This window comes from Lemur catta, chromosome 7 (assembly GCF_020740605.2).
Source record: "Lemur catta isolate mLemCat1 chromosome 7, mLemCat1.pri, whole genome shotgun sequence".
Taxonomy (NCBI): domain Eukaryota; kingdom Metazoa; phylum Chordata; class Mammalia; order Primates; family Lemuridae; genus Lemur; species Lemur catta.
In genome coordinates, this window is record NC_059134.1 from 15172369 (window position 1) to 15283119 (window position 110751).

Sequence of the window (110751 nt, forward strand, 5' to 3'; positions counted from 1 at the left end):
TGTCCCCTCCCCCACTCTTCCGCTCCCGCGAGGGGCCCTTTCCCCGGGAGGGGGACCTTCCGTCGGCTCCTTGATGCCAGCCACCTTTTCTGTCTCTTCCTCATGCATCTTCTCTCTCTCCCCGCTGGATCTTTCACCTCGGTCACTTTGCTGCACGACTTCTCTCAATTCTGACCCCTCCAGGACCAGCCCGACCCCGAACGGCCCCCGACCAGCCTCGACGTCAGGCCACAGCGCCCCTTTCCTCCCCACCCCCACCCCCGTTTTCCCGTGGCGGTAGCTGCCGCTCCTTCTCGTTGGGACGCGCTTGCCGTGGCCTGCGACCTGCGCTCCCTGGGCAGGTCCCCGAGGTCTGCGTGGCGCGACGGAATGCCCCCTTAGCCGTTCTCAACGTCCTGCAGCCATTGCCACATCTGATACTGACTGATCCTTTCTTCAAATCCCCGCCTTCCCTGGACTCTGGTCCTAGTTTCTGGCCCCTAATGTCGTGGTTCCTAAAGTTTTCTCTTCAGTTTTCTCCTTTTTTTCCACTATACTTCCTCTCTTGGCAACATATATTATGGCTTCAGATAGGTAAACCTGCCTTCCTGGCATAGACATCACCAAGGAGTGCCAATTCTGCATTAGTAAATGCCTGGGAACTTCTCCATTTAGGTTCTTCCGGTATTCCATAGTCAACAAATATTATTGAGCACATATTATGTGCTCAGCGCTGTTCTAGGTACTGGGAAACAAGAGTGAACAAAATAAAAATCCCTGCTTTGAAATCCACAAGCTCCAAACTTCCTTCTTGGACTTGCCCGTCTACTGCTGTTTTCTGTAATTATAATAGTATCGTGCTCCTAGGCTAAAATTCTAGAATCATCTATGACTCTCCACCTTCCTTACATCTCATATCCAGTTAGTCAAGGCTTTCTCTCAATCAGCCAGTGGTATCGCCCTTTCTTTCCTGCCCGTTTAGAAGACCCCTATTCAAGCCCATTGCCTGGTGTGTAGGAAGCAAAGGGACCTCCTGCCTCCAGCTGGCCACCCCCTGATCTCTCCCGCGCACAATAATCAGGTCCATCTTCTGAAACCACAGCTCCTTTAAAAACTTCAGTGTCTCCTGAACCAAATCTAACCTCCGTTAGCCTGGTTTCCATGCTCTGGGCCATGCTCCCTTGCAGCCACACCTCCCAGCATTTCGATTTGGACCCCCCTCTCTGCAGCCCTTTGCACCTTTGCACCTTTCCTAAAGTTGCCCATCCACTGGGAAGCCCTCCTCCTTCACACTTACCTCTGCATATTGGGTCAAAGCCGCCGCTGGGAGTTATTAGTGTTGTTCACTGAGTGAGTGTTTCTAGCTCTTTGTCTTCTGAGTACAGACTGGACTTGCACTGCCTCCCTTTTGGAGTTAGGTTTGGCCAGCTGTAGCCAGAAACTGTCAAATGAGGGGATATACGGGACTTCCACGTAGGTAGAAACGGAGGCAATGCACAATTCCCACACTCTCTTTTGAGATTAAACCTCTGTCACCTGTGACCCTAAGTGGCCACAATGAGCAGAAACCCCTGCTGATGGGCACTGGATGTGAAGCATGAATGGGGAATCAGCTTTTGGATGTTAAGCCACTGAGAGTTAAGGACTGCTCATTATTGCAGTAAAACTAGCTGCAATGGTATACCACCTCCTCCCTGAGGTACTCATTCCTTCCAAACCAGAACTAGGTCTGTTTATACCTCTTTCATGAAACTTATCACTTTTTCATTGAATTTTTTTTTTGAGACAGTCTTACTCTGTGGCCCAGGCTGGGGTGCAGTGGCATGATCATAGCTCACTGCAGCCTCAAACTCCTAGGCTCAAGCAATCCTCCTCTCTCAGCCTCCTGAGTAGCTGGGACTACAGGCATGCCCCAGCTTACTTTTCTATTTTTAGTAGAGATGGGGTCTCGCTCTTGCTCAGGCTGATCTCAAACTCCTGTGCTCAAGCGATCCTCCTTCCTGAGCCTCCAAGAGTGCTAGGATTACAGGTGTGAGCCACTGCGCCCAGCCCCACCTTTTCATTGCATTTCTGCCTGTGTCTTACCTGCCTTTGAGTCCTTAGGACCTAGCATGATAAATGGTGCCAATTTAATAAAAAGGGAAATGAATCTGTCACCTTCCATCATATAAAGCATTCCAAAGCTGAATAGAATATATATAAAAAAATTTTTTTTTGCTTTGGATTACCAATGGCACAATGCCCTTCATTGACTGTGAATGATTGAAAGTAAGCTGGATCCAATGTGACATAAATGAGATGGCACTCCTGGCACACAAACCTGCTATGCTGCTGTCAAAGGAGTGACTCACATTCGTCTCCCAGGTTCGTAGAGCATCATCTTTTATCTCACAGAGCTCAGCACTCAGTGCTATCATTTGAATTCAATACACATGCAAGGCATTGACTGCAAATCCAGATGAAGAGGAAGCTATGTGGGTCAAGATCCTTCCCCTAGGACCACTGTATCAAGCCAACTTGTTGAATGCAGCCTACGTGCACTCCTGTGTGCATTCCTATGATGGAGAAGTGTAACTTCTATTAAACCCATTTAGTTTCATCCTCATAAAATTATGATATGTGAGGTAAGTGCTTTTGGTCCTAAATTGTAGGGGAAGAAACCCAAGAACCTAAAGGATATGATCACATTCCCACACTCACAGGGAGTAAATCCAACTCAAACCCACGTTTCCACCTGAGGCCTGTGTCATTTCCCTGCCATAGAAGGAGTGACTCATGACCAAATTGCCCAACCTTCACTACCCTCACCAGGCCCCCCTCTCTGTCCCCAGTACTCCAAAGCCACCGTCTCTCCTCTGTCCAGGAGGTCATCCTCTTCCTGACCCCAGGACTGCCTGCTGGGAAGATCAGGTCTGTGCCCCTGGGACCCCCTCAAGGGCCTCTTCAATGAGCTCCAGTGTCCTTGGGTGTGCAAAAATGGACCTGCCCACAGGCTGAAAGACACTGGCTGAAGCTGGTGGTCATGTGGGAGCCAGAGGGGCCATGTCAGGTGGACCTAGCCCAAGTTTAAAATCACCAGTGCTCAGGCTGGGCCCAGTGGCTCATGCCTGTAATCCTAGCACTCTGGGAGGCCGAGACGGGAAGATCACTCAAGGTCAGGAGTTTGAGACCAGCCTGAGCAAGAGCGAGACCCCGTCTCTACTAAAAACAGAAAGAAATTAGCTGGACAACTAAAAATATATGGAAAAAAAAAATCAGCCAGGCGTGGTGGTGCATGCCTGTAGTCCCAGCTACTCGGGAGGCTGAGGCAGGAGGATTGCTTGAGCCCAGGAGTTTGAGGTTGCTGTGAGCTAGGCTGACGCCACAGCACTCTACCCCAGGCAACAGAGTGAGACTCTGTCTCTAAAAAAAAAAAAAAATCACCAGCGCTCTATTACCGTCCAAGATGGTGAGACTGGGGCAAACTCAGCTGGAGCAGATTGTGGCAGGACTGCAGGCAACTCACACTCCTTCAAGGAGGAGATGTCTGCAAACAGCAAGGGGTGTGGGAGAGGCTGAGCATGAACAGAATGAAGCAAAATGAGCCAGTTGTGGAGCCATCATTCATGAAGGTACTTGAACTTTCAGGAACTACCAGGTTCATATATTTGAACCTATTAATAGCACCACTTCTGTCTTTGTGCTGGTACAACCCCACCCCGTAGCACTTCCCTGTGGAAGGTGCTTTGTGGGAAAAGCGCACTTTCTAAATACCAGTTGTTCAGCATCATCCACACCCCTGGCCCCAGGAGCTGCCCATGTGCCTGCAGCCCTTCCTGGTCTCACCTCAATCTCCCTGCCTCCTTCGCCCAGTGAGATCCAAATCCAGCTAAAATACCACTTCTGGGAAACTTTCCCCAGGCATAATCAATCTGTTCTTCCTCAATTCTCCCAGAAATCGCTGCACACCTCAATTAGGGCTTACATTATAGTGTATTTAGATTTTCTTGCTACACATAAGAGCTCTTGAAATGCTGTTGCAAGAAAGAGTGAACGAAGACAGTCCCTGAAGTGGATTAATGTCCGTATAGTGAGCCCTTGTTCATCTGTCTGCTGTTGTCTTCCTCCACTTACAATTCAGGAACAAAAGCATATTGTAATTTTATGAAGATTTTACCAAAAGTGTTTATCCTAATAACAGATGGCTACACTTCCTCCTCACTTGTGCACAGAGGGTGCATTCAATGAACTGGCATGACACAGTGGTCCTAGGGGAAGTGTCTTGGTCTCCACAACTTTCTCTTCATCTGCATTTGCAGCCAATGCCTTGCATATGTATTATATTCAAATGATAGCACTGAGCACCTCTGTGGGCAAGATACTTACTTAGCTCTATGAGATAAAAGATGGTGCCCTAGGGAGCTGGGTGTGGTGGCACACCTGTAGTCCCAGCTACTAGGGAGGCTGAGGATCGCTTGAGCCCAGGAGTTCGAGGCTGCAGTGTGCTATCTATGATCACACCTGTGAATGGCACGTTAGCCTGGGCACAATAGTGAGACTCAATCTCTATAAGAAAAGATGGTGCTCTAGGAACCTGGAAGACGATATGAGTCCCCCTTTTGACGGCAGCAGAGCAGGCGTGCGTTCCAGGAGTGCCAGCTCATTTATGTTCAGATCTGGCATCTTAGCACATGGCTTCATCATCCATTCAGTCAGTGTTCTAGCTGACATCAAACGAATCACCAATCTGTCAGTTCTACCTCCAAAATATGTTTAAAATCTATCTCCTTCTCTCTCTCTCTACTGCTTTCCCCCTATTCCATGCCACCATTGTCTCTTCCCTGGACTTCACACAGTCCCCCAAAAGCTCTGATCTCCCTCAGCCCCAGACCCTGTGATTACAGAGAAAGGTCACAAGCTTCCTGACACTCTCCTCTCAAGACGCAAAGCTCCTGAAAGATCAGCGTCTGTTTTTTCCCAACACACATTCAAAAGTCTGTTAAATTACTAAAATACTAAATGAATAAGTGAAAATATCAGTAAATGTTTTCCGGGTTTCTGTTATCACTTAATTTTTTTTTAAGAGATGGGGTCTCACTCTGTTGCCCAGGCTGGTGTGCAATGGTGCGATCATAGCTCACTGCAGCCTCAAACTCCTGGGTTCAAGTGATCCTCCTGCCTCTGCCTCCCGAGTAGCTGGGACTACAGGCATGTGCCACCACACTTAGCTAATTTTTTTCTATATATATAATTTTAGCTGTCCAGATCATTTCTTTCTATTTTTAGTAGAGACGGGGTCTTGCTCTTGCTCAGGCTGGTCTCGAACTCCTGACCTCGAGCGATCCACCTGCCTCAGCCTCCCAGAGTGCTAGGATTACAGCCGTGAGCCACCGCGCCCGCCCTTGTTTGTCTGCTTTGTCTTCAATGTCTTTCAGGTCACTTTTAATCTACAGGTTCCCGCTTCCTCTCTTTTTGCCCCCCTTTACAATCTGTTTACTGAAGAAATTATTTGTTCCACAGACTTTGCCACAGTCAGGACCCTGCTGGCTGTATTCTCATAGTCTAGTCTACTGTGCGGGCTCCCTCGCCCTTTGCATTCCCTGAAAACGTGTATCTAGAGGCTCAAGGGGTAAAGGTTTGCTTTTCTGTGGCAAGAAGATGCCTTCACAGGGGATGGTATGTTCTTTAATATGTGACACTTGTCACATGCTTGAATTCTAAATGCACTAGGAAATGGGAGCAGTAATATTTCATTTTATCATTCCTTATTTATGTACTTGTTGGAAAACTGCTATAAAGTGAAATTTCTCATCATCTATTTTGTTACTCAGTGCTAAGGTTTGCGTAGGAAAAGAATAAACGCCTAAGTCTTTCCCTTCATTTAGCCGGTGCAAAATAGGTAATTCCATAGCATCTTCCAAGGGACTGGTTTTTGTTTGCTTGCTTTTGTATTATTATGAACTCTTGGATTTAAACATATTGGTATGTTTGGGTTCACTGCTGTTCTTATCCTTATTGATGTTCAAAGTGTCCCTTTTCGGCCTGTGGAGCCTCCTTAAATCAGCTCTGAGTCCTTTTGACCCAATCCTAGTCATTTTTGATCATCTTTTTTGCTTCCTCGTATGGTTCCAGATTTTCTTGTACATTTCCTGCTTACACATGCAATGAGTCATTTCTTTAAGACATCATAGTGTCTTTTAGTGAAAAATTATATTCCTAGGCCATAATCTGGATACAAGGGGTGTTCATTACTATTTGCTCATTGTTTCTGGGGCTTTTGGAAGACAAAGCTAGGAATTTTTGAAAGAGATAAAATACCTATCATGTTCACATTGATACTTCCAATTCAAATTTAGTACCAGAGTATTGTCTTAACTTATTCTATCTGGTATCTGTATTTTCTTTTTCACACTGAGGATCCTTGTTCTCAATCACTCTTTGTTTTTAACCCCATCTCCTTTATCAAATGAAAGCAGCAGGAACCATTTTCCCATTGGAGTTCAGTGAATTTGCCTTACTGGGATTTTTGTCAACTTGCCAGCTCACGAATGACAGAATACTCTAATTTGAGCAAAAAAAAAAAGAAAAGAAAAGAAAGAAAAAGAAATTATTTAAAAATGTTAGGAGGCTCACGGAATGTCTGAGAAAGCCAGAGAGGCAGGAGGGGAGGAGCAGAGCTGCACCCCACACTGCACAGGGAGCCTCGACGGCTCCTGCCCACGGAGGTGCCACCGTGGCTCATCCCACTGAGACCAGACCCCTCGCCCGTCCCAGTCCAGTCCCGGTCCCGCTGCACGGCTGCCCTGGGAGCTGCTGCCTCTGCCTTCACCCTGCCAGCAGGTGGGCTCACTGCACTGCCTGTGTCCTTTCTCAGTTCCCTCTTGAGCAAGTCTCTTGCGAGTGCATCTCATTAGATCCTAAGGGAGCTCAGAAGTCGAGTTCTGGTTTCTGCCTTAGGTAGGTAGGACTGATAAGACAAATTTTAGGACACTCCAAAGATACTGGGGTGTCCACAAACTGGGTAAATGCAGACGCATTGACATGTGGGCCTGAGAGTGTGTGCTCAGAACCTTTCTGGAAATGGGCTGCTGATTTGATGCTCTTTCTGTGACTTCTCCTGCCCTGTCCACATCATCAGCACATCCAGGTTCATTCCTCCTTCCTTCTGATACGTGCAGTTACGGCCCAGCCTACTCCCTGGCCCATGGAGCTGCATGGGGTGTACGCAGGTTTTATTGAAATCAAAGTCCACTGACTCATTTGTTTACATGCTGAGCTCAGTGCTCAGGTGAAGACAATGATCCTCTAAGAAGTTGGGGGAACAAAAGTTTAAATTCAAGTTTAAATTAAATGTCAAGACCATAAATTTACATTTACTGTTAATAATGATGTTCTTTAAGTATATGTTGGGTCTTGAGGTATTAACTAATATTATGAGGCCAACGTGATCAATGAGACTTAAAAATTAAATGTCCAGTACATGAAGACAGGCCACTAAAATCTTTTCAGTGCTTGAAGTCATGCAATACTCATGTTAGTAATTTACAAAATTTCATTAAGAAATGATAAACGTACAGCTTGAAGTTTCTTAATTAAATGCCAAAGACAAAAGGCCATCAACACTGTGGAAGCACTTTTTCCTGCCACAGTAAGACTGACTTAGTACACAGAAAACAATGTGGCAACACTGCAATCCACTTTTCTGTCTGTAAATACTGTTGCAAGATGCCCAGACTTGAAGTAACAGGTAAAAAACAAATGTTAGAATATGGGAGGTTTGGAAGAATGTACAGATGGTGCTATTATAACTCAGCTCATTGCGTAATATTTGCTAATTTTCCTGATCATGAAATACAATTTTTTTTAGTGGGCTCCTCTGTACTGGAGAAGATATGCTTTCAACAGTTAAAAATAATATTAATAATACCTAACATTCACTGAGCACTTAGTCTGTGCTGGGTTCCAGGTGAGGTTTAGGAGCTTTGCCTGTGGTAACTTACTCCTAACCCAGTGAGGGATGTCAGTCTCCCCATTTTTCAGATGGAGAAACTAAGGCACAGAGCAATTAGGTAACTTCCTCAAGGTCACCCAGCTAGTAAGGGGCCAAATTAGGAGAACAGGCAGTTTGGCCTCATTTCCAGCTTTTCATATTATCACTGACTCATTTTATTTGCACTTTATAGAAAAGAAAGTTATTATTCAAAATCTAGTAAATGTGATGCTGATGGATTGGCTACTTGAGTGAAGTACTTCCAGGTAAGGTCCTACTGCTAGCCCACATGGGAACCATAAGTGCACAGTGAGCTACAAAATGTGATAAGAAATCAAGAATTTAAAAACTAAGGGAGACAGGGCACAGTGGCTCACGCCTGTAATCCCAGCATCTTGGGAGGCCAAGGTGGGAGGATCATTGGAGCCCTGGAGTTTGAGACCAGCTTGAGCAACATACTGAGATTCCATCTCTATGAAAAATAGAAAACTTAGCTGGGCATGGTGGCACTCACCTGTAGTTCCAGCTACTCAGGAGGCTGAGGAGGGAGGATAACTTGAGCCCAGGAATTCGAGGTTGCAGTGACCTATGATCTGGGCCACTGCACTTGAGCCTGGGCAGCGAGTGAGACCCCCATCTCTAAAAAAATATATGGTAGAAACTCTGCTATATTTTTTAATAAGTTTGGAAATGACTAAGAAAACACTTCATGCTACACAACGAGATTCATCTTGTGACAAAGTATTTGAAGAGTTGTTGAACTTAAAGTTGTTACATGGTTTTTGTTTGCTTTTTAAACTAAAAGACACCTATTCCAATTTGTTGACTTTTTCTAAAGAAACAGGTGTCTGGAAAGGTTCCATTACTGGGTAGTTATGCTGTCAAAAGTGACGTCTCACCTAAAAGACCTATTTGTACACCGGGAAATGGAGTTGGGAGACAGGACTGAAAATTCAGTATTGTGCTGTAATAGGCACAGCCAATGAGTGATGCACTTCTCTCCTTCCAGCCTGTTTTTGTGAGGTGTCCCTTCCAGATTTTTTTTAAAACAACTTTATTGAGGTATAGCTGACTGCACATATTAAACGTCTTCAATCTGATAAGTTCTGATATTCATACACACCTATGAAACCATCACCACAATCAAGAACTCAGTTTTCATAGCCACTAAATATAGTATTGCAACAAAGTGACCTTTGAACCAGACTTTCTAATTGCTCTGTTTCAAAGTGTTAAAACAGAATTTAAAAAAATAATAAGATATGAGACCAGCACAGTGGTGCGTGCCTGTAGTTCTAGCTCCTTGGGAGGCTAAGGCGGGAGGATGGTTTAGGCCAGGAGTTCAAGGCTGCAGTGCGCTCTGATCATGCCTGTGAATAGCCACTGCACTCCAGCCTGGGCAACACGGCGGAACCCCGTCTCTGATAAAAAAAAAAAAGTTCAACAAAAATAGTAAGTAAAAAAAATAAGGTATGGGAATCATAACTCTCCAGTCCTTAAGTGTGGGCTGCACATAGTGACATCCTTCCAAAGAGGCCAATGTGGAGGAGGGGAAAAGATTAACTTTGGAATAGAAACACCTGACAAACACCACCTCAGCCAGGTGATCAAGGTCAACATCAATAAGTCACGTTGACAGTATGTACCTTCGATATGATAAGAAGGCCACATCGTCTTTTCCTCTCAGTAACACACAACTCCATGTGTTATCATGAGAAGAACATTGGACAAATCCCAGTAGTGGAACATCCTACAAAATACCTGACTACGGCCGGGCGTGGTGGCTCACGCCCGTAATCCTAGCACTCTGGGAAGCTGAGGCAGGAGGATCGCTTGAGGTCAGGAGTTTGAGACCAGCCTGACCAAGAGTGAGACCCTGTTTCTACTAAAAATAGAAAGTATTAGCCAGACATGCTGTAGTCCCAGCTACTCAGGAGGCTGAGACAGGAGGATCGCTTGAGCCCAGGAGTTTGAGGTTGCTGTGAGCGAGGCTGATGCCATGGCACTCTAGCCCAGGCAACAGTGAGACTCTGTCTCAAAAAAACAAAAAACAAAAAAAACAACCTGACTAGTACTCCTCAAAGCTGTCAAGTTCATTAAAACAAAAAAAGTCTGAGAAATTGTCACTGTCCAGAGGAGCCTAGGGAGACACAACAACTAAACATAATGTCATATCTATCCTGGGATAGAAAAAGGATGCCAGCCAGGCACAGTGGCTCACGCTGTAGTCTCAGCCACTCAAGAGGCTGAGGTAGAAAGATTAAGCAACACCCGTCTCGAAAAAAAAAAAAAAGGACATTAGGTAAAAAACAAAAAACAAAAGAAAACTAAGAAAAAGTGAATCAACTATGGACTTGAGAGAGAGTGAAAGCAATCACTGCACTGAAACTAGCAATATTTTACTGGACCCAAAATGCTTCATACCCTTATTAAATAAAATTTGGGCAAATTATTTCATTGTTTTTGGGCTTTCCAAGTTTCTACATATGATAGTACATGTATATAATTTTAAAATAACTACATATGTAGTTTAAAATAACCATATATGGCACATACTAAAAATGTTCTACTGATGGAGGCCGCTGCTCTCATCAGAGACATCAACTTCAGTATCTTTTTTTTTTTTTGAGACAGAGTCTTGCTCTGTTGCCCGGGCTAGAGTGAGTGCCGTGGCGTCAGCCTAGTTCACAGCAACCTCAAACTCCTGGGCTTAAGCGACCCTACTGCCTTAGCCTCCCGAGTAGCTGGGACTACAGGCATGCGCCACCATGCCTAGCTAATTTTTTCTGTATATATTTTTAGTTGTCCATATAATTTTTAGTAGAGATGGGGTCTCGCTCTTGCTCAGGTTGGTCTCGAACTCCTGACCTCGAGCGATCCACCTGCCTCAGCCTCCCAGAGTGCTAGGATTACAGGCGTGAGCCACCGCGCCCGGCCTAACTTCAGTATCTTAAGTTCAACCAGATCTGGGTTATCTTGGCCATAGAACTCCAGCAGATTCCTCAAGATGCCATGCCCCATCCATTTCAAGGATTCTAGGGGGGGGAAAGAAAATCAACTATGTCTCCCGTCCCTTTCTCTGGCTATCTGGGCTGCTCCACAGTGGGAATGCAAGTCTGTGATCGTGACAGCCTGCCAAAAGTAAGTGCCTGCAGAGGACAGAACAGGCAGACTCCCCCCCTTATTCCATAGTAGGAAACATGGCAAGACACTGGTTGATACAGGTCTCCTCGTTTAATAAGGACCACATTACCCTTCCTTTGTCTCAAAAAAAAAAAAAAAGCCCATTGTACATAACCACAGACACAGACTTGGGCTCTGCCACTGACAGTGGGCGACCCCGTGGCCATGTTTCTGCAAAATGAGCGAGGGAGCCCTAAGGTCCCTTCTAGTTCCTTCTACCCATTTTGTCTGTGTCCATGACTTCCCGAGTAACTGAGACAGTATGTTCCTATGAGTGGACCTCTGGGCCTGTCCAAATCTTAGGGATGCATTACATCCTAACCTGCGTCTCCTAAAATAAGAGAATCCGTGGTCACAGCAACTGAAACCAGGACACATCAGGACACCTGGGCCTGGTTCCCTCCGACCTCAGCCGCTGGGCTCTGATCTGCAACTCGGAGCAGACAGGCAGGACCTTCGCACCTGAGGCTGGCGGCAAGATGGGCAGGGCCACATTCCCCAGAGGTCAGAGCTGAGTCACCGAGGCAGAAACCAGATGAGTTTCTCTCCTACCTGATGAGGGGGCTGTGGCACCAGGGAGCAGAGAGGAGCTGCCTAGGGTGGGGCCCATGGGCAGTCCTGCCCTGTGCATTTCCTTGTGTAATTCCCCAGGCAGCTGTCTCTACAACGACCCTATTTGGGTAATGAATATGTAAACAGAATCACTGCAGCCACAAACGTCTCCTAGGCCCATCATCAACAGAAGTGTTGGTAATGGGTAAGTCCTGAGAGTCGACCAGTTGGACGGGTATTGGTTGCCATGCACCAGCTCTGTGGCAACCCCCAGAGGCCACTGTCTTCTAGAACTGACAGAATGGCAGGACTCCCACAGAGCTGGGTCTGCACGTCTGCTCCATCCCTTAACCTCAGCTTTCTGCAGAATATTCACACTCTACCTCAAAAGGCTAAGACAACTCAGACCCCGTGTGAGAGCAGCTAGCAGCTAAGCAGGCACTAAAATAAAGGAAGCTGGTCTGTTAGCTTTCCAACCATAATGAGCGTGAGATCCACACTTCCCAGTTGATATTGCAGTCTGGTGATGAGGCTCTTCAGAGCACTCTGGCAGAAACTGATTTCAAAAAATTTACAAAGTTCCCTCTTCTTTTTTTTTTTTTTTTTTTTTGAGACAGAGTCTCACTTTGTTGCCCGGGCTAGAGTGAGTGCCGTGGCATCAGCCTAGCTCACAGCAACCTCAGACTCCTGAGCTTAAGCGATCCTACTGCCTCAGCCTCCCCAGTAGCTGGGACTACAGGCATGAGCCACCATGCCCGGCTAATTTTTTTTTTTTTTTTTGTATATATATTTTTAGTTGGCCAGATAATTTCTTTCTATTTTTAGTAGAGACGGGGTCTCACTCTTGCTCAGGCTGGTCTCGAACTCCTGACCTCGAGCGATCCACCCGCCTCGGCCTCCCAGAGCTAGGATTACAGGCGTGAGCCACCGCGCCCGGCCGAAAGTTCCCTCTTCTTCAAGACTTCTCCTGGCAGCAACTTGAGTGGCCAGTGCAGGAGGCAGAGGCTGGAGTGGGATTGCTGTGAAAAGCCAGCCGGTTCACCTGGCTCGCCCCAACACGCTTCCTGGCTGGAGGCTCATAAAATGCTCTCCCGAGGCCAGCATCCTTGGGAAGATGTACACAAGCGTGTACATCTATGCACAGGTATATGTGATATTACCCCGGCAACCATGCCACAGTGTATTGCCATGTACTTAAGCTGGCAATACACTAAGCCAGGGCGGGGACTCTGAGGGCAGCCCCTGAACTTACCCTCAATCCTGTAGCTGCACATTAAAAAGACTTAATCAGTAGTGAAAACTACCCCCCAAGGCACAAAGCCCTCTAAGTAGTTGTCAGGTCAACAAACCAAACCCCCTTCAGTGAGAAGATGTGGTCTCCTGGTAGCAAGCTATTAAGAAAGAAATGGAGCCTGCAAACATTTCTCTGAAAATCCAACCATAACCTCTACTCATTGTCTTCAGTATCATTAAGGAAAGTCTCATATTAATAAATATCAGTAGCCTAAATTAAATTTTGCCAAATGCTCCAGAGACAGACTTTCCCTCTTATTTTTTCAGTGAAAAATGGAATTCAAGCCCAAGTGTCAGGACTTGCTCGAGTGGACTTACTGCAGCCTCTGCTGTGCATGGGAGATCCCCATCGTCCCAAAGGCAGGAGGGGCAGGACATCCTCACAGATCAATGCCAGGGTCAATAAAGCCAGGAGTCTCAGTGGAAGTTAAAGTATTTATTGATGTGTTTAAACTCTGTACATTCTCCACAGATCACAGTAAGGAGTTTGTAGGTGAAGTTTAATCTGTGCATAGTGGGAAGAGACATGAATAGGGTCAAAGGGAAGGAAAAAAAACCACGGTTACTGGAAAATAGAAAAAAAACACACCACAGGTTACCAGAACCTTCGGATTAAACAAGAAAAGGAATAAAAAAGCTGTGAGCATCAATACCGACTGTACAAGCATTACAAAGACTCATGTGAAAGAAACAAAGATCTTCAAAGCTTTCCACAGTGTCTACAGATCAATTTCATGTACAACCTGGAACATTCTCCTTTCACATAAAAACAAACCTCTGTTCCCTCCTGGGCCATCGGCTGCCTCCGTACTGTGGTCTTCTACGCGTGGACGCCGAAGAGGCTGGTGGCAGGAGGAGGCAGGAGTGAGGGAACAAGGGGAGGCCGAGGGTCAGTGCCTGTGGAGGACGAGACCACACATCTGGACACGCTTGGAAGGGGAAGTGAACAGTAAAGAGCTACAGTGAGTAGACGACGGAAAGTGGAAGAACGTCATATACAAACTACAGGCTAATTTCTGTGGAAGAACTGGATTCAGAAGCAAAGCAGCAGCGGACACCCTCACCTGCGTACATCAGGCTCGCTAAAGACGCTGGAATGAAAATGCCTTTAACCTCCTTGGTGACAGCAATTGTATGGGGACACCAAGATACCCAGCAGTGGAAACTGGACTTCCAAGGAACTGGTCCTTTCAAATCATTTTGAGGGCTTGCTAGCATGTGCTTCAGTGGTTGGCTACAGTTCCCTCGTCCACCTAGCTGCTCAGCAACTTCCTGAAAGCTCATTTAAAAAGGGGATACTGCCTTCTTGTTTTCAATAAAAGCCAGGGCAGTGAATGAGCCTAAAGAGCTGACTTATACAATGTAACTGGAACACACAGCCTGCATATACAGCCTATCACTGAAAATCAATATTTTCCATTTATACAGAGAGCATGTGTGAGACAATACAATAGAAGTGGGATTTCTGATTAATTTAAAAAAGAAAACTACATCAGTCAAATATCTGCAATAGATCATTTTTCTCATTTAAGGTTTATATTTCATATATCGTTATATTAACATTTTTCACCCATTTAAAAGAATGGAAATTGCAATTCTACAGTAGTACTTTATAGTCTTAATGATCCAGGCGGTCAGGGTGCTGGATGAAGCCCTCTGGCGGCAACTGCTGGTCAATAGTCAATCCAAATCGCCGGACCTCTTCTGGCCGACCTGCACCACCCCACTCCAAGCAGGAGTGCCACACACTTCCCGTCACTTATATCTGCATCTGCTCCAGGTACTTGTAGGTCGGGTTTTCATAACCGTGGTTCTGCATCTTATTCAGGTGACGCTCTTCTGGAGTGAGCATGGGGTCAACCTGGAAAAAAAAAGATCAAAGGTCACTGCAGTGCCTGGGAAGAGACCTGCACAGGGTGCCGGGAGACTGAAGTTGTTTGCTGCACAATCCCCTGGGGACCAGAAGCAGCCAGCACGCTGCTGCCACTGGATAGACCCAATAAGAGCTGGTGGTGAGGACCCACAGGAGAAAGAAAAGGGGGTCAAAGAAGTGGTGCCTCTGAACCCAGAGCCCCGAAAGCTTAGTCCGCGTGGAAGACAGTCAACTGGCTTTCTTGGCACCACAGTGACAAGTCAGTCTCACTCCTGCTACTTACTTTCTGGGACGACCGAGGCAAGCCATTTAACACTCAGCTATGAAATAAGGAGTGGGACATGACCTCTGGTCTTTTCCAGCTCTGAAATTCTACAGCTCGGCTGGTTTCCAGTGGGAGATAAAACCAAATAACCAAGACCTGCATTTGAACTAATTTTCTAGAGCACATTATATTCCTTATTGCATTTACATTCGGTAATCAAGAGACTCTGGACATTCCCACCACAGTGGCAAGAAGTTCAATTACAAATTAGCAGAAGACAGAACAGAAACAGGTTGCTTTGGCTCTTTCTAAATTTCCTGTTGATTTTTTGGTTTTTTTTTTTTCCCCATTAAAAGAGAGGACTAGGAGCAGTCCTTCATTCTTAAATATCTGAAAAGGAAACATGAAGGAAACAATCTGAGCAAATAGTTTTCACCCTCTACAGCATAAGATGCTCTCACGACTTTCTGACATTCATAGTCTAGGTCCACATTAATGTTGAAAGTTAGCGATAGCCCTTGTAACAAGACCAGCACAATTTACTTGGTGCGGAGCGGACCCCCAGCCAGCCACTCACCTCCACGATCCCGTGGCTGATGGTGCCATACTGCCTCTTCCTCAGTAGCACCAGGCTGATGACTATGACCGTAGCGATGGCCACTGCAATGACCAGCAGGCCGATGAGGGCACTGCTGCTCAGACTGAAGTCCTCCCGCAGAGGTCCCACGGATTCCTGAGTGACAAAGCAGATGTGGAACAAAGGCCAGTGAGCATCTGGCAGCTGTGAGGCCAGTAACTCACCAAGGGCCAAGCTCCTTTAAAGTCCAAGGTGGCACCAAGCTCCGGCTGTGCAGGTAACCATCCCTATGGGGAGAACGCCCACTTTTCCCAACCTCCATGGAGATTTTAATTTTAGCTCTCTTATCCAAGCGTATGGGAAAATGCAGACGAGGGACCCTCGTGCACTTAACACACCAGGCATCTCTCCCACTTGCTACTTGAATTGAGAGGGTCCAAAGGAGAAATAGCTAAGATTGACAGGAAACTTGGCATTAGGTTCTGCAGCCAAACACATACCGGCTCTTCCTCAAGGCCTCCGACTCTCTCGGCATTGAAAATCATTTCCTTAACGTCCAGAGTCTCGTCGATGACCTGAAACAGCCATAGGAGTGTCGGCAACTAGCAACTGAGTGAAGCGGAAATTTAGTATCAACATCACTGCTGCTTTTCTCCTGCATTTACTATTTGGTGGGGGGAAGCACACACCCGTGGGACCCCCACTAACCAGTCAGTTGTGTCACAGATAACCAAATCCACTCACCAAACCCCTAACAAAGGGGCAAGTGTGGATGGAAAATACCTTATAGCAGTTGGTCCTATAAGGGTTTTCACCTGCATTTTCCTTTAAGTAACTGTTGCAGACAAGTGTCTCAGGACAGATTACCAGGAAGCTATATTTAAATATCAAACTCAGGTGAGAATAATCCAGAAACAGAAATAATAGAAAATGGTAGAATAATAAAAGGGAGTATAAACCTAAAACAGTATAAGAACCAAACCCAACTCTTCAAGCCATTAAAACTCTACTCACTTGAAAATGGTCTCTAAAATGTAAACATAAAATATATTTTCCTCCTGTACAGCAAAAGATGAGCTACTGCTGAAGCCGAGTCCTTTACTCCTTCTCCTACCCACATGCTAAACAAGCCAGCCAGTCTGTGGGAGCAGTTGGGACCCCAACCTTCTACCACGTGGAAAACGAACGTGTGGACATGCATCTGACACTGTGCCACGTGCGCTAATGAGTCTCAAAAGTAAAACATGCTGGGAAGGAGAAAGAATGGGCTCACCATGTTTTCATCCACTTTATTCTTACTGTTAATCACTTTCTCTTCAGCACCAATCAGTGCCCCGTCCGGCTCTCCCACTCCAGATCCTGCATGGAGAGAGATCACAGCAGAGTTTCCAAGGGCGGTGGACCTCATGCCGCTCTCACGGCAGAGCAAACTCCCTGAGGGCCAGGGAGCCCCTCACCAAACGCCCCTCCCCTCCTGGATCTGCGACTGCATACACATGTGTGAGGATGCACAGTGCTCTCTACGGATGAATGATACAGGCGTTTTCAGAGGACCGATGGGTATAATGGAGGAGGGAGTGCTTACTTGTCTCCAACTCAGAAAAATGGAATGCAAGCCTTCAGAGAGAATGCTCACCGTGAGATATACAGACACGGAGTCCAAGGGCATTCTGGCATGGACAACACGCAGCAGCCTTACATGTGATATTCTTGCGCCCTCTCCTTCAGCACCTGGGTCCTCACACAGCAATTTGCATGTTTGTCTCGAGCATGATAGTTTAGCCCACAGGCAATTCTTTCTGCCTCCCCAACTCAAACCCCTGATATTTGTCCTTCAAGTTTCAGCTCCTCTTGGGAGATGTTTATAGATTACGACACTTAAAATCAGAGTTTGTAATTATCAATTTCCCTCCATGTCTCTCACCAGGCTGCATCCCTCTCTGTGCCTCGGTCACAGTCAGTCACATTCTAATGGTTATTACAGAACAAACAGGAAGGAAGCGTCTGTCAACAGGGAGAAATCTGACACGGGGTGGAAGGCACCTCTCTCTAAACGGAGCAAGAATAGCAACTCTCCTCTTGCCAAGGTCAGACACTGCCCAAGACAGCATCGCTCGTATGTGGCGCTCCAAATGACAGTATCCAAATATGCAGTGTGACTGGACCCAGTACAGACCAGGGAGGGGAGAAGTGAGAAGCAGTCCTCTATTTTTAGCTCCAAAGCATGTGATTTCTGGCTATAAGAGTTTATTAATAATAACAGATAAAGTTCTGTATAAATGTCTAGATTTCAACCTTTATAAATATAAATGGACCGACCTGACAGCACATTCGGCATACTAAGGTAACTACCTGCAAGCAAGATTCCAACATGAAGACACACACAGCCCTGCTGTCTCTGGGCTTGTCAAAGGCAGACAGTGACAAGGCCCAGTTACAGCAAAGCTTCCAGCTCACAACCAGACTTGTTCTTAACACAGAGCAATTGGTAACAGCTACGGTAGCCGCTAAACTTGCAGACTAGCTAATGCATTAACTCACTATAATGCAATAAAAATGACATATTGTTTTCTAAAGTTTCCACTTTAAAGAAGAACTGTACAACTTGATTCTAGTTAAATCAGAGCTGGCTTTTGTAGTCTCAAAATGCCAATGAAACAGCAATATTGCACTCCAACTATTTGAGAAAGAGGAATCTGAGAGGGTGTTGCCTTAGCAAGGATGCTCACAATCAAGTCCAATATATCCTAATTCTGAGTTCCTTCCATCTCTTTCTCTCTCTTCAGAATTTTAAAGGTTATATGGGTAAGATCCTATTTGAAATATAGTGTGGCACTGAGCCAATTAATCTAAAGTCCTATTGCCAGTCTAGAGTGTTCAAATACTTTTTTGGTGGTAAAATGCATGTGTTAAACACTGACCATAACCCACTTTGGTTTTATAAAATATATAAATAAGTGACTTCAAGAGACCAAAAGTTAATGGTTAAATTGTCCCAACTCATAACAGCTTAAATACAAAGGTAAAAGCCAGTTAAACTTCTAGAAAATTCATCTCTATAGACGTATAAGTTGTGATGTTGCAAAAAATGTTGGCACAGTAACCTCCAAGAAGAGACACATCTAAATAAAACAAAATAAAGCATTTACACATAAGTGATTTTCAGAAAATTCAAATCATGCTATTATGTTCTGAGAACAACCTGTGACATAAACCAGAATACCAAATTCTTAGCCAGGAAACACTGCTTTGCTCCATGCATAAAAGTCTGCCAAAGCCAAAAGAGTGGGCTCATGTAATATGTTAAGAACATGGAGTGTTTGAACTATTTGTTCACAACGACAACTGAGATCGGACTGTGCAATCACCTGAGGGACTCAGCAGCTGACACTGGCCATTTAGGTAATAGAAATCACATGGGCTTTGAGGACAGCAAACTGGGTTCAAATCCTGGTTCCTCCACTGCTTAAAGTCATGACTTAGAGTGAACCATGTAATCTCAGAGACTTCTTCAATTGCCTCATCTATAAAATAGAGCTAAAACTCCTACCCTACAGGGATGGTCAGTGGGTTAAAAGAGATCAAGTATACAAAGCATTCCATGCAGTGCTGTATGTAATGTTAACTGTTTTGAAAACTGGACATTCAGTACAGCAAGAGTTCACTCGTCTCCACCTGCTTCATCCACCAGTTTCTAACGTTCTGAGGAATGCTACAACTCAGGGCGCATGAGACAACTGGCACAGACAAAGAGCAAGGATAGCTAAAAAGAAAAGATGGAAGTGGGAACAGTAGACAAAGAAGAGATAAAAGGACAAGACTCTCCACCTAAATTAAGCATATTTTTTTATATACTAGCAATTCACAACCAACCTGTGTAAACTGGGTGTACTTTAAAAAGATCTATCCAGATTAGGCTGGGTGAGGTGGCTCATGCCTGTAATCCCAGCACTTTGGGAGGCCGAGGCAGGAGGATCCCTTGAGGCCCGGAGTTTAAGACCTCATCTCTACAAAAAATAAAAAAATTAGCCAGACGTGAAGGCACACGCCTGTAGTCCCAGTAGGAAGCTGAGGCAGGAGGATCGCTTGAGCCCAGGAGTTCAAGACTGCAGTGAACTCCAGCCTCAGTGGCAGAGCAAGATCCTATATCAAAAAAAAAAACAACAACAACAAAAAAAAAACCAAAAACTATCCAGATGAAAAGGATTTACGAAAGCATCTATTTTGGTTACTGTACATTTTCTGGACATCCCAGAAGGAGAGCTGAGGAAGGCCACACAGTGACCAACACCACTGACGCTCAGTGCTGGGAAGTAAGGCCAGCTTGTTAGTGACACAGAGGCTCCTCTGGCTCCACTCACAGCCATGTCGGAAGCAATGAGGTGGGAAAAAATCAGGTGATGGTATGAAACAGAAAATGAAACTTCTGACACACTGGGGAGTGAAAAGGAATGAAGGTCTTAAAGGGAACATCTTTGACAAACTAACCTTTTTTCATTGGGTGGTACAACTCCGGCTGAGTGTCTAGCAGAAAGGAAAACAATAAAAAACAAAATAAAATAGCACAAAAGGAGATTAAGAAAGAAAATGGCTTCTTTCAGAATTCCTATCTTAGAATTTCTCTATAATTTGAATAAAAAGTATTTTTCCTTAAAAATATGCCTGAAATATCCCATAAACAAACCAGCAGTAAGATCCAAATCTCTGGAGGCTAACACTGGTAAGAAAGACAAAAGTAGTAGGTTTGTTTTGGGCCTTTTAAGGGAAATTTTGGGAGAGTCCCAAATTATTTAGCTTAGCCCACAAAATCATTTTTCTTAGAAAACAGCAAAAATTGAAATTAGTATTGATTGTGATTTGCTGACAGGGAGATGAGGTCCTAGCTCACCCACGTCCGAGATGCCTGGACCCCAAACAAGCACGCAGGTGTCTAAGCACAGCCACGCTGCAGCCCACGGAGGTCTGGGAGCTGCAGTAAGAGCAGGTGTGAGGAATGGAGCTCTGCCTCCTTCTTGATCTGCTACTTCCTCAGATCCTGTTTTCTCACTGGAGGCCCCACTGCGCTGAGCCTACACCTCCGAGGTGACTCGTTTAGAAGCATTTCTGCAAAGGCCCCGAGGACGAAGCTGGATGCAAACCCACCCCACCCCCTACCTCCAGTTTGGCGCCTTCCTCAGGCCTCTGTTCCGGCACTGTGTCCAGCCAGAGCCAGGTGACTGTAGCACACTCACTGTGCCACCAAAGCAGCTTGGGGTAAAATCCTGACTCTCCACAACCTTGGGCAAGTTACTTAACTTCTTTAAACCTCAGAATCCCCAAATGGGGACACTCAGGTACCTACTTTAGAGGGTTATTCTGAGGACTGAGTGAGAGAGTCCATGTAAAAATGCTTAGCTAAAGCTGTCATGTAAGGAGGACTGCATAGCTGTGGGCCGTTTTTATCATTGCCACCATCAGCAGCAAGAGCAGCAAATAGAATCTGATTACACATACTGGTCTCAGGGCACCGGTCTTAGCAACTTATTTCTGGAGCAGGCTCACAGCTTTTAGAGATACTTTCAGACATCGAGAACCAGCAAGGGAACAGAGGAAACAGTGCCTGCCTAGGAGTCAAAGGACACAGCTTCTTACGTCAGAGATGTGACCCTGAGCCAGCCCCTCACCTTAGCTTGTCCACTACCCCCTCCCACTGTTTGTTGCAATGGTAAGGGCGTAACAGAACACGAAGGTGCCATGGACACGGCAAAGTGCCTCCCGCACGTAAGGCGTCACACAAGCTGAAAGAACAGTGGGCTTGAAGCCAACCGTCTATGAAACAGGACAAATACTCCTAACTTCATAGTCATACTGAGGCCAACCACTTTCACGCTGAAAGGACCCAGCACGCTGCTGCCTGCACACAGTAGGTGCTGGATGAATCCAGTCTCCCTTCCTGTGACTCTCACAGGAACACAACCTGCCCAACTCAACCAAGTTTCAAAAAACTGACTAGTTTTCTCATTTTGTTCTCCCCCCTGCTGCCCAGAAGTGGTGCTATCACTCATACACACCTTCGTTTTCAGGTAAGGGCGGGAAGGGGTGGAACAGCGGGATCTCCTCACTCTCCTCAGAGCTCACGCGGACGTCCACGGGGGTCTCCGAGATGGAGGCGGTGAACTGGTCCATGTCGGCGCGCTGCTCCTGGAGGAGCTCATCTGCAGACGGACAGCAGGCTTTAGAAGGACTTGGCATCTGGGCACAGGACCACCAGTCTGACAAGGGCTAACTCCTGTCATTCTAGAGCTTGAGATGTGCCAAGGAGAATGTCCCACCAGCCCGAGACCCAGCTGATGACTCCTGACTCTGCCCTGAGTCACCTCCCCGACTCTGCAGCACCACAGAGCCCAGCACAGGGGCCCAGGGCCATCCTGGGCACCCCTCTCCTCTCCTTGCCACACTCCAGTGAAACAGTCTCCTCCTACACCACAGATTTTGGGTTTTTAAAAAAACTGCATATATTTAAGGTATACAACATGACGTTTTGATATACGTACACATAGTGAAATGATTACTGCTGTCATGCAAATTAACATACCCATCACCTGCCATAGTTACCTTTCTTTGGTAAGAGCACCCAAAATGCACTCTCAGAAAATTTTCAGTATACAACACATTATTATTAGCTGTCGTCCTCATGCTGTACATTCCATCTCCAAGACTCCCAAACCCGTGTCCTGCACCTACCGCCCAGCCTCTGCCTCCTTTAATAGCCTACCCTAGACCTCCACGTAACGCCCGACAGCAATTTCTATTTTAGTGTGTGTGAAAAGAACTGGTGATCTCCTTCCCCACCTAGTAAACACTGGCACCACCATCCACCGAGCTGCTCTCACAAGTCTGCAGCGTCACCCTCCATGTTTTTCCTTCCCTTAGCCCTGCAGGCGAAGCTGGGCACACCCCTTCATCTCCCTCTGGACACATCCTGAAGACCACCCCACCGCCCTGGGGCTCCGGCCCCCATCTCCTCTGTCACCATTTTAGTGAATACTACCATCATCTCTCTCCTAGATTTTTATAGTCATTTCCTGTCCGGCTTCCAATTTTAATCAACTCTCCACATAGCAGCCAAGTGAGTTTTAAAAAATTTCATGTTTTAAAAAGCATAATCCAGACCTAGTCACTTCCTAGCTCAAAACCTTCCAATGGCTTCCCGTCAACCTGGAATAAAGTCCAAACTCCTTGATTTTACCTCTTCTTTCCCAGACCTAGCCCCTGCCTACTTCTTTGGCCTCATCCCCCTGCTGACCCCCTCTCGCTGTGTTCCAGCTACGCTCACCTACTCAGATGTGCCACCTGACCAACACTCAAGGCCTTTGTGGTCACAGTCTCCTCTGCTAATGACACACTCTCCCTTGCGATCACCCCATTCAGGTCTCAGGCTACCACCCCCACAGGCAGCCTCCCCGACCACCGGCCACTCCCACCACTCCGCCCTAGTTTTAACTGTCTGCACAGCACTTATCACCATCTGACACTTGTTTTCTTGTTTCACCATCTGTTCTCTCCTACTGTAACATGAACTCCAGCAGATATTGTCTGCTTCTGCACCACGTTTCTCTGTGACAAACAGCAGACAAAATAAAATTTATTGAATAAGTGAAGGTAAAGACTGGGAGAGGAGGTGAGAATTTGTGTAAAATAGAATGTCCTGAAACACATCAGCAATTAAGGGGGAAAACAGTAACAGGAAACTTCCTAGTCCCTTGCAATTTCACACCCTAGATTTTCTTCCGCTAACAGAAGGTCAATGAAACTCAAAAATCTGTGGCTCACGGCCAGTACATCTGTCCTTGGTTACTCCCTGACCTTGTCATGTAAGATCCAGTGGATCCCAGACTTCTGACACGGTGGTGTGCAATGCCCAACTTCACCGGCCTTGTTTGTTCCTACCTGCCTGGCTGCCACTCCTGAATCCCAGCAAGAAGTACCCCCTGACCTTGGTACAGTCAGTACCCACCAATTTCCTCTTGAATTTCTTGGGCCACATAAGGTACTTTGTAGAGCAGAGAGAGGCTTTGGTTCCTTCTTTCTTCAATGACGTGGAGATGTGTCATCACCTGGAAGCACAGTTACAATGGAGAGGTCTTGTCACTGACAACCACTAGGCCAGGAGGGAACTTGCAGATGGGACATCTACACACACTTCTGGAAAGATCATTTCAAAAAATGTCTTCTCTACAGAGTCCAGCAGATCGGCTGATCAGAGGTAATGTATTAATCCCCAGGTCATACTTACTGGTCATTAAAGTGTAAGTGTGTACAATCCCCCTTAGGTGATGAGAGTTTACCCAAAGACAGTGTTCCAAGTTAAAAGAAAATTTACTAAAAAAATGTCTACTAGCCAGTTGTTGATCTGATTTTCGTATGAATCACTAACTACTAAATGTACTGAGTTTTAAAAAATCTAATTTGTACAATGCTAAAGGTTCAGTAAGGTTTTGCTGAGTGACAAAGGAAAGAGTCAGTCAACTTTTACCACTGGTCAGATTAGATGGGATAAACAGAGACTGAAATTACTGGCTAAAAAGTAGACTTTGGGAAAGAGGGAATCATTCAGGGATTTTGCCAAAACAAGCAGTTGCTTAAAATGATTATTATGGTGAGTAAGAGAACTAATGTATTCCTATTTATCTATATTACTATTCTTTGAAAAATTCATGCTGAGGTATAAATAAATCTGATTTTACAGGGATAAAGGAGATTTATCTACCATATCTTATTACCTTTTCTGAATGCAAAAGTTTCAAAGTTGTTTGTTCAAAAAAAAAAAAAAAGCCACTAGAAGTGGTCACTTATTTTTAAAGCTTTTTGGGATGGAACTGAAAGGTGATCTGGGGTAACATCCACCCCAATGACAGTGAGGCACGTTGCTGTATAGCTCCCACAAGCTATTCGAAACCAAGCCATCCCTGCCTGGTTAGACTTGCAGTTACTGAGCTTTTCCTAAAGAGGGTGCTCTAAGCCAATGGATTAATTAATTATGTGGGCTTGAAGCCATTAACATGAAGGGTCAAAATGAAAAAAAGCTAAATGGAAAGATGCTTTTATTGTGGATTGATATCCCTCTGACCTTTAAAAGCAAGGATGAAAGCAATTTAATTTTATATCTGCCATTCTATCAATCAAGTAAACTGATGGGAAAGTGCAAGAGTGAGTGCCTTGGAGAAAAAATGCAGATGGAGCTGCAACATACCCACAGTCTCAGCGTGTGTTGACACAGCAATACTTCATCAGATGAACTAAGGAGCCATTTGAGAGAGGGTGGTTCATATACCCAAAGGAGGACAAGAACCACAGGAACACTGGAAATTACTGTCCTTACAGGGATCCCTTGGGCTGTAGCACCAGGGGATGGAAGCACTGTATCACTCATCCAGGCAATCAGACATGGCACAAGTTTTAACAGGCTGAATATCTTCAGATTTTTCTAGCATTTAGTTAACAGAATAGGGAACAGGCAAAAGATTAATGTAATTCAGTAAGTAGCATGGAGGAGAGCTGGGTTGACCCCTGAGATATTCTAAGATGGGAGGGTCTCCTTCCCACGATACTTAGTGTGGCAGTTTGATCGTACTTGCAGGAATTCTCTGGTTATTAATTTAATATACTGATCAAAGTCTCTCCCCTTCCCTTCTACTCTCACCACCCAAAACAGGCTATTTTTCCGTAAAATACAGCACAATAATCTAGTTTTGCAATGAAAGTTTGGAAAATGATTAAGTCTTAAAAAAAAAAATCAAGCAGCTCTGAAAAGTGTAAGTCCTGGCCGGGCGTGGTGGCTCACGCCTGTAATCCTAGCACTCTGGGAGGCCGAGGCGGGTGGATTGCTTGAGCTCAGGAGTTCGAGACCAGCCTGAGCAAGAGCGAGACCCTGTCTCTACTAAAAATAGAAAGAAATTATCTGGCCAACTAAAATGTATATATAGAAAAAAAAAAAATTAGCCGGGCATGGTGGCGCATGCCTGTAGTCCCAGCTACTTGGGAGGCTGAGGCAGGAGGATCACTTGAGTCCAAGAGTTTGAGGTTGCTGTGAGCTAGGCTGATGCCACGGCACTCACTCTAGCCCGGGCAACAAAGCGAGACTCTGTCTCAAAAAAAAAAAAAAAAAAAAAAAAAAAAGTAAGTCCTGTCGAGAGGCATGCATTTGCCCCCCAAGGGCTCCAAGGCCACTCCAAGACTCCTGGCCTTTATCCTCCTTCCTTACTCCATCCAGTGAGAAGAGAGCCTTATGCTCCATCCAAGCCAGACAGCTCCTAGGGTCCCCGACTGACCCAGCCCCTTTCCGCATTCTGCCCACTCTTTATGAGCCTGAGTTCTTTTATTCCCCAAAACACCCATCTTCTAAAGCAAACTCTGTACAGGTAAGGAAAATTATTCTTCATCTTTATAGTTAATTAATTCTACATTAGCTTATGAGTTCCTCAAGGGTACTCAAGAGATTCAACTGTATTATCAGATGCTAGCACAGAGTTTGGTGTGTAAACAGTGACACACAAACTTCTGCTCAACCAATGGCACAAAACACAGCTCCAGTGTTTCAGATCTCTAGGCAATCACATTACAATCAGAGTACACACACAAGGTGGAGGAGGAGAGTTCCTGGGGTGATGGGCAAGCACCCCATGTGTGAGTAACCTCCCATGTATATACCACCAGTACTTACAAATATATTTAAAATACAACAGGAAATGAGATCAGTGATGTTATTACAAGGCCCTCTAGGACAACTATAGGCTTCCAGGTTTAAAAGGAAGTTAAGGAAAGTTCATTTTATGAATACAAGAAAGTAAAACTCAAGTTAATATATGGACAATATATTAACTAATGATATTAGAAACAAGGACCAGAAGAAAATCTTTATAGATGACTGTAAAGTAAAGCTGGACCCAGCATGGGACAAAACCCAGAAATGTTAAAAAGCGTCTGTCTAAACAAAAACTATAATGCACAAAACAACAAAAGAGATCTGTCCTATATAATTTGCCTAGAAACGGATTTCAAATATTAATTCTGGTGATATCCTAAATCAGAAATAAACTGACATAAAAATCAATTTAGAAATGAAATACAAATTACTTAATATAAAAAGTACAGAAAAGATATTTTTAAAGTAGTACCATTGCAAAAGCCAACTCATATATCACATGTGTTTAGAAATCAAAAATCATTTTCTGAGGACTAGTAACAAGCATAACTAGCAGTGCTGTTCAACCATTAGTCAAGGCACCACGTCCCACCGGAAATACTCTCGTGCCAGCAATTTCCACTATGTCTAACACACCTGGGATTTCATCTGGGCCGCCTTTTCTGGGTCAACAGCCAACACATGCTGGTAATGACGGATGGTATGCAGGCGATCTTTGTTCTCAGCACGGACATAACGCCGCAAGGCCTGGAGAATGCGATGAGGCTGCAAGAGGGAACAGTTGTTACAATATCCAGAGACTAGAGAATTGAAAATAGGCAGGAAAACAAAGGCTTAAATCGTTCACCTAGGTGAACATAAAGCTCAGCTAGGCACAGAATGAAGGCCTTAGCTTTAAAAGTTTTTTTGGCTTACCAAGGAACAAAAACTATCTAGGTAAGGTAGCAAAACCTAAATTCCAAACTTAACGAACAGTATTTTCCAGAATCCCCAGCCCACTATCATCCTCTGATCTGTCCTTTCCTGGCTCAGCCTCTGACACCTGAATTACAAGCTAGGTAGTCTCATACATCACCCAAAAATGAAGACTTTCACTGGCTTGCTTAAGAAAGATACAAACATCCTCCTTTCCAATACTTTCCATCACCCAAAAGCAAGGTAGATCAGTGTGAAGGGACAAAATACCTTGAGAACATTCACGCAAGTTTTAATATAAATTACCCTTTTCTTAATAATCTTATTTACAACAGAACTGTTTCAAAAGTCTTCATTCATAGAAGGCACATTTTCATTCTTTGAAAGTAAGGTTATCATAGAAAATTCAATAATCGGATAATTACCAACCAATTTCCTGAGGTTATGCTATTCTGGTGTAAAATACTGTCACATCACAGATGGTATACGCAGGCATACAGCTGATGTAATGCTAAGCTCATACACACAGACACTAGAACATAACCTTTTCCTTCCTAATCTTCTTTCCTTACCTTCAGCTTTGCCACAACTTTTCATAAAAATGTCATTTTTACTGACCTGTGTGTCACACACCACTTCAGGGCAGGCAACAACAAGGAGAGGATTCACGATGATTCGGCTCTGACTACAACTCACCCGTGGGGGGTCCGACTGCAGGGCAGCCAGGTAATTCTCCAGAGCCATCCGACGGCGGTCATTCAGCATGGCTTCCACTCGGGCCAGGTGGGTTTCTACTAGCTGCTGCTTCTCACTGGCTGCTTCCTTCTCTAAAGCTTTAACCATAGCTTGGAAGTGCTAAACCAGGACAGGAAGAACAAGATAATTTGTGGCACGTGGAGGCAGTATAAACAAGCAACCTCTGAGCCTGACGCTTCTCTTTGTCCAGTGCCCATGCAAGATAGCAACAGGTCCAGAGAGTGAAGCAAAGCTAAGATCAAAGCATACTGTATTTGATTACTATCAGGACAGTTACAGCCTTATCTAAAGAGAGCAAGTTAAATCTCAGTGTTAGAGGGACTCCTTAAGTTTTCTATAACTGAAATTGCCAGTGCTGCAAGTCCGAGGCCTGGTTTCTCAACATGCACCACACTGTAGCAACATTCCGACCTCCACACCCTAAAACCACTGACCAACAGGAGATATATTTTTGAAACATAATCCAGCAAGGTGGTACGTTATGCTGAATCTTTTTTGTTTAAGTCACAAAAGCCAAGTTATCTGTGAGGTATCTGGCTAGGTTTACAGGTACAGTTTAAGGGTGTTAAACTAAATTTCCTTGGACAAGACGCACTGGCTTATGTAGGAATCAAAACTTGTATTTCTAGGAGATCAATAAAAAAGCAAAGGTCTTCCAATAAAGTGTTAACATCAGGAGAGAGGTTTCAGCTAGACATAAAATGATTTAAAATGTCATCAGTTTTATACAACCAAATCAGCCCTGTAAATTGCTATTCCCATACCTCACCACACTCTCTTCTATGGAAGGGGAATGCAGTTTTCTGCTGTCATCTTAAGCTTATATTCTTACAAAGTTAGAGATGAACTATATCAGAGATCTTTATTTTCTGTCTTTGGACTTTCAATTAGTCTGGAAAAAAAAAGAATTCAGTACTGCTGAAAAACAAGTCACACCCTAAGAATGAAGATGACAGGACTTTTGCCAGGAAAACAGAACTAACAAACATCAGTTGAGCTAAAGTTACTTCCTGGCATGAATTAGGTATACTCTGGTGGAGGGTTTGGTTTCCTTCTACCACGGGTGAGCAACACTAGAGGTGAAAAAGGAAAATATGCCAGTTACAACTTCCTTGTAACATAAGCCCTCACCTGAAAAGAGGTGTCAAATTCTATTAATATTAATAATTTCCTGGGAGATTGGCTCTGACCATTTTCAAATGGTCAGGCTGAAAGCTTTGTCCCTGGAGAAGGCATCTTACCTGAATAAGAGTCTGCCTCTCTGCTTTGGGGAGATTCTTAGCTTGAAGCTCTGCCTCTTCCCATTCCTTCTTTACCTAGAACAGAGGTTATAAACACTGCCATCAGACAATAATCCTCTGAAACAACTCCCCCATTTTCTAAAAATATTGCCAGGTACTAAATCTAATGTAGGAAACTGTGCAAACGGAAACTGCATCATCTGATCCCTTAGGAGCTCGGGGCTGTTACTGCCTCAGAAGGTTCTAGGCCTCAACTATCCCCAAACAGAGCCTCAATTCCATGATCTCTTTGTTGCATAACCTTAAGCAAGTTATTTTAAAGTCTTTGTGTCCCCTCACCAAAAAATTGAGGTTAATACCTACTTTTCAGAACTGCTGAGGGTAAAATAAAATAATGAGCATTTCCCAAAGTATAAACCCAGCATGAGATATGTGTGGGATTTTGGGTGGAGCTTAGGCCTAGGCAAGAAATTCCCTTTTCAATTTTCTTTCAATTCTGAGTAAGTCAAGTATAAACTTGCACTTTGGTGCTCCTGCTGCACTAACTCTTATAACCCTTTTAAGGAAAAGAAACGCCCTAAGACTCAGAACCTTCAGCAGGCAGCAGTATCTGGCTGGAAGGTATTGATGCATGCCTGTTTTCACTTAATTTATTTGCACAGTTATGTTGTTCTCATGGCAAATGGCACTGGTTTTCTATTTATGACAGTGATATAAAGTTTTTCCTTAAAATAAAAAAATTTTAAAGTTGATGGCAAAGAGAAATAAATTGTAGATAATAGTTACACTCAGCAGAGTGGGACACGCCAAGCACTCAGAGGGTAATTACACTATGATGTAGATAGGGGTGGGAAGAAGGACTAGTCTACCCAGAGGGTGGCTTCACTCATACTTTTGCACCTCTCTTGTCCTTAAACATTAGCATGACATTCTAGGGAGATGGTGTCACTGTTTTTCAACTACAAAAACCATGCTACCCAAAGCCAAACATCATGAAGACAAGGGAAGTGCTGAGGTTTTACCCTGTCCATTCGGTTGCGGTGCCGAATTTCCAGCTGCTCCTTAGCCTTCTGGAAGCGAGCATGCTCATTATCGTCTGCAGAGGTCTCGAAATACACATCGACATCATTGGTGGGCAGAGGAGTTGGGGGAACTGAAATAAAATTACAGAGGGTGTTCTCTTTGAGGTCAGGAGCATTGTTAAAACTGCACTGTACTCTAGGAAGAAAACAGAAGCTCAGGACCTGCAGATGGACTCAATTTGTCTTGTAGCATGCTAAAAGTGCAGGGCATTGCCATCTGCCAAGACTTCACTTTGTGAGATTACAGTGGGCAATCTTCCTTGCATAGTATCCATCAACCACGTCAGTGCATGCTAACAGCAATTCACTGGTAGCTCCCTCCTGCCCCGCCTGTATCTTCTGCACCAATGAGGCATCTACCTAGGGGATCTCAGGGCAGAAAGAGAAATGATTTCTTCGAAACCTTCCCTTCAGTGCTTGAAACCGGAAAACCTAAAAAAACTGCTACTTTATTGCCTATTGCCCATAGCATCCTGACAGCTAGAATCAGACCCTGCAGAGGCATTTCCACAAAATTCTCTGTTTTTAAACAAACTTATTATTAAGGTCCTTTCCTCTCATCTGGCTATCTTTAGGTCCTAACTTATATTGGCAAACAGGTTCAACTGAACATTCTTAGCATACAGGCTGGGTGGAGAAAGTCCAAAACACACTAGCTACAATTCTGAGTTTTCAGTATCATGGAAACACTCTTATCCTCTCCCCCAATAACAGGGCTAACAGGGGTAAAATTAAGTTGCTCTATTTGACAAGGACACCTTCCCACCATGTGAAGATACCCTGGGCTTTTTGATCCATGACACTGATCGATCAGCCTTCCCAGGCATCCCCCAGAGCACAGGCCCCTGGAACAGACCCCCTCGCTGCTCGTCAGGCAAAGCTCTTACTGGCCCAGGCAACTCTCTCTGCACAATGGAGCTTAGCCTGGTGAGGGTAAGGCCTGAGATGACAAGTTCACTCAGGCCACCTTTCAAGACATACCTATAGAAATTCACACAAGATTTCCCAAGCTGGGGAAAAATGGCATGAATTTGCTTAATATATAATGATATAATTTTAGAGCTAAGTAGAGAGTAAATGCCAAGGTCCAATTGCTTTTTAATTCAGAAGTAAATTCACCTAATTTCCAGAACTGTATCATTTTATTAAAACACTGCATAACTGATGAATATAGCTACAAATTAGCCAGCTACTCCTACATTTTTTCTGTCAGAAGTATCTTTTATATGCCCCCTTTTATTTAAAATAAACCTAAAAACTACCAACTAAACTCTTGTGAAGAATATGAGTTCTTTTTTTGTTTGTTTTTTGAGACAAAGTCTTGCTCTATTGCAGGGCTAGAATGCAGTGGTGTCATCACAGCTCACTGCAACCTCAAACTCCTGGGCTCAAGTGATCCTCCTACTTCAGCCTCCCAAGTAGCTGAGACTATAGGCACACAATACTACGTCTGGCTAAGTTTTTTTTATTTTTTGTAGTGATGGGGTCTCGCTATTGCTCAGGCTGGTTTCAAACTCCTGGACTCAAGGGATCCTCCTGCCTCAGCCTCCCAAAGTGCTAGGATTACAGGTGTGAGCCACTCTATCTGGCCAAGAATATATGAGTTCTATGTAAGTTTAAAAAGAATCTCAATGTCTAACTTTCAGATTAACTCAATTAGAATATATAGCTTAGCAAATGACATTCCCCAAGATACTCAGAAGTTCAGTGAAGGAGAATTTCAAGCACTGAAGTCCATCGTGCCGATCTGCACATCACCATCAGCAACACACCCGCCTGCAGTGTAAAGGCTTATGTGTTGGAGACAGAGCCTTTGGTTCCTATAACTGGGCTAGATAAAGATACAAAACACAAGCTGCCTCCATGCTTCCTGGGACCAGAGGGGAGAGGGACAGCAGGCCTACAGGTATGGTACTGAAGACACGAAGGGCTCAGACCAGAACCGCACACCTACTGTCCCTGCAGTGCAGCCAGCTCACGAAGCCAGCATACCCACCAGCCTCAGCCCCTTCAAAGAGGGACAGGAACATTATCACAGGAAGGAAACTTGACGCTTTTAGATCTTTGAGGCCCTCCAGGCAGAGGCCCCACAAGTACACAAACACACTGCTTCTGCCAGGCAAATCTTACCTAAGCCCAGGAAAGGGGGGCAGCTTCACAGACCTGCATTCCACTGTGTCTTACAGCACTACCTAGCCTTCAGGAAGAGACTGCCACCTCCTTGTTCAGTGAGATTTTTAAAGGTCCTCAATTCCTCAAGCTTCAACCCCAAACAGTGTTTTTTTGACCCTTACTTTTAGTAGTTTTACAAAGTAGTCAATATCACAATTTCTATTTCTAAATCTTTCCTGAATAAACCAAGTTTCTTTGATAGCATTCCCTAAGGACTCCTTTTATTTCACCCCTTCCACTGTATCAAGAACAGCTTTCTCGTTGTGCAGCAGCTGAGTGGAAGCACTGAGTGTATCATTTTATATTAAGATTTAAAAAATCTATTGATTCGAGGAAGAAAGAACAAACATGAATGAAAAACTATCAGAAGCTACAGCCAAAAACCTTTAGAGCAAATACCAGGAACAGACAGCAACTTATTATTCTGATGAATTCAAGAGTAGGAACCAAGGAAAACTACCTGGCCTGGTCAGCATAGGTCAGTGCTGCAAGGTAAGAGAGGGTCTTATAAAGGAAAAGGAGTAACCACGGAGAAAAGGAAAACTCTTTTTCCTGCCTACGCCTTGCATAAACCCAACCCCAACTGGGTTTCAGATCAAAGAACACACAAACTGAGATTTTCTCACTGTCTAAAGTGCTCTATGACCCAGTGTTGCCAAAATACTGGAGAAACAAGTCACTACCACTTGGCCGCAGAGCTCTCTCCCTAGAGTGCATAATGCAAGATATTTCAATATTCTGAACTCCCAAAAGTATTCCTATTGTCACTCCTTTCGAGAGTGGGTGTCCCTTCAGCCGGCATGCATCACAGAGGTCAGCTACAGGGCAGTTCAAAGACAAGAATGAGAGGCAAAGCCTGGAACTCACTGCTATTCTGCTTACCCGTTGGTGCCTTTCAATTAGAGATAGTCGAGGGCATGGCTGCCTTCCCAACAGACACTAAAGTTGGGAGCCTGGGGCCTCCACGGCTGCATGAGAAAGAACCAGCCCCTGGCTCTGCCATCCCCTGCACCAAGGAAGTCACACACCACCACCAACCACCACCAGACACACAGTGAGCACGGGACACGGAAAACTGAGCTGACAACTGCCAACAGGAAAGTACAGCCTAGATCTAGAAAGCACAAAGATGAGGGGAAAAAACAACTGACAGCAAACACCTAAGTCAGCAGGGAACACTACACAGATGCAGTCACAAGGACGGCGGGAGAGAGACAGAACGCTGGACAGGACAGTGCTGCTGCACAGGGCCAGCGCGAGGCGGGACTTACTCATGGTTTTACACACAGCCATACAATAATCCTCAGACTCAAAATTGTTCCTGTTGCCGCCGCAGCCGCCATATATAAAGCGCACACACTTTCCCTTGGAGAGGTCGAAGTACCAACGAGGCATCACGGCCCGGCAGGGCCCCGTCATCGCCTCCTGGGAGCAGACAGCTGTGTGAAAATGGTCAAGTGTCAGCAGGACAGAGGCAGTTGCTTCAAATGCTTCAAAATGCTACAGGCCGGCAAGGGGTGGGATAGGGTGAGGGGAGGCCCAAGCTGGGGCTTACCCTGGCTAACCGAACTCCCCAACTCAGGCCAGTCATTTCTGAGGTAGCAGTTATTTCCCATGTAATAAAGACATTTAGGAACTGAAATAAATTTCATTTGGCACTGCCTGGATTGAAGTTTAGGCTGACACAGAGAAATTCTTTGTCTCACAGCTCTGTGAGGCTCACATTTCTGATCTGTTAAGTGGAGATATTTGCCTGGTTCATCCATTTTGGTGGTTTCAAGGACCAAAGGAGATAATGCTGGTGGAAAGACTGTTTTAAGTGGTGATACCTGTGCTAAAGACTAACGCACCTCGAAAGGACAAGTGTTTTCCATTTTTATGTTCTCTAAGGTGAATTGTAAACTTCTAGACTAGTTAAGTAATTTCCCTCCAGTTGAGTCCAAATAATTCTTCAAATCTTAATTGGTTTCAAATATACCGTCAGCAGGAAGCTGTATATAAATGGCTCTGGAACTATCACCTTTTCTTTTTTTATAATAATTGGCAAGATGAAAAAACCACAGGCCTCGATTTATTTCCAGTAGGTCATTAAATTTCACCCTCCCAGCTACAAATATGTGGACAAAAAGAAAAACCAGGAAAGTTGTCCATTCTAGGAGGTGGGGTTTTGCGTGGAGAGAACATTTTAGGCTAAACATGAAGAATCCTGCTGAAGGGTGGGGATCAGGTTTTCTCTTTTATTTGCTAGTCCCTGTTTTCTAATTTAATCTTTAAAACGCAAACTCTGTTTTTCTAATTCAATTCTGCTCTCTCCCTGGATGTGCCTGCCTGCCCACTGCTAAGACAGCACACCACACGGAAGAGCTGAATTCACCTCCAGCGCAGAGGCAGCACCTTTCCTTCTGTGACTGACTTACCTGTAATAAGCAATACAGAAGGCTAAGTAAATAATCACCATGTGGATTTTAAACCCGTGGCTTCACATCGGATTACCTTTAACATCGTGAGCAATCTCCTTGTCTGAAATAGCACTATCGCTGCTGGGTTCAGTCGGGTTCTCCTCGTTGTAATCATCTCCTTTAAAAGTGTCGTAGTAGTAATCACGGTCTTCTACCACTTCCTCCCCTTCTTCCTCATCCTCGTCATCCTCATCCACAGCTGCTTCTGTGAAGTCTTCCAGATCTGCTTCGGTAGGAAATTCACTAAAGGCCACAATAGAAAAAAGGAAGGGTAATACCTCCTATGCACAAAGCACAACAATGGTTCCCCTTCCCTATTCTGAAACACAAAAACAGAGACAGGAAATAAGCTCAACTCACATTTAACTGTGACACTAAAGCCCTCAGCTCAGCTACATCAGCAAAAGAGAACAGTTAGTGGACACAGACTGCGTTAACCTGCAGAAATAATGCCAGTATGACGTAAAACTGAAAGTCACAGGTACTCCTGTGATCAGCTGCGGCTACAATGAAACACAAACTGAATCAACTCTACCATAACAAGGGAATGCCCACCTTATCCAGAAGTAAGGGGCTAGCAGCCAACAGCCACTTTTACAGGAGGGCTAACAAATAGGCAAAATGATTTCACAGTTCAGGACAAGAGCTACCTTTTGTAAATATCATAGTCTTCCTCTTCATCTTCCTCCTCTTCCTCTTCCTCCTCTTCCTCCTCTTCTTTTGACACAGTAGATTCAATAATCTTTGTCTGAGGGCAGCACACATATTCAGTGCCATGGAACTGGTCTACCCCACAAGGTAGCAGCATGCCGTAGCTATATAAGGTCATTCCCTGAGTCAGACATGCCTAAAACAAACCCAGACCACATGAGAACATGCTACACAGTAAATCTGGTCAAATATTCCCTGATCCCTTAGCCAAAAGAAACCTGTATCAAATCACTAGGTCATGCTTTCTCTCTTATGACACACAAAATTTCTGTCAAAAAATTGTTCTATTATTTTAAGATGTATACATTTTCCTTATTTTTTATTTTACTTAATTTTTTTTTTTTTTTTTTTAGTTTCTACATATAGCATTGAAAAATTTTACTTAACTTATAATAGAGAAACATCATCTGGCCCAAAAACATTGAAAAACTAAACTTGAAAAAAACTGAAGGGAGTTTCTTCCAGTTATTATCAATACTAGTTAAAGGTGGTCAACGCTAATTTACACTGACCACTGGTGTGGGCACTCTCTGCCAGAAGAGTCAAATGGCACCTAATCCTGTCTGAATGTATGTACAGACCCAGAATTTCTGTAATTGGTTATTTCCACACAGTCCCTGGGGTTTAGGATGACCTTGCTGGGAGAGCTGCTGGCAGCATACAGTATTCTTGCTCAACAAACTATTTAATATCTTTTTTTTAAAAATTTTAATTTTAATTTTTTCTTTGAACTTGACCAGGATAAAATATCCTTAACTTTAGAAGCTAGACTGTCAGTGCTATACTTCCCTATGCAAATATATATTCCTCTCCAAAATATTTTTTATTTAGAATATAGAATAGTAAACTTTAAGGAGATAAAGGGTAAACAAAGACAATTAAAAGCATGGTGAGATTTGGAGAAAATGCTACTCTCTCTCCTAACAGACACAACACTTGACTGTCCCCGCGCATCGTCTCACCTCTTTCACTACGGTGTGCCAGTGCTGGTGATTCTCACACACCTCCATCCGCTCTTTGTGGAAAAACTGGCACTTTTCTGGAACTAGCAGAACATCACTTACAAATTCACCCACTAAAAAAGAGAACTTTTGTCAGAAGCAAATCTGATCATGATTCAAGATAATAACGACCCTGACTGCAGACCACTATGACAGTTACGTAGCCAGGAGGACACAGGAACAGTCTCTAATGTGTATAAGCAGATAGACATCTCCTATCTTCAAAGGCCAACGAGACAGGACAGCTCTAGGCAAGCAGCCACAAGAACTCACCATTCCATCAGAGCCCGGATGCTAGGGCCTTCCTAATGTTCCCTGACCGCAATTCCTTGTAGTCCCACCGTAGGGCTAGATCAACACGTGACAGGAAGAGTATGAATAGGACCCCCTGCTTCACGACCACCTCAAACACACACAGAAGCCACTCTCTGTGCCTCTGAGCTCACAGGAATAACACATACTCCTAGCCTCTCACTTCCCTACATCTGCCCACCCCTGTTCTAACAACAAAAGGCCCAGAAAACTAAGACTGGGTGTTCTACTTAAGTGCAGATGAATCTTTCTTTAGATAAACCACCATCGTAATAATTGATTCAGGTAAGAATCATCAATGTATGATTAATTGCAAAGGGGCAAAGGTGCCCTTACAATGGGAAGCTCTAGCAAAACTACCTTAACCAGGTGACTGATTTAACATTGCCAATAGTGAACAAACTTGCATGTGTGATATCCTAAGAAGAACATATCCCCTACACAGTATTCCTGCTAAAATATGTCACTTGAATCTAGTCATGATAAAACAGTCCAAAGCTAAATGTAAGGATATTCTGTTAAACAAATGGCCTAGACTCTTTAGGAATATTTCCAAAATGTGATAATTGTATTGTCATTATACAGGAGAATGTCCCTGTTATTAGGAGAAACAAGCTAAAGTATTAGAAATGAACTGTCATGATGCTCCACCTTACTTTCAAATGGTTCAGCAACAAAAAAATATGTCAGACACAACACACACAGAGAAATAAATCGGGCAAAACTGCAGAATCCAAGTAAAGGGTATAGAGGTATTCACTATTACATTTTTTCCTTTAGATCCAAAACTTTTCAAAAATAAAAAGGTGGGAGAAAAATACACAGAGCTATTTATTTATAGGGGAAAAACGGTATCTGACTTGTTTCCAAATAATCAGGGTTGGGAGGCAGTGGGGCCACAGACGGAGCAGGAACAGCTCAAGGACTGATGATGGTTATACAGCTGGCTAACAGGCACACCACGGTGGACTGTAGCATGGTCTCTATGTTTGGCTATGTTTGTAGCTTTCCATAATAAAAAGTTAAAAACATGTCTGTCACTGGATTATCACTCAGAGACACTCTGATCCAATAGCATAAGGCTGGACTCAGTAACCTGCACTGCACATGCATCCCAGGTGGTTCTGATACATCAGCCATACACCCCAGCCAGGTCTAAGTGGAGGAAAGAAAGAAGACAAGATGGTGTGCTTAATTCAGGGTGAGATGCAGTTAGTAGGGGCAGGGGAAAAGGAAGCAGGCAGGCTAACCTTTGAGGTTAAGAAAAAAACATAATCAGAAAGTAATGAGGTCTAAGAAAGGTCTTAGGGCTCAGCTAGTGGAAAGTCTACATAGGCCCATGCCCCATCTTTGCCATCATGGCTGGGTCCCCTAAGATCCTCTGCCTCAGCCTCCGTCACTAGAGAAGTCAGTTTACCTAATTGGTAAGAGAAAGGAATTCCCTGATCTGGTAAAGTGGGAAAATGTGCTTCTGATGTGACAAACTGGAGCATGAGTACAGTCTCCCCACGTGAAAACAGTGTTACACGTGGCAGTTAGGTTTCTTAGCATTATTAGTACAGGGACTTTTGAGGTCAAATAGCTTCACTGACACCAACACAGGAATACAAAGGTAAGTCAGACATATTGCTGCTTCTGAGGACTCCAAAGGCTCCAAGGGACGTAGTACCCACATACAAGCTTTACCAATCCTCTAGACCTGCAGTTCCCAAGCCCCGGTCCGCACACCAATACCAGTCTGTGGCCTGTTAGGGACTGGGCCGCAGAGCTCTGCCCCCCATCCCTCATGGAAAAATTGTCTTCCGTGAAACTTAGGAAGGGGGGAGTGCATAGCAGAAGGTGAGCGGAGGGCAACAGAGTGAAGCTTCATCTGTATTTATAGCCACTCTCCTCACCGTTGCTTGCATCAGCATCGCATCGCTGCAGGAGCCCCGGTACCCCCACCCCCACCCGCCGGTCTGTAGAAAAATCATCTTCCATGAGACCAGTCCCTAGTGCCAAAAAGGTAGGGGACCACTGCTCCAGACTTATAGTCAATGCTTGCAAATAACAACCACCAATGATGAACTAGGATCTGCCTCTACTAAGAAAGGTACTCTAGTATCTAGAATTCTGACATCCAATCAGCAATTCACATTATTTAATGTGACCACTCTGTATGAACTGGGCCATTTATATATTTGTTAACTTACGACAAAAAGCAACAAAAACGTATACTTAAGAGGGCAGTTTATATAGGGTTAAATGCCAGGGCTCAATCTCAGCACTGTCATTTACTAGCACAGTGACCTTAAGCAAGTTAACCTTTTTGTGCCTCAGAAAATAAACTAGGCCAGGCGTGGTGGCTCACGCCTGTAATCCTAGCACCTGGGAGGCCGAGGCAGGTGGATCGTTTGAGCTCAGGAGTTCGAGACCAGCCTGAGCAAGAGCGAGACCCCATCTCTACTAAAAATAGAAAGAAATTATCTGGACAACTAAAAATACATAGAAAAAATTAGCCAGGCATGGTGGCGCATGCCTGTAGTCCCAGCTACTCGGGAGGCTGAGGCAGTAGGATTGCTTAAGCCCAGGAGTTTGAGGTTGCTGTGAGCTAGGAGAATGCCACAACACTCTAGCCAGGGCAACAGAGTGAGACTCTGTACTTGGCCGGGCGCGGTGGCTCACACCTGTAATCCTAGCACTCTGGGAGGCCGAGGCGGGAGGATCGCCTTGACGTCAGGAGTTCAAGACCAGCCTGAGCAAGAGCGAGACCCCGTCTCTACTAAAAATAGAAAGAAATTATCTGGACAACTAAAAATATATATATAGAAAAAATTAGCCGGGCCTGGTGGTGCATGCCTGTAGTCCCAGCTACTCGGGAGGCTGAGGCAGGAGGATTGCTTGAGCCCAGGAGTTTGAGGTTGCTGTGAGCTACGCTGACGCCATGGCACTCTAGCCAGGGCAACAGAGCGAGACTCTGTCTCAAAAAAAAACGGGGGGGGGGGGGGGGGGGGGGAGAAAAACCCAGTACTGTTTGATTCAACAATTCCAACTCTAAAAATATACCCTAAGGAAATAACTAAACAAGGGAACAAAGAAATTCATTATTTTATTAACATCAAGAGCCCAGAACCAAACTACATGTCCATCAACAGGACATTAAATGACACCAATATATAACAGAATACCATGAGTCACAAGAAACATGGTTTATGTCCATATTTAACATGAAAAAATTTCCATTGTGGTTTGATAATTCTGAAAATCATTAAACAAACAAAATCAATAAATACACCCCACACACAACTCGAACCCCTCCTCCTTTAGGCTGGTTAATGTCTTATGGCCAGATTTCTCTTTTACTCAAAGATCCCCAAGATTAGCACATAATAGAAGCTCAATAAATGTCAAATAAAAATAAACAGAACTTAAAAAAAAAACCAAAAAAACAGAAGAACATGTGTAGTATGATTCCACTTAGGAGAAAAAAACCCCACACGCTTAAAAGCGCAGACATTTCAATGTATATCCAAGAAAAAACTTCTCATCTACACACCAAATGTTAATCACAATTAACTTAGTACAGAAACTGAAAATGATTGTTTTTGGTCCCCAGCCCCACTGCGAACTTCTTTTATTGAAAAATAAACTTTTTAAAAAAGTAAGCTGAAAGAGGAAACATATTTCAATCCCAGCATCCGTTCTATCACTTCACTGCTACTTTCCGCCTTTGCTGTAATTATTCATCAGAAGCTCCTAGGAAAAAAACTTATCTAGGTAGATCAGTATTGGTCTGTTTTATAGAACACTGAAAATGGTTTGTCTCACTTTAAAAAGCTTATATCAAAGTTTGTAACATCCTCAGTTAGTGTACAATGTAATAGCCACAATAATTAAGTCACTGGACAAACAAAGTTTTATTGTTTTTGCTGATCAATGAATAGGGCAACATAGCAAAACCTAACCTATACGATTTCATTTAAGCTGCAGTTAGGATTTATCTCCAATCTCTACTCATTCCCTGTGATTCAGCTTTTCTTTCACACCACCTCTCTCCAGCAGTACCATGGCAGCCATCCAGGTTTTAGAGCTTTTTCAGAGTTGCTGAAATTCCTTTCAAAATAAATAACAAAGGCTGCTTACCCACTTGGGGAAGCTCCCAACACCAACACCCACATGTATAAATAAACCTACCATAAAAGTACTCTCCAGCTGCAAACAGGAAAACCATGTCATTTAGGGGGCTCCTGGAAACTCTACCCAGGTGGGAGAAAACAGTCTTATGGAATGAGGTCTGGTAGCTATCCCAAGATGTCTTTGAGGTAAACAGAGCTCTGAGAAGTCCAGGATCCAGAATAAATCTCATGAGCGAAACAGTCACCTTGCATAAGGGTCCACATCAGGAACAGGGTGAACTGTTGATGGGCTACCAAGATTCCAAAGGCTAGAAGGCTTGCAAAGGGCCCCCTGCAATGGACGAACAAGCTGCTCCAGCACACCAGGGTACAACTGCTGAAGGCTCACCTCAAAGCTTCTGAAGTAGAGTATTAAACGAGAACTTTTCCAGTAGTCTTCACACTGCAGTAACACTCCTGCCCAAATCTCCATCCAAAAATAATAAAAAATAACAAGTCATGGGCTTACAAAACTCTCCTGTTTTTAGTACTATATAGCCAGTCCATACACGGATGTCAGAGATAGGACTAAGACTCTTCCCCCCTAAACACCTGCAGTTTTGCATCTTCACACACCACCAACTCTGTCCTACTTGGACCATCCTATTTATTTAATTATTTATATAAATTTTTATAGATGGCCAGGAGGCAAGTAGTAGTAACACAAGATATAAGGTGCATTTTGAGGAGGGGGAAGATTGAACTGTAGCTTCTCATCCAATATACCATGTATCAGTTTAAAACAGTCATACTGATGGGCAGTTAAGTATGCTCTCAGAACAGGGCAGAGCTGAGTGACGTAGTGAACACAGACATTTACACACAGTGCAACACTTGACTCGATGCCAACACTGCTAACAATCTATGTTCTCTCTCAAACTGCTTTCAAACACAGTGATCAAGACATTACCTTTGCCCTCAACCTAGCACAAACAGCAAGCAGCAAACAAAAATTGTGCCTGAAGACAGAGGTAAAAAACGTGGGACATCCAAACCAATTAATAGAGGCACCCAATCCATATTTCCATAGCCTGTCTTCCCCCAGGCCCCATCTCCTCACCCCTCTTCTGACCTGCCTATGCTGTCTGGGTTTGCTAGTCAGCAAGAGGGTTTCAGGGCTGAAGCTAACTATATTACTACCATCTCTTTACTCCAACATGTGGTATTCATCTTAATATATATAAAAGGACTCACTATGGTTACTTCTGGTGAATAAAGTATACAGGACTCTTACTTTTTACCATGTCAATTTTTAGTACAGTTTGTATTTTAAAAGAATTGTGTATGGTTGCATAATTAAGTGAATATACTATAAACTATTAAACTGTATACTTCAAAATGGGTGAATTGTACAGTATGTAAATTACATCTCAACAAATCTGTTTTTGAAAAGCAGAGAGACTGAGTATTTGCAGGAGTACTGAGCACATAAGTAAATATACTGAGGATACTGGAATCGGAGATACCACTATAAGCTCATTGTTTTTAATATATCCATAGACTGACATGGAAATACAGATTTATGTGTCTGTAAATGGAATATATATATTTCCTAGTTCTGTTTGTTGAGTGGGCCTAGAAGCAATAACATCAGTAAGCACACCTAAGATCTTGGTTCCTAAATAGCAGTCCCCACTAAAAGAAACCAAGGCTTATTGGAGAAACAAACTCTGGGGGTGGAGTAGGGAAAATACAGCATAGGCCTGGAGCATCCTTTTTGTACAAGAAAGGAAGTTCTCAAAGAATGAAAGAAACATGTGAAAAGGACACAGGAACCAGCACAAAGGGCTCCCACAGGCCAAATCCAGATAATGAGTATATAATGAAGTAAATAAATGAAGGCAGACAACATTTTAGCCAGATGATGAAACTTAATGGTGGTAACAGAACAAACTGACATCACACGACTCCCAATATGATGCAACCAGAACACTTCTGTGATATTCCCCTCAAAAATGCATAAATCAAAAGGATCGTAGACAAATCCAAATTGTAAGGCAGCTCACAAAGTAACTGGTCTGTAGTTTTTCAAATACAAAGGTCATGAAGGACAAGGAAAGACTAAAGAGAGAACTAAATGCAACACGTGATCTTGGATTACATCCTGGATGTTACTGGAACAAGGGACACTTGAATAGGTTCTGTAGATTAGCTATTGGATCAATTAGGTATTGTCTACAGAATCCTGATTTTGATTATGCTATGGTTAAATAGAATTTCCTCACTTTAAAAAAGTACACAATCTACATTAAGGCATAAGGACACTATCTGATTGAAAGAATGGAAAAAAAAACACCACATGTACTCAATACTAAATTGGAACTAATCGATTAACACTTACGTGCACATATGAAAATAAAATTCAAGGGAAATCAAGTAGGTGGGAGGGGGAGGAGGGGATGGGTAAATTCACCCTTAACAGGTACAGTACACACTAACTGAAGGGCACACTTGTAACTCAAACTGTACAAAAGTAGATTATGTAGCCAAAACATATGCACCCTGGTAAAATTCTGAAATAATAAAAAAGGGCACTATCTGCAACTTATTATCAAATCATTCAAAAAACAACAAATAACAAAAAATCCATTAGAGAGAGGATGTGTGTGGGGGGGGGATTATATTAATAAGATTAATTTCACCACACCAATCAAATGTTAACAGTTGGAAAATCTGAAATCTGGGTGATGGATATACAGGAATTCTTTGTACTGTTTTTGTAACCATTCTGTAACTTTGAAAAGTTTTTTTTTTTTTTGGAGACAGGATCCCAGGCTAGAATGCAATGGCATCGTCATAGCTCACTACAATCTCAGACACCTGGGCTCAAGCGATCCTCTTGCCTCAGCCTCTCGAGTAGCTGGGACTGCAGGAGTCTGCCACCATGTCCAGCTAACTTTTCCTTTTTTTTTTTTTTGAGACAAAGTCTCGCTCTGGTGCCCTGCCTAGAGTACCGTGGCATCAGCCTAGCTCACAGCAACCTCAAACTCCTGGGCTTAAGTGATCCTCCTGCCTCAGCCTCCCAAGTAGCTGGGAGTACAGGCATGTGCCACCATGCCCGGCTCATTTTTTCTATATATATTTTTAGTTGTCCAGATAATTCCTTTCTATTTTTAGTGGAGACGGGGTCTTGCTCTTGCTCAGGCTGGTCTCGAACTCCTGAGCTCAAACGATCCTCCTGCCTCAGCCTCCCACAGTGCTAGGATTACAGGCATGAGCCACCATGCCAGGCCCCAGGCTGCAAATTCTTTTTTTTTTTTTTTTTGAGACAGAGTCTCGCTCTGTTGCCCAGGCTAGAGTGAGTGCCGTGGCATCAGCCTAGCTCACAGCAACCTCAAACTCCTGGGCTTAAGCAATCCTCCTGCCTCAGCCTCCCAAGTAGCTGGGACTACAGGCATGCGCCACCATGCCCAGCTAATTTTTTCTATATATATTTTTTTAGTTGGCCAGATGATTTCTTTCTATTTTTAGTAGAGACAAGGTCTCGCTCTTGCTCAGGCTGGTCTTGAACTCCCAACCTCAAGCGATCCACCCGCCTCGGCCTCCCAGAGACCTAGGATTACAGGCATGAGCCACCGCACCCGGCCTGCAAATTCTTAAGAGGCAAAAATGCAAAAAGAAGAAACAACTTTAAGCACTTTCTATTGTCTACAAATATTCAAGAACAATCTCTTGTTTCACTTATAGTTTGCGAATTTTATGAAGAATAAATGAAACCTCATGCCCTGAGATTTCTCAGAGCTAAATGGAATGGAAGAACATCTTAAACCACATCACATAAAATTTTTAACAAGTCTCTTACTACTGTAAGATGCTCAGTTTTAAAGTAAATGGTGTTAAGCACACACAATGTCCCTCTCTCCCCTTACTGAAGGCTTTTGAAGCAAAGTTAATTGCTAAGTATTTTAAATACTGTTATTCACGTGCTGACTCTTCCCGTTTTTGGCTCCTTGTTACATGTGAGAATGAGAAAAGCAACATATTCCATTCTGCAGCTGTCTCAAGTTTAAGGAGATTTTAGTGAAGGGAGGGAAGGGAATAAGTTAAATTAAAAGCTCCAATTAGCTATATCTACAAAACTACTCAGGATGTCTATGTTAATCCTATCATGGATAATCTAAAATTGACTGTTTTGCCTTTTTAAGTGTCTGTGACCAAATCTGTTCCTGAATCACCCACAGTTCAGTGATGTGAGGAAATTCAGATGTGTCAGGTGATGAGTGGTTAGGACAAATACATTCACTAAGCATTTGAAGCAACAACTGTTTCTGGCTAATAAACTGCTACAGTTTGACTCAGGTTGGCTCTGAAAGTCAACCTTAGCAACACAGAATCCTCTTCCCAGCCCCACGCCCTTCAGAAAGGCAGGTTCCATAGGACCTGGCCCTCTGGACTGTCCACAGGCTGCTGTGAGTCACTTTTCCTTCTGAAAACTACCAGAGGTTTGGTCTAACAGTGCGAATGTGTATAAAATGAAATAATGGAAACAACAGACTCTTTTCCTTGGGCTGCTTTCTTCAGTACCACTCCTGTACAACATTAATTTCAAATTGTTAATTTGAGGATAAAGTTGGATTGCTCTGTGGGTAACACCCTTAATGGGTACCACGGAAAAGGCTCATCCTCAAAAGACAGAAGGATTATCACAATGGAGGAGTTAGTAATCATTGAAAAGAGGTCAGCTATTGACACTAGGAAGCAGTACATACCCAAAAGAGAATTCTCCCAACAAATTCCTGCAGCTCTCAGCTTCTAACACATGTACCTATTTCACTGAGCCAAGAGAAAATTAAATTTAAAAACGGGAAGGGGAGAACTTCCTGAAAAGTAACCAAGAACACTTACCAAGACACTTGAAAGGTATAACAATGTGACTCTTGCACTGCTTTTTGTCCCTACGGCACCAGTTGTCAATACTGACTGGTTGATTTGCTTCCATCACATTTGTGATCTGTAGCTCTGGATACATCTGGTAAGGAAGCAAAAACACACACACACATAAATTGATCTGCAGATGGTTATTCACTTGCAAGTAAGGATAAGTGTCTAAGTTTACTCAGCCTCCACCCTTATCCTATATAAATCTAAAGTTCCACTCTGCTACCCCTGGTTTCAACTGAAGTCATCAAGTAAAAAGATAATGTAACTATTAGTTTTCTTTTGACAGGTTAGATTTCTGAACACCTTTAAAAAGGAATTTGCATGTAAAGACAAGCAAAAGCAGCAAGATTTTAGCCCAAAAACAAAGCCATTGGGTGTCAAGTTTGCTTGTAGGGTATGTGTAAATCTCTGAGTTTATGAACACTCAAGAGGCAAGTCTACAGAAATGTCCATTAATGAAATTATTAGAACAATACTTGACTCCTGGTCCTATATATTAGCCTTGGTAAGAAGTTATATCATATTCTTTTCTTTTGGGCCCAAAAGTTGAATCAGACCTAAGATGATCATTTACAATACTGGTGGCTATTTATCAGTAAGTAGAAAATACAAGCATACACATGACTTGTTTTGCATTCCATCTCCCCAAGGCAAGCGTGAAGACAAGAGAACCAGGCTGTGCTTCCACAGTACTTGCCAAGCTTCTGCAGTATTCCTTCCTTAGAGAACTGAGAGCTCACAGTGCACACAGGCAAAGCCTTTGGGAGGTCTCAATCACACCACACATTTGGAAACAAAAGGCCTGGGGCTCCAGCCATTAGCATTTTGGTCTTAGGTCAAAATAGAAGAATGATAGACTATCTATTTCTAAGGTAAACAGGTTCAACCCTGACCCAGAAAAAAAGTCTGTTTTAACTTTCTGGCAACACTCTTACCTCCTGACAGTACTGAAGAACTTCTTCTTTTGTTCCAAAGCAGCTCTTGGTGCCTGTTGGGTCAGGTTCCCATTTCCCAGTCTGGATGTTCACATGCATATTTAACTTCCCACAAAACATTGCAATTTGAGGCTCAGCAACAGCAAATCCTGTTCCAGCATTGGCTGCAAGAGCCTACATCAAACAGGAAAAAAAATTCCAGGTTTACTCGGCAAAGGCTGGCACAAAGGCACACTCATTCATTCAGTGGTGCTGTGACAAAACTGATCTTTTAAAAATCTTTATTTACTATTTTTATCTTGATAAACAAATCCTATTTCCAGCAGTTGGACCAGGAAAAAAAAGATCTTTGGACATATATGACCAAAATGAAAGGTCAAGAGGAAATCTAACCCCACACTCCTCCTCTGGGATACTTCTAACTTGACGATCTATAACCCGAATGCAGTCTGCTCTAGTGCAAGCAAATCTACTTTCCATTCCTTCGTATACCAAATCATGAATGTAGAGAATGACTATAGTTCCAATAATTTTAATTTACTCACACAAGAAAATTTTATTGAGCAAATACTATTTTGCAAAGCAATGTGCTAAATGCTTAGGATACAAGAGCAAAAAGTCATGGCCCACTTTCTTAGGCTCTAAGCCAGGAGTCAAAACACACACACACAAAGGTATGATCACATTCCCAGATGTTCTAAGAAGGAAAAGAACACAATGCTGAGAAAGCACATAAAAAAGGAATCTGACTAGGCTTGTGGGTCATCAGGGAAGCTTCCTGAAGAGAGTGAAATTTGAGCAGCCCTTTAAGCTCCCATGTGGACAGACTGTTGAGATCATGCGGTAGAGAGATGGTGGAGAGGCATGCAGGGACAAGACTTTTATAGACAAAGGAAGGATTTCGGTCTTTATCATTGGGAGTGTTCAGAAGTTTTAAGCACAAAGTTATTATTTTCAAAATGCAGCTCTGATGCTTTCTCTGGTTGGAAGGTAAAGAACCAACTTAAAGGACTAACAAGAGTACATTCAGGGAAACAGTTCAGGAAGCTGGAGTTGCAGTCCAAGAGAGGGATAACGGTAGTTGAGCTAAGGTGGTATGGTGGAGAGGGAGGTTCAAGAGATCAGAAAGAGGAAAATGGGCAAAGATTAGATATGAGGGATGAGGAAGAGGAAGATGTCACATTTGGCTTGCATTACTCAGTATGTGATGGCATCCTTTATGGAAATGAAACACTAAAAGGGATTTCATGAACAATTTTATCTCACACTGGGTAAAAATCATCAAATATTCTATGAAGTCTTTCTTTGGTCAGTATCATCCTTTTTGTGAAGAGAACCATTAACAGCTCGGAAATTATAGGTGAGAAATAACATTTAGGAATTATGACAGTAAGGCTCCTGCCAAGTATCACGCACTAGAAAAGCAAAGGCATCTCTGCAGCTAGTAACGTGCCATTAGTAATGGTTACAACCATAATAGAGTTTTGTAGTGTCCCATAATGCAAAACTTCTCTCAAAATAAAAATTAAAAAGTTTTTTAAAATGTAAAACTTGTATGGGAGGTTTAGATTATATGGTCCATTACGTTATTCTTTTTAAAAAGAGCATAAACATAAAACAGTTTTCCTGTTAACAAGAAAGGGTAGCTTTGGCCTTCTTAAATATATGGAAAATGTATGTTTTTCTAGGAAATTTTCATTTACTTGTGCCGATGAACTACGTAGACATGAGTAATCCTTCCAATTAGGAACTTCAATTTCGTTTTGAAATATATAATGATCTTTTTCCAAGATAAATATACCATCCAACATACATTTTGCTTAGGAGCTTATTAAAATTAGCCTGCTTCCTACTAATATAAGAGAACGATGCACCAACACTTGTTGGATAGCCAGGAGAAAGCTAATTTGGAATTAAAATGTTGCCAATATCTATCAGGTTTGAAAAACACCTCAATTAAATCCAATGAACAATTAGCACCTTTATTAGGTAGAACTGACTGTAGTCCTGCTGTGACAAATAATTACTTATTAAAGTAGAAAGCCCTATACCTTCAGTATAACTGCAAATGAAGCTATAGACGGATGTGAATTCTAGCTTCCTCCAAAGAAGGAAAAAACATTTAAAGTTATTAGTAGAAACAAACATATACTTATTCATAGGTAATACTCTAATGGTGCTTCATTCAAACAAATCATTAAAAGGTATAAAAGGTGTACAAGACAAATGTGATTATTTTCACACTAAGTTCAAGATGTGTACCAAAGGCTGCCTCTTTTGGCCATGCTTCTTTTCGATCCATATCTTAGGATTATAGACAGCTACAAACTTGGATTATGTGAGAAAAAAAACTGGTATATATAAAGGCAAAGAAGCCCCTGGGACACTTTTGTGTACCAAAACCAGCACTCTCCCCAAATTCTCTGCTTCCTACTTCAAAAGCCTGGATAGAAATAAATGAAGACAATCCAAGAAGATATGATAAATATGTGGTAGGCTGGTGCAACAGTAGCTGCAGTTTCAGATTGTGAATTTTAAATCATTATAACTAGCTTGAAACACATCTTTATTAATCAAAATAGGAACCATTACAATCAACATTTTGCCAATGAGAAATAAGTTTGTTTATTCCTATATCATAAAAATCCGTCCTTTGGGATTCGACAAACTCTTGGAAAGCATTTTCTGCATCCTGCTGGTTGTGGAAGCATTTTCACTGCAAAAAGTTGTCGAGATGCTTGAAGAAGTGGTAGTCGGTTAGCAAGGTCAGGTGCATGTGGTGGATGAAGCAAAACTTCATAGACCAATTCGTTCAACTTTTGAAGCATTGGTTGTGCGACGTGCAGTCCGGCGTCATGGAGAAGAACTGGCCCCTTTCTGTTGACCAACGCCGGCTGCAGGCACTGCAGTTTTCGGTGCATCTCATCAATTTGCTGAGCATACTTCTCAGATGTAATGGTTTTGCTGGGGTTCAGAAAGCTGTAGTGGATCAGACTGTCAGCATACCACCCAACAGTGACCATGACCCTTTTTTGGTGCAAGTTTGGTTTTGGGAAGTGCTTTGGAGCTTCTTCTCTGTCCAACCACTGAGCTGGTCATCACTAGTTGTCATATAACATCCATTTTTCATCGCAGGTCACAATCTGATCAAAAAATGGTTCATTGCTGCGTATAGTAAGACGACACCTCAAAATGACAATTTTTTTGATTTTCGGTCAGCTCATGAGGCACCCACTTACCGAGCTTTTTCACTTTTCCCATTGCTTCAAATGCCAAACAACTGCAGAATGGTCGACGTTCAGTTCTTCAGCAACTTCTCGTGTAGTTGTAAGAGGATCAGCTTCGATGATTGCTCTCAAGTGATTGCTGTCAACTTCCGATGGCGCCCACTGCGCTCCTCATCTTCAAGGCTCTCGTCTCCTTTGCAAAACTTCTTCAACCACCACTGCACTATACATTTGTTAGCAGTTCCTGGGCCAAATGCATTGTTGATGTTGTGAATTGTTTCCACTGCTTTACAACCCATTTTGAACTCAAATAAGAAAATCGCTGGAATTTGCTTTTTGTCTAACATCATTTCTTTCCATAGTCTAAAATAAATGTAAAATAAACAGCAAGTAATGTCAATAGCAAAAAAACATAAAGCAAGAAAGGCACATTCAAAAGATGTATAATGTAACATCTATTTAAGAATGTATTCCAATATCAAACAGCAAATTTCAATAATGCTAAAACTGCAACTACTTTTGCACCAACCTAATACATTAGAAAGCCAAACTGACAGTTCAAAGGGAATGTGTTTCCTAAACCTATTATAAATTAAGTACCACCACAGTTAAATCCAAAAGGTTCTGAGCAATGTTTCCTAAATTCTATGGTCTTGTATATTTTAACATTAAAGGCAGATACTAAACAAATAGGATTTCAGGTATGGTATCTAATCATTCAGAAGCTCAAAGTGGGTGAAGGAACCATTTACACCTTGAATTCCAAAAATGAATACAGTTGAGAAACTGTCAATTAGTTACGGTGATCTCATCCAAGCCACAGCCGAGGAATGGGCAGTCTTAGTGCAGGCAGCCACTCATCAGCACCAAAGATTATGTTCCACATGTTACTCATTATGGCTATTGGCTACAAGACCACAAGAGTTCCAACTGTATAAATGTTCAGTTTATGGGTCAACCACTGAGGTCAACACATCAGTGGTAAGTGCATTTGATCTCTGAGCTGAGATGGTCAGCACTACCATCCCCAAAGAGAATCTAAAATACCAGAGGTTAAAGCAACAGGAAGAGGCAGCTAAGCAGCAACAGATCCTCACATCAGCTACCACCAAGAAAAAGTACAGTAACTGGAATCAATCCAGACAGCTAATATGCTGTAGTGAATCACTTTTGAGTTCAGAAAGATTAATCCTTGTGGTCATGAGAGACTCTCAACAAGGTATCATCTGAAATATAAAAAGCCTCTGTGGACCATGTCTAGGAATCAACTAATCAAACATGCCCCAACCTTACCTAGAATAGGATAATTTTTTCTGTAATGTTTGTACTTCTCTGAAAATGCTCTTATTTAATGTGCCCTCCATTTCCTTAAGCACACTCTGTGCCCTGATCCATTACATCAACACATAAATCAATCTGTTTCCTAATCTAACATGTTACAAATGGGATTTCACTGCCAAGTCAGCACTTCTGATATCCTGTGAACCTGGAATCCTCTACGAAAGAAATTAATGCCCCGCGCACTGGCACTTAAGCTGGTCCTTGTGATCTATGCACACTGCAGCATTTTTAAGGCTTTGAAAACAAATTGCATCAGTTGCTTTCCTAACCCAGTGCTTCCATTTTGCTTAATAATTCATTCTTAAAAAGAAGTTCCATTTTATTAATTTGGCTCAGGGAAGAGTTTATCTATCCAAGTACAGAAATTCAACTTGGTAAAAAGTGCTTCTAGCAACTTGGTTGAAAACCTGAAACCACTTAAAGCAATAAATATGTAAATCTAAATAAATCTAAATCTGAACCTACTTTAAATCGAGGCCTTTAATCATCACCTCAAGAAATGTAACTACTAGGCCCACCTGAGCCCACCTCCCTTCACAGAGCTGCTCAGGACCAAGGGCTGCCCTCCCCCTGCAATGCAAATGTGTACACCCAGGTATCTCTTTCCTCACTGAAGGTCCTGCCTCAGGATCAAATCTGGCTCCAGGGCTTGTGAAAGTACCTGACATAGAGGGAACATCTTCCAAAATGCAGGGTTTGATACTACTGCTGGGAAAATCATGTTTCACTGAATGGGAAGGCGCTGCCTTATAGACACTCAAGTGTTCAAGTTTCACCCCGCAAAGGCAAGTTAACACAGTTCTAGTTCTAATAAACACAAAATGAAGCAGGCCCAGCCAGTTACCATTGCAACTAGTGATAGCAAAAGGTACAACACTCTTACTCAAAGACCGTTTTTAAAGAAAGAAAGTCAGTACAAGAACAATCTATTAAAAGATTTGAAGATCCTATATACTGTTTTCATTCCTGTTTGCTCTAGGGCTGAATGGCACTTCATGATTCATAAATTATAAATAAAATGACTTACATCTGTGCCCATGAACATTCACCAAAGATTTACTTAACTAACAAAGTGAAAAAAATCCTGTTGTTAGCATACTTTCAAGGTATCTTCCCCAAGATATTTATTAGCTACAAAAGGAAAGACAATTTCTTCAGAGTGGAGACTCCCATCAAGCACCAATGTTAACCTCACCAGCAGTAAGACATTTAAGACAGAGGGACTGCTACAGATCAGAAAAGACCAAGCAGAAATGACAAGTAAATGCAGCGTGGGAGCCTGAACAGGATCCTGGAACAGGAAAAGTCCTTTTGTGGGAAAAACGGAGCTATTATTTGACTAAGGTCTGTAAATCAGTTAACAGTATTGTGCCACTGCAAATCTGGTTTTGATAATTGCATTATGGTTTATGTTTAAGATGTTAACATTAAGAGAAGCAGAGTGAAAGAATAGGGGAACTAATTCTCTCTGGTATTTTTGCAACTTTTTTTTTAAGTCTAAAAATTAGTTCAAACTAAAGTTTTTGCTTTAAATCCTGTTCATTAAGTGCCTGGATTTCAATCTGGAGTACATGGGTTCAATCTTAAGAGCCAAAATGAGAGTACACTTTTAGGTAGGCCAATTAGTAAGTATAATCAGAGTAGGCTCAATACCTGAAAAGTGTATTATTTACTCCGAACACATAGGCACATATCCTAAATGTAGTAAAGCCCCATGTGTAAACATTTTCAATTTTATTTCTCTGCAATGTGAAGACTATTACAATTCTGACCCAGAGCCTATAAGAAATTCTATGTGTGTTACTGTCAAAAGAGTAACTGTAGTTTGGAACCTTTAGAGTATCTTTTTTTGGCAGCAGAGAAGTGAAGCTTTGAATTTTAAAATACTCACACTTCAAACATTTCAAACCACTAGTTAATAAAATAGCAGGATTCTTGTTAAGCATTTTCCAGTTTTAGCAGCAAAATGAGAAAACCTGTTCTTAAAAGTGACAGTTTGCTGGAAAATTCTCGGCTTTCTATTTACATTTGAACTTAATTCTAATTAAAAACTGGTGATTTAGGTGCAGAGGAAAAACTCCAAGTGTAAAAAGCCATTATTATAATACTGACATATACCAGATGTTAGGTATTATGTTCATAGGCAGTAATCTATACAATAACCCCTACTCTTATTAGAACTTCAAATCTTAAAGTATAAATCAGGTGTCATTTCCAAAATTGAAAATGGTTTAGGCTGCCTCCAAGGCTTTCTATAGGAACATGGTAAACTGTTCATCTGGACTACACTGGTAAGGATCCACGCACCATAATTTAATAGAGGTCCATCTTTCAGTATGTGTCTCTGAGATGAGAGCTAAGAGTCTTTTATAAAGGAAGTTACTGCAAATACACAAATATATAAAATAAGTTTTATGTAAAAAACAAAGATGCAGAACAGTGTTTACAGATATAAAATTCTCAAGTGGACAGGTTCTTCACCAGTCCCTGTATTTCTTTCCAATTGTCCATTATAAAATAGGAAGCCTAAGAAATTTATTTCCAGGGGTAGGAGAGACACCAGGGACTGACCTTGGCCAATCATTAGTCTTCTCTTTGCTCTACTAACCTCAGAGGAAGACGAAGAGCAGGCTTTGAGACAGAGACAAACCATGACTGAGTTCCACCTCTGGCAGGTCATTTAACCTCCCTGGGCCTCAGTTTCCTCATCTATAAAATGATGACAATAATACTAACTACACATCATAGTGCTGCTCTGAGGTTTCAAGTGTTTAAAAAAGCACTAGTCACATAACAAGAAGCTCTTCAAGCACTGGTGGCCATCATTATTATCAGGCTTTAATTTCTTTATCTATGAAACAGGACTACTAACATAGCTATTCCTCACAGCCTGTTGTGGGGATTAAATTAATACAATGCACAGAAGCACTCCTGCTGCAGAACAAGCACACGGATGTTAGCCTCGTCATCATCAGGCTGGCTCCTGAAGATTTGACCCTGGCTGCAATTACACAGAACTGGGGCTTAAATCACGGGGGCACAAGGGAAGAGCACATCAAGTCCCCACACAACTAGCCAATCTTCCCAAATCCAGGATGGCATGAAATGGGTTTAAAAGAGTACACATTCCTTCTTCACCTATTAAATATGGACATGTATAAGGCAGGTTGCATTCATGCTCCATATTTTGTGGGAATTCAATCACCAAACGTTTACAGGAACAATTTAATACCACTGTACCATTTAAAAGAAAATTGGGTCGGGTGAGGTGGCTCACGCCTCTAATCCTAGCAGCACTCTGGGAGGCCGAGGCAGGAGGATCGTTTGAGCTCAGGAGTTCGAGACCAGCCTGAGCAAGAGCGAGATCCTGTCTCTACTAAAAATAGAAAGAAATTAGCTGGACAACTAAAAATATATAGAAAAAGTTAGCCAGGCATGGTGGTGCATGCCTGTAGTCCCAGGACCTCGGGAGGCTGAGGCAGAAGGGATGGCTTGAGCCCAGGAGTTTGAGGTTGCTGTGAGCTAGGCTGACGCCACAGCACTCTAGTCGGGGCAACAGAGTGAGACTCTGTCTCAAAAAAAACAAAAAAAGAAAAGACAATTGCTAGGAGTTGCTGGCTCCTCGCTCTGGTCCAGCTTCCAGGGCTAGGAAGTGAGGTCAAGACAAATCTCCAGTTACTACTAAGACACTTCTGTGACCAAAAGAACACTACATAAGTTATTTCTATAAATTTGTTTTCCTGATGGACATTCCCTTTACATAGTAGCTATGTAACCTCATGGAAGTTATTTAATCTCTTGACCTTAGTTTTCACTTTTGTGCAACATAAATATGGTGCTAATCCAGAGTTTAGTTATTACAATAAATGAGACATCTACCATATTCACTGTGGACTCTTGTTCACACTACAATAGATAGAACTCTATTTTACTAAAACTCCTAATGCATGGGAAACATGGCTTGAAAACAAATACAGCTTCCTTACTGAATCAGACTTCACTCTGAGTGCAGAGCAAAGCAGTCATTTGTCATACTTTGCACGGCATGCTAACTGTAGAGGTCAGGAAACTAGGAGGCTTGAGTATTAATATAAGATGATCTAAATGGTGTAAACTTGGGCTTAACCTTTGAACTCATCAGCCAGCATTACTTAGGCAGTTATTTATTAAGGGTGTGCTAAATAGCAATGTACAGGGTTGGGGGACTATATAGGGATGTGTTTCCTAAACCTTAAAAGGGCGAAATGACTTCAAGTAACAAACACCCAGAAGTACTACTGATTAAATATTAATAATGAAATATATTCATTTTAAATCATTCTTATTGATTCACAGATAGAAATAATACAAATGACGAAGGGTTTTCTGTAGAATATCCAAGCACAAGCCTGGCACTATACTCTCAGGCTGATCTGACACTCTATGACATCTACTTTGTTGCTACATGCACTAAGCCAGCCATTAAAAATTAGGTAATTTTAAGCATGTTCTGAATATTTCATGTACTTATAATAAATTATACTTTTTAAAATATTGTATTCTTCAGACAAACTATCTCATTAAAATAAATACTCAACTTAGTGATTTTACCAGGTTGAGAAGCTATCCAACATGTCAGCTTTGGCTGAAATGCTATATAACTGACTTCAAGAAGTTAAAACCACAAACATGACTAGCCAATGTCAGAGATCTGAAACAGAATCCACTGTATCTCTTTTCCTTTTAATATACCTGAGAAAAGATAAGAAAACAAATCCATGCAACTGAAAACATTCATGTTTTAACATACAGGACAGTTTTTACCAGTGTTTTAAAGTAGGGGTACCCTAATATCCATTAGGGGGCCAACAGGGTCAACAACAGGTTGTCAGTGGTATCCTGAGAAATGAGAAACCCAAGAAATATCTAGTATGACTGGGCATGGACACATGGATGTGTGAGGGTACAGAACTGCTAACTTTCCTCTCTGAAGAATGACGGTCCTGAATTCTAATATCATCTTCAATCTTTTGTTAGTAAAATGTTTTTTATAAAATAATGGCAATAAATGGGTAGTTGGTAAAAATATTCTTTTTGCATTATTAACCAATAACAACCTTATCTGAAACTTTTTTCTTTAGTTTTATTATTCCATGAAAACCAAATATTAGAAATCACAGTCTTAGCTCTGCATTTCTAGGGTTCTGCTATGCTGAAAGGCAAGAAATTCCTGGATGAATAACCCAAATCTTTGCTTATACCTAGAAAATGTGACAATTTGCCAAAATGATTTTCACAAGGCACAGAGAGAGAAAAGTCACATTTTAAAAACAAATTTCTATATAGCTATTCCTATAAACATTGTACGAGGTGCAAGCAATATTCAGATACCAATCTTGATGTAACAATCACTTTAACTTCTAATGACCATTAAAACTGTGAAAACAAAAATATGAAAGTGCTCCACTCCCTCCAAGTTCAAGGCAAGTTAAAGGACATCTTTCCTATGATTTATGTGGCATTTAAATTTAAAAGTAAATACAGACTGTATTATCAGCTTACACCAGATCTGCTTGCAGACAATAATTCTTCCTGTCTTGGACCCATGCCCATGTGCATTATTGTAATTATCAGCAATTTAAAAAAATAAAGTAATACAAGTATGAGCCACTAGTCAGTATGTTTACTGCTTGCTGCATCAGCCATTAATTAACCTTCTTGGGTTCAAGCCACCTAACTACTAAACAAATGCATAAAGGATAGCAGGAAAAGCTACCTCTCAAGTCAAAAGAATGAATAAAAAGGATGTAAATGTTTGTGTACGAGCGTACACAAACACACACCCAACTCCATGGTGCAAGGTCCAACAGCACTTTTGTTCTATCTGTCAGGTGGCCAAGGGGGGAGCCCTCCAGGATCAAATCTCCCCCCTGTACTACAAATCACCTCAAGCCAGAACGCACTGCTCTTCTGTCCCAAGAGATTCAAGGGCACCATCCTGTCCTGCAAGGCCCACAATAGTGCCGCCCCTGCCTCACTTCAGTAGCCTCCCCAGAGTAGCACACAAGCCAGGTCTATCCCACCTCAAGGCTCTCTAGGAAGGACTCTCCTTCCCTGCTTTCCCTTGAGCAAGCTTGGTCTCACCCTTTAGGACTCTGCTCAAATGGGCATCCTCTGGGAGGCCTTCCCCAACCCATTCCAGGTTCTCTTGCTCCCACGCAGTCTGAAACTACCTTGCTCATCTCTTTGAAGTGTCCATCCCCTACCATTAGAATACAAGTTCCTCAAGGGGAGGGACCTCATCTGTTTTTCTAACCTCTGTATCTGGCAACAGCACCTAGAATGTAGTAGGTAGGTAATCATTTATACCCAACTAAGTGACTGGCAGACTCTCAAGCCTGTGCTCTTGCATTTTTCAAGACATTTAGCTAAACTAATACCAATCAACAGAGATTTCTAAATCATCAACACTGCACTAAGTCTTCATTCAAGCAGATCTACAAAGAATGACAAATTAAATGAGAAAAAAATGTATGCAAGATGGCAAGTTTCAATTTTTAAAATTCTTACCAAGTGACTCCATGTACACAGTTTGAAAAGCCACATAGTCTGAGGCTAGAACAGAAACTAGAAGAACAGCCCCCACAGCACAGTCAGGCCTTACACCTGCTATTTACCTCCACACTTCCAAATAACATGCCTTATTTCTGTCTTTTCTGTCCAAACATTATCCATCAACTATTAAAAAGATTTTTAACTCTTAAACCACCACACCCTCCACTCATCCACCCACTTGCCCTGTTGGTCAAATCAATACTTTCTATTTCATTATAACATAAGTGTTCTGTGATTACAATTCCTTTCTTAAGCATCTCTTTCCCTGAGAGTAACTGTAGCTTTTCTTTTACCTGCTTGGTTTCATGTATTGATCATTAACTTTTCCCGAAACTGTCAGACACGATCCATAAAACTCCCTTCAGTGCAGTCACATGCACTACGTTATCTGTTGGTTTCACTTCTTGCTAGAAGATATCCCTCCCAGGGCCCTCCATTCTCTCTGCCACAGCCCTCCTAGCCGTGGACCTTCCGCACCTTTCTTTAGTTTCCTGACTCAGCATTTTCCTTTCTCTTGACTACTTTGTTTTAGTGGCTTCATAGCATCCCATAGTTTCCTAAGAAAGAGTGTATGGACGGTAAATTTCAAACATGACAGATCTCAAAAAAGTTTATGTACACATTTTATCAATAATTTGGATGAGCATTAAATTATAGGCTGGAAATAATTTTTCCTCAGAATTTAAGGTCTTCCAGCATTGTTGCTGCTTATCTAAAGTCAATCTGATTCCTAGTCCTTTGTGCGTGGACTAGGATATGGACGTAAATTCTAAGATCTTCCCAATCTCTGGTATTCTGAAATTTCAACATACCACGCCGTGGTGTGGTCTTTTCACCACTCACCTCCTGAGTTCTCACCCTGGACACACTCAGTTCTTTCTGAAATTCTCATTACTTGTACCTTGGACCTCCTATATTGATCTTTTACTTTTCTTATTTCTTCCTTTCTAGTTTCTTTTTGTTCTCTCCTCCTGAGAGATTTCTATTGGATTTTTAACATTCTGGTACTACATTTCTAATTCCCAAGAACTCTTTTTTGTTCTCTAAATTGTCTTTATGTCAAACTATTATTTCATAGTTATAATGTCCTCTCTTCTTAGACATAAATAATAAAAACTTATCTTTCTTTATGTGTCTATTCCCTACATTACCTTCAAGTTTCTCCATCTCCCTATTTTGTTCATATTCCAGGCAATCCTGACATGTTTGGTGATCCCAAGCAATCTAACTGATATTTAAGAAGGGAATGCTAAAAAGCTGGCTGGAAGTTTTCTGTACACAATAGGACTCAGCAAGAGTGGCCTTCATCTCTCCAGAGAGGAATCTTTCAGGTTCCCTGCCTGGGGCCTCGTTGGGGAGACTTTCACTCCCCAGGCCCTTGCCTTCTGCAGGGCCTGCTGCCCCTGAGAAAAGCTCAAGTCTCTTCCTGGACTGCTGGGTGGGGAGGGTTATCCAAGGGCTAAATGCTCACGTTTAATTTCAACCTTGTCCCTGTTTTTGGCCTCACCCATCCTCAGAGGCCCCAGTGCTTCCCATCCCTCAAGAGTTCTGCTCTGCAAATCAGTTTGTTTTTAGTTGGCTCCTCCCCCTGAGTGTAGGTTTCAGCTTTTTCTCATCTGCTGGCTCAGTCTGCTTTCTGTCTTCAAGATATCATAGACATCTCCTCTCCTGTTGTTGGTTTATTCATACGTTAACTGTACTGAAAACTAAGTGGCATTCTCTCATCAAGACAGCTAGAACAATTGGAATCCTCCATTGGCATCTTCTAAGATGCAACAATTCAAAAACTATTAACTATGAATATATTTGGAAAGTAGAGATGGCAAAGTATTCACAAGATCATAAACTTTTATTTTTGGTTATTTAAATACACCTTTAAAAAAATAAAATTCTGATCCTTTACTCAAAGATTCTTTCACTTGATCAACACACAAGTCACTGGGTTTTATCTATGGATTGAATATGGCCCCACAACTCGTATATAGAAGTCCTAACCCCAAATACCTCCAAATGTGACCTTATTTGGAAATAGGGTCATTGCCTATGTAATTAGCTAAGCTCATACTGGAGTTGGGTGGGCCCCTAACCTAATATGATCAGCGTCCTTATAAAAAGGGGAAATGTGAAGAGACAAACACGCACACAGGGGGAACGCCACGTGACGACTAGAGTTATGCTGCCAAAAGCCAAGGAACTACCAGAAGCAAAGAGAGACCTGAACTGAGCCTTCCTTAGCACCTTCAGAAAGAGCCTGGTCCGGCCAACACCTTCACCTGGGACTTCTAGCCTCCAGAAAAGCGAGACAATAAATTTCCGTTGTTTAAGCCACTCAGTTTGTGGTACCTTTGTGATGGCAGTGCTAGCAAACTAATAAACTGGGCAAATAAGACTCAATATATGTATTTAGGGAGCACACAGTCAAAGACAGGTTCTAGATATAGAGGAACACAGAATTACAGCATAATGTATATACTATGAATGACAAGCGAGGAAGTGCAGACACACTGCAATATGAGAAGAGCTGTGACAGAGGCACGCACGAGGCTCAGCACAGAAGAGGAACGGCTTCTGGGGGAACAGTGGCGGAGTCTTTAGAACCTCTTCTCCAAGGAACCCGTGCTTGGGTTCTCTTCCAGCATTATGACCTTGCTAGGCATATTTTAGAGGGTGGCAGGGTGTGATTTGTAAAGATTATGTATAGACATAGGCCAGGAGGCCAGTTAGGAAGCCACTGCAATCATCCAGGCCAAAGACAATGAACAGAGGCCAGAGCAGTGTGAATAGCAAAGGGACAGACAGGAGAAATACTGATAGGACTTGGACAAGGGACATGAAGGAAGGGTCAGAATGATTCCACCTTTCTAACTCTGACAACTGGGAGATGGTGGGGCTAATAGCCAAATAAAAATGAAGAGGATTGCTAGGAAGGGTGCCAAGGATTGGAGATGAATAGACTTCAGTCTTGAGTGTATCATATTTGAAGTACTCATAGCTGATCCAAGGGGTGACAATGGAGACATCTACCAGACAAAAATACAGGTCAGGAGTCACACAGGGTAATATGAGCTGGAATTATAGATTTTCTATTCAATTAACAGGCCGGAAAAATTTTAAGCTCAAAGAATAGGCAGGACCTTCTGGGCAGACTGTGCAATGTGAAAAGGAGAAGGTGGCCCTTATTTTCTACAGATATAATATAAAATTGGGAGTCTATTCCTGAACAAATATCAAAAGAAAAATAAAAAAGGACACAAATGTTGTTAAAAACTTTTGTATCTCAGTCGTAAAAGTTCTTTTGTAGTGTTTTTTCGGTGGGCTGGACTGCTTGAGACCTCTTAAATACTTAAGGCTAGTTAAGTAGAGAGAGAGAAGACATCTTCTTTTCCCGGAAAACTTCTCTGGAGCAAGCATGAGTATCTGGTGTTGCTCTAAGAACCTTATTATTTCCTTCAAGTTTATATGCGCGGATGATTCTCACTGCTAATTCACTGTACATGAAGGCCTCAGTCACATCAAAGAGGAAGCCAGGCACTTTCCCTAAGATACATCTTCAGTGGTCTCTTAACTCCCAATTTCAGCTAACTTTTCAGGAAAACTCTGTGATGTTTCCATACTAGCCTTCCCAGAACACTGATTTTCTTAAAATATGTTTTTTTTTTCCTCCTAGAACTATCCTTTCCTTGTCCTTAAAAGTTCCTTCCTCCAATGACTTACAGACACCCAAAGTTTAACCAATCATTCTGAATGTATGACATGTCATTTTAAATTGAATTCTGATGTCCCAAAAAAGCAAATCAATAAAAGGTGGACAAGAACATGGCAAACATCAGCACATTCCAAACTATCATATTGTGGGTGAAAAACATAGCAACTGTCTTGCTAAATTGATTCTATGTAGTCCCAAATAGTCTTCATTCTTTATTTTAATAAAGCATTATAATTCACAACCATATATACATATACACCAATTCAACAAGTCTTAAAAATTCAGCCAATGAGAACTGAATAACCAAACCAGAGAGAGAGAGTTGTTCTCGGTATTTAAGCACCAAGGTAATTTTCAGCAGATAAGAAAACTTGGCCTAGCACACACTTCTATTAACACAAAATCCCTCCTTATTTTCTGTTTTTCTTCCAAATAGTCTTAAAAAGTCAGATGTCCAGTTCTGCAATCAATCAAAACTAGTTCACCCCAAATCTTCAGGTAACAATTTACGTATAACATTACCTGGTAGCTTAGTACCCAAGAAAATCTGGGCAATCCATGCTGCTTTGTACTGAAATAATTCTCTTTCACCCTGCTCTATCCACCCCCCCAGTTTGGGGAGAATGGCTATTTAATATTAAGTAGTTCAGTGAAAGAATATTTGCAACTCATTTCTAATACTTAATGTCAGGAGGAAAGCAGGCTCAATTATTTTATAAAAGATAACCAAATGTTCATATTAAGTTAAAGTGACTTCTTCAGCCCTATGAAAATACTGGTTTGAAACATTTCCAAAAGTATGTAAGACTCATAGTTACCTACATAACATCACAAAAGCCATCTCAATAATATTTAACATGATACTACTTTCCTTGGCCAACAATGAACTCTTCCTACCCTGGTATAAATGATGTAATATTAACTTTATTTTTATAAGATACTCTTTATCTTTCTGACCACTTCTTTATCTACATATAAACCTGTTTCCCTCTAAACATTTTCTCCCACAAAACCCAGAAGTATGCTAAATATTGATATAGCACTGATATCCAAAAAAACTCTTCATATATTACCAAGCAGAAAGAATGAGAAAGGTGATATACCTAACATCACCTTCTTACTAATGTTTACTCAAGTAACTCAAACTTCACTCGGAGTTTATGTTACATTTAGTTTTCTATAGCATTTTGGAGACATATAAATCCTGCTCACATAAAATTAGACCACTATAGGGGTATTTTAATGAGGATCCATTTGTTCAGGAAAGATTGCCACTAGATAGATGGTCTACAATATGCCTTAAACGTCTATATTCTATGCCAAATTTAGTTTCTTCATTCACTACATATCCACACATAAAACTATTAATACATGTAATGGTTCTGCTTGGCTGAGAGCTTAACAGGTTTGAGTCTGTACTCTGTATTTAATCTTTTAAAAGCAATACTTAAAATATTCTAATCTGATTTTAATCTGTCCTGAATACTATTCCAATTGTTTAAAAAAACACTAACCAACACTCAGTTTCAATGGCTCACCATCAATTCACCAGATTAATCTTTCAAAACGGTAGCCCAAGCAGGATATTTTGTTAATGTAGATCCTGAGGAAGCTATACACATCTCAAATAATCATTTTTCTAATAGCTGCTGAGAGAGAGAGAGGGAAAAAGTTGCTAGAAGGAAAAACATTCAAGTAACATTAAACAGAAATTCTCTCCAAAAGGGGAAAGGGCAGGGCAGAGTCTAACCACCAACCAAAGGAGATTCTGTTATGAAATGTGGTTTCTGGTTCACTTAAAATCTGCCATGGGTGTTAAGTATTTATTTCAAGAGATCATTTCAAACCAACTTTCTCTTTTCCTCCTTTTCAACAAGGGTAGAAAGCTCCACTACCTATACATAATAGAAAGGAGGAACAGATGAAGACAAAAATGGCAACCCGGACTTAGCCTCCCTCAGGGAAACCACAGGTTTCTTTGCTGGTAAAGGTGGCCTGCTGCTACTTGCCCCTGCTACCAGATCTTCCAATTTCTTCAAAATCTGGAGAGGAGGACCAAGTGTGGTGGCTCACACCTGTAATCCCAGCACTCTGGGAGGCCAAGACAGAAGGATCACTTGGAGCCAGGAGTTCAAGACTCCATCTTTACAAAAAATTTAAAAATTAGCTGGGTGTCGTGGAGCACCTGTAGTTTTCCAGCTACTTGGGAGGCTGAGGCAGGAGTATCGTTTGAGCCTGGGAGTTCAAGGCTGCAGTGAGCTAATGATCACACCACTGCATTCCAGCCTGGGCAACGGAGCAAGACCCCATCTCTTAAAACAAAACAAAACACAGGGAGTAATTAATAATATGGGTTTACATTAAAACCCAGATTATTTAGAAATGGATATATTTACTTTGAATTTAAAATATGATGAAGCCCAACATGGTGAGGGCAAATAAAATACAAGGACAATCCACAACCACATAACCTCAACTATACAACCTCACAGTGAGGAGGTTGACAGTTAATTTAAAAGAGTAAAATTCACCAAACACCTTACACCCAAAAGTCATAGCATAAACTAAAATTAATTGTATTCTGTCAATTACAAATTTCATTGTAATAATTAACTTTAAAGATTTATGGCGTTTGGCTGGGTATGGTGGCTCACGCCTGTAATCCTAGCACTTTGGGAGGCTGACGTGGGAGGATGGCTTGAGCCCAGGAGTTCAAGGTTGCAGTAAACTATTATGCCACTGCTCTCTAGTCTGAAAACAGAGCAAGACCCTGTCTCAAACAAACAAATAAATGAGGGAAAATTTTAAAAATAATAATAAAAAATAAAGATTTATGGCATTTGAGGATTGGAAAACTTAATATCATTAAGATGACAATACTACCCAAAGTAATCTACAGATTCAATGCAATACCCACCAAATCCTAACAGGCTTTTTTTCCCCACAGAAATTGAAAAACCCATCTCAAAATTCATATGAAATCTCACAATCTTGAAAAGAACAAAGTTGGAAGACTCACACTCCCTGATCTATAAACTTACTATAAAAATTGACAGTAGTCAAACAGTGCAGTACTGCATTTGAAAAAATTCATCATTTCAAGATAAAATTCTCAGTAAGTTACAAAAGAAAGAATGTACCTCAGTACAATAAAGGCCCATATTATCAGAAGCCCACAGCTAACATCACACTCAGTGGTGAAAAGTTGAAAACTTTTCCTCTAAGATCAGAACACAATAAGAATGTCACTCTCAACATTTCTATTCAACATACTACTGAAAGTCCTAGCCAGAACAATTAGGCAAGCCAAAGAAAATGTAGCCAAATCAGAAAGGAAGAAGGAAAGCGATCTGTTTGCAGATGACATGATCTTGTACATAGAAATCCTAAAGACTCCACAAAATAACTGTTAGAACTAATAAATAAAGCTGCAGGATACAAAAATCAATATATAAAAATCAGTTGTGTTTCTATACACTAACAATGGACTATCTGAAAAGGAAATTGAGAAACCAATGCCATTTACAATAGCATCAGAAAGAATAAAATACATAGGAATAAATATAACCAAGATAGTGAAAGAGACATACATCGAAAACTACAAATCACTACTGAAAGAAATTTAAAAAGAAACAAATAAACAGAAAGGTACAGTAATCAAAACAATATGGTGCTGGTATGAAAACAGACATACAGACCAATGGAACAAAGCAGAGTCCAGAAATAAACCCACTGATGTAAGTCTCTTCAACAAACGATGCTGGGAAGACAGGATATTCACATGCAAAAGAATGAAGTGAGACCACTATTTCACACCACAAACAAAAATCAACTCAAAATGGATTAAAATTAAACATAAGACCTGGAACCATAAAATTCCTAGATGGAAACATAGGGGTAAATAAAGCTTCAGGACACTGGGTTTGGCAATGACTTCTTGATGTAAAACCAGGTGTGGTGGTGGCTCACACCTGTAATCCTAGCACTTGGGAGGCCAAGACAGGAAGACTGCTTGAGCTCAGGAGTAAGGAGACCAGCCTGAGCAAGAGCAAGACCCTGTCTCTACTAAAAATGAAAAAATTAGATGGGCATGGTGGTATGTGCCTGTCATCCCCAACTACTCCGGAGGCTAAAGCAAGATTGCTTCAGCCCAAGAGTTTGAGGTTGCAGTGAGCTATGACGATGCCACTGCACTTTTCCCTGGGGTGACACAGCAAGACTCTGTTTCAAAAACAAAACAAATAAACAAAAAAAACACCCCACTATATCAAACTAAAGCGCTTCTCCAAAGCAAAGGAAACAATCAACGATGTGGAAGAGCAACCTACAGAATGGGAGAAAAGATTTGCAAACTCTGTATCTGATAAGGGATTAATATCAAAAATATACAAGAAACTTGTAAAACCCAATAGCAAAAACAAAAAACAAAACAAAACAAACAAACAAAACCAAGAAAAAACCCAAATAGCCCAATTTCAAAAAATGTCTTGAACAGACATTTCTCCAAACGTGACACACAAATGACCAGCAGGTATATGAAAAGATGCTCAACACCACTAATCATCAGGGAACTAAATGCAAATTAAAACCCCAATGAGATATTACCTCACACCTGTTAGAATGGCTATTGAAAGAAAAAATGAGTGTTGGCAAGGATGTAGAGAAACTAGAACTCTTGCACACTGTTGGCAAAAATATAAAATGGCACAGCCATTACAGAAAACAGTATGGTGGTTCCTCTAAAAATTAAAAATAGAATTACCATACGATTTAGCAATCTCACTTCTGGGTATATATCCGAAAGAACTTAAATCATAATATTGAAGAGATATATACATTCCATGTTCATTGCAGAATTATTGACAATAGCCAAAGCACGGAAACCACTGAAATGTTCACTGACAGATGAATGGATAAAGTCTGGTATATACATAAAATGGAATATTGTTCAGCTTTAAAAGAAATGGAAATCCTGCCATAGGCAACAGCATGGATGAACGTGGAGGACATTATGCTGAGTGAAATAAACCAGTCACAAAAGGACAAATACTGCATGAGTCCACTTATACAGGATATCTAAAATACTCAGATTCACAGAAAAAGAGAGAATTGTGGTTGCCAGGGGCTGGAGGGAAGAAGAAATGAGAGTTGCTGTTCAAGAGGTATAAAGTTTCAGTTATGCAAGATGCGTATGTTCTAGAGAGCTGGTGGATAACACTGTACCTATAGTTAAAATACTGTATTGTGCATTTAAAAATTTAAGAGGTTAGATCTCATGTTAAAGTGTTCTTATCACAATAAAAAATGTTTAATGGTGAAATAAATTTTATGCTATATATATTTTACCACACAAAAAGATCTATGGATTTTGAGTTGTACAACTTACAGAATTTTTATATCTTATGGTAGTCACAATGTAAAACATCTAGACAAAAACCCTATAAATCAGTAATAAAATAGATAAGCTAGATTTCTAAAATCTATACGAAAATACTGGAAAATTGTAGACCACCATTTTTCCAACATAAAATTTCTTGCATTTATCATCCTAGGAACTACTATATACATGGGGTTATTTGTTATGTCACAGTGCCCTGCATATAGCAATCTAATAAATGTTTGCTAATAATGTTGACTATAAGAGCCTCAAACGCACCAATCACCATAGAAAATTTTCTGCTTTTGAACAAGTTATATGTAGAGGTTCTTTTAAGTGTCAATTTGGGATACAGAGATTTCTTTTTAAAAAGATATCCACAACATGCTATTTACATTAGAGAAAAATTAGAAACATACACATGTCCACTTATAAAGGAATCAGTTACATTATAGAATACATATTCCCACACTTTCACATGTAATGTATTTCTGAAGATATGGACAAGTTACAAAGATATGAATGTTATTTGGGGGTTCTGCTACCAGCAAGCAAATAATTTATCAAATCTCAATTATTTCCAGTGTGTTTTAGGAAAAAAAAATCCTTGAAAATTTATTTCCAGCATTTTCTAGACGTTCCTTAATCTTTCCTAAATTATTGAGCCCACTGAGTGTTCACCTAAGTTCAAAGAATCTCTTACCTAGAAAAGCACCAAATAAGCACCAACTCCATCATCATGTGCTTATCAATAAAGTAAGCACTTTTCTGGGTTTTTTTTCCCACTCATTCTTATAAAATGAGGCCAAACAGCAGTAAAATACTCAAATAACAGTTCCGATACTGCTGTAAATAGCCAACTACTGGCTGGTAATCAACATCCCTATGCAATAACTCAAAATGTTTATGCAACTGCTTAAGTACCCAAATCCAAATTCAAGGTATGAATGGCTATTTAGAGGGGTGTATGTTGCACATTTAAAATTGCAGTGAGTTAAAAAGCCCCAAATCGGCCGGGCGCGGTGGCTCACGCCTGTAATCCTAGCACTCTGGGAGGCCGAGGCGGGTGGATCGCTCAAGGTCAGGAGTTCGAGACCAGCCTGAGCAAGAGCGAGACCCCATCTCTACTAAAAATAGAAAGAAATTATCTGGCCAACTAAAATATATATAGCAAAAATTAGCTGGGCATGGTGGCGCATGCCTGTAGTCCCAGCTACTCGGGAGGCTGAGGCAGTAGGATCGCTTAAGCCCAGGAGTTTGAGGTTGCTGTGAGCTAGGCTAACGCCACGGCATTCACTCTAGCCCGGGCAAAAAAGCGAGACGCTGTCTCAAAAAAAAAAAAGCCCCAAATCATGAAGGGTAACTACATTAAAAATGATGTTGTAGAATATTTAATGGCCTGGAAAATTATTCAATATGCTACATGGAAGAAAAATATTTGTAATATTTATAAACACATAAGGGGAAACTACTCTTTGAGAAGTAAATAAAGATGTACAGAACACAAAACTGGAAAAATAATAATTTATTATCTGAATGGTAAATTGCAGTTAATTTTTTTTTGCTACCTGTATTTTCTAAATTTTTCATAATGACTTGGAGAACACAAAGGTTTGCAGTTGATACCCCAAAGCAGACTGAACCTAGAAGAGTAAATCATAAACTGACAAGACTCCACAAAGACTGCACCTCAGCTTCCAATCATCTCAGTCCAGGAAAACAAAATGAGATCCTGGATTGCTAGTGTCCTCAAGCTCCAGGTAGAAGCAAATGCAAAGTGCTCTCTGGAGCATAACATTATCCTAGACCTCAAATTAATCTATAAGCATCTGTATAAATAAAATGTCTGGCACATGATCAAAAATAATTTGACAAACAAGGAGATAAAATAACATGAATAAAAACCAACTGAAACACACAATAGGAAAAGATCCACAGGGACCCCAGATACTGGAGCAGATACAGACTTTTAAACTAGTCTTACCATGTTCAAAGTCACAAAAGATTGAGGATTTCAGCTGTGATCTATTATATTATAGAAAGGATAAAAGGAACCAATTTTAAATCATAAAGCTGAATATTATAATATTGAAATTAAGAACTCAATGGGTGGAGTTAACACATTGGATATAAGCTGAAGAAATTATCAAATAAGGTAAGGAGATATAGAGGATACAGTGACAATGTCTGCTTCTGGAGTCCTAGAGGAAAGGAGTGAATCAGGCAGAAGTAATATTTAAATAGATACTTAAATACCTACAGACATAGTGGCTGAGAATTTTCTAAAACCAATGAAAGACATCAAACCACAGATTCAAGGAGCTCTACAAGCAGAATATATTTTTTAAAAATTCACCTAGGTACATAATAGCAAAATTACTGAAAATTAGATTGAATGAGAAAATCTTAAAAGTAGTCAGAGAAAATACACACAATGCCTTTCAAAGGAGTAACAATTATGCTGACAGCTAACTCCAATAAATTACTGATAACATTCAATATTAAATATTGACAATATTCAACATCAGGAATGGAATGAGATCTTTAACTGATAAAAGAAATTCTATTTCCAATGAAATCTATTAATATCTTGCAAGTAAAACAGATACTTTATGAGAGAATATGTCACCAGCTAACCTACCCTTAAGAAAATGTTACTATTTGGGTGATGGGTGCACTAAAAGCCCAGACTTTTCTGCTATACTACATATAGCCCCCAAATTGAACCTGTACCCCCTAAATTTAAAAAGAATTTTTTAAAGAATGTTTAAGATGAAAATTTATCCCAAAAAGGTGGTCAGAGATGCAAAAGGCATGAGAATAACAAAGAGAATGAATAAATCTGTAAATCTAAATCAGAGGTTCTCAATCTCACTGCAAATTTGAATTACCTGAGGAGCTTTTAAGACATACTAATAGCTAACCCGCCTCTCAAGAGAGATCCTGAGGTAATGTGTCTAAACTGGGGCCCAGGCATCTGCTTTGGAAAAGTTCCCCAGATGATACTAGTGTGCCTCCAGAGTTGATAATCACTGATCTAAACGCATGTGACTGTATAAAACATGGTTTGTATAATGTGAGGTTTAAAATGAAATTCACATAAAATGACAAAAATGGCATAAAAGTTGAGAAGGGACTTAAAGAGAGTTAAGGTGTTCTAAGGTCCTTGTATTGTTCTGGAAGAGGGTAAAAGTACCAATCAGTAAAGGCATTGATAAGTGAACAATATTGAAATTTCTAAAATAGGCACTAAAGAGATAATAATAGACTATGTGAACTAAAAACAAAATCCTAAGCCCTCCACTGACTGAACAAACCCATCTTGGCAAGGAAACCCCAGAGAAACCTTGAAACTGAGTTCGAAGTCATGATGAGATGGGACATATAAAGCACAACTGCACATGTGCATGTTTCTTTTTTCTTTCTTTCTTTCTTTTTTTTTTTTTGAGACAGAGTCTCACTCTGTTGCCCAGGCTAGAGTGCCGTGGTGTCAGCCTAGCTCACAGCAACCTCAAACTCCTGGGCTCAAGTGATCCTCCTGCGTCAGCCTCCTGAGTGGCTGGGACTACAGGCACGCGCCACCATGCCCAGCTAATTTTTTCTATATATTTTTAGTTGTCCAGCTAATTGTTTTCTATTTTCTTAGTAGAGATGGAGACTCGCTCTTGCTCAGGCTGGTCTCAAACTCCTGAGCTCAAACAATCCTCCTGCCTCGGCCTCCCAGAGTGCTAGGATTACAAAGCGTGAGCCACCGAGTCTGGCCTACATGTTTCATCTTTTCATAAGTACGGATGACTCCTCCTATAGCATGTTAAATATGTATATTTAGCCACTCTGCTCAGCATAAAATCCTATTCCCTCCGTCCCTTGAAGCACCTGCCCCTGGCTTGTGGCTGGGAACCTTGTTTCCCAGCCTGCTGCAAAGGTCACCACAGGCTAAAATATATTATGAGAAATAAAGCTCTCTTTTTCCCAAATTATAAACCTTGTTATTTTGTTAATTATACAAATATGTTCCAAGGTAATAAGAAAGCAAAGTAGAATAATAACCAATTCCAAAGAAGAAGAAAATGAAATATACAACTGACAGAACAAACAAAAAGCACCAACTAAGAAGGTAAATGAAACCCCAAGTATATTAGTAGTCACATTAAACACAAATGGACTAAATATTCCAATTAAAAGACAAAGACTGTCTAGTAAGTTAAAAAAACATAAACACATCTAAAATATAAGAATGGAAATACTAGTAAAAGTACTGATAAAGGCAGAAACATTACTGGACATAAAGGAGCAAACTATAACTGACAGGCTCACCTCTTCAGAAAGAGGTAACAAATCTAAATTGGTAAACACCTGACAACAGAGCCTCAAAATAAAACAAAAACTGTTAAAACACCAAGGAGAAAAAACTTACCTAAAATCACAGTGGGAGATTTTAAACATAACTTTCTCAGTAACAGAAAAAGGAGATTTAAAAATCATTAAAGATAAGAGCTAAACAACATGATCAGAATATATATAATATATAGAAAACACCAGAAGCAACAACTGCAGAATACACATTCCCTTCATGCACACAATGAAAATTTTGCCCTAAACTGGACCACAAAGCATATCTCAAACAAATTTCAAAAGGCTGAAATCCTACAGAATAATTCTCTGACCACAATGCAATTAAGCTTGAAATAACAAAAAGACAACCAGAAAATCTTCACATATCCATTCCTAATATTGAATATTGTCAATATTTAGTATTGAATGTTATCAGTAATTTATTGGAAAATTAAGAAATATACTTCTAAGTAATCTATGGGTCAAAAAAACAAAATCCCAATGAAAAAACAATTTTTTACTGAATGATAATGAAAATACATACATATCAAAACTTGTCAACTCTGTAAGTGAATATATTAGCAAAGAAGAAGCCATGAGCCATAGCTCATGCCTGTAATCCTAGCACTCTGTGAGGCCAAGGTGGCAGGATCACTTGAGGTCAGAAGTTCGAGACCAGCCTGAGCAAGAGCTGAGCAAGAGCAAGACTCTATCTCTACTAAAAATAGAAAAAATTAGCTAGGAATGGTGGCGTACACCTGTAGTCACAGCTACTCAGGAGGCTGAGGCAGGAGGATTGCTTTAGCCCAGGAGTTCAAGATTGTGGTGAATTATGATCATGCCACTGCACTCTAGCCAGGGTGACAGAGCAGACTCTGCCTCAAAAAAAAAAAAAAAATAGAAGAAGAAAGGCTGAAAAAAAACTGTTAGGTAGGCAACCATCTCAAATGGCTCAAGAAAGAACAAATAATACCTGTGGAATTAAATTAGAAAGAAGGCAATAATAACGTACAGAAAATATTAATAATATTCAGTCCAATGAGCTGTGTAAAAAAAATAATAAAAAAAGAAAAAAGAAAATATTAATAATACAGTTGAAAATAAACATACAACAGAGAGGGTCAAAGTTCAAAGTTGATTATTTGAAAAAACACCTAGCAAGACTGAAAAAAGAAAAAAAGGTGGGGGGGGGGACATGACTGCAGATTCAACTGACATTACAAAGACTAAAAGAATATATTATTATTCAACTGACATTACAAAGACTAAAAGAATATATTATTAACAATTTTAATCAACCAAACAATATCAAATTTAAAAATTCAAATAAACTATCAGAGAAAATTTACCAAAACTGACAAAAAGATCTGAATAATCCCACAATTAGTAATTAATTGAATCCATAATTAGAAACCTTACCACAAAGAAAATTCCAGATGGATTCACTAGTAAATTTTTTCCAAACCTTTAAGAAAAAGATAATGCTAATATTAAAATATTCCAGAAAATAAAAAAAAGGCAATGTTCTCTCCCCCAAAACTTTTACAAGGCCAGCAACTTTGAAATCAAAACCTGACAAGTATATTATAAAAATAGAAAAATTATAGGTCAAACCTACTTTTGAGCACAGAGGCAAAACTCCTAAACAAAATTTTAGCAAACCAAATCCAGAAAATAAATAAACCAACCAACCAAGTTTGGTTCATTTCAGGAATGCAAAGTTTCTTACATAGCACACTATCAAAATTAAAGAAAAAAATCACATGATCACCTTAGTTGGGGGGGGGGAGGTGTTAAAAAAATTCAACATTCATTCATGACAAGAATCCTTGGCAAACTTAGAACAGAAAATCTCTTCTTTATCTGACAGAAAGGTCTGATATCTGCCCAAAAATACAAGATCATATAAATGGCAAATAGTTTCTCTCTGAGAGGAGATACACAAAAATACCAGCTATTACCACTTTTATTTAACATTTTATCAGAGTTCTAGCCAGTGCAGTAAAGAAAAAGAATTAAAAGTTACAAAGATTGAAAGAAAAAAATAAAGCTGTCACAATTTACCAAATATATTTAGAAAAATTCTAAGTTACAGATAAATTATTAGAATTAGTATACAGGCTTAGTAAGGTTACTGGGTACAAGATCAATGTGAAAATATCAACTGTATTTCTACAACCACACAAACCATTTACAATAGCATAAAAAGATCAAATACCTATAAATAAATCTAACAAAAGATGTATTTAATACAAAATCTCTATGCAGAAAGCTATAAAACATTGAAGGTAATTAAAGAAGACCTAAATAAAAGTATATGCCTTGTTCCTGGATTGGAACACTCAATATTAGAAAAACATCAATTTTTCCCAATTGAACTACAGACTCAATGCAATCCCCATCAAAATTTCAACAGGTATTTGTTTTTGGTAAAATGTGGCAAATTTATGTGGAAAGAAAAGTCTTAAGAAATAGCCACGACACTATTGAAAACAAATGAGGTAGAAGGGCTTGATCTAGTAGATATGAAACCTCATTATAAAGTACAGTAATTATAACAATGTGGACTTGGTGCAAAGACAGAGAGAGATCAATGAATAGAAGAGAGAACCCAGAAACAGATTCACACATATACTTATTAATACAACAAAGGTGGCAGAGTAGAGCAGAAGGACGACCTTGACAATAAATGGTGCAGGCTGGATATTCATATGGAAAAAACAGAAAGGAAAAGACCCCTACTTCACACCTACACCAATCCAGGTAAATTATAGCTCCAAAGGTGAAAGGCAAAACAAAGTTCCTAATAGACAATTATAGGAGAATATCATTATGTCCTCAGAGTAGGAAAAGACTTCTCAAATAGCATACAAAAAGCAGCTACCATAATAAGAAAAAAGAAAAAAAGAAAAGATTACTTTAAGAACTTCAAAAGACATCATTAAGGAAGTGAAAAGGCAAACACAGAGAAAACCGATTCGTATAAGGGAATACTATACAGCAATGGAAACAAATGAACCACAGCTGTACTAAATACAAATGACTCTCAAAAATGCGTTCAATGAAAATGAAAAGATAGGCCAGGCGCAGTGGCTCACGCCTGTAATCCTAGCATTCTGGGAAGCCAAGGCGGGAGGATCGCTCAAGGTCAGGAGTTCGAGACCACCCTGAGCAAGAGCAAGACCCCTGTCTCTACTAAAAAATAGAAAGAAATTAACCAGACAACTAAAAATATATATAGAAAAAATTTAGCTGGGCATGGTGGGACATGCCTGTAGTACCAGCTACTCGGGAGGCTGAGGCAGTAAGATCCCTTGACCCAGGAGTTTGAGGTTGCCGTGAGCTAGGCTCACGCCATGGCACTCTAGCCTTGGCAACAGAGCCAGACTCTGTCTCAAAAAAAAAAAAAAGAAAGAAAAGAAAGAAAGAAAAGAAAGAAAGAAAGAAAGAAAGAAAGAAAGAAAGAAAGAAAGAAAGAAAGAAAGAAAGAAAGAAAGAAAGAAAGAGAGAGAGAGAGAGAGAGAGAGAAAGAAAGAAAGAAAGAAAAGAAAGAAAAAGAAAGAAAGAAAGAAAGAAAATGAAAAGATACCAAATATGTAAAAATACATAGAAAAAACTATAGTGTTTAGGGAAAAATGCTTGGCAGGTAAAACTATAAACAGATGCAAAAAGTGATTACCATAAAACTCAGGGTAATACTAACAGTTACCTCTGGGAGAAAGGAGATATTGGCAACGTTCTACTTCTTGACCTTGGTGGTAGTTGCACAAGTGTTTGATCTACGAAAATACACTGAGCTTTTGTGTATTATTAAATTTTAAACAGCTCAAAATACTCAAGAGCTTTCAATGCTGGGTAGGGAGGGCAGCAGGGTCATTTGGCACCTTCATGAGTAAGGGGCTAACTTGACTTCCAGTTCAAATATCTTGGCATTCTAAAATCATAATATGCTCAAATAATTAACATTCCGTGTTAACAAATATTTATGACAACTCTAACAGAAGCCTAATCAGGTTTCATGGAAACATGAATGGGAATGCTAAACTCCCAACTCAAGATAAGAGTTACTTCTGGAAAGTTCAAATGAGGCCTTATTTTTAAGGCTAAAACAAATATAGGAAATGTTAAGATTTAACAAAACTGAGTGGTGGATATATGAGTCTTTTTTATGTATTCATACTATGTTGGAAATACTCATAATTAAAGAGTACCCTAACGGCTGCTCTCTCCAGGTGAAAATCTTGCTTCAGCCTAGGCAAGTCATCTGTTTAGCCCTCCATAGACAAAGTATAAAATATGTGGAAATACTTTCTTTCACATGACCACTAAATCCCATGTTTTCTTCTCTAGGCTAAATACCTCCCTTATAGTTCAAGCATGATTCATGTCAAATCTTTCATATTCTTCACCATTTCAGCCATTCTGTTTTAGATAGCACTATTCCCCCAAAATGAAGTCACAGTATAAGCAACTCACTATGAGACATTGCTTAGATGTCTCGACTCTGCCAGCTAACTTTTAACCCACAGGTAATTCAGGTAAGAAGAAATTACTTCTTCTCTTCTAGCCATCCCAGCTATATAACTTCCTAAATGGGGCATGCCCTTGTAGCAGACACTGGACTGTTATCACTAACATCCACAGTCCTCTTTTTCAAGCATGCCCAACTTAATTCTAGGCTGTACCCATCTCCTCTTGGCCACATGCTGCAGAAGGCAGGTCCTGAGAAGTCTAAGCCCATCGCGGCGGTACCATTCCCCCCGCCGAGGCTTGCTTAGGCTAGAAGCATATGACATATTCTGTCCAGTGACACTTCAGGGGTCTTTGATAAAGGTTTCTTCACTCTTAAAAGGGAATACACAAGAAGATACCCTCTCTTCATCCTCTGGACATTATCCTATCAGAGCATGTCCTCTGGAACTACAGTAGCCATTCTGCAACAACTCAGGGAGTCAGCCTTAGAAGGGTGGTGGTGGTGAGCAGCGCCACTAACCAACCTCAGGTGCCCCACTCTAAATACTGAGTAACCACACCCGTATCCCAGTCGTACGGGTCACTGGCCAGCGATGTAAATCTGGTGCTAATGGTCCTTTCTCTTCCAAATAATCCCATACCCTGATCTTAGTAAGACTCCCCACAGACAGCCATAATTTCTTTTCTTAGAATTTTTTGTTAGAATACAAAGATGAGACAAGATCACTACTAAAAAATAAAACTTGCATGTACTATAAAGAGGCATAAAAAATTTTTAAAAATCAATGAAAAATGTAAAAAGCCAAAGTCTCCTGTAAGTATATACTTCAAAGAGTCACTGTTAACAGTTTCGTATATACTGGTTCATTATATATTGGAACTTGTGTGAAATTAGTTCCTTTTAAGGAAAATATTCACATCAGGTTTTTGGTAGTGGGAAAGATAGGTAGGTAGACATCAGTAAAAAGAAATCTGCAACCAAAAGGGAAACACTGTGAAACACCCTGACAGAGAGGAAGACCGGTAGACTTAGAATGGGATGGGCAGATACATACTCTGGCCAGTGGTGTGATGTTCAACCTTTGGCCTCTACTGGCTCCCTTTTCAGATGGGGATAAGACTGGTGGGGACTTATGCAGATAATGCACCCAAACGAGTTTGTTTTGTTTTTCTCTCCTTATCCATTAAAATCACCTGGGGAGCTTTTGAAACTGAGCATCCCAGATGTACTCAATGAGAATCTCTGGGGGTGGGGCCTAGAAATCACAGGCAAGTGCATTCTGCAGAGTAAAAGTACTATCCACATTTGTTTTTGCTACTGCACTGTTTAGTACCCAACACAGAACCATGGGGGGTTAATAAATACTAGTAGAATGAATAACAAAAAGTCAACTAGTTTTTCAATCTTCACCTTTTAGAAATAGATTATAGTTATGTTTAAAAAGACTTCATTTAAAAAAAGATTTTATGATGCTTATATAAGAAAAATTCCCCTAGCAAAAGTAATTATTTGTAATTGACACAAAGGATTTGAACCCATTTCTATCTGAATGTGCCTACACAGTCCCTTTTCTATCTTAAGCCATAAATCAAGGTACAATATACTAAATTTAATTAAGCTTCAAGGTAATCTAGTTTATCTCACTCAAAAACAACCCATGAAAATTGAATTATAGGCAATTTAGAATTCTCTCTCACTGGCCTCTCCATAGAAAATACGATTACTGTAAAAGATTTAGCTCTACTTTTTGTCACACAGAAAACGTTATTTTCTTTCAGTTGGTTGTTTTAAGACAATTCAAATAATGATTATTAGGTATTAGCTTCAATATGCGATATTTGCCATTTTAATAAAATGTATGTACATGATTTATCTAGAAGTATATACAACCACAATGTTTACAGTAAGGTTTCCCTGGATGATACAATTTCAAGTTATTTTTCATTTCTTATTATCTTGAATTTTAAATTTTTTACAACAAATGTGTACTACCTATATAAATTTTCTTCTGTTATTTAAAAAGAAAATCCAAAAGCCTGAGAACTCGGTATGGCTGAATAATATAATCCAAGAATCTTGAAAGGTTATGTTTGCTTTTCCAAAGACAAAACAATAAGTTAAAATCTGATTTTTGTATTTGGAAAAAATAACCTTTCACACATTACTGTCAAGAATTCAAAAGCTCTTTAGCTTTAAAAATAACTTTGTTTCCAAATGCTAATAAAGAATACAATTATTGGGTCAACTGACAAACTGGAATATAAACAGTAGATTTGATCCAAGTATTGTATCATTGTTAAATTTCCTTAAGTTGATAACCTCACTAAGGTTATGTAAGACAATGTCCTTGGCTCTTAGAAAATACAGACTGAAGTTCTCAGGGATAAAGGGGATGATATATGCAACTTATTCTCAAATAGTTTAGCAAAAAATACAATAATGATAATAGAATGAATGATAAAGCAAATGCTGAATAGGGGAAATGTTAACAATTAGTGAATCAGGTAAAGGGTATGAGAGTTGTTTATACAATTTTTGCATTTTTATAAGCTTGAAGTTATTTCTAAGTAAAACAATTTTAATTGAAAAAAGCAACAAAAAAGAAAATCAACATATCCAAAATTGTCCTAATACTTAAGATCATGCTGGACCAACTTCAAGCAAGACTTTACTGAGAAAAACATAGGAACATATCGAAAAATTGTGCCAATAAAAAGACAAGCAGAACCAACTTTAAGCAAGACTTTAAATCAGCACTGCCCAACAGAAATATAATGTGAGTCACACATGTAGTATTAAGTTTTCTAGTAGCCACATTAGTGTTGTAAGAAACAGGCTAAATTAATTTTGATGTATTTTATTTAGCGTAATACCTAAAGTATTATCAGTTCAACGTACGTAATCAATACAAAAATCGAGGTTTAAAATTTTTTTCATACTAACTCTTCAAAATCTGGTGTGTATTTTTACACTTATGGTATATCTCAATTCAGAAGCTAAATTTTCATAGAAAATATTTTATCTACATTTAGATTTCATAAAATGTACAGTTAAAAAAGTAGATTCAGGCCAGGCGTGGTGGGAGGATCCTAGCACTCTGGGAGCCCGAGGTGAGAGGATCACTCGAGGTCAGGAGTTCGAGACCAGCCTGAGCAAGAGCGAGACCCCGTCTCTACTAAAAATAGAAAGAAATTGGCTGGACAACTAAAAATATACAGAAAAAATTAGCCGGGCATGGTGGCGCATGCCTGTAGTCCCAGCTACTCGGGAGGCTGAGGCAGAAGGATTCCTCGAGCCCAGGAGTTTGAGGTTGCTGTGAGCTATGCTCATGCCACGGCACTCTAGCCCGGGCAACAGAGTGCCACTCTGTCTCAAAAAAAAAAAAAAAAGGAGATTCACATAACCATAACCAAGTTGTTTCGAATAGTTAAAAAATTTTCAATCACTGAATCAGTTTTTAAATGGCTATGGGACAGCCCAGCTTTAGATGGTAACACAACAAATTCTTTCTACAGAAGATAAAACTGACTTTATCATATTTATCAAAAGATTTTAAAACATAGTTATGATAAAATGACCGATATTCCCCTATCAGAAGCATTACCAAGATATCATTCCAAGGTACAATTAGACATCCCCATATCACCTCTTAGAAATACCAACACAATGCTTTCTCTCCTCTGTTTCAGTTGTCATCCTTTGAGTTTCCTGAAAACTGGCAATCAAATGACCCTCTTACATTCAAATGTGGCAGAATGACCTCAAGTTCTGGTTCTCAGAAGCCTAAATATCCACTTGTATAGTGTGCAGCGTTTCAGCACAAATAGTCTTATGATTCCCAAATGGGAGCACACACACAACAGACCTTGTCTCAGATTTAAGAGAGGAAGTGACCCTGAGTACAGAGGTGTGGGGGGGTTCTTTTTAAACAGGTGTAAGAGATTAATTCAGTCAACACCAAGCAACACTAAAGATTTGCCAATCAATAATTCTGTGCCAAGCAACTTGATCAGGGTATTTGGCCAGAATCCCTCTGGCTAATCTCAATAAGGGCCTTCCCAAAGACATCCTGATTTAGTCCTTTACCTGACAGCAAATAAACAAAATCAAATTATATAGATATGAATACTGCCAGCTTGACAAACGCAAAAGCCACTTGAAAGACAATCTTGGAAGTATGAGCAAAAAATATTAATACAATTCCAAAGAACAGGAGTTACCACAAAACCAATTTTTGTAAATGTTTAATTCCTACTCTCTGTTTAACTAAACTTTTCAACTGAACAATGTTATGTCTAACAATCAAAATTAATTCACAACAAGTCCTCACATTTTTTCCCTCTGCACAAGTGTTACTATATTCTTTAAAACTGACTAATCCTTTATTGTGAATTCACTAGTGGCTGAAATTACTCATACCACTGGGAAGTGAGATGAAAATATGAACAATGGTTTCTGACACTTGACCCACTAGTGAAGTCCCATCTTCCATACAAAATCCTTTTTTCTTTCCACCCCATTCATCTAGCCATTTTCACGTGCCATCATACTGGGGATCACAAATGTAAGCCCAACTATTGTGTGGAGGGTAAAAGAATCTTAACGTAAAATCCTGTGTAGATAAATATTAACTATTTTTGTTTAAAGCTTAACTCCTTTTTCCCCCTCACAGAGTCATAAAGCAGGATGAATACCAAGGTTTTAAGTCGTTTCATCAGAGGTTGTTTTCTTATGAGATTTATTTTACCCGTGAAAATAAACATTCTATAGAAGTGAACACATTCTAACTTGAGGTTTTTATTAGAAAAGTTCTCAGTTAATGCCTATTTAATCAAATCCAGTCTTCAGGTCTCTCTGAAATTGGCTAAGCACACAGAAACCAATCGTGATTTTAAAAATAGCGAAGAGGGATAAGAAATAAACCACACCAGACACACACATCCCAGTCCAACAGTTCAGGCACTATTTCGAGAAGCCAAATAAAAATAAGTTCCACGTCTTCCTCAGCGACAGAAGGGTTCCTCCAAGGTGGCACGACTGCAGAATCCACACCGACCCCGGCCACCCAGCCTCTTCCCGCGGCCCGAACTCCCGCCAACCGCCCGGCCAGCCAGGCCACTTAACCACCTCGCAGCACAAAGATGTTTACAAGATTACCTCCAGGCAGAACTACTGAAATTCGGGCACCAAAAAAGTACAATTTACCAAAGAAAAAAACCCAATTACTAGGTATTCATGGGTACCTTCCCTATTCGCCGAAACCTCCCACAAAAAGGGCAACACAAACACCAGAGAGGTGTTTTCCCTATTTTATTAGATTCAGGCAAACAGCTATATTTAAAAATTCTTGCCCAAGGCCCGATGCCAGAGCGGTGGCACCCGGCCCCCGGGCGGCAGGGGGAACAGCAGACACTCCGCAGCCGGCGCGGGAGCGCTCTCGCGGGGCTCGCCAGCATCGCCGCCACTCGCCAAGGGCCGGAGCCGCGAAGCCGCATCCCCACAGCCAAGTCCACCTGGCCAACAAAGGCGGCGCCTGCCGCTCGCAGGTGGGAAGCCCGGGAGGAGAGGCCCCGCCGCCGCACGACAGTGTGGGGTCCGCGCAGGGCCGCCCTCGAAGGGAACAGAGCTGCGGACCCAGGCGGGGCCGCAAGGCGCACGGCAGAGGCTTGCGTTGTCCCGGGGGAGCGACGGCGGGCGCCCGGGCAGCGCCGGGTCCCCGGAGGATGTGGCGGCGCCGCGGGCGGGATGGGGGCTGGGGCGGCTGGGGGGCCCGCAGCCCCTGCGCCCCGCAGCCCCGACGCCTTTCATTTGGCCTCTGCGGTGGCGGAGGCAGCCCGGGCTCCAGCGCTAAGCACTGCGCCAAGCGGGGGCGGGCGGGGGAGGGCGCGCCAGACCCGCCGCAGCGTCGGACCCCCCTTGCGCTACGCCCCCAGCCCGCCCCGCCGCGGACCCCGCTGCTCGCCCTCAGGCCGCGCTCCCTCGGCGGGGGAAGGAGACCGCACTCCGGCGCTCGCCCGCTCCCCACCTCGACATAGCCGGCCAGAGCCGCGACGGGCGCCGTGAGCCCGACCAGCAGCAGAACGAGGAGCCGGCCCGTGGCCGCGGCGGCCGCGGTCCCGGTGGCCGCCATCCCTTCCAGGGTCGCTCTAGCGCACGGCTCTCAAGCTCACACACACACGGACTCCAAGCTTCTCCCACCGCGACCCAGAAGCATCTGAAGCCCGTTCGCCGCCGCCCCGGGGGTTTTACACCAACCGGAACTGACTTCACAAGCCACGCCCTCCTTCTGCGACGCCCACTACCCGCGCGCAGAACTACCCCAAGACACCGCCTCCTGTTCAGCCCAGACCCAATCAGAGGATGGAAAAGCCTGCTCCTCCCGCCCAGTCCAGCCGCGCGCCCCCGCCCGCCCCGCCCCCGGCCGCGGGCGGCCCCGCCCCCGCTTTGGTCCCCGGAGGAGCCGTGAGACGCTGCGGTGTGCGTGGGGCGAGCGTGGGGCGAGCGTGTGGCGTGCGGGGGAAGGCGGCTCTGCGGCTGCGGGGGCCGGCTCCCGCTCCGGCCTCCGACTTGCGTATGTGTCCGCGCGGCGCTCTCCGTCACCCTGCAGCCTCCTAACAAGGGCACGCCCCGCTCCCCCGCCCCTGCGGGGTATTTTTCAGATTCCTTTGGGTACCGCCCTCTTTTTGGTTCTGGAAATGGCTTTATTAAAAACAGGATGAATTGTTAGGAGTCCCCGGACGGTTGGCCATGAGCCGTCCCCAGAGGTGGGGGAAGGACGAAATGAGGCAGCCGTCTTCCTACCCCGACCCCTGTGCAGGGCGCGCCCCTCTCGCGCTGCTCCTCCCAGCCGGCTGCGCCCCTTCCTCGCCTCGAAACCCGGCCGCGTCTCCACACTATTGACCTCTGGTCCTTAGGCCTTATCCTCACCCTCCTTCCCCAGCGGCCGCCCACGTCAGGTATAGCTGCCTCCCGTGGAGACCAGGGGTGCGAGGACCACGCTGACCTTAAAGCCCAGGCCCCCTTCCTCCTGTGTTGTAGGAAGAGATCACGTTTCTTCTTCAGCTTAAGAGCACTAGCTAGAGACCTGCTTCTCTCTGCCATCCTGCTCCTCTGCATTTCCACTTCACTGGAGAAACGTTCTGCTGCCCGATTTCACAATTGGCACGGCCTCACCACCGCGACGGCTTTGTTTCCTTTCAGTAGGCTGTGATTTATGTACCACCGCGGGGACCTGGACCAGTTCCTGTAGGTTCAACTAAATAGAAAACAGGGTCCCTACCCCCAGGAGACTGACAATAGAAAGGAAGAGACAGTGTTCATAGAGTGGACAGAGTGAGGGAGTGAGAAAAACCTTGGATTTTCCAGCCTTATTCTGCACAACTCCCCTGCATGCCCGGTTCCCTGTGGTTAAACTGGCTCTGCCCATTCCCCAAAGACAACAGGCATCTTTGCATTTCAGAGCCCTTCCTAATGCAGTGCCCTCTCCCCGACATCTACCTGTTGAAAACATTTTAACTATTCCTCTGCTTAGTTGCATGTAATGTCATCTACTTCTGTATGCTCAGAGGGCTGTTTCTTAATATGACACTTGCTCCCCTCTTCCCTAGTTGTTTCCATACTGGTCTTACACTGCTGACAAGACTTGAGTGTGTCATGCTGCAGTGCCCCTCGCAGTGGAAGCCTCAACAAATGTTTGCCCAGTGTTACTCAACTCAGTTATCTTCGATGCAGGTCCTTATTCTGGAACTGGCATGAAATTAGCTCTTGCTATGGACTGAATTTTGCCCCCCCCCAAATTCATATGCTGAAGCCCTAACCCCCAACGTGATGGTATTTGTAAAGGGGCCTTTGGGAAGTAATTAGGTTTAGATGAGATCATGGATTGGGGGGTCATGAATGGGATTAGTGCCCTTATTAGAAGAGACACCACAGAGTTTGCTGCTCTCATTCTCTCTCTCTCTCTCTCTCTCTCTCTCTCTCTCTCTTTCTCTCTCTCACACACACACACACACACACACACACAGAGCAAGAAGGCAGCCATCTGTAAATCAGGAAAAAAGCCACCAGCATGGAACCAAATCAGCACCTTGATCTTGAATGTCCTAGCCCTCAGAACTGTGAGAAATAAATTCCTGTTGTTTAAGCCTCCCAGTATATGGTATTTTGTTACAGCAGCCTATGCTGACTAATACAGCTGTGTAATGATGAGCAAGTTCCTTCATCACTTTCCTTCTCTGTCAAGTGTGAATATTAAAACCTGTTTCCACCAATTTCTGTGATTGAGTGAGAAACGAACATGCAGTAGTGAAAAACAAGAAGAGACTTAAATATAAGGGGCAGAAGGAGGATAAAGCCACATATTACCAAGTGCAAGTTGATATGAAAGTGTATATGGAAATAGTATCAAGTAGCTGCATAATCTCAGTTCTATTATGGGCCCTAGGTGAGTCATGTAGCCCCCCGGGACCTACTTGCTCACCAACAAAACCAGGCACTTGGTCTCAGGGATCTGTAAATTTCTATGAATCTAAATGCTCAGATAAAAGCAAATGACATACCTTAGTTCAGAGCAGTGGTGTGGATATTCATGTTTTGGGGACTGTATATTCAAGACTGAGCTCTAATATCATGGGATGGGACAAAGAAATACAGGAAAATTATTTAAGGGGTCTTCAATCCAAAATTAGTTAGGTACTGAAAAAACTTTATTTTCATTTTCAGGACATCCAAGGATCATTACTAAGAGTTATTTGCCCCATTTATCAGTATTTTAGACTTTAAAATGTTACTCTCTTTTTATTAAATAACACTGACAGACTGGGCTCAGTGGCTCACACCTGTAACCCCAGCACTTTGAGAGGCTAAGGTGGGAGGATTGCTTGAGCCCTGAAGTTCAAGACCCTCATCTCTATGAAAAATTTTAAAATTAGCCAGATGTGGGGTTGTGCACCTATAGTCCTAGCTACTTGGGAGGCTGAGGCAGGAGTATTGCTTGAGGACCGGACTTCGAGACTAGCCTGAGCAAGAGGAAGACCCCCTGCCCCCCGCCCCGCCAACCTCTACAAAAAATAGAAAAAATTAGCTGGGTGTGGTGGCGCATACCTGTAGTCCCAGCTACTTAGGAGCCTGAGGCAGGAGGATCGGATGAGCCCAGGAGTTTGAGGTTGCAGTAACCTACGATGACTCCACTGCACTCTAGCCGGGGCAACAGAGTGAGACTCTGTCTCAAAAAGATAAAATAAAGAAAGAAATGGTGGTGATAATACAGTCATGTTTGGATTTAATGCTTTTATTTAGAAAACTAGAAAGAACTGGTAATTTTAAGTTACTTACTCTAATTAAAAAATTTTTTTCCTGGACCATGATATTCAAGAATTGAGCAACCACTGCTTTAGAGCAGTGGTTCTCATAAGTACTTGTGGATTAGAATTCTCTAGAGAGCTTTAAAAATATATACAAATTACCTTGAGTCACCTTAGCCATAGAGATTTAGAATTTCTGATGTTGGGGCTTAGGAATTTGTCTTTTAAAAATAAACTTTAGTTGATTCTGAAAAGTATCCTGATTTGGGAGTATCTATCCTAGCCCAGGTCACTTCCCCCTGAATAAGTGTTGATAAGTAACCATCAAATGAATGAGAGGGTGCTGCTCATGTACGTATACTTTTGGGAACAAAAACATTGCTTTTTTTCTAACAAGGAAATGCACATATCTTAAGTGTACATGGAAGAGAATTATTTTAGGAGAAAGTCTAATTCTTAAGAAGGTAGAAAAAAACAGGAGGTTATTTTAGGAACTTTTACTTTTGTGCACAAAAGATAAAGTAGGCCGGGCACGGTGGCTCACGCCTGTAATCCTAGCCCTCTGGGAGGCCGAGGCGGGTGGATCGCTTGAGGTCAGGAGTTCGAGACCAGCCTGAGTGAGACCCCGTCTCTACTAAAAATAGAAATAAATTATCTGGACAACTAAAAATATATATATAGAAAAAATTAGCTGGGCATGGTGGCGCATGCCTGTAGTCCCAGCTACTCGGGAGGCTGCGGCAGGAGGATTGCTTGAGCCCAGGAGTCTGAGGTTGCTGTGAGCTAGGCTGACGCCACGGCACTCACTCTAGCCCGGGCAACAGAGCGAGACTCTGTCTCAAAAAAAAAAAAAAAAAAAAAAAGATAAAGTAAAAACATAGTACTCTTAAACCTTGGCCACCGATACGAGTATATTTGGAATGAAAAATTATCGTTTGAGAATTGCAAGACTAGGTATGCTCCTGTCAGTGTTATTTATGTATTTATTTAGAGACACGGTCTCGCTCTGTCACCCAGGCTAGGATTACAGGCATGAGCCACTGCACCCAACTACCACCAATTCTTTAAAGAAAGAACATTTAACAACAAAAAAAAGTCAGAATGGTCATAACTTTTAAATTTAAAAATTGGGTAAATGTAACCTTTTGATAACTCACTACATTGCCCTTGTTTTTCTCATTACAAATCAAAGTGGTGAATACTTTGTAATCGAATGGTCCTGGTTTAATACAGGTGTTGGAACCATTGCCATATAGGAAATAAGTATGAATCAGTTATATGCCTTGGCCTGTGACTGGTAGCCTTTAAATATCTCCTCTCTACCTAGATTGCCTTTCCCCCTCATCTACGGTAGACTCAGTATTTAAAGCCTTGGTTCAAGTATCCCCTGCTCCTGGAAGTTCTCTGCTCTTGCCCCTCTTCTTCAAGGCTGAGTTTGGTGCACCTCCTCTGTGCTCCCCCAAACATTTTGTACACACCTCTGTCATGCAATTTGTAAACCAAATATTAGTCATTTATTTTCTTTACTGTTTCCTTAATTATACCATGATCCCTGGAGGGGAGGAACCATGTCTTGTTCTTGTTCATTTCTGTACCTCCACAATCTAGCATAGTGGTTGTGTACTTAATAGGCATTCAAAAAGTAATTGCTGAATGAACACAGAACTAAATGAGCTTTAAAATCTGGCAGAGGGGATAAAACTTGTATATGCATAAATATAGTACTAGGTGGACAGTCATAAATGGCTAAAGAGGAGAACTGAAGTTTTTTAGGAAGTGCAGAGGAAGAAGTCAGTTGTATCAGTGTAAGGACTTCGAACAAGGATCATAGAGGAGAGTATATCTCAGATTTCCTGGAAATATATACAGGATGTGAATATGCAGTGTCAGGAGAGAACAAGAAGCATGGAAGGAATGTCAGCAAAGGCATAGCATAAGAATAAATATGAGGCATGCAAGAGAACATGTGAGTAGTATGTCACTTAATTGGAACACAAGGCTTGGAATACATAGTTAAGGTAGGATGCTTGGTGTGTTTATGTAAAAGATACTGAGGAGCCATAGAAACCTTTCCACAAGAACATAATTAGAGTTGGCTGTTAGGCAAAAATGAGTGTTACAGCTACATGAGAAATGAAGTAGAGCCTAGAGGCAAGGACACAGCGAGGAGCCCACTGTGATCTTGGGGAAAGAGTAAATATGGGCAGAACTAAGAGAGATGTGGTGGGATTGGAAAGGAGACAGGTGCAAAAGGTAAAACTATGGTCTTGGCCAGTCACTGGCCTAGGGAGTCAGTGGAGTAGAGTGGAGGAGAAGGGAGAAGGAATGAAAAGAACCTCAAGTGTCCAAACACCGTGCCTGAAAGAATATGGTGATGATGATTGGCAGAAATGGGGAAAATGAGATTATGGAGATGGGAGGAAGGTGGAGTTGTGAAATGCCAGCAAAATCTCCAGCATGAGATGTGTAGGAGTTACTTGGGGGAAGAGCTCAGAGAGAGGTTGGAATCAGAATTGGAGTCTGGGGAGTTATCTACCCAAAGGTTATTACTTAAATTCATGAGATAGCCAGTGGGGACTGAAAAAAGAAAGGTAGCAAAAGACCCAGAAGGATATATTACTTTTCTATTCAATCAATACTTACCATCACAACACAGAGTCAAAAACTAGAAAGGGCTGAGTAAGGTGAGAACTAAGAAATGACCATTGAACTTTGAGATCATTGAACTTGGTCATTGGTCATTTCTTTTTTTTTTTTTCTTTGCACAAATCCGCTGGAATGTTGGTCATTTCTTGATAAGGGTAAAAGCTACTTGTAGGAGGTAAAGGTTTAAGTGGCTCAGAGGAAGGAGCACTAACAGGTACAGTAGTCTCTTCCAAGATGTTTCCTATTGAAAGACCAAATGAACTGGGAAAGGAGCTCTTGTAGGAGTATGGATGGAGAGTTTTGTGATTGTTGTTGACACTGATAAGAAGATACTGGATGAAGCAGAGAAACTGAAAATGCAAGAAAGATAGTTCAGATTTGTAAGATGTGCATTATTCCCATTTTACAGATAAGGAAACTGAGGCTCACAGAGATTAAATAATTTGTTAATATCCAAAACCAGTACTAGCAGAGAAGGAAAGTGAAACCTAGTTTTTCTGACTCAAAAACTTATGGTCTTCTGACTACATCATGCTAACTAAACAACTCTCCACCATGTATCAGAAAATATTAGTCTGATAAATCCCTCAATGGATACATGAAAATGCATCAGTGGCTTTGCCATTCTTTTTGCTTACATTTTAATGTGGCTTTGGGATAGACTGTAAAATCACACTTCTAATAATCAACAGAGAGGTCACTATAAAAATAAGACTCAAAGTCTTGAGAAAGCTATCTAGCTGTCCCATCTTTCTCTCTTGCTTAGAGTGCTCCTGTAGAATCACTTCTCAGAGGGAAGCAATGCAGTTGCTTGAAGCAGAACAGGTTTAACCTTATATGATTTACATCTTTACTATTAAATACATGAATAGGTAATTAGGATTCAAATATTTTAATTTATATTTTAATTTATAATTAAAATCAATGCAGAGCCCCAAATTTGATGACAAAGCAGGGCCTAGACATGGGATATGCATGTAACTATTTTTTGTTTTCAAAGATAATATTAATTTAACTGACTACAATCTGGGTATGTAGGTATGTCTGAAATGAAATGCTTGAGAAAAACTTTTGAACATGCTTGCAATATACTAAATTTTGTTTTGTTGGTAAACTGGTCTACAGGCTTGAAGCAAACAGTTTTGGAAGGCCTAAAACTTATGCAAGTTGAATGTCCTCTTAAAGACAAACAATGTAAGACTGCTAGAGTCCCTACCCCGGCCTCAGAAGAAACTAGAGCGAAAGAGTGGCTCTGAAGCTTCTTAATCTTCATTAGCTATGCAGAAAAACTGCCTCTGGTTGCAAATCACTTTTGGAGGAGGCATCATGGTATGTGCCCTATCTAGTTAGCTTCCTTCACTTACTGTTGTTCTTGAGTCTTATTTGAAAGAGGCCATCCCATTCTTTGTATTTTTAGTTGGTTTGTTCTGCCTCTGTGCCGGCCGTGGCTATTTTCTTAGCTGCCCATAATAATGCTACAATTTTTAGTTCTTCTTGCTTGGTCCATCTTTAAATGATTTATTCTGCCTTTAGTGTGAAAATATAAAAAGATATATTTTTAATAAAACCTCAGTGCCAGGAACTGCCTACATTCAAAGTTCTCATTCTTGGTGATTTCTATTATACATGGCACTTGTTTTCAAAGAAAAGCTGATGTGAAATTACTTGGCTTGAGATGCCTCAAATTGAAGAGTTGAAAGGTATTTGGGTCATCTTTCTACCCTGTGCATAAGTCCTTTCTACAATATCCACAAAGGAAGGAAGGAGACATTTGCAGCTCTGTTGGGTACAAATTTGTCTTTTTATTGAATTAATCTTCATCACATATTTGAAGATGGCTTCCATATCCCATTCTGCCCCCGTCAAAGTTTTTACTTTAATGTAAACAGACGCATTTCTTTAACCACTTTACTTGTGATTTTGTTTCCAGACATCCTTATATCTCTGTATACATTCCAACATACCATTCAGCCTCTAAAAATATAGAATTAAAACTGAGCATATTTCACATGCTAAATACACACTTTTCAGAAAATTTGTCCTTTTTCTTGACCATGTGTATTTTATTAATAATGTAACCAACATTTCCTGATGAGACATCTATACCAAAGTCACACTCACAATTCATTCAATAGATATTTATTTAGCACTTGCAATGTGCCATGTACTTTGCTTGTGATACAAAGTTAAATAAGATGTGCTGCTTTTTCTCAATTTGCTTAATAAATAAAGGCTCTTAGTTCAATGTTAAAAAGTGCTGTGATAACAGGGAAAACTTCTCAAGGGATAAAATGCTTTAACAAAGTTTGAAAAGGTAGGAAGCACCTGGACAAAGACAGCAGCTACGGCTCACAGGTGTTCAGCCAAGCAGAGGCATCTGTCTGGGTGTTGACATGGAGGCATGAAGTAGCATGACACCAAGTAAGAATGATGAGAGAGAAGAATCCTAAGGGATACGGGTTTTGTCCCTTATTTTGACAGCTGTGGGATAATATCACCTTTTTAGCAGGGATCTTATAAAGACTAAATGGAATGATGGACAAAGTGTTTATGTGTTCAGCTCAGCGCACAGCACATAAGTGCTTAGTACAGGACAGTGGATAGTTGTAATTGGTTATTTATGCAAGCTTAGGGAAAGAGATGATAACATTACAAACAGTAACTCATATTTGTATAGTGCTTTTCAATTGTATTTTGTTTTTCTTGGTCTTATTAACACTACCTTGTTAAGCAGACTGGTTATTATCTCCATGTTATAATACAACCACTTCTATCAATAACAATAACTATACCTAACTCTTATTAGCACTTACTACATGCCAGGCATTGTCCTAAGCATCTTTGTAGATATTAACTCATTTAGAATGAATTCATTAGAATTATAGACAGCACTTATGTCATTAGGATGTTTTTGGCTGCAAATAATAGAGATGTCTACTCAAACTGATCTAAACAAAAATAGTGTTTATTGGCTTACATATGTAGAAAAGCATAAAGGTGAAGGTGTAGAGATCGGGCATGGTTCCAGTCAGGACTTCAGTTCATGTCTCTGATCCTCTTGGTCCTCCTAATGTGGCTGTTTCATCTGGGGGCCAAAGGGGAGTCATTTGCCACTGTTGCAGGTCCTACCCTACATCTGCACAGGAAATTGTCCAGAAGAAAGGACAGCTTCTTGCCCAGTCTTCCAAACAAGGGTCCTGAGATTCTCTGGTTGAACAACTTAGGTCACATACCCACCCTGAATCAATAACTACGGAATGAGAGTGGGAGGAGGGGGTGCAAGTAAAATGTGCTGAGTGCCTTGAGCCAACCAGGACCTCCCAAGGAAGTAGCAGTGTTGGGGAGGGGTGGATAACTGAATGAAAATCAAGCAGGAAGGAGGAATTGGGGAAAGGATACTAAGCAGACAGTAGGCAATGTTAACTACTATTTTTCTCAATATTAAGTTTAGTTTAGCTCTGACTGCCATGTTAGCCACAAGTTTCCTCTTTCCTCCTTCCCAAATACCCTTCCTGGTACTCTTAATTTTTGCTTCTCTATTTGTTACTGTGTGCATTATTGAATGCATGCTGATTAAGTAGAGTGTATGAAACTCTTCAGCTTTAAATTACTTTGAAATTTGAAATTAATTTTGAAAATCTTTGAGTTGGAGGTAAGATATAGATCAAGCTAGCATGTCATATTCTTCTTTGGCTTATTTTGGCAGTGTTTGTTTGTTTAATTATGAAATGTCAGAGAATCAGACCAGCTAACGTTCCAGGCATAGCCTCACAGGTAAGAGGTGACTGGGGGGACACCAAGGTCTATTCTTGGTTTGTGGGGTTTCTAAAAAATATATAACAGCTTTATTAATATACAGTATGCATATCATACAGTTCACCCATTTATAGTGTAAAATTCAGTGGTTTTTGGTGTATTCACAGAGTTGTGCAACTATTACCACAATCAAGTTTAGAACATTTTCATTCCGCCAAAAAGAAGCACTGTGCCCATTAGCAGTCTTTCCCCATTTCTCTCCAACGCACCTCCCCGCCCCCCAGCATTAGGCAACCACTAATTTACTCTTTGTGTCTATAGATTTGCCTTTTCTAGATATTTCATATAAATCAAATCATGAAATATGTGGTCTTTGTGACTGGCTTCTTTCACTAAGCATAATGTTTTCAAGGTTCAACCATGTTCTATCACCTATCAGTATTTTATTCCTTTTTATTGGCAAATAGTATTCCATTATATGGCTAGACCACATTTCATTTATCTATTCAGCAGTTGGACATTTGGGTTGTTTCCACTTTTTGGCTGTTAAGAATAATGCTTCTTGGCCAGGCGCGGTGGCTCACGCCTGTAATCCTAGCACTCTGGGAGGCCGAGGCGGGCAGATTGCTTGAGCTCAGGAGTTCGAGACCAGCCTGAGCAAGAGCGAGACCCCGTCTCTACTAAAAATAGAAATAAATTATATGAACAACTAAAAATATATATATATAAAATTAGCCAGACATAGTGGCACATGCCTGTAGTCCCAGCTACTCGGAAGGCTGAGGCAGTAGGTTCCCTTGAGCCCAGGAGTTTGAGGTTGCTGTGAGCTAGGCTGACACCATGGTACTCTAGCCTGGGCAACAGAGTGAGACTCTGTCTCAAAAAAAAAAAGAAGAAGAAGAATGCTTCTGGCCGGGCAATGTGGCTCATGCCTGTAATCCTAGTACTCTAGGAGGCCAAGGCAGGAGGATGGCTTGAGGTCAGGAGTTTGAGACCAGCCTGAGCAAGAGTGAGACCCCCCCCACCTGGTGTGTTGGTGTGATCCTGTGGTCCCAGCTACTCAGGAGGCTGAGGCAGGAGGATGGCTTGAGCCCAGGAGTTTGACGTTGCAGTGAGCAATGATAAAGCCACTGCACTCTAGCAGGGACAACAGAGTGAGACTATGTCTCAAAAAAAAAAAAAAAAAAAAAGAATAATGCTTCTATGGACATTTGTGCATTTATGTGGATGTATGTTTTTATTTACCTTGGATACATACCTAAAAATGAAATTTCAGTGTAACATAGAAGTTCTTTGTTTTGCAAGTCAGAAATGTAATCTTATTAGAGCCCTTAAAGTACTATTTCAAAGTAGTCAATGCAAAAGAGATTGTCATGTAGAACTAAAAGATATACATCAGTAAACAATGGGGTTACCAATTTCAGGAGATCAGAATACTCATGCTAACTATTTGGGGAACATCCTTTCCAATATCAAGGTATCTGGGAAATTAATTTTTAATTTCATACTCATAAAAACTCTCTGAAGCTTAGAGAGACTAACTAATTTATTCCACATTACATAGAAAATAGAGGGAAACAACAAGTTTGAACCCAGGTCTGCCTGTTTCCAAAACTAGCTCTCTTTTTTTTTTTTTTTTTTTTTTTGAGACAGAGTCTCACTCTGTTGCCCAGGCTAGAGTGAGTGCCATGGCATCAGCCTAGCTCACAGCAACCTCAAACTCCTGGGCTCAAGCGATCCTACTGCCTCAGCCTCCTGAGTAGCTGGGATTACAGGCATGCGCCACCATGTCTGGCTAATTTTTTCTAGATAGATTTTTAGTTGTCCAGGTAATTTCTTTCTATTTTTAGTAGAGACGGGGTCTCACTCTTGCTCAGGCTGGTCTCAAACTCCTGAGCTCAAGCAATCCTCCCACCTCGGCCTCCCAGAGTGCTAGGATTACAGGCATGAGCCACCACACCCAGCCTACCGAAAACTAGCTCTCTTAAGTGCTAGACTAGATATACACTGCCTAAACACCACCAAATATTTTACTGTCTATTTGTTGGAAATGTGTGTTTCTCACATTTTGACCCATGACACCATTACTTGGCTACTTAAAAAAGTATATGCTAATTCTCAGTAGCTTTACTCTCAAATGTTGACCTGGTATCCAAACTCTGGAGGCCCCTTCACGTGGCTCTTTTCTTCCTGACTTCTCGTGAGAAGTTGTTCATGATCACATTTCTGGCACACCTCTTTAAAAGCACAGTCAGCAGCGTTCAAAGCAGCTCCTGGATGTCTGCCCTACAGGGACTTTTGATGATGTCTGTACTATTTTAAGATAAAAAGAGTTCTGCATCCAGCAGTCCAGAAACATTCATCCTAACATCTGCTTTTAAATCCCTTGTTACATTTACATGATGAAGGCTGCTGAAGACTTGAGTTGTTTCCAGATCTACTACAGTAAGCGGTGTTTCACTCCTTTTTTGGGATGGGTTGCAGATGAGACAAGACACTCATCACTGCATGGTGACTGATACCACCGTCATGCCTTCAGATATTGCTAATCCCAGAATGGCCAGATTTGCTCTAGATCTTTGGAAAATCAGAGTTGTTGTCACCTGTACTTTGCTGGGATTCCCAGAGTACATTACATGGTCATGGTTAAATACTAAGGAATTAAGACTCACCTTGAGAATTTTTGTTGAATTTGTTAGATGTGACAATGCACTGTAGTTACGTGATAAAAAATACGCTTTTTTCCTTTGAGATGCATAGTAAAAAGTTTTTAGGGGTGAAACTAAACAGTAAAAAATTGCCCCTAAAGGAAGAAACTAAAGGAACTGACATATTAGGGGAGGATAAGTGATACTTGAATATCACAAAATCAAGTTAACATCACCAAATAAAAAGATTGCAACAGTTTCAAGTCATAAAGACTACATATGGAGCAATAACCCATCCTTGCAAGGAGATGTTATTCCTGTGTGGTTGTTTTTAATCTTTTGCTCTTGGCTGCTGTCCTAGATAGATTAAGGTTGAAGCTTTCAGGATCTGAGGTTGAATTTACAGTGACAAAGTGTATGGGACAGGCAGATCTAAGGATTTCTGCCTTCAAGAATAGGGAAAGGATGGCTTTCGATCAAATTCTTCATCTATATGCCAATTTTCTAAGTTCTTTATAAATTTGGGGTGGGCGTTCAATCCTGAGTTCTATTGTTTTCTATCATTTATCACTCAGCTCTGTTATGTGTCAATTCTATTATAATTTAAGTTCCCAAGTGTCTGATGAAAACCAGTCAGCTCTCCATCGTCTATCTGCTCTATGTGTTGTCCAAGACCTCTGTCTTAGTTTCTTAAACTGCTAACCCTCGTTTTAGCCATTCCCTTGAGGAAATACAAGAGCTGATCTTTTTTTTTTTTTAAGTCTCTTTTACCCCTACTTGAGCAATTCTGGCAAAAGGATGTTTGGGAGTGAGGAAAGTCAAGAAAGAATAGCTAAGTCATTGAAAAAATCATGGTGACACAATTACATTAGTTAAAATGAACTCTGGGGGCTCCTTGTGGCTTTTTCTTATTTATATTTCACCTCTTATAAAAAACAAATCCAGTGTGATTTGGCTCATGTGTGCTCAGAAATACCTCAAAATCCTTAGAGTTAGCAGTTATGTCTTCATGCCACTAAGTCACTTTGAATCACTGAACATTAACCAACATTAAGGAAAACTGGAAATTCCCACACAATCTCTGACACTGTAAATGTTGATAGACTATAGCTACCAAATTCTTGGGCCAATGATATTCTATATTTGTATGTGCTTATTTGTAAAGCTAAAATTGAGACATATAATCTGATAATGAGATGAAATGTTTTAAATCACAACATTTTTCCACCATATATACTTTGAAGTTAATATTTTCTCATTCTACTTCCTGTTCATAATTGTTTTTATTGTTGTGTATTGGGCAGCCTTGACCTTAATCAAACGCTTCTGATATGGTTTGAATGTCTCCTACAAAGCTCCTGTAGAAATTTAACTGCCAATGTAACAGTATTAGGAGGTGGAGCCTTTTTAGAGATAATTAGGTCATAAAGGCTCTGCCCTCATGAGTGGATTAATTCTGGGTGTAGTTTAGTGATCTTGGGAGTGGTTTCCTAATAAAAGGATGAGTTTAACCCCGTTTTTTTCTGTCTTACAAGCTTGCTTGCTCTCTTGCCTTCTTCATGGAATGACCCTCACCAGATGCTGGTGCTATACTCTTAGACTTCCCACCCTTCAGAACCATAAGCCAAATAAACTTTGGTTCTTTATAAATTACCCAGACTGTGGTATTCTGTTATAGCTGCAAAAAACAATAAGATACATTCCATTAAGATGGGAACGAAAGTAAAGAACACATGTTAAAGAGAAAAAGTCTAAAGCAAAATAGTAGTAAAATAACTAGAAATCCTAGTGCTCAGATATTTAATATTCTTCAGCAATGTGAGGTCATTATTTTTAACAAACTTTATATTTTGGAACAGTTGTTAGGCCATTTTAAAAATGGGTTTACAATTCTGGGAGATCTGATTTGCAAAAACAAAGAGAGAAAAGCAATCCTACTATATTTAGCACTGGGAAGATTATTCTTAGGGTATTGTGTACAAATTTGCTTTCTCTAGTTGAAGAAAGATGTGTACAACTTGGGAATAGTCCCCAAAAATCAACCAAAACATTCAGAGCTAGAAAATAAGCCATATGGAATTTATCGCACAGATGTGCTCACACAAATGTGATATAATGAATGTTCAAGCTTATTCATTACAATATTATTTGTAATAGCAAAAGATTGGATTCCATCTAAAAATTCATTAATATGAGATTGGTTAAATGAATAATAGCATATCTATACAATGGAATTTACTATAGCTGTAAAATAAAGATTGAGGAAACTATGTTCTATTATGGAAAGATCTCTAAGATTCATTGTTAAGTGAAGCAAGCAAGGTGCACAACTGTGTATGTAGTGTGCTACTATCATATTAAAAAATTTAAAAAAGGAGTGATATATATTCATATTTGCTTATGTATGAACAAAAATAATCTCTGGAAGTATACACATGAAATCAATGACAGTGATTGCCTATAAACGGGAGGCAGGAACTAGATGGATGGGTGACAGAAGGGTAAGGAGACTTTTTATTTTATAGCTTTGTATTCTTTTTGATTTTTGATTCTTTCAAATGTATTACTTATTTTATTTATTTTTGAGACAGAGTCTCTTTCTGTTGCCCAGGCTAGAGTCCAGTGGTGTCATCGTAGCTCACTGTAATTTCAAACTCCTGGGCTCCAGCGATCCTCCTGCCTCACACTCCCAAGTAGCTGGGACTACAGGTGTGCTACCACGCTCAGCCTCAAATGTATTACTTAGTTTAAAAACCAAGTAGGCTGGGCATGGTGGTTCATACTTGTAATCCCAGCACTTTGGGAGACCGAGGCAGGAGGATCGCTTGAGCCCAGGAGTTTGAGGCTGCAGTGATCTGTGATTAGGCCACTGCACTCCAGCCAGGCCAACACAATGAGACCCTGTCTCTAAAAACAAACAAACAAACAAAAAAATAAACCAAATGGAGAATTTTAAGTGAACAACAAAAAAGAAAAGAAACAATATGAAGAAGAATAATCAGAAGGAATGAGGATTTAAATTGTGTCTACATTTATGAAGAGCCCTAAGTAACACATCTTATCTGAGTATCCCCATAATCAGTGTTAATTACCACATGGTTAACTCAATTGCAAAGACACACAATGAATGAATTGATTGTGCTGCAATATAGTTCACTCATAATTCAAAGACATGGCCCTAATTCAAAAAGAGAAGATTGAATTAGGAGCTGATTTTTTTCCAAAATGACAAAGAATTAGTCAATGATAGAATAATACAATTCATTACTCCTTGGACTTAATGGTTGTAAAGCACTTTATGTCTTGTAAACTTCTTTCACATATATTATCTAATTTGATCCATCTTTATGAAAACGTGGTATATAGGACAGAAATTACTATTTTCATTTTACAAATATGAAATGGAAATAAAGAAAAGATGAACGTTTGTTGATGGTCTTGACTGCTAGAACACGATATCTGAAATCGGGACCAGCTTGAAAAATAAGAGGCGTATGTTACTAAGGGCTTGCCAAGTCATTGCACTTACAGCATTTAAATTCTTCTACTCCAGCTTTTTGCCCTAAGTTATTTCTCAATTATTAATTTTACTCCATTCTGGTCCAGAGATTTAGCTGGATTTCTAACTCATCTTGTTTCTTCATAGTAAAAGGCAAAGAAAGAAAAACCTTTTTTTATCTTCCCATCCATTCAATCTTAAGTTTTAAAGTGTATAAGAACCACAAAGAAAACATTGGAATGCAGATTCCTGATACCTGTCTCCAGAAATTCTGATTGGTTTGGTCTTAGATGGAGCCCAGGAATATGCTTTTCCATAACCATGTGACTATGTTTATATAGGCAGTCTGAGCATTGCCCTAAATAATATGTTCGACCACATCTGAGATTATTTGTAGCTAGTAACTCTGTGCAGCTGATTTACATCCAAGAGGTTTCTCAGATCCTCTCTCCAAGCTGATTATTGCTGATACAAAGAGGCAAAGATGAGAAGCTGGGAGTGTTGATTAGCCTCTAGTGAGTTGAAGGAGAAGCCCATGGTGACAGCACACCATGCTAATATTTGCCTAGCATTCAGGGAAAAACACAAATTTAAATTAAGATGAAAGAGATTTATTTCCTTTACCTCTGAAACTCTGAAAGTGTGAGATTAAACTCGTCTTGGGTGCCTCAACAAGCTATATGCTTCTAAGAATTGTGAGTGTTGACCATGTCTATAGAGACTTAAGCGGTTTGAGATTTGGTTACCCTGGTGAGTGCCTTCCCCGTCCCAGTGCTGCAGCCATCTGGGATCTGGTGGGGCACATCCACTTACAGATCTCAAGCTCCACCTTCAGAAGAGGGAACAGAGACAGCAGAGGCCTCATTACAGACAACCCTTGTTTACATAACTTCCTTCCCCCTCCCATCCTGCTGGAGCCCCTAGTTTGGCTTCTTTCAGGGTTTGGGCCAACGTTTACTGTTCTTCAGCTGGCTTCTCTCTAAGAGAGTACTTTGTGAAAGCTGCTTTACAATTATTTAAAATGGCTTAATGCCTAAAGCACACATTTGTCATCTGCTGAAGGCTTTTATAGTTTTACATAACTTACTGAATGTTTTTAATTTTGTACTTATGGCCCAAGGCAATTTTTGCAAAGAACATAGTTTTATTAATTGAAATAATAAATACTTTATAGGTGTTCTAATAAAATATGGTGATTTAAAGTTTAAATGCTATATTGAGTCATTCTAGAATAGCCACAGAGCCCACCTCTGTAAAAGCCAAATGGAAAAAAATCTAGAGGGAGAATGAAACCAGTGAAAAATTAAAAGAGAGTAAACTAGGTGGGACCACAGGAACAATGGAGAGAACTGTAAAAGAAATCTCATGAGTTTTGGAAAGATATTTAATATATTCATTCACCAGAAATGTCATTTGCTAACTGCTTTTCCTTGATTCAAAGGTTAGCAGGTGTCAACTTAGCTGCTTGCCTTATCTTTCAGTAGAGCACGTTCTCTCCAAAAGTAGGAGTCATCCTGAGCTGTGACCACTTAGTGGCTTTCTGGAGTCACTTAGTATCTATTGGCTAATTTGCTGCTCTCTCTATTCTGCAGCTATTAATTGACAATTAGTCTTCTTTCCAAAAAGGAAATAGATAGATCCAGTAACTACAAGTTTGTTTAATGATGACAATGGATTCTCTACTACATTTGCCTCAAATCCTTAAACTCTTGTCTTTCACAAATAAACATAATAAGGAAGCTTAGATGGGTGAATCTACTTCTGTCTCTTGGTAAGATCTTTATTTGAAGATTTTACAGTGGCTCAAAGGTGTAGGCCAAGACAGAGCCTGAGTGGCTTACCAGAAATAGCAATCTCTGGAGAGAGTGGCGAGGCCTCTGATAAGCCCTGTGTTCATCATTAGTGTATTACCCACAGTTTCCTCATCCAGAGTTGCACCTGCAAAAGTTGTTCAAAACTAGGAGACCAGTGAGAAATTTGGAAAGCTATGACCATAGCTGCTGCCCTCTAATTACAGACCAGAACTACCAGTGGTGATTTCTGAGAATAGGGCATGTTCTGTATCTGTGCCACCAATATAGTAGCCACTAGCCACATGTGATTATTGAACACTTGAAATGTTCCTTGTGGAACTGAATTTTTAATTTTATTTGGTTTTAATGAATTTAAACTTAAATTGCCACGTATAACTAGTGGCTACTGTATCAGACAGTGCAGTTCTGGACTTCCAGGTGAATTTTCCAGGTATTAGACACCAAGTCCAGATTTCTTGACTGGTTGAATATTGCACCCTTAACCCTCACCAACTCCTGAGTTTGAACCCGAAGTAAAAGAAGTAGGTGGTTGGAAAGTGAAAGGGTGGAGAGAAATAAAAAACACCTTCATCTATTATTAAGGTAGAAGGAGGACACATACATGATTCTAAGCCAAGTAGATAAAAAAGAAAAATGTAGTTGCTCATCTGAACATTTGGAATCTATACAATACCAACAAGCTATTTTGCTTTTTTTTCCCCCTTAAACTGAATGGAGTGAATGGGCAGATGAATTTGGCATTACGTAACACAGTGAAATATAAATGAAAAACAAACATCAGGCAAGCCTAAGTGGATGTGGATTAAATATTTACACCCTACCCAGCAGGGCAAGTTTATAAGCCAGAAGCTTCAATAATAAAAGTGGGTGGAAATGGTTTTATTTGTGTCAGACCTGCCGTTTGACACCTAGGCCAAAGGTAATCCAACCCAGCTGCAATGTAAGTATCACAAAATAAAATTATCCAATTGTTTTTACATGGCATTTGTATATGCATAAATGAATATAAAAAAAAGGGGAGGTATATATACCAAAAAATGTTGACAGCAGTTATGTCTGTCATGTTAGGTTATCGTTATTATTGCCTTTATCATTTTCTGTTTTCCCCAGATTTTCAGCACTGAGCTGAAACATGTTTTAAGAACAAATTTTTTCAATAGAGAAAAGCACAGAGAATATTATAGTAAACACCTCCCAGATTGAAAAATTGTTCAATCAACAGATTGATTATCAACAAATTGTCCACATTTATTATATTTGCTTTAAATATTTCTTTTTTTGTAAGAAATAAAATACTACAGCTATAGCTAAAGTCTCCTGTGTACTCGTCCCCAGTCCCATTACACCTTTCTCCCTAGGAGCAACCTTTAGCATGAATTTAGTATGTTTTCCTACCCACTCTAAGTACTCTTCCTACATATGTATAGATTCTGAACATCGTGTAGTAGTACTGTTTTGCAGGTTTTAAAATTCATAATAATATTGTGCATATTTCTGCAAATTACTCTTTTCATTCCATTTCATGTTTCTGAGAGCTGCCGAAACATACATAAATATCTTAATTAGAAAACTTATTTTTCAAAAGGTGCTCCATCAAAAACCACCACCATAATAATAAAAGGAAACATTTTTGTAGAACTCTCTGATGGGTATTTTCATGTTATCTCATTTGAGCTTCACAACAACCCTGAGAAGCAGCTATTATTATTAATCCAACTTAACAGATAAAGAAACATAATTCAGGAAATTCAGGGACTTGTCCAAGGCTATACAGGTAATGAAAGAGTGAGTGAATGACCCAAAGGACACATTTTACACACAGGCTATGTGAGAGCAACATGGCTGGTTTATTTATCTGGGTGCGGGTGGGCTGAGTCCGAAAAGAGAGTCAGCACAGAAGGGGGTTTAGTGAGGGTTTTTATAAACAGGGATAGCTGACCCTGTTCAGCTAACCCACCAGCCCTGTTCAGTTCTTTGTTTCTGGGGCAAACTGGCAGGTGAAGAATTGTTTCCTGCTACGTGCAGCAGAGGACGGTGGGCAGAACAGCTGTTTGTAGTAAATTTTTTTTCAAACGACCAATTCCTACGACCCCTTTGCCCCAGTGGCATCCATCCTTCTGTTCTGGCCTTGTTCTTACCAGGAGAGCTAGGGAGGGGTAGCCTTGGTCTCTATCAGGGAGGGAGGAGGAGGAATGCTGGCTGCAGCTGTGCCTGTTAGAACTACTAAGTCCAGGGACTCCCCAGACTCCTGCGGCTATTGTTTTACAAGTCTAAGTTTTGCATTAACCACATTCTGTCCTATACATACTTTTCGGGTTCCCAACCGGAAGAAACCTAACAGGTAACAAGAGGCAGAACCTGAAATCAAACAGTGTCTTGGGCAGCACTAGCCTTGGGTTTCCCGTTTGCCCTAAGAGCTGCCAGTGGAGAGTAAAAAATGTTGGGCAAAATTCTCCTTTGCTGACCAAAGCAAAGCAAGAGTTGAGAAATCAGGAAGGGGAAGAAAAATAGAGCAAATGAGGAAAACAGAAGGACAGAAAATACTAAGCTGGAACATTGTTGGTTCAGTGTAGAAAGAGAGGAAAAAAAAATAAATGGGGAAAAAATATTCATTTGGGTCAGGTATGTCAGGTTCCTAAATGTTGCCGTGGCTGTTCACAGCTGGGAAAAGACAGACTATGAAGAACTGGAAGAGAAGCAGCGTGGATATCATTCCACCCCCACATCTTCCAGTGCCCCATGGGCAACCCCAGGGTTGGAGGGTGGGGCTGAAGGCAGCTCTTTACTTCCCCTAGAGCAGGGTTTCCTGAAATACAGTCGGCACCACAGATAATTTTAGATGTGACAGTAATAGGCGCTAGTTGAAATAGCAGAGTATGAAAGTGACATCTTTTGAAGTTGTTTTAATCCTTCTCTACCCAGTTTATTGAATAGTCTGAATCAAGTGGAGTAGCAAAATGAAATGTTTTATTTTCCCTAATTACTCCCTTCCACCACACTCAATCTCTCTGTTATTGTGGGAAAGAAGGATTATTCTCTCCTTCCCAATATTTCCCATATTCTTGCTAAGCCATTAACTTCAGGAAAGGCAAGTTCTCCTCAACTACCCCTTGGGCAGAATCCATAAATGTCTGATCAGTTTTACTTATCAGAAAAAAAGCCAGTGCAGTTTCAGTTTTTGATCTCATATCCAAATGAATGCTTGCCTCACGCCTTCCCTTGGGCTCCTTTCTCCTCCAGGAAAAGGGGACACCTGCTTCCTCCTCCCCGAGCCAGCAGTGCTGCGTGGTCCTCTCTGGGCTGCATTGCTGCCCCAGCAAGGGAGCTCATTCTCACACCACGTGGGAGGCGCTTCAGCAGGCCGCAGGGCGCGGTCGTGACCTGGGAGGGTCCACGTTCCTCCGCTCCCATTCTGAGGGTCATGACTGGGGTCACAGACACATTCAAACTCCAGGCCGTGCACACCAGGGGCCCCCAAGGCCTCTCTCTCCACACTCCTCGGGCTGGCTGGGGGAACAGCACCTTTCTCACTACCCCACCCTGTGAGCCCCCCTCTCAGGCCCCCTCACTGCCTCAGGGGAGGGAGCTCCAAACCTCCAGTCCTGCTGCCTCACTCCCGGCCAGGCTCGGTGAGTCAGGACCCCAGGCCTCCTCCTCAGCCCCTGTCTCCAGGCTCTGCTTTTATGGACTTATCATGGATAATGAGAAGGCAGCAGAAGCAGACCGGCTGCCTCAGATAAGCCCTGAGAAGATATCTGGCCTCAATTGTTTTCAACTCTGTGTGGAAGGTGGGGCGTGCCTGGGATCCCAGTCGCCAGTGTAATCACGTCTAGGACAGCTAAGTCAGTCAGCTCTCTCACACTGAGTCTCCGGTCAGTCTCGCCTCAGAGACAGCAAGCCTTCTTTAGGCAACAACACCTATCTACAAACTAAGACCCTGTGGCAGCCCTTGTGCTTATTTTCACGGTTACAGTCATGCATTGCTTAACAACAGGGATATTTCTGGGCAACGCATCGTTAGGCTGTTTTGCTGTGTGAACACCATGGAGTGCTTACATCAGCCCAGATGGTATATCCCACTGCACCCCTCGGCTACACGGTGCAGCCTGTCACCCCCAGGCTACACACTTGGCACGTGTTACTGCACTGGACGCTGTAGGCGACTGTAACACGAAGGTAAGTATTTGTGTATCTAAACATACTTAAACATAGAAAAGGTGCAATAAAAATACGGTATAAAAGATAAAAACCATATAGGGCACATACTATGAATGGAGCTTGCAGGACTGGAGGTCGCGCTGGGTGAGTCAGTGAGTGAGGGGTGAGTGAATGTGAAGGCCTAGGACATTACTGTACACTACTGTGGACTTTATTAACACTATACACTTAAGCTACACTAAATTTATTAAAAATATTTTTCTTCAGTAATAAATTAACCTTAGCTTACTGTAACTTTACGAACTTTTAATTTTTTTTTAACTTTTTTGACTCTTTTGTAATAACACAACTTAAAACACAAACACATTGTCTGACTATACAAAAATATTTTTTCTTTTTTCTTTTTTTTTGAGATGGAGTCTCGCTCTGTTGCCCAGGCTAGAGTGAATGCCATGGCATCAGCCTAGCTCACAGCAACCTCAAACTCCTGGGCTCAAGCGATCCTCCTGCCTCAGCCTCCCGAGTAGCTGGGACTACAGGCATACGCCACCATGCCCGGCTAATTTTTTCTATATATATTTTTAGTTGGCCAGATAATTTCTTTCTATTTTTAGTAGAGACGGGGTCTCGCTCTTGCTCAGGCTGGTCTCGAACTCTTGAGTTCAAACAATCCACCCGCCTCGGCCTCCCAGAGTGCTAGGATTACAGGTGTGAGCCACCACACCCGGACTTTTTCTTTATATTTTTATTCTGTAAGCTTTTTTCTATTTTTAAAAGTATTTATTTTTTTATTGTCCAGACTTTTTTGTTAAAAGGTAATACACAACACACACACATTATCTTAGGCCTACACAGGGTCAGGATGATAAGGAAAACCCCCATCTATTACTTAGCACAGCAGCCACCTGAGATCCCCACCCCTCACAGAAGACCCGCATCAGCATAATACTAACCTAACACCTGGCCCATCAACTAGTCTATTCCCTGGCACATCAGCATAACACTAAACCTATTACCTGGTGCAGCAACTAACCTATTACCTGACACATCAACTAACCTATTACCTGGCGGGCATTCGTCACCTGAGACCCCACCCCTCGGATCACCCCAACTTAATAAAAGTGGGAAAAATTGGGTAGACGGGGCTCAGAATTTGGTGGCAAGACCTCTCTGAGCCCCCGGCGAATAAACCCTCCGTGTGCCACTCGGTTTGTGCTAGGGACCACTCGCTGTAACAGTTGCTGTAACAAGGATCATCACTATCACCATCTTCCACCTCCATGTCTTGTCCCACTGGAAGGTCTTGGGGGGAGGCAAGCATGTGTGTGCAGCTATCATTTCCTACGATAACAATGCTTTCTTCTGGAGTACCTTCTGAAGGACCTGCTCGAGGTCTTCTTGAGGAGGGGTCACTCTTTTCAGAAATATGTCCAGGGTGGTTTGCCTGGTTTCTTTCTTTTTTTCTTCATAGATCTGCACGAGTAATACATGGTGCTGGGTTGTTATGATGGCTACAATGTCACTAGGCCCTGGGAATTTTTTAGTTCCCTTTGTAATCTTAGGGGACCACAGTTGTATATGTGGTCCATCGTTGACTGAAACGTTGTTATGTGGTGACTGTATATTTATTTATTATAAATTATACTGGTTTTCCATTTACTATAGCGACATAATGTTTTTTAAAGTTCATTTGTAATTTTTTATTTTTTTATTTTTTATTTATTTATTTATTTTTGAGACAGAGTCTTGCTTTGTTGCCCGGGCTAGAGTGAGTGCCGTGGCGTCAGCCTCGCTCACAGCAACCTCAAACTCCTGGGCTTAAGCGATCCTACTGCCTCAGCCTCCCGAGTAGCTGGGACTACAGGCATGTGCCACCATGCCCGGCTAATTTTTTCTATATATATTTTAGTTGGCCAGATAATTTCTTTCTATTTTTAGTAGAGATGGGGTCTCGCTCTTGCTCAGGCTGGTCTCGAACTCCTGACCTCGAGCGATCCTCCCGCCTCGGCCTCCCAGAGTGCTAGGATTACAGGCGTGAGCCACCGCGCCCAGCCTCATCTGTAATTTTTTAAAAAGCAAGTTGTTTTAAATAAAAATATTACGTTAACAATCATATAGGTGGTAAGTGGATATGGAAAAATAGTGAAAGTGGTATTAATATTTGGAAGACTGAAGTTTCTGAAACACTGCTTTAGAAATAAGACTTAGGCCGGGCGCGGTGGCTCACGCCTGTAATCCTAGCACTCTGGGAGGCCGAGGCGGGAGGATCGCTCGAGGTCAGGAGTTCGAGACCAGCCTGAGCAAGAGCGAGACCCCCGTCTCTACTAAAAATAGAAAGAAATGATCTGGCCAACTAAAAATATATATAGAAAAAATTAGCTGGGAATGGTGGTGCATGCCTGTAGTCCCAGCTACTCGGGAGGCTGAGGCAGGAGGATAGCTTAAGCCCAGGAGTTTGAAGTTGCTGTGAGCTAGGCTGACGCCACGGCACTCACTCTAGCCCGGGCAACAGAGTGAGACTCTGTCTCAAAAAAAAAAAAAAAAAAAAAAGAAATAAGAGTTAAATTGGGCAAAGGCATGTAATATGCTTAAAGTAGTTCTTGCTTACTAATAAGTGCTTATTAAATGTTAGCTATTCACTACACTATTGAATGCCTACTACTTGCTGTTTTTTTTTAACAGCTTTATTAAGGTATAATTTATATACCATAAAATTTCACCATTTTAAATACACTATTCAGTTACTTTTAATAAATCTATAGTTGTGCACCTATCACCACAATCCAATTTTAGAACACTTCTGTCACCCCAAAAAAGATCCCTCATGCCCATTTGAAGTTTCTCTTCATCCCCTGTCCTCCAGTCCCAGGCAACCCTAACCTACTTTAAATCTGTAGATTTGCCTTGCCTCATGTAAATGGACTCATACAGTATGTGATCTTTTTTGTCTGGCTTCTTTCACTTAGCATAAAGCTTTTGCAGTTCAGTTATGAATGATGCTGCTATTAACATTCACACACAAGTCTTTCTGTGGACATATGTTTTCATTCCTCTTGGGTAGATAGATGCCTAGGCATAGAATTGCTGGGTTGTATGGTTAATTTATGTTTAACTTTTTAAGAAACCGCCAAACTATTTTCCAAAGTGGCTGCACCATTTCACATTTCTGCCAGCAAAGTGTGAGGGTGCCAGGTGTTGGACATCTATTATTTTGAATACATCACCACTGTTCAAGAGTGGTTGCAAGAGGTTAACCAACTTGCAGGAGGTCACTCAGCCCGACAAAGCCAGTATTCAACCATATCTGATTCTAAATCCCATCCTTTTTCTCCTAGGGGACTGGCTCCCTGCTGGCTATTGTGTTCTTTACCGGGGTGGGGGAGGGTGCTGCAGTAACTTCGCTTGCAGCCCACTCTGAGGAGCTGCACAGAAATCAGGTGAATAGTGGACGCTGGGGCAGGGGAAGGAGGAAGGAGGTCTGGTTTTTTGGGACCAGATATCAAGCCCCAGTCGCGATTTACAAGACTCATTTATTTCTTTAAGTTCAGAATGAAACTTCAGTCCAGACTAAGGAGTGACACAGCAAATGAGCAAGCCGAACACTATAAAGAGGTCTCACCACTGTGGACTTTGACAGTCTTGTAATCGCTTGGCTGGCCACAGAACAGGGAGCGGAGATTTTTTGTTTTCCTCTGTCTCTGAGTCAGCAAGTAGTTAGTTACTGAAATCACATCCGTTAACAAGTCCAGGCAACTGCTGACTGCATTGTTCCCATTGCCTTGTTCTGTATGGTTGGTCAAAACACAAACAGCAGGGTGTTTAAATCGATTATACAGAGACATGGGAAATAACATAGTCAAATTGAAAACATCAAGCAAAAATTACTGCTTTCTATAATCTTTGTCTTCGGCAGGTTTTAATAAAAGCCTGTCTTCTCTTATTCATATCTTTCTACATCACTGTCTCCAGGGGCATTATGTTAGGGGAAACAAGCATGGAGTTGGCATTTTCATTCATCCATCCTTGATGGCAGGGCCGTGTCTTGTTCAGGTGCGTGTTCCCTGCAGTGCATAGCATGATGTCTTGTAGCATCAGACCTTCTTCCTATCTCGCCTGGACGATTGATTGCAGTCAGTCTCCCAGTGGCCACTCTCCATCCAAATCTCCTCTACCCAGGCCACTCTCTACACTGCCTCCTGAATCGTCCTTTTAATATGTGGGTTGTTTTAATTCAAGGAGAAATGATGACATTTTATTAATTAGATTCATGATGTTGCAAATATGACAAAGGTAGTACCAAACATGTCTGTGTATTTTAAAGTTACCTACTGATTTATGGGATGGCCAAAATGAAAGAAAAAATATTTTAAGGCTGTCAATTGCTGTGGAACAAAATCTGTATTCTTTAGCAGATCATAAAAGATCCTTAACTACCTGACTCAGCAACCTACAGCTTGATTTCTCACTATTCTCTTTCCTTTTCTGCTCTATCTAAAAGAACCACTATTCAGTTTCCATGTGTTCTCCAGCATCTGCCTCAGGCCTGAACATACAGCAACGGTTCTATAAATATTTCTTATTAGACTGTTAGTTGTTTTGACCTGTCAAGAGCTATATTAATTCCATAAGCCTTCAAAGGAGATGTCTACTAATTCCTAGGACTTTCTTCATACTAGAGAAGGTGTAGGAATGGTAAAAAATGACTATTTTTACTATTCTCCTCAGAGTAGAATCACTGATTCATTCAACTTGTGTCTTGAATATTTTTAAAGTTCAAATCTTTATTTTAAAATTGTGAAAATGGCCATTCTTCAAAGTAGAAGAAATTCATAAAGAAATAGCAATTGAAGTCAGGCGGGGTGGTGATGTGCACCTATAGTCCCAGCTATTCAGGAGGCTGAGGTGGGAGGATCATTTGAGCCCAGGAGTTTGAGGTTATAGTGAGCTCTGATTGTGCTCCTGCACTCCAGCCTGGGCGTCAGAGCAAAATGCTGTCTCGGAAAAAAAAAAAAAAAAAAAAAAGAAATAGCAATTCAGTGCTAATTTCCTAACATTAGACAATTTAGTGAAATGTAATTTGAAAGGCTTTAATCATTTATTTTTATGTTCTCTTAAGAAAATAATTAGCTGTTCAAGTTTAAATGACCTGCTAATTATTTTCTTAAGAGAACATAAATAGAAATAAAAGAAAGAAAATCGTTCGAGGCTGCAGTAAGCTATGATTGTGCCACTGCATTTATGCCACTGTACTGTAGCCTGGGTGACAGGGTGAGAACCTGTCTCAAACAAACAAACCAACGATACTAAACCTTGTATAAAAAAACTAGGAAAAAGTTTGTTGCAAATTTGGCAAAGGGTTAATACAGTGTTACATAAAAAGCTATTAAAATGAGATAAAACACTGTCTCCAACAGTGTTGATGGGCAAAAGCCATGAAAAGACAGATTACAAAGGAGTTAATATGATTAATACATAACATGGAAAAGTAATTCAATTTCAACTTCACCAGAAAGCAATATACGAGTTTTTTCTGAGCAAATTAGCTAAAGTTAAAGAAAAAACTAATGATATTATTCATACCTGGTGAGTATGTGATAAAACAAAGAACTAATGTATGACTGGTGACAATATAAAATGTGTACAATCTTTGGAAAACAACGTGGTGATATGTGCAACAATCTCACAAATGTTCATGCTCTTTGGTTATTTCACTTCTGGGATCTATACTTGGGGAATAATCCTAAATGAGGAAAACAATAAATACATTATGCAGAAAGACATTTGTCACAATAGTATTTATGGCTGCAAACTACCTAAATATTGAACAGTATGAGAACATAAGAGAAATTAGTATATATTTATTTGATGAAATATGATATAGCAAATATGAATTGACATGGACAACTTGCATAAACATAATGTTGAGAAAGAAACGAAAGCAATTGTAGGATACTGCACATACTGCATGATACTAATTATATAAAGTTTGAAACCTGCAAATAATATTACATATTACTTAGCAATGCATACATATGTGGCAAAAGTATAAGGAAATGCATGGGCTGAATGATCACCAAATTTCAGAAAGCAGTTATGTATGTTGGAGAAGGAGGGAGCTGCAAATGAGGACTACGACACAGAGGATATCAATCACACTGGCAATGTTTTATTTCTTAAGCTGTATGGGGATATATGGATGTTCATTCTATTATACTTTATATTTTTTTGTATGTCAAATACTTCATGATAAATTTAAAATATTATGTAGCTACAAACTACTTTCATAGAAGGCCAATGTAATGACACAGAAAGTATTTGTATGTTAAACAAACTACATATTCAAAATGATTATAACTATGTGAAAGCCATCTAAAAATCTTGCAAAGAAATATCCCCAAAAGTTAACATTTTTCCCTTTAGATGGTGATATTATTACCTCTTTATTCTTTTGAAATATTTCCTTTATTTTCTTTTATGGTTGGCATTACAAATATAATTGAAAAATAATAAACCTATTTTTAAAATAAACATGGTATATTTAGTAGCTATTAAACTATGTGTACTGTTATGTCACATTTGATTTACGAATTAATGTTCTGCCTAACTAGAAATCTAGCATCACGTGGAAGGACAGAGAAAGAAGACTGGAGAAAGATGAGGTTGACAGGTACCTCAGTTGGTTGACAAAGGGGTATTAAAGCAGGTTGGGCCAAGGCTTGCTTCTGTAGATTCCTGGAGTGTCTGGGGAAGATTATTCTGATCTTTATGGGTAATCTAGGTTGGCTTGCAATGAGACTTGCCAGAGCAGCAAGGTTCCTCATTATGCAAAGTACACAACATAAAAGAAATTCACTTTGTTGAAAGAATGAATAAATGAATG

The 110751-nt window shown here is 41.2% G+C and overlaps 1 protein-coding gene across 4 annotated transcripts; it reads right to left on the bottom strand.

Moving 5' to 3' along the window:
* Positions 1–13397: 13397 nt before the first annotated feature.
* Positions 13398–82336, bottom strand: APLP2 (amyloid beta precursor like protein 2). 4 transcript variants are annotated; one of them, XM_045555680.1, is made up of 18 exons: positions 82074–82336; positions 46995–47168; positions 46024–46147; positions 36674–36786; positions 35651–35847; positions 35035–35243; positions 33813–33980; positions 30310–30440; positions 29288–29362; positions 27987–28145; positions 27012–27140; positions 23688–23787; positions 21742–21885; positions 20180–20215; positions 16965–17050; positions 16192–16266; positions 15692–15847; positions 13398–14837 (listed from the first exon to the last, which is right to left on the bottom strand). In XM_045555680.1, the coding sequence occupies exons 1-18, from the start codon at positions 82176–82178 to the stop codon at positions 14736–14738; spliced, it is 2283 nt and encodes a 760-aa protein (XP_045411636.1). In that variant the 5' UTR covers positions 82179–82336; the 3' UTR covers positions 13398–14735. The 4 variants fall into 4 exon arrangements, with proteins under 4 accessions (XP_045411636.1, XP_045411638.1, XP_045411637.1 ...); XM_045555682.1 differs by lacking the exon at positions 33813–33980 and having other exon boundaries at positions 82074–82294; XM_045555681.1 differs by lacking the exon at positions 20180–20215 and having other exon boundaries at positions 82074–82294.
* Positions 82337–110751: the final 28415 nt, after the last annotated feature.

What these genes read in the sequence shown, in the direction of transcription:
- APLP2 (XM_045555680.1), bottom strand. Translation starts at nt 82,178, where the DNA reads ATGGCGGCCACCGGGACCGCGGCCGCCGCGGCCACGGGCCGGCTCCTC. An exon ending in CGGCCCAGATGAAATCCCAG is followed by an intron (nt 23,788 to 27,011) that starts GTGTGTTAGACA and finishes CTGTGCTTCCAG; the next exon opens with GTGATGACACATCTCCACGT. An exon ending in GCCCTTACCTGAAAACGAAG is followed by an intron (nt 20,216 to 21,741) that starts GTGTGTATGAGT and finishes CCTTTCTGCTAG; the next exon opens with ACACTCAGCCGGAGTTGTAC.